This window comes from Sciurus carolinensis, chromosome 8 (assembly GCF_902686445.1).
Source record: "Sciurus carolinensis chromosome 8, mSciCar1.2, whole genome shotgun sequence".
NCBI lineage: Eukaryota > Metazoa > Chordata > Mammalia > Rodentia > Sciuridae > Sciurus > Sciurus carolinensis.
Window position 1 is genome coordinate 14916832 of NC_062220.1, and position 143007 is coordinate 15059838.

The 143007-nt window shown below is 45.4% G+C and overlaps 2 protein-coding genes across 10 annotated transcripts in view; both read left to right on the forward strand.

Moving 5' to 3' along the window:
- The first annotated feature begins 590 nt into the window (after positions 1 to 590).
- On the forward strand, positions 591 to 86390 carry Dennd2a (DENN domain containing 2A). Of its 8 annotated transcripts, XM_047561000.1 has the most exons (22): positions 591 to 948; positions 1390 to 1500; positions 2414 to 2518; positions 28666 to 28767; positions 32305 to 33384; positions 44343 to 44470; positions 46000 to 46121; positions 53866 to 54066; positions 58432 to 58525; positions 59147 to 59197; positions 60109 to 60317; positions 64181 to 64290; positions 65178 to 65247; positions 66275 to 66352; positions 68723 to 68863; positions 70653 to 70801; positions 78933 to 79110; positions 80969 to 81010; positions 83047 to 83164; positions 83429 to 83674; positions 85033 to 85119; positions 86098 to 86390. In XM_047561000.1, the coding sequence occupies exons 2-22, from the start codon at positions 1391 to 1393 to the stop codon at positions 86127 to 86129; spliced, it is 3453 nt and encodes a 1150-aa protein (XP_047416956.1). In that variant the 5' UTR covers positions 591 to 948; position 1390; the 3' UTR covers positions 86130 to 86390. The 8 variants fall into 8 exon arrangements, with proteins under 8 accessions (XP_047416956.1, XP_047416957.1, XP_047416960.1 ...); XM_047561001.1 differs by lacking the exon at positions 2414 to 2518; XM_047561006.1 differs by lacking the exons at positions 1390 to 1500; positions 2414 to 2518 and adding an exon at positions 27810 to 27931 and having other exon boundaries at positions 611 to 948.
- A 36481-nt stretch (positions 86391 to 122871) lies between these two features.
- Mkrn1 (makorin ring finger protein 1) overlaps positions 122872 to 143007 on the forward strand; it is a 21048-nt gene continuing 912 nt past the window's right edge. The window contains exons 1-7 of one of the 2 annotated variants that reach the window (XM_047562381.1): positions 122872 to 123199; positions 132484 to 132612; positions 138261 to 138490; positions 139354 to 139580; positions 141395 to 141609; positions 142346 to 142456; positions 142992 to 143007. The exon at positions 142992 to 143007 is cut by the window's right edge and continues 123 nt beyond it. In XM_047562381.1, the coding sequence (XP_047418337.1) occupies positions 123015 to 123199; positions 132484 to 132612; positions 138261 to 138490; positions 139354 to 139580; positions 141395 to 141609; positions 142346 to 142456; positions 142992 to 143007 (1113 nt within the window). In that variant the 5' untranslated portion in view covers positions 122872 to 123014. Of the gene's footprint in view, positions 123200 to 123291; positions 123466 to 132483; positions 132613 to 138260; positions 138491 to 139353; positions 139581 to 141394; positions 141610 to 142345; positions 142457 to 142991 lie in introns of those variants that run through there. The other variant, XM_047562382.1, reaches the window with a different exon arrangement.

The following is a 143007-nucleotide window of genomic DNA, read 5'->3' on the forward strand; positions in this document are numbered from 1 at the left end:
ATCCGTGTGCCTCGAATGTGTGTCCTATTAGGACGGTAGACACTAAAGAGACATTTCTCCTCTGGAAGCGTTTCGGGACAAGCCCCGCTCCTCACGGGTTTGGGAGCTCTTCTATCTGGCGCTGGGCTCCTGGGCCTTTCCAAACCCTCTTCGCCTGTCTTATGACAGTCATTACTCCTGCCTGATTGCAAGCAGCTTGGGGCAAATGTGGTGCCCCAAGCTAACTCTGCCTGGCGTGTCCCAGGCCCACTCCAGTCCCATAAGTGGGTTAACTGGCCGGAGCAAAGCGAGGACCAGGGAGTGACCCTTCCGTGGCGTCTAAGTCCAGGTCTCCAGGTCTCGTTCCCAGGCTGAGCGCATCCTGCCAATGGCTCTCTGGCCCAGGTGGAATGGAGACCGCGACACGGTGGTCTTCAGCACAGAAGGGGTTAAGCCACCATCTCCTCCACCCCCGATAGGCGAGGGGGCGAGTCCGGCAGAAGGTCCTGTTTACCGTGGCTCCCCTCGGCGGCGGGCCCTGGGAGAGGGGTTGCCGTGGCAACTGGCCCGGCGCCCGCCAGCTGCGGATTAGCTCACTGGAGCCGGGGCGGGATGGGTCGGGAGGAGGGGGCGCGCGTCACCGCAGATCGTCGCTGCGCCGCGAGAGGAAGAGGAAGGGGCAGCCCGACGAGTCGGTTCTCGGCTGGCGGGAGGGGCGCGGGGCGGCCGCGAGGAGCGCGCCGCCGAGGCCGGGGGCGGCGGGGACCCGACGAGAGCGCGCGGCGGGGACCCCCGGGGCCCGCCGGCGGTCGCGGGAGGCAGCGCGGACAAAGGCGCGGAGGGCTGCGGGCCATGGCGCCCCGGGGTCCCGCCGCCGCCCGGCCCCGCACCGCGCCGCCCGCCGCCCGGGCGCGCCCGGACGTCCCCGAGATGCACCCCGGAGCCCGCGGAGCCGCCGCCCGCGGGGAGGTAGGGCGGGGCCCGGGTGCGGGGCGAACTGGGGGACCCGGAGGGGACTGGAGGCGGGAGGGAGGAAACGGCTCCAGCTGCCCTAACCCGGAGTCGGGAGGCGGTTCTCTGCAGACCAGCGGCTGCGCTCCAGCGGCGGCCGTGGGGACGCTTCAGCCCAGCCCGCGGGACTTGAGCGAAGTGCGATCCAGACCAACTCCCCGGGTCGGGAGGACGCCCGGGGCCGAGCCTCGCCCCGAGACCTGCAGAAACTGGGCGGGGTCCCCTAGGCGGCGCTGGGCCCGGGAGCGTGAGCGTGAGTGAGTGCGCGCGTGTGCGCTCGCGGGGAGACCCAGACGACCCCGCAGCCAGCCCCACCCCTCGCTGCGGTCGGGATTTGCAGTCTTGGGAAAGCAGGAAGGTAAAGGTGACCGAATCTGCCTTCTCCCACTTTTCCCCAAGGATGGAGTCGGGAACAGATGAAGTCCAGGGGAAGTCTCTTCACAACACAGGCGGGTCACAGGGATCTGGATTCTGGCCACCGAGCAGAACCAAGACCTGTGGAATCCTGCTGTGAGCGGCCAGGACGGGAAGCTGAGCATTGCGCTCTAGGGCCATGGATTGGGGCAGGGGAAGTGCAGAGACCCAGCTTTCACCCGCTGGTGCTGGGGAAGGAACAGGCAGACCCCTGGCTTGTGCTCAGAGGGCTCCAAGGGATGACTTGAATACCCCAGATGAGGTTGGGTAATAATGGGGCGGGGTGACAGGGTTACAATCAGGCACTTTACAGTAATTTGTTATTAAATGCTTACACTCTCTGGTTACTACGTTTAAAAAAATCATATGAAATAGCCAGAGTGGAATAGAAAGTTTTTGGGGTGGGAAGCATAGAGTGGAATTCTGAGAGGAAGTCCAGGGCAAACAGAGACTTCTTTTCAACCTCGTATATTTTTTATTTTGAGATAGGGCCTTCCCAAGTTGCTGAGGCTGCCTTGAACTTTCCCCATCCTCCTGCCTCAGCCTCCTGAGCCACTGGGATTCAGGTGTGCTGGCTAGAGACTGATTGGGAGGCAGAGCAATGAAAAGACTGGCAGGGGGGCTGGTGTCCTGTCCTTTATTCTGGAATACTTGAACCCTGTCTGAGTCCTCTAGTCACAGAGTGAAGGAAGACCAGAGGAGAGGCCCCCAACTCAGGGAAGACCCAGAGTTGATGCTTGGGCTGAACCCTGGAAACAAAGCAGGAAAGGTTGTTTCAGCTTATGTAACGGCATATGTAAAGTCACTGAGAGGGAGAACCCAGCATAGGGAGAATTCAGTAGGGCTGTGGTGCGGAGGGGTGTGTGTGTGTGTGTTTGTGCGCGCGTGTCACGAGTGCTTAGGGAAAGGCTAGGCCGGGTTTGGAAGGCTCTTCAAGGAGGAGGAGTTCCCCAGAGGTCAGATTTGTGTCTTAGAAAGCTCACTCATTGTGTTGGGTGGAGACCTGCAGGACTATGAGACCAAGTCTTTGCAGCATCCAGACCAGGATTCTTACTGAACAGGGTGACAACAGTGGTGGAGCAGGAGGGGACAAAAGGATTTCCAAGGTCAAGAGGTAGGCACTGCTGTGGACTGTTTGGGGCACAGAGTGAGGTAACTTAGACTAAAACCAAGTACAGGAATGCCCAGGAGAAAAAGCAAAGCAAAAGGAGTGGACATTTTGAATGGCCTGAATTGAGCAGATTACAATACTTGGACAATGAGTTTGGCTCTAAGTTTTCTGGCAACTTAGGAACAAACAAAAATACACTGGCTTGCATAGTTTTGGATTGGGGACAACAGAAAGCATACAAATTAATTTTCAGAACAAGATTTTTCCTGGAATTGAACTCAGCTGGGATTTTATCAGGGGAACTTTATGTGAAGACCAGAGAGTGACATAGGGGAAAAAAAAGTCTTCATTGTATAAACAAAACAAAAAAATATAGATAAGACAATAAAAAGGAAAAAAAATCATTATTGGTGTTACAAAAGATGGGAAGATAAAATTGCACATGACTGGCTTCCTATACCATCTGCCTCTTAGGACGAGGGGAATGTATTTAGGGCTATCAGTTCAGGGTGTGGACAGCCACGGCACAGAACTGCTAGAGCCAGGGAACCCCTGGAGTGGTCACTCAAGGGAGGAAGCGACAAGACATCCGCTTGCTTGAATGTAGAAGGCAGAGCCTCCCAGGATGCCCAACCACATACTACTTGGCCTGTACATGGGTGGGCCGAGACCCTCCTGTAGGTAGGGAGGGAGGGCCTAGTGCGTCCTTAGACCAGCATCCAGAAATCCTGACCAATGGGGAAGCAGGCAGATTGGCAAGTCCACTTCCTAGTGCGGTTCAGGTGTTTCTGCGCCCAGACCTGATGTTTAGCCTGATATAAGGGAGTCAGATTCAGAAGACCAAAGATCCTCTCCCAGGGGAGGATGGGAATGTGAGAATCTTGTTGCCTGCAACACCAGGAAGTTGTGGAGGAAGGACACAGATCTCCTGGCCAGCCCCTCCCCTAGGTGTCCACAGAAGGCAGAGAACCTGCAGAATCTAGGACCACTCCTTGCTAAGGTACCTTCTAAATTTTATACCATTTCTTCTGAGCAACTTTAGTGGTCTTAACAGTGAATAGGTATGGAATTCTGACCCCACATCAGGCTTCTTAAAGTTTTTTAACTTGAAGTACACGTTAGGTTATACATTGAAATGCAAGAGAGGGGAATTGGTTTTGTTTTTTTTTTTGGTTTGTTTGTTTGTTTTTGTTTGTTTTGTGGTGCTAGGAATTGAACCCGGGGCCTCGCAGGCTAGGCAAGGGCTCTACCACTGAGCTACACCCTCAAAATACTTGATGCCTGGGCTACACCCTATATCAATTAATGCAAACTCTCTGAGAGTGGCCCTGGGTATCAGCATTCGTCAAAGTCTCCAGATGATTTTAAGGTACAGCCAGTTAAGAGTTGCTTTAACACATCACAGAAGGGACAGAAACCTAGATTCCGAAAGATGAGGGGGTGGGTTTCGGGGGGTGCGTGGGCTGCTTCACATGTAAGTGGCCAGGGCTGACCCCCTCGGGCCTGTGTCCCACTGGTCCTGGGTCTGTGCTCCTGCTGGTCTCGCCGCCTTGCCCTGAGGTGTTTGCAGGTCCTCCTGTGTTCTTCAGGCTGTCACTTTGCTGAAGCTGAGGCTCAGGAGTCCCTTCCCTGGTGTGCCAGAGTGGTGATTCTTGGGGTCTGCTGACACTGCTTTCTCGGGGGCTGGTTGTGCAGGCCTTGTAGCTGTGGCAGCTTGCTGTCCTCAGCCGCTTCTCAGCATGCACCCCTGGTCTTCTACGGCTCTAGGGACCCAGTCCTGGGCCCACCTGCCAGCCTTGTGTGTCTGGGCACGAACCCTTCTTCCTCCACTAGAACCATCTGACCTTCTCACATTTCCCAGGCTACCCCAGCCCTCTCAAAATGCTCTGTGATTCACGCAGCAGAAAAACTGCCAGACCACTGGACCCCTTTAATAACAGGAGGTGAGTGATTAATGCAGTTCTCCGTGGAAGAACAACAGTCAGATTGTCTTTTACACTGGCGTTAAAAATCAGTGTCTGATTTGGGCAAAAATTTATCATGTCAACTCTGTTTGCCCAGAAGTTAGGCTCTTTCTCAGCTGGGGCGTAGAGCTGCTGCTTGGTCCTTGGCTCCCCTCTGACATCTTGGTCCTTAGCTGTAGTTCAGTGGGGCTAAAAGAGAGGTAAGCTGGAGATCCTCTCTAACTGGCTGACCTATGGAAAACCAAGTTATCAGTTTTTCTCCTGACCTCAGGGAAGGGAGGGGTGAGTCACTCTGTAGCAAGTTTAGGGAGGACAAGTCCCTCAGAGGGAGGGATTGAGCTGGAGAGGGGCCAGGATGGGGAGTTGTGGTCCTGGCCGTGACTGTGACCATGGCTGCACTCTGTCATGCCCAGGCCTTCCATAGGCTGCAGATCTCACCCAAGGGTTTGTCAGGCCTGTTCAAGCAGAGTGTCAAATGTTTCCTTTTGTTATTTTGTTTTTTTTTAAAAAGTATGCTTCACATTTTTAAGTTTCCTTATATATACACATTTTCTATGTATATATATGTAAATTCTGAAAATCATGTTTACTGTGAAACTTTTAAGCAATACATTAAAAAAATGAGATAAAAATGAAAGTTTATCCTATACTACCCCCTGCCTGAGAGGCAGTCACCGTTTGGTACATATCACAAATCCTCCTAGATATTTTTTCTTTGCATATGATATGATTATTTGTTAACAGAAATAGAGGCAAGTGCTACTTATTGGTCAGCAACATGCTATCGAAATGTAAAAACACTTAGTGGGGGTAATTTTTGTGTAGTACATACACAGCCTTCTTGGTAACAGCTTCCCAGGGTTTTTTGGTATGGATTGATTTGGATTGATTTAATTTGTTTAACAAAACTGATTCATGGGCAATTGGTTGTTTTCAATTTTAGCTGTTATAAGTGATGTTGCCGCAACCCTCTCCAGCCCTTGTCCCGATATTTCCATAAGATACAACTCTAGAAGTGGAATTACTACCTTAAAATAGGTTTCATGGCTGGGGTGTAGCTCAGTGGTACCACAGTCACCTAGCATATCCACAGCCCTGGGTTCCATCCCAGGCACTACAAAAAAGAAACAAAAATCACAACTGGGAGTTTCTAAAGTAAAAGGGAAGCACTAAAAATGAGTTTTAACAGAGGGGCTGTGTTTATGTTGCCCAGGCTGGTCCCAAATTCCTAAATGATCCTCCTATCTCTGGGACTACAGGCACATGCCACTGTGCCTAGTACAAAAAATGAATTGTCAGTTGATGTTCAGCAGCCTGAACCTGGGCTGTCCTGGGGCTGCACCTTTGGCCACGCTGCCAAAGGCTGAGGGTCAGATGCATCCTTGCTGGGGTGGATGTTTTGTCCCCAGGGAGAGATGACTCGGTCCCATCCCTCTGTCCTCTGGCCTTTCTTATCCACCTAGGGTCAGAGCCTGAGTCCAGGGAAAGTCAGGGGGCAGGTGGATGACTGAGACTACATGTGACCTTGTACTTTTTAAATGAGTCAGAGGAGACGGCTCCTGCTGTCCTGCCCCTCCCATGGAAAAGTAACACTGCCTGCCTCCCCCCGGCAAACTGAAAGCATCAGAGCAGGACACAACAGGCATTTTATCTGTGGTTCTCAAGTCCCTGGGCAATCTAGGCTAGACCTCCCCAGAAGACTAAGCAAAAGCGTTTTATGGGATTATAAAGCATATCACTATAAAAGCTGAATGCACTTGGTCAGGGGAGAAGTTAGCTGGGGAAGATGCCGGATGCTCTGGTTTGGTTCCTGCACAGGAGCGATAGGGTGGCCTGAGACATAGAACTTGCATCCCCTGTGGTTGTAGAAAGTCTAGGCTCTCTGCCACAGACTTGGTCAGAGCGGTGGATGGGAAGACAGAGAGGAGCTTCTTGAAGCACCAGCCTGTGCTCTGGGCCCCCCTGCAAGGGCATTGTGTCTGGCTCTCTGGGTACTCCGAGGGGTCCTTCACCTGATACTCAGCTGCAGGTGAGATTCATTCCAACTTGGAATGAAGCATGTGGTCATCTAACCCCAAGGACAACTTCCGGGCATCTTGTGGCAACTGACATCCTTCACATCTGGTCCATTTCATCATTTGTTTTTGTGACAATCAGAAAACATACACAAGCTCCCAGGACATCAAAGGGAGACCAGTGAACTCTGTTTACCCCCCAGTGAACTACAGCGCCTAATGGGGTGGGAAAAGGTCACAGAGGAGAGAGCTGCTTAATGCCTCTCAAAACAACCACACTTGGAGATTCCAGCTTCAGGAGTCGGGGCCGAGGGAGCCTCTTATCCCAGGCTTTCCTCCCTGAACACAGGACAGCCAAGATTCCATGCCTGGGCCCAATGCAGAGAGACGGGGAAAGGGGCACAGAGGCTGCTTCTAGGTATACACACAACTTGGGGTTCAGGCTGCTTATTGATTGGAGGAAAAGAGAAGGAGAATGTTATTTTCAGGGTGGCAAGAGAAGCATAGAATTGGAAAAGTCCCCTGGGATAGGTCTTCAAGTTCCTCCCCACACCCCTGAAATCTGGCTTTGGTCCCTAACCATCTGCTGAAATTTTATCCCAGGTTACTAATGGGAAATCAACGGCCAGTTCACTGTTCTCTTGGCTCTCGATTTTGCTAATGCACTGTACATTCCTGACTCTTCTTTTCTTGAAACCCACCAAGGTTGGTATAAAACTGCTGTGCTCTGATACATGTGGGCTAGTTGTCAAAATATTGAGATGCTGCTGTACTGGTTGCTAAATAACTTTTTTTTTTTTTTTCCTGGTAATGGGAATTGAACCAGGATCTTGCGAATGCTAGGCAAGTGCTGTACTACTGATCTACTACTGAGCTACATTCCCAGCCCGCCCCACCCCTAGACCTTTTTTAGCAAGACAGGGCCTCGCTAAGTTGCTAAGACTGGCTTCAAACTTGCAATCCTCCTGCCTCAGCCTCCTGAGTAATTGGGATCACAGGTGTGTGCCCCCCCTGCTCAGCCCATGTCACATTTTCATTGCGTATTTTGAATACTCCCTCCTCACCTTAGACACCATACATTTTGGTTGTCTTAATTGTCTTCCAAAAAAGAGATCTTCACTGGGTCTTTTGCATTCAACAGACATTTACGCATCACTCTCAGTAGCCCATGATCCGGTGGAGATATTAGTAGATAAGTCAAAAGATGTCCAGAAGCTGGGCGTGGTGGCATGTGCCTGTAGTCTGGATGCCGAGGCAGAAGGACTGCTTGAGCCCAAGCGTCCTGGGCCAGACTGGGCAACACAGCACGATCCTGTCTCTTAAAGCATGCGTTGGATCGGACGTGCCTTCAGAACCACCTTCCAGCTGGAAGGTCCAGATGAAGAAGCCCAGTCGAGGGCGACATGGTGAGAGCCTCAGTCCTGCTCTCTGCCCCTTCTTCACTTCCTCCCCCAGGCAGCTCATTCATGCACCTCCCAGCTTCACCCCTGCAGGATCTTCTCTGATGCTTAGTTCATGGCCTCCAGCTGCTGTGGTCTGTTTTCTGTTGCTAATAGCATAGTACCAGAGACTGGGAAGTTATAATGAAAAGATGTTTATTTGGGCTCATGGTTCTAGTCCAAGGTCCAGAACCTGCATCTGGGGATACCCTTCTTGGCAGAGTCCTGAGGTGGTCCTGGGCATTACATGGCCAGACACGGGGAGCTGAGACCTAACTCTGCAGATAACCCACTAACTGTATACGTGGATCAACCCACTCAGGACAGAGCCTTGATCACCTCTTAAAGGTTCCACCTGCTCTCACCTCTTAATATCTTATTAGGGTATTAAATTTCAAGATGAGTTTCAGAGGGAACAAACCACACTCAGACCATATCACTCACCTAAGTCTTTTTTTATTTCCCCCCTTTGGTACCAGGGATTGAACTCAGGGGCGCTTGACCACTGAGCCACATCCCCAGCCTTATTTTGTATTTTATTTAGAGACAGGGTCTCACTGAGTTGCTCAGCACCTCGCTTTAGGTGAGGCTGGCTTTGAACTCAAGATCCTCCTGCCTCAGCCTCCCAAGCTGTTGGGCCGCTGGGATTACAGGTGTGGCCACCATGCCTAGCCTCACCTAAGTCCTGAAGGGCCAGACTCTACCTCCTTTTCTGTAGCAGTCTGTGACTCCTCTGACTTTCATTGTCCTCTGAATTCTTCCAGTTTATATTTGTTTCACAACACTAGCCATGGTAGTTTAAATTTAATCCTTAACCAGTGTCACATTGTGATCCTGTTCAATGTGTTATCAGGCACTCCCTGGACTCATCTTGTCTTTTTGTCTTGAATGATTACAATCTTTTATTGCTGTTTGGTTGACTGGGTTTATGCCTTTTATCTTGATGGAGGGCAGGGACCATTCCTTCAGCACCTCCCACAGATACTATGTTCAGCATGTCGATTGATCTTATGGATTATTGATCAGATTACCTAAATGAAATCACAGACAAAAGATCATTTTCCATATCTTGAAATTTAACTAAATAAAACCGAGCACCTTTCCAGGCAGTGCACAACCCCAAGTATAAAATGCCAGGAACAGAGTAAACAAACAGAAGCGGGGGCCTCAGCTCGTAGGGGCCTGGAAAAGGGCATGGGAAGGAGGTGGCCAGGACAGCAGGCTGCACTGTACCTAGACTGGCCTTGTAACCTGTGAGGCAGAATGCTGGCCACTGCCCCTGGCATGTGCTTCTCCCGCAAAGGAAAGGGGGTCAGCTCTCCTAATAATTTCAAAACCAATTTTTGCAGATTACATTGTCACAGTGTCATACATTGAGAGTTGTCTGCGGTGCCAGGGACTGAACCCACATACACGCCTCTTGTATAGTAGGCGAGTGCTCTATCATTGAGCTACACGCGCAGCCCCACTGAAGAGTATTTTAGGGTTTTACCACATTGGCAGCCCTCTGGATGAGTTGAAGACACGGGATTATTGTTATTTTTCAATACATGGTTCTATGTTAGCATTCATGTTGGTATTATTTGGCAGGGTTGGGTGTACTTATAACCACAGAATACATTTGTTGGGTGCTTTTCACAGGACGTGCCCCGTGCAGGGACTTTATGGGAGCTCTCTCACTTCATCTTTTCCAGTCTTTCAAAGCAGGCCCTGCTGTTAGCATGGAGAGGACTAAGGCTTGGGAAAGTTACTTGCCCAAGGTCCTGCAGCTCTCAGAGTTCACTGGAGTTTGAACCTGGGTCTGTCTGGTTCCAAAGCCTTTGCTTTAACCCCTGTGATATTCCTTCTCTCCTGCCCCTTTCCCAGAACCTGGGAGCAGCCTCTGCTCAGTTCTCTTGTGCTGGCCCCGTGGATGGGGATGGGAGATGACGTCTCCCTCTAAGATTGTGCCTTTTGTCCAAATGTGCTGGCGGGGGGCCAGGCCTGGAAACTCTCTGCTCATGGAAAGAAAGAACAGAAGCCAGCAAAAGAGGGTGGGAAGGAGTCTGAGGGGGAGGAAAGGAAGAGGACAGGAAGGGGAGAGAGTGAGGGGGTGGGAAGGCAAGTTTTCAGGCAGTGCAGCTGGAGAGAGGTGGCTGCCAGGAAGCAAGTGAACGTGACCTTCAGGTGCATTCCACTCAAGGGGCTGTTTGGTGGTGTGATGTGAGCATTCAGCCCTGGCAGGCACAGGCCCTGGGGCTGTCCAGGTGCCCGGAGGCCAGGAGAGTCATGCAGGGTGGCCCTTTTTCCCCTCGGGATTACTATTTGGTGAGGTCAGGTTAAAATGAACATCAGCAAGGCCTGCAGGGGGAAAAAGTCACAAAATGGTAACTGAGGGCTGTCTCCGCTAGAGGGGCTGGCTGCTGGCGGCTTCCAATAAAATCAGCTCTTGGGTTAGGTCGTAGCTCAGTGGTAGAGCACTGCCTAGCATGTGTGAGGCCCTGGGTTCCATCCTCAGCACCACATCAAATAAATACATGAAATAAAGGTCTTGTCTCTCTCTTTTTTTAAATAACTTTATATATTTTAAAATTTATTTATTTTTAATTTTTTTAGTTGTTGATGGACCTCTATTTTATTTGTATGTGGTGCTGAGAATCGAACCCAGGGCCTCACGCATGCTAGGCAAGTGCTTTACCACTAAGCCACAACCCTACCCTTGGCTCCCTCTTTAAAAAAAAAAAAAAAAGAATCAGCTCTTAACAATTCAGAGTGCCTCCTCTGGATCCAGGAATGGAAGACTCTATCTACTCTGCCCCTTGGGCACACGTTAGGCATCTGAAGGAGAATCTGACAGGACTCATTTAGCAACCACGTAGCCAGAGGAAAAGGTCATTCCTCCAGATCTTGGTTTCCACATCTATAAAGGGGGCAATAATAGGGTTAATGTAAAAATGTGATGAGGGGCTGAGGCTGTAGCTCAGTGGCAGAGCGCTTGCCTACCATGTGTGAGCCTCTGGGTTCGATCCTCAGCACCACATAAAATAAATAAGTAAGGTAAAAGTATTGTGTCCATCTACAACTAAAAAAAAAAAAAAAATTTTTTTTTTAAATGCGATGAGCTAGGCGCAGTGTGCACGCCTGTAATCCCAGTGGCCTGGGAGGCTGAGGCAGGAGGATCATAAATTCAAAGCCAGCCTCAAAATAAAAAAGGGCTGGGATGTGGCTAGGTGGTTAAGTGCCCCTGAGTTCAATCCCTGGTGCAAAAAATATAAAAATGAAAGAACTCATGTCCTGTCAATAATGTTAGCCATTCATTCATTATTGCAGTCTAATCTGAAGTGTCAAAACATAAATGTGGAGCTGGGGCTGTGACTGTGGCTCAGTGGTAGAGCGCTCACCAAGCACGTGAGAGGCACTGGGTCGAGCCTCATCGCCACATAAAAATAAGTGAATAAAATAAAGGTATTGGGTTGATCAACAATTAAAAATTTAAAAAATGTGAAACCTTAAAAAATATATTTTAATATTTGAAGTCAACAATAAGAGAGCATAAGGCATGTATATTTAATCAAGGGTAGATAAGTTAATAATTGCTATAGAAATTCAGAGGAGGAAGAACTTTAGCTTGGGGTCATCAGGATAGGTTTTATGGAAAAGTTGGGGTTTCAGCTAGACTTGATGGGGAATGCAATAACACAGAAGAAGGTGGGGAAATACCCGAGTAAGATTGCAAATATAAGTGTGGGAATGAGGAAATTCCAACTCCCCAAAGCCCAGGAGTAACTTTGCCAATAGGACACTCTATCCATTCTCTTTTGCAAGAAATAAACTTGGATATGGTATTTGGTATATGTATTTCAGCTGCAAAAAATTACCAGGAGCTGTGACAAATAGAGAGGACTTTGAATGTGAAGTAACATGGCTCCTACCCAGTCTGGCATAGGTAGATTTCTGTTGTGATTGCTTTGGTGTGTTCTCTATCTTTGTGGAAGAGCATTCAGTAGGAGCCCATGCTTAATATTACCTGATATCTGTGGGCCATTTTTTTTAACGGTTCTGGGAATCAAACCCAGGGACTAATACATGTTAGACAACAAGCACTCTACCACTGAGTTGCACTCCCTAGCCCTTGGATTTTTCTTGCTTAAAACAAAAAACAAAACAAAACAAAAAAACTCTCAACATCTTAGTAACAAAGAGCATTTCTCACTTAAAAAAACAAAAATGAAAACAACAAAACACTAACTCCAGAAATCTGTTGGGGTTGTGAAGAGGCTGGCTTCTCAGCTGACAAAGGGCAGCGGTGTGGGAGGGACAAAGGAAAATAAAAAAGAAACACTGTTTTTAACAGATTTTTTTGCCGCCGTGATGAAAAGATGTGACAAGAACAATTTTAGAGGAGGAAAAGTTTATTTGGGACTCGCAGTTTCAGAAGTCCCAGTTCACAGATGGCTGAGTCCATTGCTTTGGGTCCAATGTGAGTCAGAACATCATGGCAGAAGAGTGTGGTAGAGGAAAGCAAGTCTGGACATGGCCACCAAGAAGCAGTGACACTTCTGCTTTCCAGACACAAAATATGTACCCCAAAGGCACATTCCCAGTGACCCATCTCCAGCCACACCCTACCTGTTTACAGTTACCACCTAGATAATCCATATCAGAATTAATGCACTGATCAGGTTAAAACTCTCAACCTAATTGTATCACCTCTAAACATTCTTACATTGTCTCACATATGAGCTTTTGGAGGTCATATGGAAATTATAACAAATACCTACAACAAGAATATGTAGGGTTGAGGATATATCCCAGTTGATAAGAGTGCATACCTCACATGCACAAGACCCTAGGTTCAATCCCCAGCACCACCCCACCCTGCAAAAAAAATAAAAGAATAGGTAACCAGGGAACCCCAGTCCTCTGAAGGAAACTTCTTTACAGAAATGTGGTTACTGGGTTGGAGTGTGGAGGTGGTGAATGAGCCCTGGGTGGGGTGACAGGGCCTTGGGTTCAGCTTCTGCCTCCAACGGTTGGCTATGCAGCCAGAGTAGGCAAACCACAAACCACTGGGCCAGTGTAGTCATTTCCAGCGCTAATTTCTTGCCTGTCACCATCCTATGTTCCTGTTTGGGAGCATCTTCATGACAAGGGCTTTTCTAGCTTCATTATGTATTGCTTTTTACATTAACTTATTGAATTTCCTCACTGGATAGGAACCTTTAGGAAGCACTGTCATTTATAGGCTGGGTTCTCAGTGACCTACTGGGTCATGAGGAGAGAGCTGTTGAGGCCAGGAGGAGGATGTGGCAGGCCGGGTCAGCCAGTGCAGGCGACACTCCCAACAGGGTCCTGGGAGAAGGGGCTCAGCATTTCCTGGAGCCAACTGACTACCATAAATAGACAGAGGGATGGGAAAAGGATTCAGTCATCCCTTTTCCTCCTGTCAACTCAGCTCTTCCTTCTGGTCGCCAGACTAGGCAGCCTCTTGTAAATGTTTTTCGTTCACATGTGTTCCCTGCCAGTGGGGGATGGGGATGGGGATGTGAGATCTGCTTTCTCAAATATTGTAGGTCCAAAGCAAAAAGGCATGTATGCCTTTGTTAACCACAGTAACTTCTCAACAGGCCATTTCAACATACGCCAGAGTTTTATCAGTGGGATTTGATTGGGAAGAAAGAAGGAAAGGGTAGACCTTGATACTGTGGCCTCATTAACTTCATTCGAGGGTTCGGCACATCTAACTCTTGTAATACCTTCCCAGGTCCTCAAAAGGTTAGGTCTCAGTGACATGGGCCATACTTTAGATGTCCCTAGCACCACGTCACGAAGAGTCTGCTCAGGGCGGAAAGGGGACTTGAGAGCTGCTTTAGTGATCTCCATAGTGTAGAAAATGGTGGACCACCCCCAACCCTCTGTACAGGCTGGAGGAAAACTGGGACTTCAGTTTCTTTAGCTGAAGTTTGCTCAGCTTCATCCATATGGATGCAGATCATCTTTAAAACAGTGACACGCATAGCGGTTTTTCTTTTTTCTCAGGTTGGGAAAGTAATTGAGCGCAGACTGAACATGACAGTATGGGTTGGCGGAGTATCCTTGGGTTGTTTAAGGAAAGGGCACCATGGCGGCCTGGCCCGGAGTGGCCCGAACCCAAGCAGGGCAAAGCCACCTTTCCACCAGCGTGCATCCGCTCCCAGTGCTCCACTCTGGGTTCAGTCCTCCTGGGGTGCAAAGGGCGACGAGCGCTTCCGGTTCCAGCCACGCAAGGCTTGACGCAGCTCTCCGGAAGCGGGCCCTGATTGGCCCGATTTGACTCAGGCCTCCTTTACAGCCAATCATCTGTGACCTGGGGGTGGGTCCACGGCTCTTATATGGCGGCCGGTGGGCTTGTGGCTCTTGGTTGAGGGAAGGGGAGCGTGGCGAAAACGAGGACTCCTCGCGAGGTAGGCAAGCCTTCGTATTTACCGCCTGTGCTTTTGCTTTCTTCAGCCATTTTGCACTGGTACGTTTTAACGTCTGTGCTCGCAGGAATTCCAGCCCTGAAGTTCTTGCTGAGTGCCTTGACCGAAGTGGAAGTTGCTTGGCAAGGAGTCAAGGGTGTGGTACAGGAAGGACTTGGGGGCTAGACCCAGCTTTTTAAAGCGCTGTGATACTATTTATCAGCTGTGTGCCTCAGTCTCCTGTAGAGGACACTGTGCCCAGGACACTGTGCTAGGTAGACGCTTGCTCACCTGCCCTCCTTTTCTCCTTTCTCTCTCTGACCATCTTATTTTGAGATACAATTCACATACAGTAAAAGCTCATCCAAGCGTGCAATTTGTTTTTTTTTTTTTTTGGTACATGTAAAGTTGAGCAACCATCGTCACAATTGTAGCCACCTTAGCTCTTAGTCACCCCACCCCTATTTCCTTAAGCCCTAAGCAAAAACTAAGCTACTTTTATCTATAGATGGCCTACTTGGAACATTTCATATAAATGGAGTCACATAATATATATAGACACCCCCCTGCCGCCCCCCCCAGTACTGGGGATTGAATACAGGTGTACTCTACCACTGAACTACACACCCAGCCCTGTTTTATTTTGTTTTATTATTTTTATTTTTTATGGTGCTGGGGATTGAACCCAGGGCCTTGTGTGTTATGGGGCGCAACTTATGAACAGACCAATCACCACTGAGAAGTCCAAATTTGAGAGTCTTTATTAAGCCGGCCCGGCTGACTGTCTCACACAATGCCCCCAAAAATGGCTATTGGGAGAACAACCCTGACCACAGGGTTGTAGGGGTTCTTATACCAAAATCACATTAATCATAAGTGTCTGTTGCTATGATTCAAAATTACACATTAACATCATGAGATCATCAACAGAGGGGGAAATGGGTCAAAATGACCCTTACCTAGGAACAAACTAAAGAATGGTTACTAACATCCACACAATCATCATTCACATGGTACATTGTTTAGGAGCAATAGGGATCAAAAGAGAGCAATGTTTCTTTACATAGGAATTATCATTCTGTATTGTTAAACATGTCACACTAAGTAACTGATGATGGGCACAGAGGCGGGGTGTTCCCATGGGAGAAGCTTATTTCCTACATAACATGGAGTCTCAGATCAAAATGGAGTCTGTTTAGTCATTTCCCTTAGAGTCTGGCCTATAACATTCTCACAGAGCCAGATCTGTCAGCCCATCACATTGTGCTTATGAGGCAAGCACTCTACCAACTGAGCTATATCCCCAGCCTCCCTGTTTTATTTTACTTTATTTATTTTGGTACCAGGGATTGAACTCAGGGGCACTTGACCATTGACCCACATCCCTATCCCCAGCCCTATTTTGTATTTTATTTAGAGACAGAGTCTCACTGAGTTGCTTGGCAACTTGCTTTTTGCTGAGGCTGGCTTTGAACTCGGATCTTCCTTCCTCAGCTTCCAGAACTGCTGGGATTTTAGGGGTGAGCCACCACACCCCACCCCTTTTTTAATTTTTATTTTGAGACAGCATCTTGCTAAATTGTCCAAGCTGGCCTGGAATTTGCGATCCTTCTGCTTTAGTCTCCGGAGTAACGGGGATTACAAGCATGCGCTATATGGACTTTTTTGACTGGTTTCTATTTGCTTAACATGTTTTCAAGGTTCATTCATGTTATGGCATGCATATATACTTTATTTATTTTGTGACTGAATAAAATTTCCCGGTTTGGATATACCACACTTTATTTATTTAGCCTTTTGGGTTATTTCTGCTTTCTGGTTCATTCCTGTAGAAGAACATATCTGAACATTTGTTTTTATTTCTCTTGGGAACTGCATTATTTCTATGACTAATTATGTTTGTCCTTAATGCATTGCCTGACAGATTTTAACAGTGTTAATTTCTTTACCCTGACCTTCCCAGAAGGTTATGAATGAAAGTTATTTCCTGCTTGTTGCTCTTAGAAGAAAGGCAGGCTGCTCCCAAAAGTCTGACCCCCTCGGGTCACATTCTGAGGTTAGGGTCCTCAGCATCGCTGAATAGAAGATTCTCGCATCAGGCATGAGAGAGGTGATGATCCCAGATATGGTGAGTGAAAGGTACTGAGAGAACAGCTATCAAGTTTCGAGGGGTGAAACAGAATTTGGAATAAAAAGATAAGGATTAGATTCCCAATTCTTCTATTTGAACACTATGATAATTGGTAAGTCTGACCTCTGATCTTCTCATTTTCAAAGTGAGGATAACAATAATTACATTTGGAAAATGGAAGAATGTCAGGTTCAGTGGTGACTGTTCACTCCTCAGACTGTAGCCCATTTGTGAAACTAGTTCGTGCCTGCAGCTGGTTTTCTGTCTCTGAGGAAAACCTAGGCCCATCTCAGAGTTCACAAAGTTTGCAGGCACATCCAAATTTTCGAGGGTGATTTTAATTTGAGTCCTATTCATTTGGGCTCTTCAGTTATTCCAGCACATTTATTTAAAAGTCCAGGATTAAAGGTGGAACTCAGTGGTAGAGTGCTTGCCTAGCATGTGTGAGGTCCTGGGTCCATTCCCCCCCGTACTGCCAAAAAAAAAAGAAGGAAGGTCAATCTTTGCCCTAGTGATTTAAGATGTCATCTTTGTTGTACATAAGTTCTAAGTTGTGTGTCTTGGATCTGTGTCTCTTTCTGTTCTGTACCACAGGCCTGTTTATTCTTGTGGCTGTACCACGCTGTTTTAATTATAGAGGCTTTATAGTATGTTTTCATATCTGGTATGAAAAGTCTTCCCCACAACTTTTAATATTTTCCTAGCTCTTCTTGCATGTTTGGCACTCTTGTCCTAAGGTATTCAGCGTCCACCTGGAAGGGCCTGGTGGATGGCAGGGGTGGAATAAAGGTTATAAGGGTTGAGTTGTTTCTTGGACCTGGGGGGGCTTACTTCAGTAAACTGGCTTTGTTACATTCTGTTCTCTTTTATATTCTTGAGCACTGGAAGCTTCTAGTGACTGGATAGCTCTCATTTTCCCTGAACTCCCAAACAATCATGCAAGACAGTTTGTTTCTGTTTTTGTTGTTGGCAGTACTGGGCATAAAATTCAGTGCCTATCACTGAGCTACATTCTGTGTTTTTTGTTTTGTTTTGTTTTTTGTTTGTTTGTTTTTTGTTTTTTCCTACAGCCCCAGGCCTTTTTACTTTTATTTTGAGCAGGGTCTCACTAAGCTGCCCAGGCTGCCCTGGAACTTGTGAACCTCCCACCTCAGCCACCCAGGTCGCTGGGATTATAGGTGTGCGCCACCACACCTGGCTTCTAACGATTTGTCAATCAAAAAAATAGGAACTTTAAAAAGGAAAAGTAGTGCTCCTTTTGGCAGCACGTAGGCTAAAGTTGTGAATGAAGACAACTGCGTAAGGCAGAGGAGAGTCTGTGAGCCGTTTTACCTGGTGAGCATTCTGTGGTTTTTGATGTTGTTTTTTTTTGGTACTGGGGATTGAGCCCCTAGGCACTTAACCACTGAACCACATCCCAAGCCCTTTTTTTTTTTTTCTCGTTAACATTTTTTTAGTTGTCAATGGACCTTTATTTAATTAATTAACTTATTTATATGTGGTGCTAAGGATCGAACCCTGTGCCCCACACATGCTAGGTGAGCACTCTACCACTGAGCCACAACCCCAGGACCCTCCCAGTCCTTTTTTATATTTTATTTAGAGACAGGGTCTTGCTGTGTTGCTCAGTGCCTTGCTAAGTTGCTGAGGCTGGCTTTGACCTCGCGATCCTCCTGCCTCACCTTCCGAACCACTGGGATTACAGGTGTGCACCACCATGCCCAACCTATTATTATTTTTTATTTTGAGACATGATCTCATCAAGTTGCCCAAGATGACCTCAAACTTGGAATCCTCCTGCCTCAGCCTCCTAAGTAGCTAGGATTACAGGGGAGCACCTCCATACTCATCAAAACAATCTTTAATAGATTTGGATAAAGAACATAATGAGTTTTCTGTACTCTTCTTGCAATTGTTCTATAAGCTTGAAATTATTTCAGAATAAAAATTGTTAAGGTCATTATGCTTCTGATATCATCTTGGCAAAAACTTTCAGAAAGTCTACACAAGTTAGGTTCCCAAATCCTGCTTTGGTTCACGTATTGACACTACAAAGAAAGCCCACAAATCAGGTAGACAGAATCAGCAGTTAGGCAGAATCACTGTTGCTTTTCATGCCATGATTTCTGCTTCCTGAAGTGTTGATCATCCTGAGATCATGCAGACTCCTGTGCTGTTCCCCAACACAGCCCAAAGGAGATTGGGCCCATCTTCCAGCCCTGCTCATGGACTGCTCTTCCACAAAGCGTCCTCACCTTCACTTGTTCTGCTTATCATATTGTGTTTTATTGTAGACATTCTTGTGCATCTTATTTCTTGTTTGAGAATGAAAACTCTTGGGAGGGCAAATAAATCTATTTTACATTTCTCCTAGGCTGTGAAATGTGTTGTGTGAAGTAGACACAACTATTAGTTGGAAGGATGGATTAGATAGATAACTCTTTCCCTGTTAGCTGTCAATCCCTGTGTAATCTCAGTGTTAGACCCATTGAGACAATGGTACCAGGGAGTGGTTACTGTGGCCCAGGATCTAAATCTTCCTGGTCACTAATGGAGAGGAGGTTATGACAATAAAATGTACTTATTCCTCCATTTAGGAAATACAGTGGCAAAGCAAAACAAGTTGTGGAGTGATGAACTCAAGAGAGCTGAATGCTTTGCAGCTATGGTGGCAACTGGAGGCAACTCTGGGGCTTGCCAGGGACACTACAGGTTAGAGGGCTTGCCCAGCATGCACGAAGCCCTGGATTCAGTCTTCAGCACCACACACACACACACACACACACACACACACACACACACACACATAGTACAGTTTAATGGTTTATAATATTCATGGAGTTGTATAACCATCACCACAATCTACCATGGTATTTAAAAATTTTTTCTTTTTTGGCGATGCTGGTGATTGAAAACAGGTCCTTATATATGCCAGATAAGCACTATACCACTGAGCTACATCCCCATACCTCGCAACCAATTTTAGGGCATTTTCATCACCTTGGGAAGAAGCTCCAAACCCATTTGCAATCACTCCCCATTCTTCCACCCACCTATTCCTGAACTCTGCAATCACCATTCTACTTTTTTGTTTGTTTGTTTGGTTTTTTCGTTACTGGGGATTGAACCCAGAGGGACTTAACCAATGACCTATACATCCCCAGCCCTTTTGTAATTTTTTATTTTGAGACAGGGCCTCGCTAAATTGCTGAGGCTGGCTTTGAACTTGTGATCCTCCAGTCTTAACCTCCCGAGTTGCTGAGATTATAGGCATGCACCACAATGTCCAATGCCTAAGTATGATCGCCCACCGCCCGCAGGCGGTGGGCAATCACAACGCGTAGGCTTTTCTTGAGCACAGGAACCAAAAGGGGTTTATTCCACAAGTCTCCGACTTATATTGAGAACATCAGCCTATCAGAGAGTAGACTACCAGGAAAGTCAGCCTATCAAGGAACAGTCTCCAGGCAGATACCAGGATCGCCTCATGTACAACAGCCAACCAGAGTTACTTCCTAAAACTTGTATATGAGTGCAGCTATGTCTGGCAAGCTGCCAGGCGCCATCTTAGAGATCAGGCCACGGTGCGGCTCTGGGGCCCTCAGAGCCCGCCCCTGACACCTAAGCACTTGTTTATTTTTTATTTTGAGGTGGTCTCACTAAATTGCTCAGGATCTTGTTAAGTTGCTGATGCTGGCCTGGAACTTGAAATCCTTTTGTCTCAGCCTCCCAAGTTACTGGGATTATAGGAATGCAACTCAGTGGTTAAATGCCCCTAGGTTTAATCCCTGGTACCAAAATAATGCATGCATAAAATAAAATATGTAGGGGCTGGGAGTGTAGCTCAATGATAGAGCATATGCTTGGCATGCAGGAGGCCATGGCTTCAATCCCTAGCATTAAAAAAAAATTATCTGAATTCAGACTATTGAGCCATATTTTAGCAGCATTAGCATATTTCATAATTTTGTGACTTTTTTTTTATTTTTTTGGTACAGGGAATTGAATCTGGGGCACTTAACTACTGAGCTACATCCATAGCCCTTTCTATTTTGAGACAGGTTCTTACTAAGTTGCTGAGGCTGGCCTCAAATTTGCAATCCTTCTGCCTCAGCCTCCCCAGTTGCTGGGATTACAAGCGTGGGCCACTACATCTGACCTTTTATAACCTTTATCAGAGCGAGAACACCAGTAATTATCATGCATTAACTGGGTAGGTCTGACCAACTCCCTAAGCCTTCCACAATGTAGTGTAGTGTTCACGTGCAAGAAGGCCATACATTGTACATTCTCTGTCTTTACCCTCTATGGGATGGTGAACCCAAAGGCAACATATGGAATTATTTCCACATTGCCAAAGAGCGAGGGGGAAAAACGTGATTTGCAAATGTTGTCAAGTGAAAAATGTGTTTCCATGCTACTAAGGTGACCAGCTGCATCTCTATATGTAAAAATGTTCTGCAGATGTGAGAAAATCCTTTCTGGATTTATGAAAGTGAGAACAAGACCTCTTGAGCTGCCTCTGGCCTCCGGAGCATCACCAAGTGTGGTCCAGTCTGTATTCTTAGACTGCTCAGATCCCAGAGGCTTCATTTGTCAGGCAAACTGACAGGTGTAGGTCAGGAAAATACTGATCTGGTGCTTAAAAGAAAATATTTTTGTCAGTCGCTGAGTATTCACAATCAAAGAAGGTCTTGACTGTTACTCAGATTGTATTCTTGGTCTTGAGGCCTCCTTTAAAGTGCAAAGGAGCCTTGATATTAAACCCAGTGTAGGGAAGTGTGTTAATTTTACATCTTATAAATTATCATCTTATAAAGAGAAAAGGTTTATTTTGGAGCCAGAATAGAGTTCAGAGGTTATAATCCATGACTGATTTGCTCTGTTGCTTTGGTCAGGCAACACATCATGGCAGGAACATATGATATAGGAAAATCACTCACCTCGTGGTCCTTAGAAGCCAAAGAGAGCAAGGAGGGGACCAGGGACCCATTATCTCCTTCAAAGGTACACCCCCTTGACCTAAAGACCTCCCACTAGGCCCACCTCTTAAAGGTTCTACCACCTTTCAGTCATACCAAGCTGAGAATCAAACTTAATTCATAGGCCTTTTAGGGACTCTTAAGATCCACATATAGCAGAAAGAGTCAGTGGAACAGCATCTGGGTTCAACGAACAAGACCAACTCACTTAGTGCTGATAATACCTGCATCAGCTTCCCAGGATACTCAGAAATAGGAGGAATCAGATGCTGGAGTGATACACAGCTTGACAAAAGAGAGGGCAAATTCAAGTGTTTCTGTTGCTGGTTGATATTTTAAATGACACGAAAATAAACCCCATGGTTCAGCTCTATACCAGGAACTTAAATGCCTTTGAATTCCCTGGGGAACTACTTTGGTGACTTGATTCACTTGGTTGGGGCCATGATTCCTCACTTTCAGAAATTGTCCCTGCTGAGATTTGTTTTGTTTTTGTGTTGGGTATCGATCCCAGGGCCTTGTAGGCAAGCACTCTATCACTGAGTTGTAGCCCATTTTACCTTATTTTTGAGACAGGGTCTCAGTAGTTTGTCCAGGCTGCCCTGGAACTAGCCATCCTCCTGGGATTCCTAGTGTGGGATTCCTAGCGTGAATCCAGTCTTTTTTTTTTTTAAATACAGTTCTTAGTATCCCAGGGAATTGGTTCCTGGATCCTGCTGGGATACCCAAATCCAAGGATGCTGAAATAACTCATATTAAGTGGCATAGTGCCTGTATATAACTTATGTACACCCTCCGTATGCTTTACGTCATCTCTAGATTACTCACAATACCTAATACAATGTAAGTGACATGTAAATAGGTGTTATGCTATATTTTTTAGAGAATAGTGACAAGAAAAAAGTCCATACATGTTTAGTTCAGATGCAATTTTTCCCCAAATATTTTCGATCCATAGTTGGTTGAATCTGCAGATGTGTTCACTTCAGATACAGAGAGCTGCCTGCATGTCCACCAGGTGTCATGTGGCAGCACACAACCATAGATTGCTCACCCGTTTCATAGTCCTCCATCTTCTTCCAAATGTGAAAATATTGGTTTGTTCTTGAAAATACAAAATAAATAAATAAATAAAACTACAACTCATTCTATTTTGTTTTTCCCAAATCTTTTTGTTGAGGGAGGACAATGAAAATAAAGCATCAAAGCCGAGTGTGGTCATGCATACCTGTAATCCCAGCTACTCAGGGGTCTGAGGCAGGAGGATCGCAAGTTCAAAGCCAGCCTCAGCAACTTAGTGAGTCACTGAGTTGCTTCAACTCAGTAAGACTCTGTCTCTAAATAAAATACAAAAAAGGACTGGGGATGTGACTTGGTGGTTAAGTGCCTCTAGGTTCAATCCCTGGTACTAAAAGAAAAAAAGAAACGGAAGGAAGGAAGGGAGGGAAGGAGGGAGGGAAAGAAAGTTAAGCATCGGGAGGCTCAGCAGTGCATTTCACCATGCAGCTCTGTGTAGTAGCAGACTTACTATGTGGCTACAAGCTTTTCTGCTTCCTTTATCTCAATTTTTTTTTTTTTTTTTGCTGCTGGGGAATGAACCCAGCGGCACTTCACCACTGAGCCATATCCCCAACCCTTTTTTATTTTGAGAAAGGGTCTCACTAAATTGCCTAGGGCCTCACCAAGTTGCCTGGCTTTGAACTCATGATCCTCCTGCATCAGCCTCCCAAGCTGCTGGAATTACAGGTGTGTGCCACTGCACCCTGCTCAACTTATTTTGGGGATACAAATACCTTTTGGGTATGTTTGCTCAGAAAACTGTTCAGTTCAGAAGACCAGTCGTGTTTTGTAATTGTTATAGTTTCTTCTCTACTTTTTGCCTTCTTTTCATAAGCTGGGAAAACTGAGAGATATTAGAATGTTTAAAGCTGAACACCCTGTTAGCTTTATTTGTAAGGTAAAGACGATTTAAAACTTAATTTATTGGTGTACAGTCATTTATGATCTAAACTAAATATTATATATGTATATAATATATACACATACATATTATGTATTATATGCCTGTGTGTGTGGTATTGGGGATTCTACACCTTCTAGGCAGGTGCTGTGTCACTAAAACTACATTCCCAGCAACTATATTTTTTAATCAAGTTACACTTAATATATATTATGCTTCAGAACTGATATACCAAAGTTCCAGCAGGAAAGGGCACTGGAAATTTTAATTGCATGGATTTTATTCCTCACTTCACCTCCTTCCCTGCCCAGATTTTCATTTTTTCCATTGAATAAAATTACAATTTTAAATGAGATATAATGCACATGATTCTCCATTTTAAAGTGTAGAAGTCCGTGGTTTGTAGTATATTTACTGTATTGTGCAGCTGTTAACAGTATCTAACGTTAAAAGCAACCCTTACCTGCCAGCATTCAAGGTCTCTCTGCCTCCCCTTCCCCTGGAAACCTCTCATCGACCTTCTCTCCCTGAATTTGCCTCTGGACGGTACATAGGAGTGGAACCATATGCACGGTCTTTTGTCTGGCTTCCTTCACTTAGTGTTTCCATGGCTCATCTGCGTTGTGTGTGATGGTACTTCTCTCTTTTTCAGAGCTGAATTCCAGTGCATGGATAGATCACTATTTATGATCCATTGGCCAGTTGATCAACACTTTCTCATTTCATTTTTTATTTAAATCGCTTGTTATTTTTTTCCCTTATGGCTTAAACATACCTAGATTTACTTTTTCTATTCTCTAGTGTAGTGATGTCCAGACTTCTTCTTTTTTTTTTTTTTTTTTTTTTTTGTGGTGCTGGGGATTGAACCCAGGGCCTTGTGCTTGTGAGGCAGGCACTCTACCAACTGAGCTATATCCCCAGCCCCAGACTTCTTTCTGTAGGTGACATTAACAGCAAAATTTCTGTCAACTGTGTACAGTGCACATCAACTCCTTTATGGTAGTCACCATAAAACCCCACCAGAGTTAATTGGAAGAATGTTCTTACTGTTGATGTGATCTCAGAGGCATCCTATTTAGTTCATAATGAATAATTAATGCCAGAATAAATATGAACAGTGCTGTATTATAAGGGAACTCACTGTGCGAGGCCAAGCCTAGGACCAAGAGTAGCCACCTCCCTGGGCTGCTTGCACTGAAGGTCACACTGGCTTCAACAGCCTGCTGTTTCCACAGTGTCTTGGCTGGATTCCTCTAATGGCAGTGGAGGAAAGCTGCAGGCAGACAGGCTGGGGTGGCACCCTTCCTTCAGATACTTGCGGGTCCGCAGCCCCTTGGTAAGAATTGCGCTTAGGAAGAGATCTGGTCACTTGCTACATGTGGGAAAGCTCTTTGTATCTGTTTGAAAATCTTCATCCTTGCACACCTGTAATCCCGGCAACTCAGGAGGCTGAGGCAGAATTGCAAATTCAAGGCCAACCTCAGCAATTTAGCAAGGCCCTGAATCTACTTAGTGAGACCCTGTCTCAAAATGAAGGTTAGGTCTCAAAGTGAGGGCTGGGGATGTGGCTCAGTGATTAGGCACCCTAATCAATTCCCAGTACAAAACAAACAAACAACTTCATCCTTTTTCAGAGAAGTATTTGACATTTTAGTACTTGAAGTCACTTATAAAAATAAAAACAGTATTCAGAGATCAGATTGGAACTTTAAGCCAAAAACACCATAAGGAATTCTAAAATATTGGTTTTTTTTTTTTTTTTCTTTCTTTTTTCTTTTTAAATCTAACAGTGGCAGTCTGGAGCAATTCAGTTTTCTGTGGACTTTTAAAACTGGGACAGAAGCATTCCACTATGAGATTTCCATCTCCCTCTTTCTCTTTCTCTCTCAGTGTTAAAGATAATTAGAAGACTCTCCCCCTGGCTTCTTAACCTCACCCAAGTCCATAAATGTGATGTCAAGGCCCCAAAAGAACCTTTGAATCAAGAAAAGATTTTATAGTGTTCACTTTAGCAAGCAAGGAGATACATAGGATTAGATTAGGACTTGATTAATAAATAGGTTATAGACGTTAGAATTTTTAAGATGTTTAACATTTTTCTCCAATTTTAAGACAGTTTTAAAAAGTTACAGAAATGTTCAAATATATGAAAATGTATGACCTCTTATGTACCCATCCTACAGCTTCAAAATTTTTTGTGACATTTTAAGTCTAATTAGAATTATTAGTAATAATTAAGCCTATCTGGTTAACAGGAAGCTTTATTTTTATGGAAAGCGGTTGAATGGGAAAATGTGTTAATACCATTCATTCATTCATTCTCCCTCTTGGTAAGCAGTCTGAATCACAAAGCCAGATTGTCTAGGATGAAATAAAGAATGCTGGGTAGTATAAGCATCTTCCAAGACTTTTTTTTTTTTTTGAACTGGGGATTGAACCCAGAGGTACTTTACCACTGAGCCACATCCCCAGCCCTTTTTATTTTTTTTATTTTGAGACAGGGTCTCACTAAGTTGCTGGGACTGGCCTTGAATTTGTAATCCTCCTACCTTAGCCTCCTGAGTCTCTGGGATTACAGGCCTGTGTCACCACACCCAGCTAAGACTTTTGACTTACCATATTTAAATGCAGATTCCACACCAGCCTCCAGATAGCTGGTTTTGGTACCCAAGAATTTTCATGTCTGCCAGGGTTTCCAGGTTAATGGAACAGATCCCTAGTGGACCCCACTTTGAGAAATGACTCTGTTATCCAGACTACAAAATGGTAGTAACATTTATAGCAATAGTTTAAGTCACCAAGTACTCTCAGCAAAGTAGGCTAATTTATTATTTTTAATCATCAGAGGCAAAAAAGGAAAAGTCAAATTTTAAGGGGAGCAGCATCTTCCATAGCTCTGGATTCATAAGTGTTGATGTGCCAATTGCTGAGTGTGTAGGGGCTTCTGTGCCCTCCTGACTTCCAGCCTCTGAAGACCACTTGAACTTGCCCTCAGAAAACAGCATCAGCTGTTTGTGTGGAGCCTCTGGTTTTAGTGTTAGAAGTTATTGCTACCTGATGGGAAGCTGGTTCACTCAGCACCATGTTTTTGGAGGGTAAGTGCTTCTTGTGATCTTTAATCTCGAAGTCTGTATGTGGTCTCTGTGCATTAGACATAGTGAGCTTTTCTTTTGGAAAAGCTCTGCTTCCTGAGATGAGTAGGAAACCTGTTCCCTTAGAGGGAGAGCCTGGTTACAGCCTGATGGTGACGCAAGCACAGTCCTGGTGCCCTCCCTGAGAACAGAGGCCCAGCCTTACTTATCTTTGAGTTCCCAGAGCACTGTGCACACACAGCCTGGCCCCAGTCATGGTGAAGAGGGTGCCAGCTTGAAGGAGGAGGGTGGTTGGAAGGTCCTGGCTCACACAGAACAGGGCTGGGTGGTGTGGATATTTGGTCTGTGTGGAGCCAGAGTGCAGCCCCTGGAGAGCAAGGAGCAGGGTGCAGAGTAGCTGTTCCCTTGCCATCCCTTGTGGCCCTCTGCCAGAGGAGGACAGAAGGGCACTGTCTGTGGGCCTGCTACATGGGAGGCTCCAGAAGCCTCATCTGTGCCAAGCATTATGAGAGGGACAATGAGTTCCTTCCTGTCCCTGAAAGGCCTTTCAGGCTCTCCCGCATCATAGGATGGGTGAGCCCGGGAGCCTGGCTTCTTTTAAGAACTGGGCTTGGTTGCAATACAGATCTACGCCAGAATGTACAGTGCTGCAGAGTTTCTAGTAAGGGGACAGCCAGCTCATGGGTAGGCCCCAGCTCCATGCCCTCTCCACAACCACCCAGTTTGGTAGGCCTGTGGGTCCCTGTCCTAGTGGTGCAGCTCAGGGTTCTCTGCCTCCCGCTCTCTACTCTTGCAGCCCATGTTCACTTATTTCTTTGTCTTTTCCTGTTCCCAAGAGTTATTTGCATGTCTTAAATCCCAGCCCTTTGATTTCTTGGAGACAGTGGTGCGCTGTGACCCAACGTGTAAACCAGCATGGGAGAGGGGTAGGAGTCTTGGAAACTTGAGAAGGAGTGGGGAGAGGAAAAGGAACGTGAATCCCTGAGTCTCTCAGTCAAGAAGGCAGCTCCTGTCCACTGGGAGAGACTAGCTCTTCAGTTTTTGTGCTTTCCAGAATTTCATAACCCATCCTGCTGCCTTTCTGGTAGGCCTCGTCTTCTTCACCCCCTCTACCTGAGCAGTGTCCATCTGTGCTGGGGTTGAGAGACATTCCCACAGAGTTCTCCAGGGACTTGCTGTAGAAATCATATACTTTGGTCACTTACTTGAGTTCATTTGGAGTCAGACACTAGAACATTCTACAGAATTGAGGCCTCTTCTTTGGCATCGACTTGATCTTTTTTATTTTTTAGGGTTGCCAAGATGATCTAGTTTTCCATGGGCCAGACAGATGACCCAGTGACCAGGGGTTTCTTCTCCTTGTTTGAGAGCAGCTGGGAAACCCTCTCCTGGTGGGACTCCATGGTTAAGGCGGGTATGGATTTACACGCACCAGCACCGTCAGGCCAGGAGAGTAGAGGAGTCCAGGGGAGAGATTTCTGGGTTTTATTTTAAATAAGGGGACAACTCTTCTTTGGGGACTATTAGCTCATTACAGTGGTTCTTGGCCTGAAAAAGCATCCAGATTCATTATATTTAAGTTCGGCGAAGGTTCTAGTTGTCCCCCAGGTGTCACTTCCCACAGTTTCCCACCCCCCTGGTCAACCTTGGTCCCAAAATGCAGTGCAATAAGATATTTTGAGAGAGAGACTATATTCATATAACTTTTATTACAGCATATTATTCTATTTTATTATTAGTTATTGTTGGTAATATCTTACTATGCCTAATTTTAAACTAAACTTCATCATGGGTATGCAGGTAAAAGAGAAAACTATACATAGGGTTCCATAGTAACTGTGGTTTTAGGCATCAACTGAGGGGTCTTGGAACATATCCCCCATAGATAAGGGGAGGCTTCTATATGTTTCCCTAAAATTGTTAATGACCTTGGCTAAAAGATGCAAATAAGGAGGTTGGTAGGGGGTCTGAGACAGGGTGGTGTCAGCATTGTGCCTCCTGGGGTGGGGAGTCTGAATGGCACATTCCTGACATCCCCACTCCTGGGTGGAATCGGTCAGGGATAAACAGTGTGGAGTGTGGATCTGCTGTCCTGGCAGGGAGGCCTGACTGGCAGGGCTCACTGAGTGTGCATCCCTGTTCCCCCAGGCCACCTGGAGCTCCTCTTGTTGCTGACATGATGACAGTGTGCAGGCCAGCCGAGGGCAGGCACAGCCAGACTGAAAACCTGAGTTACAGATTGACTCACAAGTAAGAATCATCACCCCATGCGCCTCACCCAAAACTTAGGCCTGCTTCTTAGTCTCCTTCCTTTTGCCACTACCTTTCCTCCTCACTGACCCTACTCCTTGAACTGAGTAGGTTTCATTCTAATGAACCTCCCATAAATCATCTCCCTGCACTGCACTTAAAACTCAGACCACTACTGTCATGTACAACTAATAAGAACAACAAAAAGACTCAGACCAAAGTAGTCAAGAGAAGTCTGACTGGTGCCCAGTATGTTCTAGTGACTTCAAACCGTATCCCCATTGTGCACTCCAGGCCAGGGGTTATTTTGCTAAGTACTAGCACGTGCAAGCATTTCACTTATCTTTGAGCCCCTGAATCTTTGCATCTGTATCTTCCTCATTTTATATCAGTATATTGGTTTCCTACTCCCAGATGGAGCCTTTTCTCTGATACTCTGGCACATTCTACAAAGCATTTGACAATCACTTAGCTGGTCACAGCTTGCCCCATAGACCCAAGCCCATTTGGGGATGGCAGAATCCTGAAAACAGAAACTCTGGAAACTCTTGGGTATAACAACACATGAAGAAGGTACTCTGTCTTCAGGGACACTTAAAATGGTTTCACCACCCTTGCCTGCTTTGCTTGAGCTCAAAAAATCTAAAGAGCTCTTCTGGCAAGCCATCCTTTGTTCCTTCTCAGTCCAGCTAGGGCCTCAGTGACTGAAAAGTCACTCCAGGTATGTGGGATCTTAGACAACAAATGGAATGATTATAATGACACAGTCACCACTATTGATACCAAGATGTATAATATCTGCTGTACTCTGGGCACATTATGAATATTAGCCATTCGTTTATTCATTGACTCAATACATATTTACCGATTGTCTACTATGTACCAAGAACAGTAAACAAGATCAGTTTGACCTCTGCAGTCAGAAAGTTCCAATATTTTGTTTAGAGATAGGGTTTCATTAAGTTGCTTAGGGCCTTGCTAAATTGCTGAGACTGACTTTGAACCTGTGATCCTCCTGCCTCAGCCTCCCAAGTTGCTGGAATTACAGGCACGCACCACCACACCTGGTAGAATCTCTATTTATTTATTTATTTATTTATTTTTAGTTGTCGATGGACCTTCATTTTATTTATTTATATGTGGTGCTGAGGCTTGAACCCAGTGCCTAACACGTGAGGCAAGTGCTCTTCCACTGAGCCACAACCCCAACCCTAGAATTCTTATTTTAAGAAGGAAAAAGATGGAGCAAGACTCAAACCTAAATCCTTGAAATTCTAAACCCCATGTATTTATCTACTGTGCATTATGGTCCAGTTGCATGTGCTGGTTATATATTCTGTCATCAGTTGTCACCAAGCATGCACTAACCCTAATTGTGTTTTTATGTGTCTGTCCTCTTACTACATCTTGCTTCTGGCATCATAAGAGCAGGGACTATAAGTCCTGCCTTTTGAACCCTCAGTAAAATAGCAATAGTCTGATCATGGTTCTGACTAAAATCTGAATTCATGTGAATGTCATCAGTGTTGACAGGGCAATTAAAAATATTTTTTTGTTGTAAGTACTCCGTTACGAATCCTAATTGTTTATTTAAATAAGGAATTCTGCTTTCATATCCATGGAAAATGTGTTTACATTTTCACAAGTTTCTAATTTATGCTGTGTAACCAAGAACACCAGCATAATTTGTGTGCCAGTGTTTCAACTGAGGGACAAGTCTTTACATAGACAACTGTTAGTCTTTGGAATGAACAGTTATAGTAACAGGATGCATGAAACTGGTAATGATTCATCCTGTACGGAGAACCTCAACTGGAGTTTCTGAATCCCCGTAGAGTCAGATTTATATATATTCAGAAAATGTGCCCATGAGGCTGGTCCTTGAATGCTTGCTAATTTCAGCACTTCTGAGATCACCATGCTCAGTTATAACTTTGTTGTTGGAAGAATGTTTAGCATTTCAGAACACACATTCTCATTCTTAGTAGAGTGAGTTTAAAAATGTTTTTCTTTCAAAATAATTTTTAGTGTCTTCATGGTACTATCTAATCTCTTCAAATCACATTTGGAAGTTTATATCCCCATGTGTATGTTCTGGGCCAGAACTCTCTGCCATCGTGGAAGTGTTCCTTCTTCTGCTCTGCCCACTCGAGAGCCATCAGCCACATGAGGCTACTGAGTACTTACCTTGCGACTGGTGCAACTGAGGGACAAAAGCTTTAATTTAATAGGAATTAGTGGCGAGTGTATTGGACAGATCTGCCTGTTTATTCAGACATTCATTTATGCAGCAGATATTTATTAGCTACCTGCGCTGCCAGTGTTGTTTTAGGTCCTGGGGGAGCAGCAGTAGCAAAAACAGTCCTAAACAACAAAACAACTACTGCCCTTGGTGACAGTCTATTGCAGTAAGGCTCACAGTCCAGAGGAGGTTCATTCTAAGTACACCCAACTCATTGTGGCTTTTCCCACCCAACTCAGGATAGTTGTCAAGCCCAGAATTAGCAAAAACTTCATGACTTATTGTTCAGTTTTTGGTTTTTGGTACTGGGGAATGGAACCCAGGGGCACTTAACCACTGAGCCACATCCCCAGTCCTTTTATTTTTTATTTTGAGTATGCATCTCCCTAAGTATTAAGGGTCTTGCCAAGTTGCTGTGACTGGCCTTGAATTTGTGATCCTCCAGCCTTACCCTCCTGTGGTACTGGGATCACAGATGTGTGCCACTATACCTGCCCTCTTTTAGTTTTTAAATAGTCATTGTAAAGAATTGCCATGGATAAGAAAAACAAGGAAGACTTAGACTGTATGATCTTTTTCCTCATGAAATTACTCCGGGGCTAGGAGTGTGACTCGGGTGGAGCACTTGCCTCCTGGTTAGGCTCTGGGTTCAGCCCTTAGCACCACAAAATAAGTAAATGAAAGAGAAAGGAAAGAAGGGAGGGAGGGAATTAAGGAGGGAGAAGGAGTTACTTTGTATTTATTGGGGGAAAATAATAGCCCCACCATTTATTGTATACTCACAATATACTAGACACTTTATGTGGACTGGCTCATTAAATGTTTACAGCCTCCTCATTAGATGCATATTGTTATTATTATTATCTTCATTTTACAGGTGAGGAAACTGAAGTTTAGAAGTCTTAAATAAGTTGCACATGCTTAGTGGTTGACTTAAGATTCAAACCCCAACTGGGGCTGAAGTTCAGTGGTAGAGCGCTTGTCTAGCCTTCGTGAGGCACTGGGTTTGATCCTCAGCACCACATAAAAAAATAAGTAAATAAAATAAAGGTATTATGTCTATCTACAACTAAAAATTTTTTAAAAAAATAAAAGATTCAAACCCAATTGCTGCTTTTTATTCCACCATGCTGTCTGCCCAAAAGGAACATAAAAGTGATTTTTTAAAATGATGATTTCAACCTTTGTGGTTTGCAACTAGTATGTAACATTTATAAGTAAGTTCTAGTGAATCTCGATGACCCGCCAAGCACAACTAAGAATCCCCTCACCCCGTGTTTGTCTTTCTGGCTCAGGGTCAAGGTGGAAGGTCCAGCCGCTGGAGAAGCCCTTCTAAGGCAACCGTTTCAGTCCTACATCCCTTCTGCCAAGACTGATCGGGAGTCGCCCTTCAGAAGGAACCCCCTGGGAAGCCTGAACAACCTCATGCTGGAGGCGAGAGTAGACATGTTCGGGTCAAACATGATCATCAGTGGCCCGGCTGCAGACCTCGGCCCCAACGAAGCCAGCAGGGCTGGAAGGAAGCAGCTAGATGGTGTCCAGAACCCCCGCCCGTGCGCCCGAGCTGGAGCCCGGCACAAGGCCCTCAGCATAAAGGACAAGATTTCCGAGTGGGAAGGCAAGAAGGAGTTGCCGGCTGCAGCAGCTGGCAGGCGAGCGGACGAACAGGAGGATTACCTGCCGTCGTGCGTGATGGACAGAAGTAGCGAGGTTGCGAGAACTCGGGTCGCGGAAGCTAAGAATGGACCGAGGTCTGAAACAGAGAGCCCTGAGAGTGAGAGGTGCAGAGGGGCAGTGAAAGTTGGGGGTCAGGACCTAGAGAGGAGGCCAGACCTCTGCCATCCCGACGGGGAGCCAGAACCCTGTGGGGGCAGAGGCCGGGAGCTGAGGTTCTGCAAGCCGCGCTTCCAGAACGATCACCTCTCGGTGCTGAAGCAGGTCAAGAAACTGGAGCAGGCGTTGAAGGACGGGTCGGCAGGCTTGGATCCCCAGTTGCCAGGGACTTGCTATTCCCCACACTGCCTGCCTCACAAGGCAGAGGAGGAGCCCTCGCCTTCCGAGAACCACCGGGGTGGCGCAGAAGCCGGCCGCAGGGGCCACCACTTGGACCCAGAGGGCAGGGAGCCCACCTCTGAGGCCACAGAGGGGTCCCCTACAAAGCCCTTCATCAACCCCCTGCCCAAACCCCGGAGAACGTTCAAACATGCCGGAGAGGGAGACAAGGAAGGGAACCCAGGCGTTGGCTTCAGGAAAGAGAAAAGAAACCTGCCTCCCCTGCCGGCCCTGCCTCCCCCACCGCTGCCCTCCTCCCCACCTCCTGCCTCTGTGAACAGAAGGCTCTGGACCGGGAGGCAGAGGCCCAGTGCTGACCACAGGTAGGTGCCGCCTGACTGGTGCAGCTTTTTAAATGTGCTAATGCTTAGGCCTGGTCCCAGCTGCCTGTTCTCAGCATAATTATTTGTCGCATTAAACTGAGGGATCTCACTCTTAGTTATTGGAGACTGTTTATAGCATAACTTAGTTTGTTGATTAACCTGGAAGCATGGTTGCCACACGTTTTATGTTTGTTCTCACTCCTAAAAAAAGAGTGTTTGCTTTTAAAAATTACCCTTCATATGTGAGAAAGATTTATAGTTGGGTCAGTGACCAAGAGTCAAGTGAAGAATTTGTGTGAAATTTGCAGTCTTCTAACTGGTAGTGCCTGGTAGCTACTTGGATCTTGCAACTCTCTTTTCATGTTTTCTCTTGGAATGGGCTTGAAAAGCACATTGGCTGGGTCCACCCTGGCCTGTTGTTTACCTGTATAACCTCGAACAAGTTAACTTCCTGAAGCCTCAGTTTCCTTATTTATACATAAAGGTGCATCACTGTATTTGATAATATTAAAACAGAACTTTAAATAATAAAGTATGTTAATGCTTAAAAATAAAATCTGTGCTTTGGAAATAATTTTCTGCTTCGAAACATCATTTCTGGTCCATTTCTAATTGATTTAATACCCACTAATCTAGAAACCTGGTTTAGAGCAGAACTTTTCCAAACTGTTATCTGTACCTACTTTCCTTGCTTCTTTGCCTTCTATCTTTTCTTGGCCCACTCCACTTGGACTTTGGCCCTTCGTCCAGAAGCAAATCTTGCCCAAGGCCACCGGCAACTTCCTTCTTAGTAAGTCCAATTGCCAATTCTCTGTTCTTTTCTTAATTGACCTGTCTTGATATTTGAGGACAACTGCTAACTTGCCTCATCTTGAATCACTGTCTTCATTTGACTTCTGGGTCAGCCACTTCCCTGTTGACCGGGAAATCCTCTTCTCTGGCTTCTCTCCTTATTTGTTTCAAGTAGCACCCCTTCTTCTAACCCCTGCCCACTCCAAGCCAGGATCAGATCAGGGATTTCTCCACTTCCCCCCACCCTCTAAGTGAGCTCATCCAGTTCTATCACTTTAATGTCAGTTACATGCTTATAATTCCCAAATTTAGATCTCCAGCCCTGACTCCCAATCCCAGCTTCAGGTTTGTGTAGTCATCTCCTGCTTAGGTCTCGTTTTGGTTGTGTAATAGTTGGGACTTAACATGTTCCAACCTATATTCTAATCCAGAACACCACTAACTACCCATCTCCTCCCAAAATAATCATCTTCTTAAATGGCATCACCCTTCACTTAGTTCTTAGGCCAGAGAGCCAGTAGTCTTCTTTGATTCTTTTCTTTCACACACCCCATCTAATTCATCAGCAAGTCCTTCAGTCCTGGTTTTAAAACTTTAACTTGAATCTGACTGCATCTCCTCCACCGCTACTCCTTTAATTACTTTGGATCCACTGCCCACCCCCAGGATGCTCGTTCCTCAGGAACCAGAGAAGTCTTCCGAAAGTATTCATTAGATGATGTCACTCCCCACTCAGTGTGGTCTGTCAGGTAGGACTTTTTTACCTTCAAATAACATAACTTATGTTCTCTTCCAAGGAAAAAGATTTCATATTCTAAAATTTTATATGCATATGTAAATTACTTCCTTTTGAAAATGAAATCATGCTGTATATATTATATTTTTACTTAGTATATCATTGAGCTTTTTCAATGTTGCCACCTTTTTGTTTGGAGGGTGGAGGTTATACCGAGGATTGAACCCAGAGGTGCTTTACCACCGAGCTACATCCCCAGACTTTTTTATTTATAATTTTGAGACAGGGTCTTGATAAGTTACTTAGTGCCTCTCTGATTGCTGAAGCCAGCCTCAAAGTTGTGACCCTTCCTTCTCAACCTCCAGAGTCACTGGGATTATAGGCATGTGCCACCACAACCAGCACTATCTTCCTTTTTTAACTACTACATTCTTTATATCGTGTTGATAAACTGTATTTTATTTAGCCATTCCCCTACTGTTGATAAACTGTATTTTATTTAGCCATTCCCCTACTGATGGACTCTTAGGTTGTTCCTGGTTGACAGGTCACGCCATATTATGTAGCTTATAGTATTAGAGGGAACTCTGAAACCAGAGCACTTACTAGTTGTGCTACTTACTATCTGTATGGCATTGTATGAACCCCTAAATTTGCATTGGACTCATTTTACTCATCCATGATAATTATAGTATCCACTTCATAGGGTTGTTGTGAAAATTAGAGTTAATATGTAGAAACATAAATTTAGAGCAGCCTGGAATATAATAAATCCTTAATAAATGTTGGCTGTTTTTTTCTCCATGCTGTTTAATTAATCAGATTATTTCCTTTCCAGTAGTAAACTATTTAAATTATTTTTGCTTTATAATATACTTTAATATCTAGTGGAGCTTACAGAAATGTCTTGTTGCTAATCACTTGGTTGATTCTGCTGGATTTCCTGTATTTGCTATTATGTCATGTGCCAAAAAAAAATCATTTGGTCTCCTGATTATAAACCTCCTATTTATTTCCTTATTTTTTCAAAAAATATATTGACAATTCTTGCATGTATTTATCTTAATATTCCCTATATCACTATCAAATTTCACACAAAAATATATGCTTATATTTAATTTCAATTCTGTGCATTGCTGAGTTTATTCATAAACATTTTATCTTTTTGTTGCTGTTGTTAATATAATCTTTTTTCTCATTATAGGGCCTCTAAGGAAACTATTTATTTTGTATGTTATATTTTTAAGAGACACCTTAAAGAAACGCTTTTGGGGCTGGGGAGATAGTTCAGTCGGTAGAGTGCTTGCCTTGTAAGCACAAGACCCTGGGTTCGATCCCCAGCACCCAAAAAAAAAAAAAAAAAAAGAAAGAAAGAAACGCTTTTTTTGGTACCAGGAGGGAACCCAGGCCCTTGCACATTCTAGACAAGAGCTCTGTCACTGACCTACATCCCTACCCCTTTTTAAAATTTTATTTTGAGACAGTCTTGCTAAGTTTCCCGGGCTGACCTTGAACTTTTCATTTTCCTACTTTAGCCTCTGGAATACCTGAGATTACAAACATGTGCCACTGTACCCCACCTATTTTAAGGTGTTTTTATTTTTGTTTTGGTAGTGGGAATTGAATCCAGGGGCACTCAATTACTGAGCCACATCCGCAACCCTTTTTTGTATTTTATTTAGAGACACGGATCACTGAGTTGCTTAGGGTCTCAGGCTCTCCCGTCACTGGGATTACGGGCATGCACCACTGCACCCAGCTATTTTAAGATTTTTATAGTAGTATTCCATATGGGAGACTGGTCAATAAAGGCTTTTATTGTACTACCTTTATCAGGCTTTGATACCAGTGCATGTGAGTGTGTACTTAGAATCAGAAACTCATCCCATGAAATAACCATTGTCCAAGAGATAAGTATTAGGGGGGAAAAAAGGTAGATTCAGTGGCCAAAGAATGAAGAGAAAACTTTGCTCACAAATCACTTTCTCCCCTTCAAGGGGGTGAGTGGTTATAGATTCCATGTAGGAATAATGAGGGAGAGGGATAGGCTAATATAGGTGAGGAAAATTCATGTCTTTTCTCAGAATAGTTAGAGATCTTCAGGAACTCAGGTGCCATTTCTTTTTACCCATTTCATGGTCTGACATTTCCAGTCATGGTGAGTGAGTGGTAAGAGTCTTTAGCCTTAAAGTGGGTAAGAGAAACAAGGCAATTCTAGGTCAGGTTAACCCTGTATTTTAGTTCTGGATAAGACGTGTCTCAGACGGTCAGCATGTCCATAGGCAGAACAGAATCTGACCCAAAGGTCAAGGCAGCAAAGAAGACACATGCAATGTGAAGACAGAGGCCAAGCATTTTCATTCTGTTCTAGTTACCGTGGAAAATCTAAGGACCCAGGTGAAGAGTCACTGTCTTCAGCAAAATGGCCTTCACATCCCTAAAGGGTAACCTAGGCAACCATTATCACAACAGGTCAGAGTGTTAAAAAAAAAAAAAACTAGCGGGAGACTAATAATTTATTCCCCAGCCATGTGACCTCCAAAATTGGTGATTTTTACGTCAACTAACAGCAAGTGAAACCAGAGAGTTTATTTAGGTTTTCCCCTGGTGGCATGTAGAAGAATTTAGAGACTTCCTTCATTATGTTTGGAGAAAGTGGAACCCCTCTCCAGTTCTGTTTTTTGGGAGGGGAGCTGGGTTTGATGATGAAAATTGAACCCCGGGCTCATGCGTGCTAAGCGTGACTGAACTGTACCCCAGGCCTCCAACTCCCGGTTCTAACTCCTTTCCCCAACCAGCACCAACCAACTTCCTTGAGAGTGTCCTGACTTCTGCTCCTGGTCCGCGGCTTCCCAGGGCAGTGCTTCTGTGGCATTTTGGGGCTGTTCCTCCAAGGACCCCACGCCCCAGGGGTGGGTTGGTTTTGGTAAACTGGAATATTTCATCTCTGTCACCACTAGGGCAGGCAAATTGTCTGGTTGAATAGTTATTCCCACTATCTTTTTCTCTCTCAGCTACCATCTGCTGTTTTCAGTCTTTCAGCATTTTCTTTATAACCAGCTAAAGTTACTTAGTTTCAGTCCAAAGATGAAATTTTTCTTGGCCAGTTTGAATATGGTTGCATCAGCTGTGTTTTAAGAATTTTGGCTTTAGAGTTTTCATTTTGTTTAAAACACTATAATGGAGGTGATTAGGGCAAGATGTTCATTTTCTGTTCTCAAAAAAAGTGGGGAGGAATAAAGTATGCTCTTTATTGTGGTCTTATCTCTTAAAAAAAAAAAAAGAAAGAAAGAAAAAAAAGCTCAACCATGAACTTGGCAGACTTGCTGCCTTTTCTGAGGCAGGAAAGCCAAGCCAAAGCTGAAGAAAGAAATGATTAAGTATTTTGAGGTTCTGAGGGTTTAGAATTACACAGCTAAGCTGTGAGCTTTAGAGAATGTATTCAGCTTATTTTCACTGGCCAATTAGTATACCTCATCAAGAGCCAGACTAGTGGATTCAGATCCTCAGTTTGAGAAAATGTATTTTTCTTTTTCTTTTCTTTCTCTTCCTATTTTTCTCTTCCCCTTCTTTCTCCTCTCTTCTTCCTTTCTCCCTCCCTCTTTCTTCCCTTTCTTTGCTCTTTTTTCTTTATTTCTCTAAAGCCTCAGGAAATTAAATGCAAGGACTCATGCCTTCAATCCTAAAATGGAAAATGAGAAATCTTCAAATGTCAGGAAATTCCAAAGATAAGGTTCCTACAGCAACATTAACTTGGTTATGTATTTTTATGGCATACATTTAATAACTTTGGCAGGAATGCCTTAAGGCCAATATTTAACAAGAGAAGTTATATAAAGATTTTTAAGTATAAGCAACATCCCAAATTCACATGCATCTACATACTCAAAATATTTCAACTTAAGGGCTGAGGATGTGGCTCAGTGGAAGAGTGCCCACCTACCATGTGCAAGGCCCTGGGTTCAATCCCTAGCATCAACACACATAAAATTAAATTTAAAAATGTTACATTTTAGTTTCATTTGATCATGTGAAAGAGTGTGTGAATTTTTATGAAACCAAATAACTACATTGGCCAAGATTTCAACTTTTCAACTGATTGTTTGGCATCATATAGACTCAGCCTTTTCTTGGGTCTTTAGTGTAAGACTTTCAGAACTTTTTGAGGACATGGACTTTTTGAGTCATGTGTTCTACCACATCATTCTGTGCAGTTTTTGATCCCATCATTCACCTTCCATATGACTGAGTTTTCCCCAAAGCTCCCTGACTGAGCAGCAACGCTCTACTCTCTTCAGTTTAACATTCAAAGGTAACTTATCAGCCACATTGCAGTCTCTGTCATTATGAGACTGTCTCTGTCAACATGGATGTCAACCCATGGTATAACCCTGAATTACCATGGCTAAAATCCAAACGTTTAAAATCTTCAAAGGAACAAAGTGATTAATTTGAGGTTCAGATCAAAAGTTACTCTGAAAACTGAGAAACTTGATTTAGTAAAATCATTTATTCCAATAGTAGCTACTTTGGAAAACAGACCATGATTGCTAATATGTATCATACGAATAGTTGTGTGTTATTTCTCGTTGGAGGGTGGAAATTGTTGGACTTTGGACACAATGGTGGACAGACATAGCTTTTTCTTCTAACATTTCTACTTTGGATCCAAGGTAGAGAAATGCAGAAACTCAACATTAGTGATCATGGAAGTAAGTGAAGGGAGACACTAGAAACAGAATGAAAGCTAAGAGCCTACTCCTGGTGGGACAAATGGCCTGGGAGGTCAGCTGGGCCATGGGGAAGCATTGCCCATGGCCACTTGGGATGGACAGGCAAAAAGATTCTGTCAGTTCAGGTGAATGAAGGAAGTCAGAACTTGACATCTGTGGGTTCTGTCCCAACAGAGTGGGTTTGAAGTGGCAGCTAGGTCGTAGGCTATCCAAGTTTACTTAAACCATTACTAAAATCAATTCTGAGGAAAGTTTGCTCCAAAAATCTGACCAACTCAAGACTATAGCTGCGTTTTTTTTTTTTTTTTTAAACCCCACAGTAAGGATAAATTAAAAGTGATAAATGTGCCCTTAAAGCCAGCTTTTAAAATATTCATTCACGGGCTGGGGAGATAGCTCAGTCGGTAGAGTGCTTGCCTCTCAAGCACAAGGCCCTGAGTTCGATCCCCAGCACCGCAAAAAAATAAATAAATAAATAAATAAAATAAAATATTCATTCACTTATTCAGCCAATAGATTTGCTGTGAACTTGTTTAGTGTTAGATACGAAAACATGGTAATGAACAAGATAGATGAAGACCCTGCCCTCATGGAACTTATAGACTAGTAAGTTAAAAGTACACAACTAGTTGTGTAGTTATAATTGTGCTCAGCACTCTGAGGAAGCCTAAGGTGCCACAGAATGTTCAGCAGAATCTAGCCTATTAGGGAAACAGGGTGGGCTTGAGAGGAAGGGAGAAACAGCTTACTGGGAGGGTGGCAGGTAGATGTGCGGTTTGAGGGAACAAATAGGTGGAGGCCCTGCAGCACAAACCGCTGGACACATTGGAGGAATTAAAGGGCGTGAGATCAGGCCTGGAGGCCTCTGGGAGCCAGCTGTGGAGGAGCCCTGTAGACAGGGAAGGGTCGGGGCCTGTTACCCATGGGCAGTGGGAATCACTGGAAGGTTTTTTAAAAAGGGGAGAAAGAATTCAGTTACATCTTTAAGACATCTTCCTGGCTACGGCATGGAGACTGGAAGGGGTTTCAAGGCAGAGGTGGGGGGAAGAGCTTGCGGTCACCTTGATGTCACTGCAGGGATTGAGAGAAGGGGTGCTTTGGAGGTGGAACTCTGGTTAATTGGTTAGATATAGGTGGTCAGAGAGAGAGGTTTAGAGGATGCCTTCCAGGTTGAGGCCTAAATATTTGGATGGTCTTCCTGAGATGCAGCTCTGGAAGAGGAGCAGGTTCTCATCTGGGAAAGCAATGGGATTGAGTTCGATTTTGGACTTGTTAATTTTGTGGTTCTTGTCCATTTTCAAATGGGATGAACTCTTCAGTTAACATATCATTTACAAAAATAGGGAATAGTCATCAATAACATTCAAAATACTACTTGAAATCACAGTGTTTGTCATTGATAATTGAAATTTGGATATTATATGGGTTACAGCCACCTTCAGCAGAGTTCATTGGAGGTGGGCATGGTGGTGCACACCTGAAATCCCAGCTGCTTGGAAGGCTGAAGCAAGATCTCAAGTTAGAGGCTGACTTGGGTAACAAAGCAATTCCCCAGTCTCAAAAAAGAAAAAAAACAAGTTCATTGGACCAGTTGTTCATTCTAGCTCCTCTAAATCTAGAGTGCCAGCTTCCACATGATCATGTGAGGGCCGGGGAGGCAAACAGGCTGAAGGTCACACCCTCCCCAGGCTGCAGGCATCCCCGCCGGAACGTCTTGCCTTCGCCTCACCAGCTTTCAGCACACTGTGACCCACAGAAGGAACTTATTAAATACGTGGGCGGCATGGGGAATGAATGTTGAAAATGTTTAAACTAAAGAGAAGCCAATTTGAATGTGGTTATCATTCATTAGTCTTTGGAAATTTCCTTTCTCTCAAAGTTAATACATAAAGAAGCTAAAACTTTTTTCCAATTAAAAGATATTTTTAGAGAATTAGCTAAGTGGTTGAATGCTTGACTTAATCATATTTCTCTTCTTCAAGGAGCCTAATCACCAACCTGGACCTCAGAAGGGGTAGATAGAAGTCCCTGGAGGCATTTGTGTAGATTATACAAATAATGCTTAAGAACTAACTGCCCAAAGCCATGCTCCTGGGTTCAGTCCCTAATATCACACACACACACACACACACACACACACACACACACACACACAATGGTTGCTCTCAGTTTCCATACATACGCCTTCAACAACAGTGACAGTCATACACCAACCCCGTCCATGATGGCCACTTTGAGCAGCACTACCCAACATTCTCGAAAAGAAGTGTAAGGCCAAGGGGAACATGTCATGTAAAGAGAGACTGAGAAAGGGGTTGGATTCTATTAGAAGCTTGTTGGTGACCTTAAGGAGCAGTTTCAAAAATAGGATATTGGGGCTGGGGTTGTGGCTCAGTGGCAGAGCACTTGCCTAGCATGTGTGAGGCACTGGGTTCGATTCTCAGCACCATATAAAAATAAATAAATAAAATAAAGGTTCATCAACAACTAAAAAAAATTTTTTTTTAAAAATGGGATATTTACAGGGCTGTATGGAGTCTCTGCTCCTCTTCCCTCTTTAGCTCCACCCTCACCCACCCAGTTGAAAAATTTTGTTGAGAAAGGTGAGAAACTATAAAACCACAAGGGTTACTGCATCAAATGACAGATTCTCAAGATGAGGGAAACCTGTGTGTGTTGAAAGAAGAGGGAAGGGCTAGTGGAGAGGGCAAGATTGAACTGTGCACGTGCTCCCCAGAGGTTGGAAGGAGGCTGAGGATCTCGGCCCATGTCTGCCACCTCCTTGCATATCACTCACCACGCCTGTTTCCCACAGTCCAGCTTCACTGACATCTCTTTCCTTGAAAGCACCAAACTTTCTGTAGCCTCAGAGCCTTCACATCTGCCCCTCCCGGGTCCTGCAGTGTTCTCCCATTGAGGCCTGTCATCCTTGAGGTCTCAGTGAAATTATCCCAAGGCCTTCTCTGATGCATCCCTAAATCCAGTCCTCCTTGATGCCCTCATTTATTACAGACTTTGCTTTCCCGTCATTGAACTTAACACAGTTCATACTGTATTCATTTGTGCATGCACTGTTGAATATGGTCTCCTCCCCAGAAGGTAATCTCTGTGAGTCAGGGACGTTTTAGTCACTCCTTATTTATTGACTCCTAAGCACAGTGCCTCCACACAGCACATGTTCCTTCAATGTAGAATAGTTGCTACATAATTACTAGCTAACATTTGTTGAGTACTCATTAGGTGCCAAAGACAGTGATGAACATTTATAAACATCACATCTCTCTCTCCCATGTGCCTGCTTGTTCTCCCACGTGCATGTGTGTGCACTCTCTCTCTCTCTAATAATCCTATGAGATAAATGCATTCTACTGTCATGTATAATTAATTAGAACAAATCAAAATTTAAAAAAATTAAATTAAAAAAATAAAAATTAAAAAAAATAGTCCTGTGAGATCATTACTACTTTCAAATGAGGACACTGAATTTATCCCACTTAAGTAGCTCACCCAAGAGGCCTGTGAGGAAGCCATGTCCAGGTTTGTTTTAATTCCCAAGCCACCAAAGACATCTTCCTTAGGGGTTGGAAGAAAATTGGGAGTGCAGATGAAGAAGCAAAGACATTATGCATATTCAGATAGTCAGCCACAAGTATTTATCATGGAGCACTGCAGAACTCTGCTGGGCATGAAACAATAAGAAGAGCCAGGGTTTCTGAGCCACAGGAAGGTTGTGACCAAATGGACCCTGTAAGAAGAAGAGGAAGGGAAGGGACCAAGTCAAGGCCAGTGTGGGGGATATGCCCTTCTCAAAGTGGGTGGACAGTGTGTTCACCTAAATTCCATTCAGGGAAGGCCCAGGTGTGTTTTGGAGAAGTTCTCAGTAGTTCTGCTTGGGTGCTGCTAGGCTCCTGTCAGGGGGTCACATTGTGGTTACTTTGGAGAAGGGTGGGAGAGAGAGGAAAAAGGTGGGAGGTATTGTGGACCCTAAGATGGCGAAGTTTCACATACTACGTAATATGACTCTTCCCAAATGTTCAGTTTTGAAAATCTCCAACATTTTGTAGTAGAAAGCTATGCATGCGCCAGGGCACAAATGAGAGCCAGGCCTTTTGATCAGCTCTCTGGGGGTGAGGCAGGGTGCCTCAACTGGCCCCTGTATTCCATACCGACTATTGCCACTTATGTTAGAGGAAGGAGCCAGTGCCTAGTCTCTGGTCCACTCTGAACTGGCCCTCACTGCTTCTGTTTAATTGAAGTAATGTATGATCTGCAAACACTAGAAAATTCAATAAGTCCAGACAAGTAAAAGAACAGAGAGGTCACTAGCCATCCCTCAGTCCTGAGGTGGCAGCTCTGTATTTCACTTCTGTCTCTCCTTTTTATTTTATGTGGATATGTTTTTTTGCAACATGGGAAAATACATATGTGTGTATAATATGTGTGTATATATATGTATATGTACACATATGTGTATGTATATATATTTTTTACTATTTTCACTTAGCATAATGGCACAAATATTCTTCCAAGCAAAAGCCACATTTCTTATTTGTGACTATTCATTCTTTTGCAAAAAACACTTGATTTCAATAATAGAAGGTTTTCTAAGAACAGATTTAGAGAGGGGGTATATATTCTCTGAACCAGCCTAAATTGATTCAAGTTCTTGGTTTTTCTCCCCATCTTGCACAACTCAGAAAGTCCTACGAGTTTGAAGACTTACTGCAGTCTTCCTGCGAGAACAACAGGGTGGACTGGTACGCACAGACTAAGTTGGGGCTCACACGCACTTTATCAGAGGAGAACGTCTATGAAGACATTCTAGGTAAGAGACCAAACGTCTGTGAGTCTGGCTGTAAGGAAGTGGGAGAGGGCACTCACACACATGTGCACACACTCGCAAAGACAGACGTGTAGTCGAATGAATGAGAGGGCAGGTAGGCAGGAGGGGAGAGTGGGCCTGGGTGGGAGAAGTGAGGACACGGGGCTGGAGGAGAGAGGATGGCTGGTGATGAACCCAGCAGCAGGCAGGGTGTGGACCAAGAAACCGAAAGCCCGGAGTCCCCGTCTGGAATGAAATCTTGGCTCTGCCCCGTTTAGCTGTGTGATATTGAACTGGTGCTTACCGTAACTTCTCTGAACTTGAGCTTTCTTGTCGGAATAGTGAGGGTGATAATAGCTCCCTTACAGGTTACTTAAGGACTGGAAAGAATATAAAAGACCTGACTTCTGACAGATCCTCCCTGAGGATGTAGGGATGACTGAATGAAAGAAAACACTGAAGACCAGACTGCTTTTTCAGGCGCAAGGGGGTACGGCACTAACAGGGCATCAGACTACAGACTAAATGGATGCGTTGCTGGAGCGTAACTTTGGCCTAGCTCTGAAGACTCCGCTCAGATTCCAAAGTGGGGCTCAGATTCAGAGTTTGTTTGGGGAGTTCAGTAATCTTCTGTAAGATCACAGTTTCAGTGTGGTGTGAGCTCAGACTGGCGTCTGCTTACCGTGGGAGAAGGAATGAGCTGGGAAGAGGGAGAAACCTGTAGGTGTGAGAGGCAGGTGGGGTGGATGCCCACAGACCTGCATGCGTGGAATCTCCAGTACCAAAAAGTCCCACGCGAGGAGCAGGGGCATACACTCAGCTAAGCTGCCTAAGCTGGGTTTGCTCAGGCAGCAGGCTTCCCAGTCGAAGGAGGGTATGAGCTCTGGACTTCTGCAGTACATATCTGAGAGGATGCTTTCAGTTATAGGGAACAAGGACACCAACTGAACAACAAAGGGAGTTCATGGGGGGAAAAAAAAAAAGGGAGTTCATGGGCTCCCATGACCAGAACTGGCATTTTTTTCTCCTCCATTTCTTACCTCCCAGAGAAGCTCCATTCTCACCAGACTTTCTATCATCCTCAGGATTGGTGCTATCAGCTCCTTGGAGTCCATACCTTCCCCTGGGGAAGGAGTGCCTGTGTCTTGCAAGTTCCTCTAAAAATCCTGAGGTTCACTCTGGCCAGACCAGCTTGGCGCCCTTGTTCACTTTGGAGTCTGGGAATGCCATGTGGTGTTTACCTTGGGCTGGGATGCGAACCCTGTCCTGAACTCATCACTGAGGCAGCAGTCTGGGACCCTTAGAGTGACTAAAGTCCAAGACTGGAAGTGGAGTTAATCTTACATGGCTACAAGGGAGGGGACAGGGTGTTACCCCAGTGATAATCAGGGTCTGTCACTGAGAGGAAGGGTGATGGATGTCAAAACAACAGGCATCCCACAAGGGCTAGCGCAGGAGAGGTCAAGATGTTAGCCTCAGTGCTCTGAAGAGGAAAACCTCCCAGGTTCCTGACCCATTGCCTTTGACCACAGATCCGCCAATGAAGGAAAACCCTTATGAAGACATCGAGTTACATGGCCGCTGCCTGGGCAAGAAGTGTGTCTTGACCTTTCCTGGTTCTCCCACCTCTTCCATTCCTGACACTCCCACCAAGGTATGAGCCCTGGGGGAGCGGTCAGGAGAGGGGTCCCAGGCACCATGTCCCTGAGCACTCTGGAGCCCAGGCCATCCTCACAACCAGGCACCAGGCTCCGTCTATACACTGTCTGACTGGCCTTCCCACCTCTTGTTTTCTTGGACCCCCACTGCTTGACAGAGCCTCTGAAAATACCACTGAGCTTCTGGCTTGGATCTCTCTCAAACTTTGTACATAAAAAATGATCCATCCATGCAATACAGAAGGCACTAACCCAGAGCAAACTCTGACAGGCAAGGCTGAAAGGCAGGGTGAAGGATGGGACTTTTATAGTATGCCCCCATTTGTGAGGTTTTTGAAATGAAAGCATATTCTAGCATGTGAGCTCACATGTGTTTGTGTGTACAAGAATCTCTCTGTGAGGGATTTAGAATGGATAGACCTTAAGCAGGTACCTTGGTGGAGCTGTCAGTGCCTGACTCCCCAGAGGCCACAAGACTGCCTTTCTTTTTACCCAATATGCTTTTAACTTTCTGTAGTTTTGTACCATGTACACATAGATAATATAACTATTCATATACCTGGTAATGATTTCAACCCATTGCCTAATAGTTGGAGATCGTATTCTTTAGCCTGTCATTAAATGTCTTTGACAATTGATCCCCAATCACCCATTACTGCCTGATCTCCCACCGTTCCTAGGTGCAAACACTCCCTGCCAGCAGAGCTTACCAGCTACCCTTTTGGTACTATCAGCCAAGCATCTGTGAGCTTTCTCCAAGGAGCCAGAGAGTACATATTTTAGGGTTTGTGGGACACATGGTCTCTGTTGTAACTTCCTGACACTGCATTATAGTGCAAAGCAACCATAAGATGACAGGTAACAAATGAGAGTGGCTGTGTTTCAATGAAACTATTTGGGAACACTGAAATTTGAATTCTTTTTTTTTCAACCATTTAAAAATGTGAAATCTATTCTCAACTTGTGGCAGGTCAGAGGTGGCCCACAGGCTGTAATTTGCTAATCCCTGTACTAAGGTTTTTCTACCTGTCCTTGATCTTTCCCTCCTATCCTCTGGGGAGCTGCTCATTGGTGCCTCCTTTGAGGAGTTGGTTAAGCCATTGCAGCGCCTATGACTTCTTCAGCTTTGATAGCCTGTAACATTCATTTCACAACAAATTATGTATTGCCTTGTGACATTCCTTACATTGATGATTTGAGTTGGTGTTTAAATCACATGATGTGTCTTAAAAATATCTCCCTAACTAACTATAAATTACTGAAGGTCACATAGTTTATATTCTGTTTCTTTATGTCTCTCCTAAGATCCCAGTAGTTATTGTACATATTCAGGTTTTTTATAAATTAAATAAAGAAATGCCAAATTCAGGCTGCAAGTGTCCACTTAAATCCTATTGCAAGGACCTGTTTCCAGCCTGAGAAAAGCAGTCATCTTCCTATTGGGCCCCACAGGGTCAGTGTTCCCTGTTAGCTGGGGGCGGCTCCACATGAGGCTTGCCTTCTACGCTTGGTGGTTATAGAGGGAAGCTCCTGCCACCATCTTCCAGAACAGTTGAGGTAGAAGCCATCATGAAGGGTGTGGCTTATGGACCCTCATCAGTTGCTACATTACTTATCCAAACTAATCAACTGCCATTTCTGAAAAGAGGATTGTCATGAATAATCCCTGACAACCGATAACTAGTGGTTTCTACTTTCCTTGGAAATGTGTTTGTGTTTTCGTTAGAATACAGTCATATCAAACATCTAGGAAATCCCTTCCCCATAGTGGACACGCCTCACTTGGGAGAAGAAAGCTCCATCCCACCTTCTCTGGCTCCCCACTCCACAGGGGAGTGCCCTGCACCTCCTCTTAAGAAGAGCATCTGCATTCAGAGCAGGGTGCTCCTCCCGGCATCAGAAAATGAAGACTGAGCAGCCCTTTCTTCCTGCTCCTGCCACACGGAGAAAGCCCAGAGCCTTTACACCTAAACAGCTAGACTAGGTTGGAGGCAATGGAAGCCAGAGCCCGTGGTCCAGATACATCTGTCCTGAGGACACAAAGTCGGTTGACCCGGGCAACTGATACTGGCAGACTGTTTGGGCCTCTGCAAGTCATAAGCAGGGCCCAGTGTCCACGCTTAGTACTCTGCACGCCCACATCTGGCGTCTGGTTTATGCCCCCATTCTGGGGGACAGCTGCAGGCTTCGCCACTTCCTCCATTTAGTCCATCAAATATTCATTGAGCATCTGCGGCATCTGGGCTGCATCTAGGACCTTAGGAGCAGTCTCAGCTGAAGCAGTCCTTCTGTGTCAGCCTCCTCTGCCAGCCACAGGAAGGTCATAAGCCATCTTTGGGATGTTTCTTTCATTAGCTCCTGCCCGGTCCCAGCAGAGTAGGAGGGTCAGTCAGACAGGCTGTCCTCAGAAAAGAACAGATGTGCAGCCGGGACAGATGCTGAGGCCTGTGAGCACAGAATGCAAGCTCCTTAGAAGAGGGCCTTCGACTAGGCCTTCTTTTCTTGCCCTGTGTTACCCACCATTCTCATGCCTTGTACAGCACAGAGAATATGGTAGGAACAAATTATTACAATGAGGAAAACTGGGTTAATATGAGATACTTTTTTTGTTGTTTTTTTTTTTTTGTCTTGAGATGGGGGTCTTACTATGCTACCTAGGCTGATTATTAAATCCTGGGCACAAACAATTGTCCAGCCTCAATCTCCTGAGTAGCTAGAACTACAGGCAAACATCACTGTACTTGCCTAGAGATATTCTCTTCTGTATATTGATACCTCTTATAAATAAGAATTAATGAGTTGGGCTGGGTGCAATGGCACACACCTATAATCCCAGTGACTCAGGAGGTTGAGGCAGGAGGATTCCAAGTTAGGGGCCAGCCTCAGCAAAGGCCCTAAGCAACTTAGGCCTTGAGCAAGTTAGCAAGACCCTGTCTTAAAATAAATAAAATAAAAGGTTGGGACTGCAGCTCAGTGGTAAAGTGTCCCTGTGTTCAATTTCCAGTAGCCACCTCCAAAATATGGGTTAATGAGCCGGCACTTGTGTCCAGGTCAACTCCCTCTGAGAAAGTGCAGGGCTTCCTTCCCCACCTAGGTGGCTCCTGGTCAGGACCCATCACACTCAGCTTCCTGAAAAGAATCAAGAGGCTTCAACATGGAAGTCAGACATCAGGCCAAGAGGGTCCTGTTTGCCTTTGCCTTTTGAACACTACAGATCTTTGGTGCTGCCCCATCTCTATAAGAGACTCAGTGTGCATCTGTGACAGAGCTACTAGATAGAGGCACAATAGGATTGGTCACTGTGTGTGTTGGTGTGAGGTGTTCTTATCAAGGGCTGGAATCTTCTCTGAACTAAAGTCTAAAAAAATCACCCTTAGGGCCTAGAGTGACTTCCCTTTATACTACAGTTAGGATCCAGCACATTGGCTGCCTGGTTTTTATGAATAAAGTTTTATTAGGACATAGCCATACTCATCCCTATACACAGACTGGCTGTGTTGGCAGTAAGTACTGTGGCACACTTGAAAATCGAAACAGTGAGAATGTGACTATAAGCCTTAAATATTCTCTGGCTTCTAAGGAAAAATTTGTGGGCCTTTGCTAAATCCAGGATTCATAGCTTTGTTTTCAGAGGCCTTCAACAAGCCTCTTCCTTGTGTTCTCTCTCCCATCTGTTTGTGGTCCTCACTTGGAGCCATGAACTCTCTTCAGTCTGATTTGTTCTTCTTCACCACTAAGCCTGGTCTCAGACTGCTGTATGCTTCATAACATTCCCCCACATAATCCCCAAGTCTTCCCTTTGTATTATCTAAGAAATACTGGAATTCCACCACCTCATGAAAGCTCCTGGACTTTGGATGCTTGTTTGGGTGCTCTGGGACAACCCAGGCCCTTTCTCCAGCATTGTGACCACTGGGTGATGGAGCCCACACTCAGCCTCTGCCAGGCCTCTTGACATTCTTGAGAAAGCTGTGTGCCTTGGTTTGATTTCCTTTCAGATCTTTCCATAGATCATATCTCCTTTAAACAAACACTATCACAATCTAAATCTCTAATGAAAACAGATACCCACTTGTTGCCAACAATTCAGTAGGAGTTTTCAATTCAGTTAAAGAATTAGGGCCTTTCCTTGGATCTCATTGCAGATGGAGTTTGGTCTTTAAGGCACTTGCTCTAATTTTTTTTCTTTAATACTATTCATGGTAGGCAAGTGTTCTACCACTGAACTATATCCCAAGTCCTTTAAAAATATTTTTTTTGAGATAGGATAACTGAATTGAGATCCTGCTGCCTCCTGAGTTGCTGGGTTACAGGAAAGTGCCATCATGCCCAGCTATTCCTTTTTGTGCCAGTATGATTAAGATGCTCATAGTGACCTAACAAAGTCAACATTTCTTGTACTAAGCAATTTTTATTGATATTTGAAGACCTATGATAAAATAATAGAACCAGCCATTGGGAAGACTAGGGATCTTTATTCTTGGAAATCTTGAAAATGTTCCGAAGTCATTATTACAGTAGTAACAATTCTAGCTTAGAATGAGAACTCAATAAAACAAAATAAACATATTCTTTGAGGTTTAAAACATGATAATATGGCCAGGCATGATGGAGCACACCTGTAGTCCTCACAGCTCTGGAGTCTGAGGCAGGAAGATCTCAAGTTCGAGGCCAGCCTCACCAACTTAGCAAGGCCCTCAGCAACTTAATGAGATCCTGTCTCAAAATAAAAAAATAAAAGGGCTGGGGATGTGTTTCAGTGGTAAAGTTCCCTGGGTTCAATCCCCAGTACCAAAAAAATAAAATAAAAAAAGTTATGATATAGTGACTGGGACTGGGGCTCAGTGGTAAAGCATTTTCCTAGCATGTGTGAGGCACAGGATTTGATCCTCAGCACTGCATATAAGTAAATAAAATAAAGGTCCTTCAACAACTAAAAAAATATTTTTTTAAAAAAAGCTATGATATATATGACCTTATAAATTTGAGAGATAAAGCTCATTCATTAGATGGAATAAATTAGATTGGGGGAAATGTTTAGATTAACATAACATAAAATAAATTACTGATGGATTAATGAGTAAAATATGTTCAAAACAAACCACGAAAATAGAATTAATGAAGACATTAAATGAATTACAAAGAGAAAGATGAACAGATTTTCATATATGAAAATAAATTATGTGGACCCTGGAGGTGTAGCTCAGTGGTAGAGCACTTGCCTAGCATGTGTGAAGTCCTGGGCTTGATCCCTGGCGTCAAAATTGCATGTAACCAAAATATAAATAAGCCACATGGGAAAAGCACAGTTATAGCAAAACTGAAAAATAGTTAAAATCTGTTTGATGTGAGCTCATCCACAATAATAAGAAAAACCTCAGATCCCAAAAGATAAATAGGCAAATAAACACTAAAGAAAAATGCAGTTAGGGCTGGAGGTGTAGCTCAGTGGTAGAGCACTTGCCTCGCATGCCCTCAGTTCTGGGTTCCATCCCCAGCACCAGGAAAAAGAAGAAGAATGCAGTTAGCACATTAAAAGTATGAAAAAATATCAGTGTCATAGGGATAGTAAACAAAATAATATCGAGCATCTATTGAATTCTATCAGGCACTCTGCCAGCTGCTTTTTATACCTTTATCTCATTTAGTTCATTCATCAGCTTTAAAAAGAGACTTAGTAACTATGCAGTATTATAAAATGCAAGACCTGAAAGTACTATTTGAAAACAAAGTGCTTCTTTTATTTCTTATTTTAAGCTGGCAGCTATAATGGTGCACACCTATAATCCCAGGGTCTTGGAAGGCTGCGGCAGGAGGATCTCAAGTTTAAGGTGAACATCAGAAATGTAGTGAGACTTTGTCTCAAAATTTAAGAAAAATAAGGACTGGAGATACAGCTCAGTGGTAAAGTGCTTTTGGGTTCAATCCCCAGTGCCACACCACCACCACCAAAAAAAAATCTTATTTTGGTACCTTCACATGGTTCAAAACTCAAAGAATGTGAAAGCATATAATGAAAATCTGCTTACTTTATCCCCCTTTTCTCTCCTCCACAACCATCATTGTCAATCAATATTTCAATATCCATGCAGAATTATTCTTCCAGAACTATTCTATGCATATGTCCTCAGTATAGCTTCTTAAAACACACTTACGGAGGAATATTATTCCTTGCTCTTTATGTGTGATAATACATAGCTCAGAGAACCCTCTATATCAATACACAAGTTTTGTTTCGTTTCGTTTGTTGGGCAGTGCTAAGGATGGAACCCAGGACCTTGCACATGCTGGTCAAATGCTCTACCACCATGTCACACCTCCAGCCCAAGGATTTTTTTTTACAAGTGCATAGTATTTTATTGTATGTATATGCCATGGTTTATTTGGCAGTTTCTATTGAGGGCATTTAGATTGTTTCTTACATTCTGTGATTGCAGACCATGTCACCGAATGTAGTATACTTTGCACAACACAGCTTCCCTTGCATAAGTGCAAGTATGGCAGTAGGGGGAATTCCTAGAGGGAGAATTTCTGGGTCAAAGTTCACATTGTCATTTTGTTAGATGTTCTGTGGAATTGTACCAATTTATACTCCCATCAACAGTGTATGAAAATGACTTTTTCCCTTCATTTTCACCAACAAAGTGAATTTTCGGACATTTTTTTACCTTTGCTAATCTTTAAATGAAAAATGTTTCTTCAGTAGAGTTCAATTTTCTTTTATGAGTGAAGCTAAGACTCTTATATCTAAAAACTGTTGCATTTCCTTTTCTATAAACTTTCCATTCTTTTGCCTGTTTTTCTTTTGAATTATTTGTCTTTTTCCCATTAATTTGTAGTATATATAAGGAAAATGAGGGCTTTTTCTGTGTGGTGTTATGTTTTTGTTTGCAGTACTGGGACTCAAACCCAGGGCCTTCCGCATGCATGTTAGGCAAACAGTCCACCACCGAACTACACACCCAGCCCCCCAATTTTTTTATTTTTTTATTTTTTGGTATAGGGGATTGAACCCAGGGGTGCCTAACCACTGAGCCACACCCCTAGCCTTATTTTTGTATTTTATTTAGAAACAGGGTCTCGCTGAGTTGCTTAGGGCCTCACTGAGTTGCTGAGGCTGGCTTTGAACTCACCATCCTCCTGCCTCAGCCTCTCCAGCTGCTGGGATTACAGGAGTACACCACCACATCTGGCCAGCTCCTAAATTTGTTAGCAAATTTTTTGTCTTTTGACTTTAAGGAAACTTGTCCTAGTCTAATTGGAACTGGGGCTGCTGCTCAGTGGTGGTACATGCGCTTAACATGTATAGTGCCTTGGGCTCAATCGCCAGCCCAGAAGGAGAGACAGGGAAAGATATTGAGGTCCAGAGAAATGAAGTTCCTTGCACAGTGGGTACTTGACCTGCCGGCGGCAGGGCCACAACCAGGCTTCTGTCTTGTAACTCCTAGTTACCATGTCTTGGATTGTCAGAAAGCCTCATCTGTAAAATCAGGGAACTGAGCCAGGTGACATCCTCTTGTCTGAAAAGAGAGAGCAGTTTAGATTTACTCCTTTGCCACACAGTTTTTCCACGATTGGATAACCTAGCTGACACTTATTAGCCTAGACGAACTCCACATACCCAGGAAGGTGACCAGCTCCCCTTCTCAGTCCCATAGTCCCTGTCACGGGCACTGCCAGTTACCTCCTGGTTCATCCCTGGGTATTGACCTACTCATCTCTTCTCCTTTCCTCACACAGCAGTCATTGTCCAAACCTGCTTTTTTCCGGCAAAATTCAGAGAGGTGGAACTTCAAACTGCTGGACGCTAGGAAACTGAGTCGGGATGGAACTGGGTCCCCCTCCAAAATCAGCCCCCCCTCCACACCCAGCAGCCCTGATGACACTTTTTTTAACCTTGGAGACCTACAGAATGGCAGGAAGAAGAAGAAGATCCCCAAGGTAACGCTCATAACAAACTTCATGTTCCAAGATGCATTTCTTCTCTGCAAAGGAAGACTGCAGGGGGGGATGCTGGGCAGAGACCCAGTCACTGGACCCTCTGTTCACTCCATCACCCACAGGACAGGTGACATGGTGAAACCAGAAGGTTCAGATGTCTTGGCCTCTGTCCTAATAATTACTGTGGTCTTACACCCCTCCTCTTAGCCATCTCTCTCCCTGCTGCCGTCACTATTCTTCAGTCCCCAGTGTTTTCTGTGTCTATACTCAAAAGGCCACAGCCTTCTCCTTCTTATCCTCCAAAAGTGGACCGCCATCCATCATGCCCAGACCTAAGACATTGTCAGTGGCTGCTGCAGGGGCAAGCAACTTAGCAAGACCTTATCTCAAAATAAATATTTGGAAGGAACTGGGGACATAGCTCAGTAGTAGTATTCAATTACCAGTACCAGAAAACAAACAAACAAACAAACAAAAATATGTCTCCTAGCTCTCTGCCTTCCAAAGGGTAAAACATGCCCATGGCTGGGCTGTAGTCTTATGCTCCTGTTGATTACATTCTGTTTTACTCAGCCTCAGGCCTGCAGTGCTGGTCTCTTCATTAACCAGCTTGGTACTGTAGGGGAGCCATTTCCTCTACCTGCTCAGGGTCTACAGATGGGCCTAAGGCAGATTAACAGGTGAAATGCATGTGAATTTTCATTACATGCATGTGGGGAGCCTTCACAAGAAAAATGAAAACCCAAAGAAGTGACTGGGCCTAAGTACTTATGTATTGAGTTGAAAAAACCGTGGCAATTGTGGAAAAGTGACTAGAAGGTAAGGGTTAGTTTAGCAAGACTAGCATGTACAGGTCATCTTGGTCTCACATCCCCATCTCATGTAAGAGGGAAGGCATCTCTCACACGGGAGCTTCATGTCCAGCTCACAGAAAGAAGAGGACGGTGAGAATGTGCTGGCACCTGTCATTTTTCATGTGCCTTTAGCCCAAAATAATCAGTATGCCAAAGCATCCTATTCTGGAATAGGCTGTTCTAGACCCTTCTGTACCATCTTCTTTTGGCATCTGTTAGAGTGGGAAGTCAATCTCAGAGCCATTGATGGGCTTTAGGAGGTCATGAATGTCATAAATCTGTATAAAACTTCGTGCAGATAAGTTTGGAAGGCTGAGGGATGGAACATTTTTCTTTTAGTTACGTCACTAAGTTGCTGAGACTGGCCTTGAACTTTCTGTATTCCTGCCTTAGTCCCCAAATCCCTGGGCTTACAAAAAGGCGCCAATACTATTGACTGTTCATTATGATCCAGTAAGTGGAAGGATGTTAACTGTACCATAACTTCTTACTGACTGTTTTTGGATATTTTGGGGGGAGATCCTCAATGGGTTTTAAAACCCTTCACCCCAAAATTTGACCCAGTGACTCATTTGTTTCTACTTTTTAGATTGTGGTAAATTATACATAATATAAAATTTACCATTTTAACCTTTTTTTTTTTTTTTTTTCCAACACTGGGGATTGAACCAGGGGTGCTGTACCACCAAGCTACATCCCCAGCCCTTTTTGTTTTTATCTTGAGACAGGGTTTTCTTAATTTGCTGAGGCTGGCCTCTAACTTGCAATCCTCCTGCCTCAGCCTCTGGAATTGCAAGTGTATGCTGCTGTGCCCAGCTCATTTTCACCATTTTTAAGTGTACCATTCAGTAGCATTCTTTGCATTCACATTGTTCTGCAACCACACAGCCATCCATCTCCAGAACTTTTCATCTCCCTAGACAGAAACTCCATCGGTTTTACAATAATTTTCCATGTCCCCCTGCTCAGCCCTGGCATCCTCCTTTCTACTCTGTCTCTGTGAATTTTACTACTCTAGGTACCTCACTAAGTGGGTTGATTTGTCCTTCTGTGACTGGCTCATTTCAAGGTCCTTTCATGTTGTAGCATGTGTCAGAATTTCCTTCCTTTTTGAGTCTGAGTGATGTTCCATTGTAGACAAATTCCACATTCATCTCTAATTGGACACTAGGGTCGTGTGTACTCTGGCTGTCATGAGTAATACTAACAGCTCATTTTTACAATATCTGCTTTGTGGGAAATATAGTGTCAATATCCTCATAGTTAGGACACACAGGAAAGGAAGCAAAAGGCCCAGTTCAGGAACCGAGCATGCCAGTGGGTAACTGGGTAGTCAGAGTAAATACAAAGTAACTGTCACAGGCGGGAATTTGGAAATCATGGAGGAGGCCTCATTTGAGTCAGTTTCAAGGCAGTAGGCAAGGGCAGCACACGGTGGGAACTGAAGGCCTGAGAGGCTGTCAGGAGTGGGAACGCTCAGGTGTCCATGTATGTGACAGGGCATTTGGTTCAGCAAACAACACTACAGGAGTAGGGCCCAGTGCTCCGCCTATGGAGGGGTGGTGTGAGCGGATCCGAGGCGGGGAGTCTAGAGATGGGACTGGCAAAAGCTAATCCACTGCACTCCCCTGGGTCCTGTCCCCAGGGTACACATCCCACTCCTCTTCCCAGCGCAACAAAGAATTCAACCCTTGTGGATCAGCTCACTTTAAAATTGCTAGATGGTTTGCTTCAACTGTACATTGGGGACTTCTTTCTCTCCCAACCAGGTTGTCCACAGGCTTCCACTGCTGAAAGGAGCAGGTGATGCTGGAAAGCCTGAGGGAAGTGACCCCAGGGGTCTGCCAGGAGCGGTTCTGCTGCAGGCCACCTGGAGAACTTGTCTTTAGGTAGTGACGTGTGTGGAGGGCCTCCCCTTCCCCGCACTAGGAGAGGCTGTGAGAGTGTTTCAGAGGTCCCAGGACAACTAAGAGCCTTTATCATAGAGGCCCAGGCAGTTAGAACCAGAAGAGACTTGAAATGCTTCAGCCTCCTCCTTTGTTTAGATGAGGACACTTAGGCTCATAGAGGCCAAGTAATGGCCCACAGATACCCAGCCAGCTTAGACAGCAGAGTCCAGAACACTCAGACCATATTAAAAAATAAGAATTAAAATATTCATAGAACACAGAGAATAGTTTCCACTCTATATTTTTATTCACTCACTTGTACAGATAAAAAACGTTAAGCCAGGCACAATGGCATGCACCTGTAGTTCCAGGTACTTGGGAGGCTGAGGTGGGAGGATTGCTTGAGCCCAGGAGTTCAGGGCCGGGCTCGGCAACATAATGAGACACTGTCTCTAAAAATAGCAACAGAAGATAATGTAACATTGAACATAAAGCTGTAGAGCTATCTGTGTAAGAATTAATAAGAATAATTTTCTAAACCACATAAAACAGTTGATTTTTGGAGTTCCTTTGTGTGCAGGATTCTGAACCACATGGGCCATGAATGTGAGCTCTTTAACAGCAAAGCCGAATGTATCAGTCTACACTCTCCAGATTCTCAGGATGGAGGGGAACAAGCACTGGTCACACCAAACTCTTATTTGGTCACCAGCAAGAAGAACAGTTGCCTTGGAAGCAAGTCTGCTTTCACCTAGGCTGCTGTCATAGGCAGCAGACAGCTCAGCTGCTCTGAAAGGTGGTAGGGCCAGGGAGCAGGGGCTCTGGCAGTGGAGAAGTGGTAAAGGGTGGAAGCCATCTGGTGGAAGCCAGGTGGCGGCCTGGGAGACCTGGATGTGCCACACACCAGAGTATCCAGGTGTACTTTTCCTGGTACTGAGGATTGAGCTACATCCTCAGCCCTTTTTATTTTTTATTCTGAGACAGGGTCTTGCTAAGATGCTGAGGCTGGTCTGGAACTTGCAGTCCTCCTGCCTCAGCCTCCTGAGTCTCTGGGATGACACACATGTGCTGCCCTAGGAGTATGTGAAGGATCTGTGAGGTCAGGAGGAGCGTTGTCCTGCCAACAGGACAGTATGCTCCAGACAGGGCATGGCTCCGTGCAGGTCCAGGCTGGGACCCAGGAGCCACTCTGATCCCTGTTCCTATCCCACTCAGGGCTGTGCAGACCTTCTTTGGAATAGTTCCCACTATAGGCACCTTCCTTGGGAAACTGTTTTTTTTTCTTTGTCTTTTCCTTTCTTGTTTTGTTCAGGGAACAAAGGCTTCTTCCCCAGCTATAGGGACATCTCAGCATGAGGCCACTGAGAGTGTCTCAGCTGGTTGAGTTGGCATTGAGACCACAGCTGCCCGTGTGGCAGTGAGGGTAGCCTCCTCTGGTTTCTTTGGCGGTCACATTCCCATGTGGCAGAAAAGAATGACTAGAAGAGCTGTCGGGCAGTGGGAAGTGTCCCCTCCCCTGTCCCTGGCCCTCCATCATCCTAGGAGAGAATGGGCAGCAGAGGAAGCCCAGCTGCACCTGGGAGCGGGCTGCTAACACTGGCTTTTCTTCTTGTGTCTGGCAGCTGGTGTTGAGAATCAACGCCATTTATGAGGCCCGGAGAGGAAAGAAACGGGTGAAGAGGCTGTCCCAGTCCACAGAGAGCAACTCAGGAAAAGGTAGGACCCCCAACACACCTCTCTCCCCCAGAGCACCTGGAGACATTCTGGAAATTGTATCCTCTTATTTCTGGTTTGCTCACCAGGGAGGGGAACAAGCTGGTGCTTTGTAAATTTCTGCCATTGTCCCTGGGATGGATGGCAGAGAGCAAGGAGTTCAGCCTGCGTGGCACATGCTCTGGCTTCCTCTGCCTCCTCCACCTTCAAGTCAGCAGAGGCCTGAGACCTGATGCCTGGCCTGTCGGTAGTAGCCATCTTCTGGGCTCAGCATGCAGGAAGGGCCAGTGTGGCTTGCTGTAATATTTGATATGAGAGCCAGCTTAACTAGAATATGTGTTTGGAGATTACTTTCCAAATTAATATTGACTTGGGAATATATTGAATTGGACAGTTTGTGTTACATTTAAAACTGATAACAAAACATCCCCTCTAAACTAGAAATTTGGGGTCTGTTTCCTGCATTAAAAGAATTCACATTTGCGGGACTGGATAGCTCAGTTGGTAGAGTGCTTGCCTAGCATGCACAAGGCCCTGGGTTCAATCCCCAGCACCACAAAAAAAAAAAAAAAAAAAAAAAAAGAATTCACATTTGCAACTTCCTTCCTTGCTCTTTTGGTCTAGTGACAGATGAGAACAGTGAGTCTGACAGTGACACCGAGGAGAAGCTGAAAGGTGAGAAGAGCAGCTGCCATGCGGGGCACACGCAGGTGACTTGGAAGCCACAGAGATGGCCTGTCCTCCCTAGTTGAGGGACAGTCGTGTCCTGCCCAGGTTGCTGGGCAAGGTGTGAGTGTCTGAGAAGACACTGGGACCCACCCCACAGGATATGCAGGGCAAGCCAGGCATGCACAGGACCACAGGGGATGGTGCTATTACCCAACCTGCAACTCGGGGCATCTTGTTCCTTACATGTCAAGTAAAGTTGTTGAAATAATTTGTCCCTGCGGGTCTGACATTTGGTGATCCAAGCCCAGGCTTTGCTGAGTGTTCCAAGATTTCTCAAACCCCAGGGAGAAGCCAAAAGAAAGCAAGTCCAGGGATGCTGAGTAAGGTGACCTGGACCTGTCCACTCAGTGACCCTGCCTCATTCACCTCTACCACCAGCTGCTCCCTGGGCCACCTTTGGAATGGAGCAAGTGTGTTTCGATTGGCAAGAGAGGAGGTAGATATGAGGCCCCAAGTCAGTCAGGTCTCTGCCAGCAGAGCCACACAGGATGTTTACAAAGCTCACAGTTCCAAGAGTGTGATGACATGGTTTTTATCACATCACACTGAAAGATGAGGGGAGTGGGTGAGGGGAGGAGACAGTGTCCCTACCCCAAAGACCGATGGAGGTGAGCTCTTCATCAGCCTCTGCCTTGAGGCCAGACGGCAAATCCCTGGCAGTCTCAGATGCCCCGTCCTGATTGGTGCTGTCTGTCAAATGAATGCTGCTCCTCCCAGAGATTGGCAAGGGTCCAAAAACAGAGTTTTCCACTAATTTTTTAGTTGTAGAAACACTCTGGGGATTAGAAGGACTAGAGCTGGGGATGACATAACCGTTGCTGCTCTGTGGGTCCCCATTAGCAAGTGGGTCGCTGCAGGCCCGTGGCTTCTCTCCCCAGCTCACAGCCAGCGCCTGGTCAACGTGAAGTCCCGCCTGAAGCAGGCCCCTCGGTACCCGTTGCTCGACCGGGAGCTCATCGAGTACCAGGAGAGGCAGCTCTTCGAGTACTTTGTGGTGGTGTCTCTGCACAAGAAGCAGGCGGGGGCTGCCTACGTGCCGGAACTGACCCAGCAGTTCCCTCTGAAGGTACAGGAGGCCCTGTGGGCTGCCAGCGGCTGCAGCCTTCTAGCCTTCACCATGATGGGACTCATGGATTCAGGGAGGTGGGAAAGTCTGAGAAACACTTGGGTCTAGAACCTTGAAAATGGGCCCTACTTAGGTCTGTCAAGTCAAAAAAAATAAAACACAAAACTGCTCCTGGAGAATGACCAAGGTTCCAGGGAGGACAGATTCAGGGACTCAAATGCAGCAAAAATACTTTCCCACCTCCTGAGGCCACTGTGCTGACCATCCCACCATTCCATTCTCTCTCTTGCGCTCTCTCTCTCTCTCTCTCTCTCTCTCGCTCTCTCTCGCTCTCTCTCGCTCTCTCTCGCTCTCTTGCTCTCTCTCTCTTTCTCTCTTTAGGTATCAGAGATTGAACCCAGGAGCACTTGACCACTGGGACACAGCCCAGCCCTTTTATTTTTTATTTTGAGACAGGGTCTCACTAAGTTGCTTAGAGCCTTGCCCAAGTTGCTGAGGCTGGCTTTGATCCTCCTGCCTCAGCCTCCCAGGTTGCTGGGATTATAGGCATGTGTCACAGTCTGCCCCGGTCTCCTTATCCAGCCCGGTACATCTCTTTCCTACCTATCCTGCCTTCTCCCCTCAAACCACGCAGCTCTCCCCAAGTAGTGTGACATTTGTGTCTGTGCTGAAAATGTGCAGTTGCACCTAAGTGCATATACAGGAGAATCCCATTTTCTCATGATTCATGGTGATAAGGGTTTGAATATGCCATCTATTAAATCATGGCACCTAAAATGATAATGGAACTTTAAAAAGCCTACAATGACATGGCCAATAAAGTTTTTGTAACTTTTGTTAAAAAAGTAAATTATTCTTGACTTCAACATCAGTATTAAAGTGATCTACCATATTCTAATGCAGTTCAAACAGAATTTACAAAGATCATCTGACACTGAAGCTGTTTTCTAGGGCTGGGGATGTAGCTTAGTTGTGGATACTTGCCTAGCATTCTCAGGGCCCTGGGTTCAGGGAGGAGCACAAGGAAAACAAACAAAAAAGCTATTTTCTACTCAGTCCTAAGGGATTAGTCCAAGCTCATCATTGTTAGCTTGTGTTCTGTTTTCTAGTCTTTTCTCCATGGTATAATTTTCTTTTAGGATCAAAGATGAATGAAATGGGTTCCCTGTCCTCAAGGAGTTTACATTCTGACAGGAGGGCGTAAGATAAGCATACCAAAAGCAGAAAGAAAAAAGGCAGACAGGTAGAATGTGATGAGCTTCACGTGCACCCAGGGAGGGAGCTTGTATCCTGGTGAGCTTCACCACCCCAGCCTAATCCCAGCTCCTGCCGAGCCGGGTCCTAGCCTTCTGCCTGTCCTTCAAGGCCAGCCTTTCTTTCATCGGGCCTACTATGGGACAGCAATCAGTCAAGACTCCTCTTTGGGGCTGGGGAGATAGCTCGGTTGGTAGAGTGCTTGCCTCACATGCACAGGGCCCTGTAAGGACAAAAGGACCCCTTCTTGGAGTTGAGCATAGTGATGACAATGGAAGCAAACCACCGGCAGCACTGGCCCTCCAAACCCTCCAAACCGGCACCTGTTCCTGTTCCTGCAGCTGCCACACCTCTAAGGACTGAGTCCCTGAAAACCCCCCTGCTGTGCACGTGTTCAGATTTGGGGCATTTCTCAGGTGAACTCACACCTCGGTCAGGAACCACACACTGAGCACCTTGTCATCCTTGGAACCTAACACATCAGTGTTCCAGGAACAAAACATTAAGCCATGAATTAATTAGCACATCATCAGAACTGCTGAATGCTTGCCTTTCTAGCCTAGAGTCTGCAGACTCCCATGAAAACATTTTTTACTTTTAAACCTTTTTTAAATGAGAAGTTAAAACCACTATCAAAAAGGGGACTAAATGAGAAATATGCAAAGAAAAAAAAAATCTATAATCTCACTATGCCAAGCTCATCATTGTTAGCTTGTGTTCTGTTTTCTAGTCTTTTCTCCATGGTATAATTTTCTTTTGGGATCATATATTGTATGATTATTTAATTGTTTTTAGGGATTGAACCCAGGGGCACTCTACCACGAGCTCCACCTCAGCCTTTTTATTTTTATTTTGAGACGGGGTCTTACTAAATTTCCCAGGTTGGCCTTAAACTTGAAATCCTCCTGCCTCAGCCTTCTGAGTCACTGGGATTATAGGCATGTACCACTGCACTTAGCTGCAAGACAGTTTTAAAGTGGAGGCCAGTGGCAAGCAATTGGAACAAAATAAAAAAACTGATGAAAATTATTACAAGAGGAATTTGTTAGATGTTATAAATTTGTAACCTCAGAAATTTAGATATGTGGTATTGGAAATGAATGAAGGTAACTTTAACACAATATGTTTTCCTTCATCATTTATAAAGGAAGTTTAACAAGTGTAAACCTATTAAAAACAAAAAAAAATTTTTTCATTTCTCAGCATTTAAAATTACAGATTGAGGGTTGAGGGCATAACTCAGTGGTAGAGTGCAGGCTTAGCATACTCAAAGCCCTGGGTTTGATTCCCAGCACCAAAAAAGAAAGTACCAATTGATAAATTGATATGCAAGCTTGAATAATAATCAGATAAGAGCCAGGCATGGTGGCATATGCCTGTAATCCCAGTAGCTCAGGAGGCTGAGGCAAGAGGATTGCAAGTTCAAAGCCAGCCTCAGCAACAGTGAGGTGCTAAGCAACTTAGTGAGACCTGTCTCTAAATAAAATACAAAATAGGGCTGGAGATGTGGTCAAGTGCCCCTGAGTTCAATCCCCAGTAACCCCCCAAAAAAGACTAAAGTTAGAGGATTATAAATGATTCCTTATTTATCTGCTAAATTTCTATCTAGTATGCTTTTTAAAAACAGATTCATAGCTGTATAGAGTGGCACATGTCTGTATGTAGTTGTAGCCACTCTAAAAAATAAGGCAGGAGGATTCCAAGTTTGAGATCAGTCTGGGTAACTTAGCAACATCTTGTCTCAAAATAAAACTTTATAAAGGGCTGGGGATGTAGCTCACTGGTAGAGCATCCTAAGTTGAATCCCCAGTACTATAAAAATTAAAAAGATAAAAAATATATAAATAAAAACAGATTCCTCAGGCTGGGGGTATAGTTCAGTGGTAATTTACTTGCCTAGTCTGTACCCTGGGTCCAATCACTGGCACCACAGGGGGAGGAAATCAGTTTCTGTTCATACACAAAAAGAAGCAAACTCATGACTTTGTCTACAGGTGAGACTTTAATTCATCCTGTTCTTTAACAAGGTAATATTCACCCAGTCTGGAGTGTCAAATACTGTCCTGAGTGCTGGGATATCAGAGAGAGAGAGAGTTTTTTGTTTTTTGTTTTTTTAATAGGAAGAAAGGCAGGCCAGAGATTACAATCACTTTTCTTACTCTAACACTAGTGTGATCTGAGCAGATCATTTGCCATCTCAGGGTGTGTTTTCTGACCTCTGCAGTGAGAATGGTGGGCTGGGCAATGTCTGACTCCCCTTCTAGTTCCACACGCTCTGAAACTAGTTAAATTTTACAGTGCGATATAATTTTACGGTCTGTATTGACTACAAATGTTATGCCATGCTGTGGGGGGCCCAGAGACTGGAAACCGGGTTGAAGCCCTGCCTCCTGATCCAGGAGCCTGCCCTTTGGAGGGATTTCCCTTGGCAGCTTTTCCTTACATCCTGGAACACATTTCATAATGACTTTGGTTGGAACTGCCCCTGGGGAAAGGCCCCGCAGACTGAGCCACAAACCCTTCACAGATGCACAAAGGGAGGCGTGAGCCTTGTCTCCATCCAGTGCCAGGGTTTCCCCTTGAACCTTCTTGCACCTTTCTCCCTGCAGTTGGAAAGGTCTTTCAAGTTCATGAGAGAGGCTGAAGACCAGCTGAAGGCTATTCCCCAGTTCTGTTTCCCTGATGCCAAGGATTGGACTCCTGTCCAGCAGTTTACCAGGTATGTGCTGGCCTCTCTTCTTCTCACCCCCAGAGACTAAGGCAGGAATTAGAGATGGGGTCATGGATGGCAGACCCCCTAAGTCATTCGTACCATTGAGCAAATCTGATGGACTCTGGCTTAAGATTTACCCTTTGCTGTTTTTAACACTTCCCTAAGGTGAGATTCACCTTGCTCTGTGTGCAGATTTATAGGGCCTCACAATCTGGGAGCATATGTGTTTCCTATGGCTCGCGAAGGTAATTCTTAGTCTGGGCAGAGGGAAACATGCGTTGCCTGTCACCACCCTTTCCAGTGCTCCTGAGACATTTCTTCTACCTGTTGGTTGGATTGAGATCAGTTTATGTTTCTACTTGAGCCCACATTGTTAAGTGCTAGAATTTCCCTTATGTGCTGTTTCAGCAGTTGACCAAGCTCAATAGGCCACCTATCCTAAGTATCCTTGAAGGTGGCCCAGCGTCTTTAAGAATAGTACAAGCTTCAGGGTACTTTATACAAATGGTGCCCTGAGAGAGCCACACCAGGGCTAGTGCTCCTTCACTGTGTCACATCCCTATATCACTGAAGTCACCTCACCCTGAAGCTCACAGAGGACAGCGCCCATCCCTCCTTCCTCTCCTCAGCCATAACAGTAAACAGTGGTTGCATTTTGTGCAGTGGGATGGCTCAGATGATAGAATGACATAAGAATTCAGCATGAAAAACACTCATTTCCCCTCAGGACACATGCACTGTATATCTTTGCCTGCCTGGCATTTACTCCAAGGCTGTGACCGTAATCTCAGCAGAGAAAGACAGCAGGTTAGAAAGCAGCTCCTCTTGACAGCCCTCCAGCATATCCCCTGGTGCCCTCTGCTTTGTGATGCTTTTGTGCTTCCCCTCCACAGTGAGACCTTCTCATTCGTCTTAACTGGAGAAGACGGGAGCAGAAGGTTCGGGTACTGCCGGAGACTGCTGGTTAGTAGTTTGGATAGCCAGGTCTGAGATATGCATATGCTGCAGGAGAAGGAACAGGAGTGTGGTATGTTCCCCAGGGCAGTTACAAACATTTGGGGACTCATCTGAGTTTTGTTGGTAGGTGGAAGTAATGTCTGTTTCCATCAAAAGGAAAATACTTTATTTTTCCACCAAATCAAAGACCCTCCTCTTCTCCTTTAGCCCAATGTTATTTTAACTAGTGTGTTAACAGACGCTGAGTGCTCAGTGAGAACATTCAGAATGGTTGCTTAGGAGAGAAAATTCAAAAACTTCAAGAGTGGCCCCGTGGAATCACTCTTTACAAGTTAAAAACTTCTTTTTTAAGTCAGAAACTTACTCCAAGGAAATGATCACACCAAAACATTTTATAACTTGTCTTTTTGAGGCCCATTGTTTTGAAAATCATTAGAAGTGATGAATCTTTTTCCACTGAGAATGTATTTGAGTCTTAGAAATGGCTAAAAAACATTGAGTCGAGTCACGCATGGCACATACAGGTGTTTAATACGTATTTGTTGAATTAATTAATGGGTAAAAAGCATGGCTAACAATTGAAAAAGTTAAGTGGGATAATAATTTGTGTTGTTCAAATTACTTTTAAAGTATTGAGATTGAAATTTTCTTTGATTTGAAAATTAGCTTAACAATCTGTTTCCCAAAACATCTTCAGAAACGATATTTCATTTGAAATTATCATTATCATAACAGATAGTCTAAAAATAACTCCTTAGTTAGGAACTACAGTGATGTGGGTAAACAAGCTAATAAGCTTCTTTACAGTTCTGTAGGCCATATTGAGTACCTACTATGTGCACAACACCCTTGATTTGGGCCCTTCAGGAGAATGAAAAAATATATAACGTGTAGCTATGAGTGCTTCCTTGCTGATGTGGGGTGCTGATAACGGCTCATGATCTTCTGGCACAAGACAGGCTCAACTGCTCCTAGGACTTTCCTCCTGGAGCTTGCTAATGCTCATCTTGTCCTCCTGTTTCTCTACACAAAGCCTGGAGGCAAAGGGAAGCGTCTTCCCGAAGTGTACTGCATTGTGAGCCGCCTGGGATGCTTCAGTCTCTTTTCAAAGGTGAGAGCTTGACCCTCAGAGAAAGCAGTGGGAAGGAGAGGCAGGGCCCAGAGGACCGGGGCAGGCTTCCCCTGCTGCCCTTCACTGTCTTCTCTACCTGTTTGCCTTCCCGTTTCTTTAGTCCTGTCCTCACCTCATCGCCTGTCCTCTCATCACTGGCTCTGGAGGATGGGCCCAGAGAGTGGAAAAGGGGAGAGGGTAAGGTAAAAGTGAGTCACTGAGATGGATGTATGTGTGTAACTCTCTGTATCTGAGTGTTTGTGTGTGTGTGTGTGTGCGTGTGAGATTTATTATTTTTAAAGTGCTCTGTATTTTTCAAAATCTTAATAATTTGTTCTTCTTTTCTGGAAAATGAACCACTGTATCAAGACAGGGGAAATACCATATTGAATCAGCTCATGCACCCCAATATTCTGTATTGATGTAGAACAGCCATCCTATGTGACACTGCTATCAAAAGTTAGGTATAGGGACTGGGGATATAGCTCAGAGGTAGAAAGCTCACCACGCATGCTCTAGACCCTGCATTCAATCCCCATCACTATAAAAATTATTTTACTAGATATGATCCAACCTTTGTTTCCTTTATTAACCAGACATGAGTGTCTAATCCATAAATTTATTTTAAATCCTGCTTGTCTATAGATTTCAGTCCGAGCTTCTTTTGCAGTCCCTAAATCTGCTGTGGGTGGATATAAAGCAGCACTTCCTAGGAGCATTTCTGAACAAAAGTTTACTTCCCACCCACCCTTCTGAACTCAGCAGAAGTCTGAGTTATGGTGGGACCTCTTGCCATGGTAGAACTTGAACTTCCCTGAAAAGCTAAGAATGCATGCCATCAGTGCAACCTGAGACATGGTCTCTCTCTCTCTGCTCCACCTGGGGTGGCAGTTGCTTCCCACTCAGGTTGGTCGTTTATAGCTCTTGCACACTTGCATATTGCTGCCGAGGCCAGTCATTCACAAGCGGGGGTGGGGGTGTGAATGTGGAATTGGGCTGCAGGTTGTAGCCTTTGTGGTAAGAAGGCCTGTGTGAGCTGGAGGTAAAAGAGCTTGCCTGAGAGAGCCCAGCTTTGACTGCTAACAATCATGCTGTGATCAGTATTCACATACACACATTTATGTGAACATGATTTTCATCTCTCTTGGGTAGATACCTTGAAGTGGCTATGTACTGGATCATATGGTGCTTCTTTTTTTTTTTTTTTTTTTTTTTTGTGGTACTGAGGATTGAACCCAGTGCCTCGTGTTTGCAAGGCAAGCACTCTACCAACTGAGCTAAATCCCCAACCCCATATGGTGCTTCTGTTTAACATTTTGAGAAACTGTCAGACTGTTTTCAAAACTGGCTTGACTATTTTACATTCCTACCAGCTACATGTGAAATTTCTCAATTTCCTTCTCAATACTTTTTATCTTTTGATTAGAGCCATTCTAATGAATGTGATGTGATAACTAACTGTGGTTTTGATTTACATTTCCCTAATGACTACTTCCAGCAAAGTTTCAATTCCACAAATAAACCATATATTCCCATAGGGGACTACAAACCTTTATGTCATCTGAGTTTTTTTACCACCCTCCCCAAAACCAGTTTTTACCCCATGAAGGGCACCACTGGGGGGCAGTATTACTCCCATTAAGAATGCACACAGCCAGGTGTGGTGGTGCATGCCTGTAATCCCAGTGATTTGGGAGGCTGAGGCAGGAGGATGGAGAGTTCAAACCCAGCATCAGCAATTTAGCAAGGCCCTGAGCAACTCAGCGAAAACTGTCTCTAATAAAATATATAAAAAGGGCTGGGGTTGTGGCTTAAGTGATTAAGTGCCCTTGGGTTCAATTCCTGGTACCAAAAAAAAAACTGCACACAGCACACTGGGCATCATGGCACATGCCTGTAATCCAAGCTGCTTAGGAGGCTGAGACAGGAGGATCGCAGGTTCAAGCCAGCCTCAGCAAAAAAGCGAGATGCTTAGCAACTCAGTGAGACCCTGTCTCTAAATAAAATACAAAATAGGACTGGGGATTTGGCTCAGTGGTTGAGTGCCCCTGAGTTCAATCCTTGGTACCCCTCACCCCAAAGAAAGGAAAAGAAAAAAAAGAATGCACACAGTAGCCTAGTAAGTCACCTGTCAAAGTCAAAGGGGCAAGGAACCTTACTTTACCCTCTAGTATTATGAACTACAAAGTCATACTGCAAAAGGAGTAAACGAAGAGGGAGAAGAACTGGGACCCACGATACACTGAGCCTGAGGAGGATGCAGGGCGTCCCCTAACCCTGAGTCGTGTGGCAGGCCCACTCCACTTAGGGTAGAGCTGACCTCCACACCCTGACTTCAGAATCACTGAGCTGCTTTCCTGATCCTTGCAGATCTTAGATGAGGTGGAGAAACGACGAGGCATCTCTCCTGCCCTGGTCCAGCCCCTCATGAGGAGTGTCATGGAGGCCCCTTTCCCAGCCCTGGGCAAAACCATCATTGTAAAGAACTTCTTGCCAGGTTCAGGGACTGAGGTAAGTTATCAGGTTCCTTTCCTCTCTGGGAAGGTAGCCCAATCAGCCAAGTCCAGTGGTCAGAAGGGCTGACTTTCAGCAAGCAGCCAAATTCAGTTGTCTGCCTCGTTCCTTGGATGGGCCCAGATCATTCCTCAGAAGTTCCACCCTCGGTCCAATCATCCAGCCCAGCCTTCCACCCCAGGGAGCAACCCCCAAAACAATGCTGTGTGGGGCACGTGCGTTTCTTTGCATGATGTTGGCCTTCCTGGTGAGGAACAGTCACTGAACCACTTTAGCTTCTCTTAAAAGCCCATGTCATTCATAAATCTTATTTGAACCTATTTACATTTTTCATCTGTATCTCCTCTATAACTTTTTTGTGTAAAACAGATTCTTTTCATGGAATACAAGCTCAGGGACTATTTTTTAATTCATCTCAGACTTTGAAACCCGTCTCTTCCTTGGCCAGGCTGGGATTTGATGAAGGAACTTGTTTTTATCCTTCCCATCTTCTTCATGTGGCCCCATGGACATCAGAAAACCAATCCCATTCAACCTCAACTCTACTTCCAAAGGCCCTGGCAAAAGCAGGTCACCTCTTGGAGACAGGAGGGATAGGGACAATTCTGACATTCTGAAACGACCCAGTTTCCCAGCACAGAGAGCTGTCGCTGGGACCTGAAACCATCCCATGCCAGTTGCAGGTGGTTCAGCCATGGGGTAGAGCAGGTCAGCGGTGAGGGAGCCCCAGTGTGATAGAGCACTGGGCAGGGGCAGTGCTGAGAGTGAAATCTAGCCTCTGCTCACCTCACCATGAAAGAGTCAGCTCTTTGAAAGGGAAAAACATGGGGCTGGAAATGTCACTCAGTGGCAGAATGCTTGCTTAGCATGCACAGGCCCTGGGTTCAAACCCCAATACTGCAAAAAAGAGAAAAACATGAGTAGCAACTTGAGACGGATTCAGAAACAGCAACTGTGGAATGGGAAGATGTACACCTGAGTGTAAAAGGTAAAAACACATCAGAACGTGTTTGGAATGGAGCTAGGAAGAATTCAGAAACACACCTGTAATTCAGCTGCTTGGGAAGCTGAGGGTGGAGGATAACAAATTGGAGGCTGCCCTTCTCAAAAAAGAAAGAAATGCCTTCTAGCTGGGTGCAGTGGTGCACACCTATAATCCCAGCAGCTCAGGAGGCTGAGGCAGGAGGATCTCAAGTTCAAAGGCAGCCTCAGCAACAGTAAGGTGCTAAGCAACTCAGTGAGACCCTGTCTCTAAATAAAATACAAAGTAAGGCTGGGATGAGGCTCAGTGGTTAAATGCCCCTGAGTTCAAACCCTGGTACCCCAAAAAAATACCTCCTAAAGGAGTACTTGAGTCTTGGTAGTGTCACTCAGGCCTGTGATTCTGTTCCATCAAGGTAATAATGCCCATGAGACAGAAGCATTTTCTGTGGGGACACTAAAGTCTAGGACAGTTTTCAACAGTGAGAACTCTCCATGGGGAGTCCAGGTATGCTCTAACAAGGGGGAGCCTCCTGACATTTTGGGTCAAGGGCCACTGATTCTTCCATCTACTTTCCTAGCTTCCATCCAAATTGTTCTCAGTTGAATGTGAGGCACATGCTTCCCTCCCAACTACCTCCTTCCCCTCTGCCAGTCCCTTTTGTTTTCCTTTTTGTCCTTTCCTTTTCCCCTACCGGTGGGTCACCCCTGCAGAGGACCTCAGAGCCGCAGGGACTGTGGATGCCTGGGCGAGGCCTGGCTGAGTAGGCTGCCCACCTTCACAGCTGCTCCTGTTCCCTGGCAGGTGATTGAGCTGTGCCGCCCGCTGGACTCCCGGCTGGAACACGTGGATTTTGAGTCTCTCTTCTCCTGCCTCAGTGTTCGCCACCTGGTCTGTGTTTTTGCCTCCCTGCTTCTGGAAAGGCGGGTCATCTTCATTGCAGACAAGCTCAGGTACCCACTTTGGCTCCTTCTGCTAGAACGTGTGAATGGTCTTGGACTCATAGGCGTGTAGAGCAAGCGAGGTTCGGGGGAGAGCTCGTGTGGGTCAGAGTGGGAGGCAGTGGCAGCGAGATGGAGGCCTGGAAGACACGGGCGACACAAGCCAAGCAGGCTCCCTGCCTGCTTGCCACGTGTTCTGCTGTGCACTGGGCACCCTGTTATGTGTGAGGAAAACAGTGCTAAAAGGCACAGACCTGTCTAAAGTTCTCAGTCCAGTGGGGGAACAGGAAAGTAACTGGACCACACGGCACCATGTTGGGAAGGCTCTTAGAGGCAGTTGGTCGTGAAGATGGACAGAGGGCCCTTGTTCCCTGGGGAGCTATCTAGACAAAGACAGTGAGGCTGGAGGCCCCACACATCCTGTTCAGGAACTGCAAGGAAGCGCACTATGGCTAGAGCAGAGGAGGTGGTCAGAGGCCAGCGCAGGGAAGGACTGCGGGGCAGAGGAAAGAGTGCAGACCCGCCCAAAAGGCCTCCCTCTCCTCAATGTACACACGCTCACTGCCGTCAGGATGCCACCCACCCACTAAGGTCACAATCGTGATTTATAAGAATTGTGTGAAAGAAGATCCAGAGGAAACCCAGATAGCGGTTTCGATGAATTCTGAACTTCCAACAAAAGGAGGTCTTGCATTTTCATCATTTCAAAACAGCAGCTCTTCACCTTCTCACCTTCTCACTTTGGACTGAGGGCAGGTGGCAGCTGCAGTTTCAGAAAGGACCAGGATGTGGGGGCCTCCAGTCGGCCAAGCAGAGGAGGCCACCTGAGAGGTGCGTCTAGAAAGAAGACATGGCGGAAAAAGGAAAACCAAAAACAGTGGCTTGAAGAGGAAATATGACTCTGAACTGCAGAAAACAAGAGGAAGAAGAAAGAAAGCAAAGACTGGAAAGGACACAGTGTATCAGCGTGGAATTCATCAGGGGGCATGGAGGAAATGGCATCCAGCCCGCCCCTCCACTGCAGCATCTGATCACCTTCATGTAGCTCCTCTTTGGACAGCAGCCATTTGGCTGTTCCCTGACGGCCCCGACCGTGTGTCTGAGTTCACTGTTCACTTTTAAATGTCACAGTTATTGTGCTCCCTGTGCACTTGTGTCAGCTCAGGAAGCAGTCCCTGTCAGTAGCCTGCAGCTGGTGCTGGGAGCTCTGCAGCCCTCCAAGCTCCCTGGGCACCGGGAAGTCACGAGTTCTCAAGGTTGGGACTAACCCTTCAGTGACCAGGATCGGATTTCATCAGCACTGTAGTAATTGTCTTGATCCTCTGGAAGGCCCACTCAGTCCCCCTCTCCCCAAACTCAGATTTGGGGGAGGGGAAAGTGATAGATTTCAGAAAGACCAAAGCAAGAAGAGCAAGGCCTGCTGAGTCCACCTGGTGCCCTCTGGGAATAGAACCGGGGACACAGCCCTCGGAGAGCGAGTTTTGGGATGAAGATGTTAGACTTGGGGAGGGCCCTGCCCGAGAACACGTCTGAGCTGATGAGCATTGCTAGTGTGGGCAGCCAGGGGTGCGCCACCCTCCCGGGAGCAGGACCAAGTGCAGTGAAAGGAAAGGCCGGAACAGAAAGGGGGGGCGCGTCAAAGACGGTGGGAGGTGATCCCAGAAGGCGTGTAGGGAAGGAGCGACCTTTGCCTTGCCCTTGGACAGATTTCTGGGTGCACAGGCTGGAGGCTGGGCCAGCTCTTCGCACAGAGCTGCTGTGAGGAAGGAAAAAGAAATGGAGCCAGCAGCCGGGCTGGAAAGAAGACCCCTCCTGAGTCTCTGCCCAGCCCACTGCCTGCCCTATCTGGGGCAGCTTATGGAGGAGCGCCACCAGGCTTGATAGGAGGGACTGTGGAGTGTGCCTCGTTGCCTGGCACGGTGCCCTTGGAGAGTTAGTCTTTTCCAGCAGCACGTGCCCCAACGAGGGGCAAGTAAGTTGTCAGCTGCGACTGCTGCCAGCTGTTCTGACCACAGTCTGCTGCGCATCAGAGGCTCCTTTTGCAGCAACTGCCAAATCCTGGGTGCTGTGGAATGGATTTTTGTGCAGGAGGAGGCGGCAACAGAAATGTGGGTAATTTCAGTGCTTCCTCAGGGGCAGAGCCAGGCCATGGTGCAATGTGTGCATGTGTGTGTAAAATGCTTTAATTGCATCTTTAAATTTTTTAAGAACTTTATTTATTTTATGTGCTGCTGAGAATCGAACCCAGTGCCTCATGCATCGCAGGCAAGCACTCTACCACTGAGCTGCACCCCCGGCCCCCTTAATAGCATTTTTGTACCTTTACAGCTCCAAGGCATGCACGCCTCTCTCTTACCACACTCAGAGGGAGGACCCCGAACACCTTAAACCTTGGGCCCTGGGTCCCTTCATTTGTGACACAGGGGTTTACTGAGCCCAGGCCCCTAGTGGCTCTTTCTGGGGCTCCAGTGTCTTGTTTTCCCTGCAGGCAGCTGTTCTTTCCCTATTACAAATAGTTCCATGTGTTCTCTTTCTCATCCAGTAAACTACCTTTCCATCCTACACTGGCCCCATGCAGATCTGAAGGGGTGGGAAAATACATTTTAAAAGGCCCAAAGAGTTCCAAGACAGGAAGAAAAGAAAACCGAGAGGGACAGCGGCTACAGCTGTGACAAACTGGAATGCTGCCTCTGGGCCCCGCCCATTCTCAGAGTCTGGCCTGCATTTTCCTGTGTTCCCCACAGCCCTGTCAGATGGCTGATCTAGTCAGAACCCTAAAACGCCCAGAGGTTCCATCACTTTGCACAAGGAAGCCAGTAGTGGAAGAGGTGTCTGACTCCAGAAAAAAACTGGAAGCTGGCCAGGCTGGTCTGTGGGCGGGTGACCTGCAGGTTCTGGGGCTCTGTCTGACCACCGGAACGTAGAAGGAAAAGCTTTGTAAAGCCATTAGGCCATTAGGCGCGCATGTGCTCAGCAGTCAGGTCAAAGCTGTCACTAGGAAGGCTGGCTTTCTTCCTCAGAGGGCTCCCTCCCTTGGTGGTTTTTGTCCTTCCAGCAGGGGCTGCAGTAAAGTAGCTGTGACTGAGTGGCCCCCACAGTCTCAGCTCTGAAAAGTTCTCAGACTCCATGGGCCAGACTGTTACAGGCCTCCATGAAATTTTCCAGAAGTCTCTGACTCTGAGGACTTGTAGAGAACTCTGTGTCCACCTCATTCTGTTCGCTATATAGAAGAGTAGCTGTAGGGAATTAAAGGGTTCTTTAGCCAGGCCTTAACAAACAAGGGTCAGGGCAACAGTGACTGGCTGCAGGTTTCCTGATCTGGCAAGTTCTGTGGAGAATATGGTAGGTACAGCTGCCGCCCTCAGCCGCAGTACTCTGCACTGCACGGGTGCTGATCCTTAGCCATGTTCAGCTAAAAGGGGAAGGAAGCCCCTTATTTTTCTCTTTCCCTCTGTGGCCCCAATCTTACTGAGGCCACAGAACAGAGCATGAGAACAGGACATCTCACAAACTCAGTGAGTGGCCCCTTGACATCCCAGAGTGGGCCTTAGCCTGCCCCAGCACTGTCCCCCACAAACACTAACATGTATTTCCTTGTCACTGCCCACTACAAGAGGAAATTGCAGGGAGCTGCGGCAAACATTGTATGAGTAGTAAAAGGGTTTTAAGTCGAGCCAAAGACCTATCAAATTTAGAATAACATTTTTGCTCCGTTTCATCTTTAGGGTGGACATTGAGTGTTTTTAAAGATTCTGTCAAGCCAAAGTTTGACAGATGAAAAAGAAAGAATGTTGTTGTGATGGCTTGTTCTGTTGCCATAACAACCCAGATAAATATTTCCCCAAACCCCTATCTTCATCTTCCTGATGATAAACATTTTGTTTTTTAGTTTACTAATTTTAGTTCCAGGAAGTTTTGGCTAAACCTATAGACCAGGCTGAATAATAAAATCAGAGCTGTACTTAAACAAGTTCTTATGAAGAGTTTCAGATGGCACAAAACTTTTAATGTTCAAGAGTTATTTCCTTTTTGTAGTGCAATAAACCATAAGCCAAGTGAAAAACCTACTGGTTAATGACAAATAGGATCAGGTGATCAGATCTTGGCAAATACTGGAGTTTAAGGCGTGGCTTCGACGTATGGATAACCACACAAGTAGGTGTGTATGCACGGTGCACTTTCGTTGGTTCGTGTATTGGTTCATTTTAAATTGGTTTCCATAAAATTAAAATGATCTTATAGAATCAGCTGCCCTCAGCATTGTTTGCCATCTCAGAAGGTTTGAGAGTCTCAGGTGAATTTGCTGCCACCTTGGTGCTCTGATGGCCAAGATACTACTTCACAGGTCTAGTTGGTTCTCAGAGTAGTTGACAGTCTTGGAGACAAATGCATTTAATTCAGCAAACTTCCATGAAGAAAGCAATTTTAATATAATAGTATGTTCTGATTAAATATTAAGTATTAACCACCTATTTTTGCATATGAACACCAAGAAGATGCCATTTGGAACAAGATCTAGAGGCTAGAATAGCCACAGATACTACAGTCTTCTAATCCAGAGCCATCACTCGCATCATGTCCTTCTCTTGGAGTCAGCTCCCGCCCAGCCACTCTGGCTTTGTGTCATATCTTCCCCTTTGGTACTTCATTGCAGTGCCTCAAAACCAGTCAGACACAGTTATCCACTGGTTAGAGTGAGATGTCACCATCGTTCTGTCCAGAGTCGACTAACAAACCCTACTACCTTCCAGTGACACCCTTAGTTCTTTTTGTGGTCTCAAACAAAACTCCCATTTCCAGTCCCTGGCTTGTTCTCTGTCTTACAGATTCAGAGTTTGTAGATGTTAAACTGGAAGGACGTTGGAGATTATCTTCTACAGGAGAAGAATCTGAGGCCTGGAGAAGTGAAGGGCTCTTCCTGGTGTAACACAGGAGATGACAGAACCAGCTTTCCTGAGGCCCAGCCCATGTCTTTTTCAATTCAGTGACTTGTTACTTCAGGGTTTCAGAGTACAGTCATGGAAGCACAGCAGCTCCTTGATGGTAACAGCCGCTTCCTGCAAGGCTCCACCGGGCCCAAGATGAAACCCCAGTTTACCTTTCACTCCTCTTCCTGGAAGTGATGCACACAGGAGCTGGGGTGCCAGAGGGCACTGGCTAGATCAGCCTTCAGTTCCCAGGAAGTTTGCCTAGTTCGGGAAAAGTTCCCGACTCTTTGATAGTGTCTTAGAGGAAACTCTGTGCTAGATTCTCACTGGTTCACAGATGAATTGAAAGCCTGCAGGGCCCAGGATCCCTAAGTAGAGCATGGAGGCTTAAGAGCAACCAGAACAGAAGTGTCTTCTCCAGGAGAACTTCACCATTTCACAAGTGCATCCTGATATTCTGGAATAATACACAGCCTCCAGTCCTCAGGAACTATCACCCAACAGCAAAACACTCAGGGGCCTGACCCTCCTCGCTGAGCCCACCACTGAGCCCTGTGGCCTAGCTACCCTCCCACTGGGCCTTCCCTCCCCCCTCCCCATACAATTGGTCACAGCTGTGGGAGCTGGTGTTTCTTTCCTCCACCCCCACTGTAATGGGAACCAGCTGCCAGGATGTGCTTCCTCACACTTCCTTCAAAACAGCCCCTCCTCCAAGCAGCTAATGCTTAGGGAGACTCTGCACCCAGCTTGCTTGTAGTCGTCCTCAGCCTCTCCAGAGCCTAAGACCCCTGGTCCCAGCAGTGCTCACCCCCGCAACCCTGGCCCCATGGAGGATGTCTCTAGCCTCAAGTCGGGGAGTAAAGCTTCGATAGAACTTGTAGCACTGATTGAGGAAAACATACGCTACCCTCTTCTCTGCCACTTACGTTGGGGGAACTGCTGCCACCACTCCCTGTATTATTTGCAGGATTTGACCTTTACTTTCTTGTGTTGCACAAGACAGTTTTTTTTTTTTTTAGAATAATGATGTGGGCTAGAGAGGAATGAGACACTCCTCTTAGCTGCCTGCCTGCTGTGCTGCTCTGTGCACCCAGGGCTCCCTCTGTGCTGCAGCTAACGAGGTGGCAATGACAACCAGGTGTGGAAACATTTGGCTCCAGCTGCAGAGGCAGCTCTCTCAGTGGCAGCCCCTAATCTACATGGCCAGCAGTGTACCTGTTGTCTTTATTTGTCCCCATCAGAACTGAATACAGTTAGCCCTCAGCTAACAGTCACTGAATGATGTCATCTGTCTGTAGCTGTCTTTACCCATCCTGTGTATCTAACGCCGGCATGCGTAGCACTTCTCCTAACCTCAGTCCAGCTGCCTCTCTTCCTCCTGGTTCACACTCACTGCTGTGGTGCACACTTGTAATCCTAGCTGCTCAGGAGCTGAGACAGGAGGATGGCAAATTCAGGGCTAACCTGGGCAACTTCACAAGAGGCTGTCTCAAAACAAAACATAAGGGCTGGGGATGTAGCTCAGTTGGTAGAGTGCTTGCCTCACAAGCACAAGGCCCTGGGTTCAAATCCCTAGCACCACCCAAAAAAAAAAAAAAAAAAAAAACCCACATAAAAAGGGCTGGGGTTGTCACTCAGGGGTAGAGTGTCCCTGGGTTCAATCCCAGAACTGATAGATAGATGGGGCTGCAGGGGTTAACTCAAGTTAACTCAGTGGTTGAGTGAGTGTCCCTGGGTTCCATCCCCAGTACTGGGGGGGGGCGGGAAGAATGTGATACATTGTTTTTAACTATAGTGATAATATTGTAAATGGATCTCTTGAGTTTATTTCTCCTATCCATGGGCTTGCCAGTGTTAAACCACATTATAACTTCGTCGTGATTCTGGATGAGGGGCAGTGCTGGGAACTGAACCCTGGGCACTTTACCACTGAGCTACATCCCTACCCGCTTTTAGAAAGTTTGAGACAGGGTCTCACTAAGTTGCTAAGTTTGGCTTCAAACTTGCAATCCTGCCTCGCCCTCCCAAGTCCCTGAGATTACAAGTGTATGCTACCATACCTGGCAGGATCCTTTATCTTTAAGAGGGACTCCCAGGACTGGGGATGTGGCTTGGTGATAGAGCACTTGGCTGACATGTTTGAGGCCCTGGGCTTCATCCCCAGCATTGCAACCAAAAAAGAGAGAGAGAGTCCCAATATTTCTCCATGTTTTGTTTTGTTTTGTTTTGTTTTGATTTCGGCACTTAAAGGGTTACCTCTAAGTTATTTAGCATATCATCCTTTGGTCAGGATTGTAGGCAAGGGGTAACTGTATATGAGTTTCACTTTTACAAGTGGAGCAATTTGTGATTGCTGTCTTGTAAATACCAAAGGATTAGTCTTCATTTTCCCTGATTGCACCCAGGCATTCATGCTCAACTGGGAAATGTTCGGAATATAACAAGAAAAGGCTACAGTGTTAGAATGTAAAGCATTTTTATAGAGAGACGGAGTATCCATTAGAAAATGGGCTTTACTTGTTGTCTTAGTCCATTTTCTGTTGTCATATAATAAAATACTTGAGGCTTGGTACTTTAAAAAATCCAGAGGTTTATCCAACCCAATTCTAGTGACTGAAAGGTCCACACAGCATGGTGCCAGCTCCCTGGCAAGGGCCCTCCATGGCCACCTCACAGTGTGATGGAAAATTGGAAAGGGAACTGGCCCAGTGCATAAGGGGTACGAGTGAGCAAGGAAGCAGCTGGCCTGGCTTTTTATACCAGCTCACTCTGGTGGGAGCGCCCGGGGGCCATTCCTGGGAGAGGCCATCACTCCAGGAGGGTGGGGCCACCATCACTGATGACCCTCCCCCAGGCTGCCAGCTCATGAACCCTGGGAGACAAACCATCTCCAGACAGTAGCAGTGGTTTGGGGTTTTGTTCGGGGAGGGGCAAGGAAGAAGGATGGAGGTGAAGGTTTTAATCAAAATCAGACGATGATGGAATGGCTTTCACGTGAAAGCACGTCTGTGGGTTTCTGGGGCAGGGAATCCGCTCAAAGCATCTCTGATGACCTGTGCTGGGGCTGGGTGGCGGGACATGCCTGAACCCCATGTGATGCTTCTAAGCAGCGAGCCTTGAGCCTCAGGAGGAGTCCAGGGGCTCTCCAGCTGTCATGGAGGCTGCCTGTCCCGCCCTCCATGAACCCGCTCTCCTTCCCATCTCTCCCTCTGCAGCACCTTATCCAAGTGCTGCCACGCCATGGTGGCGCTCACCTACCCCTTCAGCTGGCAGCACACCTACATCCCTGTGCTGCCACCTGCCATGATCGACATCGCCTGCTCGCCCACCCCCTTCCTCATCGGGCTGCTCTCCAGCTCCCTGCCGCTGCTCAGGGAGCTGCCGCTGGAAGAGGTGAGCCCTGCCGTCCCCAGCGGGGGCACAGAGAGCAGAGGGGCGGTCCTGGGAGGGCTGTCAAGCAAGTGGAGGCTTTTCAGAGCCAGGAGTGTGGGGGAGCAGGCAGGAAGCTGCCCTGCCACCGCTGCATCCATGGCAGGTCCTGCCCAGGGTCTGGGTCAGGCCACCCTGGGAGGCGTGGATGAAGTGACGGGTTGAGGTGTAGTTCAGTGGTGGAGCAATGGCCAAGCTTGTGCCCGGCCCTGGGTTCCACCCTCAGAACTGCAGAAGGTAACGTGAAATGTAAATAAGTGAGATGATGGGCAGAGCAGCCCTTGAGGACAACAGTGAACAACCTAGCCAGTTCTCAGCCCTGACTCCAGACGCGGCCATTTGTCCTGTCCTCTTCCCTCCCACCCGCCAGCATCAAGGGAGGGGCAGACACAAAGAACTAGCTGTGGCTGGAATGTGTGTTTTGTTTTGTGTGGCACAAGGAATTGAACCTGTGGCACTCTACCACGGCGCTACACCCCCAGCCCCTTATTTTTTATTTTGAGGCAGGGTCTCACTAAGTTTCTTAGGGCCTCACCAAATTGCCAAAGCTGGCCTCAAACTTGGGATCCTCCTGCCTTAGCCTCCAGAGTCCCTGAGATTATAGGCATTGTGCTACCACACCCAACTTCGAATGCATTTTTGAATTTATGACAAAACAGACTCAAAAATGACTATTTACCTATAAAAGGTACTTTGTCATATTAGTTAAAAAGACAAGTGCCAGATTGCTAATGGTCAAACTCTGGGTTCTTAGATTAGCATCCCAGTAGGAAAGTGCTGCTTGGCATTTCTGGAGTTATGTAATCCCAGCCCCTTTCTCTAAAGTGGCTGCCCCTGTGTCCTGGGGACTTCCAGCAGTCAGAGATGGAAACTTAGGGAACTGAAGAGTGCTGCTCAGTCGTTTTGGGAGGGAGGGCGGTACTCAGGGGCCTCGACCACTGAGCCACATCCCCAGCCATCTTCTGTATTTTATTTAGAGATAGGGTCTCACTGAGTTGCTGGTTCCTCGCTAAGTTGCTAAGGCTGACTTTGAACTAGGGATCCTCCTGCCTTAGCCTCCCGAGCCACTGGGATTGCAGGCATGCACCACCATGCCCGGCTGTGCTGCTCAGCCCTAAACCTAGTAGTGTCTGTCCCTCTGTTCTCCCCAGGGCTCAAGATGCTGGTCTTCTAATTGCCCAGGGTCCTACAGGTAAAGGGTTTGTGTGGGTGCCCTGTGATCCTCACATGGCTCACCCTCTGATCTGCACCAGGTCTCTGGCACCTGTCTGAGCCCACCTGTTTCTGACTGTGGTTAGGGAACCATCCAGGCCCCTTCCTCCCTCATAACCAGTGTCCTCTGCTGGGGTCAAGTGAAGTCCCCTTCTCAGAGGCAGAACGTGAGGGTCTCCTTCAACTTCACACACTAGGCCTCGCTCACCCCACCTGGCCCTGGCCGAGGCTCAGCCCACCCGAGCAGGGAGAGGGTGCTATGCCCTGGACAACTGGGCAGAAAGGGGAGAAGCCCCAGGTGGGGAGTGGCAAACTGAGTGGGATGGGAACAAGTGGGGGCCTCACCTCAGAAACCAAGACACTTTAAAAACAACCCGAGACGCTCTTCCTCAGCCCTCCAGAGCAGGCCAGGAGCCCATCGGGCAGCACAGGGCCCGGAGGGCTGCCTCCTTCCCAGTCCCCCATCTGTGACTGCAGAAACAACATCGGGAAACCCGAATGGCCCACCCTTCACCCCAGCTGCCTCTTAGCCAGGAAGGAGGAACCCTGAGTCCACCTGTATCCCAGAGGCCCTGGTGACAATACTTGTCCCTTTTCCCCTGTCCTGTAGGTCCTGGTGGTCGACCTCATCAACAGTCGGTTCCTCAGACAGGTGAGTAGGAGGGCCGGCTCCAGCCTGCCACTCCCTTTGTGCTTACCTCCTTGCAGCTCTGGAGGGGATCTATGGTGGGCCAGGGGTTGCTGGTGGCGTTGGACACCGACGGCCTCAGGCCAGGGCTCCTCTGGGGGTGAGAAGGAAGCAAGAGGCACAAAGGGGCTGATTTCTGTGTGTTCTGAGGCAAAAAGCTTTTCTAACACTTAGGATCAGAGTCAGACGCAGTGGCACACTCCGAGTATCCCAGTGACTTGGGAGGCTGAGACAGGAAGATGGCAGGTTCAAAGCCAGCTCAGCAACTCAACGAGACCCTGTGTCAAAATATAAAAAAACTGCAGAGATAGCTCAGTTGGTAGAGTGCGTGCCTCGCAAGCACAAGGCCGTGGGTTCAATCCCCAGCACCACAAAAAAAATAATAAAATAAAATAAAAAAGGGCTGGGCCTGTGGCTCAGTGGTCCAGTGCCCCTGGGTTCCATTCCCAGTACCCCCCCAAAAAAAAGGACAAAAAGTTGTAAACATTATTTTTATGGAAGGAATACATATATGCATCTTAAAAAAATTTAAATGAAAAAATATAAACATTAAAGTACAAATTAAAAATTTTTTTAAAGACTGAAAGGAAGGGCTGGGGGTGTAGCTTGGTGGTAGTCTGCTGTGCAAGGCCTTGGGTTCAGTCCCAAGCACTGCAAAAGAAAAAATGATTTCAGAAAAAACCTACCAACACATCAATGCTGGTCGTCTTAGGAAGGGAGACGGAGAGACAGCTTATGAGTGATTTAAATTATTTTAATGAACTTTCATGTATTTTCTTTCTTCTTTTTTGTTTTGTTCTGTACTAAGGATTGATGCCAGGGGTGCTTTACCACTGATTTATCACTGAGCTACTCCACCAGCCCTTCTTTTTTTATTTTGAGGCAGGGTCTCACTAAGTTCCCAGGCTGGCCTCTTATCTTGAGCCTCCTTCCTCTGCTTCCTTAGCACTGGGATTACGGTCGTGCAACACCATGCCCAGCTTCACGTATTTTCTATAATGATTTTAAATTACTTTCATTATCAGATAAAGCTATACAGATTTATTTTCTTTTTATCATTTACCCAAGAAGTCTAACTCCTATTAGATCTTGCAAAGAATAATAATGAAAGACTGGGAATGGGGCTGCGGTGGTAGCTCAGTGGTAGCGCTCTGCCTAGCATGCGTGAGGCCCTGGGTTTGAGCCTCATCACCACATAAAAATAAAATAAAGGTATTGTGTCCACCTACAACTACAAAATACTAAAAAAACAACAACAAAAAAAAACACCTCGGAATAGTAGGCATGCCTATAATCCCAGCAGTGTGGGAGGCTGAGGCAAGAGGATCACAAATTTGAAGCTGGCCTCAGCAACTCAGTAAGGCCCCATCTCAAAATTAAAAAAAAAAAAAATTAAAAGGGCTGGGGATGTAGGTCAGGGATAAGTGCCTAAGTTCAGTCCCCAGTGCCATTAAAAGTAAAAATTAAAAAATGACAGAAAGTCTTCCTAGGCATTATGATGGGTAGCTGTGAACCTGGAGGCACCACACTGCTGAGGAACTGAGTCATGGTAGCACTGCCTTTATCATAAGTTTATCCGCTCTCACTCCAAAGCCCCCAGGGTAAGCCCTCACTGAGGCGCTGCTGCTCTGAGCCAGATCACACTGGCCCTGTGCTCTGGACAGAACTGCCCCATGAACACAAGCTGCCCTGCAGGGTGTGAACAGTGGAAAACACCTCTTGAGTATCCACCAAGTGCCAAGCACTTGCACAAGAGAATTGTATGGCTTTAGTCTTCGCCATGATGTACATATGGATTGGTAGGCCAGTTTACAAGTGGAGGAGAAACTGAGGCTCACTCATCTTATACAAAGTAGAACTGGAATTCAGACCTCAGATCTGGTTCTAAATCTGTTCCTTCCACTAACCTGGGAAGTAAGCCAGTCTGCCCAGCGCCATGGCTGTGGTGTGGTGCCACCCAGGGGCACCCGCGCCAAGGCCCACCTGCTTCTGCTTTACAGATGGAGGACGAGGATTCCATCCTGCCCCGGAAGCTTCAGGTAGCCCTGGAACACATTCTGGAGCAGAGGAACGAGCTGGCCTGTGACCAGGATGGAGGGCCCCTGGACGGCACGCCGGGTAAAAGCAGCTCCCTCCGCCACCACGAGGGCCTCAGAGCAGCTGCACAACGACCCCATTCCCTCGGGGAAATTTTTTCCATCTCTCCTATTTGGGGCCTAAATATCTGTGCAAAGGGGGAAGGAAATGACTTAACTTTAGGGAACTTTCCTAGATGAGGACAGTTGCCACGGGTGCTAGCGATCGCTGGGACACTAACTGGCCTCGCTCGGGCACTGGCTTGGCCGCCTGCCTTCACTGCCTGTGGCCTTCCCCTCCCTGCAGGCTCCGAGGCCAGCCCGCTGAGCCAGGTGGTGTCCGAAGCATTTGTGCGCTTCTTCGTGGAGATCGTGGGCCACTACTCTTTGTTCCTGACGTCCGGGGAGCGCGAGGAGAGGACCCTGCAGCGAGAGGCCTTCCGCAAAGCTGTCTCCTCCAAGAGCCTCCGCCGCTTCCTGGAGGTCTTCATGGAGACCCAGATGTTCCGGGGCTTCATCCAGGAGCGGGAGCTGCGCCGGCAGGACGCCAAGGGTTAGGGCCTTTTCCACGTCGGGGCCAGGAGCTAGAGATTCCGGAAGAGCAGGGAGGAAGGTCACGGGTGGTGCAGGGGCCAACAGCATACTGGCCTCCTCTGGCCTCCTAAGGGATCTCTTTCACAGCGCATCTGAGCTGGAGCCATCACCCGACCTCCGCCCCTCCCTGGCTGCTCCTGCTCTCTCCTGGCCTCTGGCAGAGCCGCCCTCCAGCCTCTGGCAAGGCCCCTTCCATTTCATCTCTCCAGTCTGATGAAACCAGGGACACCCTCTCCTCCTCTTCTCCCGGCCTCCTCTTCTTCCACCCTTCTTTTTTCCCTCTCTCCACAGATGGGAAGGGGACAGTGGAGAGGGAGAGAATGGGCCTGGGCCCACAGACCTGGGCGACTTGCCCGGTCCCCATCTGCCTGGGTCCCACTCTACTTCCAGGGAGGGAGGAGTGGTTTTGAAACGGTCCCAGTCTCTTTTGTACCTTGTCTTAAGCCCTTTGGGGAATCTAAAATCTGAAGTGCTTGCAGAGCAGTGGCAGATGGGAGTTCAACCTGGGCAGGGAGGCTGTGCAGGGGCCAGGGGAGCTTCTGGGGATCTTCTGGCACAGGCGGGTGCACCCTGGTCTGTGAACCCAGAGACTGAGTAAAGCACCCAGACCCTGCATTCCCGCGGCCCTTCCCAGGAAAGGCAGGAGCAGGCAGGCGTCAGGTCGTTCTGGTAAGGGGTATCTGAAGGGAAAAGAAAGTAGGGATCACAGGACACACCTCAAGAAAGAGTCTTTCAGATAGAAGGCTGCTGAGTACATTTAAATATACCCATTTACATTGTGTTGATAGTTCACCATTTGCTGAGAGGTGAGAGACAAAGGCTTCATAGTATGTGGAAGGAAGCCCTGTCCCTGAAGAGTAGTCAGAAAGGACAGAGCACCTGGTATCAGAGCGGAGGGATCCAGGGAGGGCATGTCCAGCCTCCCTGAGCCCCTAGGCAGGCCTCGGTTCCCAGGGCACTGCTCCACTTGGCCAAGGTCCCCAAGGAGAAAGTGTGAGGAAACGGGAGAATTTAGGAGCTCCTCCTCCCTGGTTCTTTGAAACCGTGTGCGTGGCACAGGGTAGATGCTTGGAAGGTGTCTGTCGCGTCAGAACGGGATTTCATGTACGCGCTCAGTTTACAGCTTTCCAAAGACAGCTGCTGTGCAAGGCTGGGCCACTGCGAGAGGAAACAAGCCTGTGAACCTCAGGCTCAGGGCACGTTTACAGGAGCCGCTCAGCTCAGACGCAAGCTCTCTCTTCCCTGTGGAGGGGAGGGAATGGGCTCCTGTGAAGTGCGAAGCAGAGGAACTGAAATGGCTGGGTCTCTTGTCACCAGGTCTGTTTGAGGTCCGAGCCCAAGAGTACCTAGAGACCCTCCCCAGCGGAGAGCACAGCGGCGTCAACAGGTTCCTGAAAGGACTGGGTAAGCCTGGGTCTCATCGCCATCACCAGCTTCCTCCAGAAGTGACTCTTGTGGAGTCTTGGCCAGTCTGCTCCCTGAGCCAGGGCCTGTCCCTAAATAGCATAGAACTCTGCCGCCTCCATCTGGTGAGCAGAAGTGATTTTAACCTCCTACCCTACTCTGTCCCCACAGTGGAAACCAAGGAGACAGATCCTTCCCTTTCCTGGACCCCAGGCTGTCTTGTTCTTTCACTGCAGTCTCCTTCTACACCTTTTGGGGACAGAGCAGTGTGGGGGGCAGCAGAGTGGCCTCCAGGTGCCCCTGAAAAGTGAGGCAGAGGCAGGACTGCAGCTCGGCCCACTCGGAGGCCTTACTGGGAAAGGGAGAATGAAGAGGGAGGCTAGGAGGTCGGGAGGCCAGCCCAAGAGGGCCCGGCACCTCCAGCTGCTGGAGTGTCCCTCACGTGGCTCCTGGGATGTGTGCCCCTCGGCTTCCGTCACACAGCACCAGACACCACGAGCTCTGCAGCTCTGAGGGTCTTCCTTTCAGACCTCCCAGTCTGAGAAAGACCCTCCTATCAGAGCAGCGCATGTGCTGAGAAGCCAGAGGGGCAACTCCAGAAAGGGGAACCCCCAGCTTCTCCAGAGCCAGGGAGGCTCCAGGCGGCCTGGAATCACCATTATCCACACCGTACCTGGGGTGGTGTCCATCTCTTGTTTTGCCTCTTTTTTGCAGTACAGGGAATTCAACCTCAGGTTGCTTTTCACTTAGCTACATACCCACCCCTTCTTATTTTTTGAGACAGAATCTTGCTAAATTACTGAAGGGCTCACTAAATTGCCTGGACTGACCTTGAACTTGTGATTCTCCTGTCTCAGCCTCCCAGGTGACTGGGATCGGGGGTGCACCCCTTCGCCCAGCCCTGTACCTGGGGGAAGAGGGGCACTGTGTAACTCACCCTTTGTCCACCTGATGAATGTTCTCATTTTCTTTTTTTAGGCAATAAAATGAAGTTTCTCCACAAGAAGTAATCAACTCAGCCTCAAGGGAAACTTCCTCCCAGTGTGACCACCAGTTTTAAACATAGTTCCTGGTGGCCTTTCTGAAAGGTGGCCCTGGGTTGTCCCAGGAGCTGGGACAAAAACCAGAGCAGGTGCAGCCACTGACTCTCCCCAAGATGGGCTGCAGCTGTCCGAGGTGCCACTCCTTCAGGACCACCCTGGAAGGGAGTCACCCACACCCAAACATGTTTGGTGGTTGGTTTTGGAATTTGGGCTTTTTAATCTTGATATTAAAAAAAAAAAAAAAAGTGTTTGGGTTTTCTTTTTATTTTGCCATGGCTAAGAAAACTCCCCTACTTCATGTCCCGCTGGGGCAGCAGGTCAGCAGCTGGAGCCTGGAAGAGATGGGAAGGAGTGGCCACTGGGGACAGGCAGGGGCTGGGGGTGGGGGGGAGGCCTGGTGACACCTGCAGGCAGGTACACCCAGGTGCAGAATCTGCCCTTCCTTGGCTGGAGTGGAGCCCAGGCAGGAGCAGCTCTTCCCCACTGGTCAGTGATGCCACCTGGTGGCCGAGGCTGCAGCTTCTGTCTTCCCAAAGGGACTTGACTCTTTATTTATTTTTTTGTGGTGCTGGGGATTTGAACCCAGGGCCTTGTGAGGGACTTGACTCTTAACTGCCTTTTTTCTCTCAGAAGCCATAGAACCACCCACACCCAAGCAGCCCATGACTTTTAGTGATACACAGAAAAAGGAAATCTTGTGAGCTCTGTTCATAAAATGTCCTTGGGGTCCGAAAGTTTATGGTACAGGGCTGGGGTGTAGCTCAGTGACAGAGCTCTTGCCTCAAGTATGTGAAGCCCTGGGTTTTATACCCAGTTCCAAAAAAGAAGAAGAAAAAGACTCCGACTAAAGTTTATGATACTATGTGGATCCCACCTTGTGACAGGCCACTACTGTGACCCCATTCCTACATCAGCTGTGGGAAGAGTTCCCATCTCATTTCAGGGACCATCACAGCCTGCATGACAGTAGTGTGCAGGGTAAACAGGAGGGGCTGTTGTCAATGTGTTAACAAGAGCCAGGAGCAAGATGGTGGGGCTGCTTCATTAGACTTACACAGCCAAAGATTTTTGTGACCGGTGAACCAGAAGAGGCAGGGTCCAGGAGGAGGCCAGAGTCAGAGCTGTCCCCATGAGGACAGCAGGGAAGTAGCAAGAACCCCGTGTGCGGCACACGGAGGTTTTCAGAGTGGCCTGGGGCCACCACCCCTGCATACCCTACAGCTGGGTCCCCTCGGGATGCCAGGGAAATGAGGCAGCGTCGACGCTGCCCATTCTGCATGAGGGGCTCCTCCTTCAGCTGGAGCCAGGGGCCGCTGCCCCTCCAGACTTGAAACCAAGATGGTGCATCCTTTTGTTTTTCAAGGGAGAGGATCCGTGGTTACACCAGATTTCTCAAAAACTCCCCAGAATGGTAGGGACCGGGCTATACATAAAAATTAAGTTGTGTGGCTGAGGGCTGAGGAAGCTGGGATGAGATCTGAGTGTAGGAAGTTGTATCAAGCAAGCTCCTCAGATTTGTTAACTTTATTAATAGCAAAATTCTGTGTATTTTTATATTGCTCAGAAGTGATCTCTTTTAACATTTTGGAATATACTTTCTTTTCTAACTTATCTTCTATTATATTGTTTACCTCCAGTGAATAAATACACATCTTTATCAACATTCCCAATGATTTACTTTATTTTATGGCTATACTAAAGCAGTCTCACCGATCCTTTACCGTTTGTTTGTTTTCTTTTGTTTTGTATTGTTTTTCAGTGCTGAGGATCAGATCCAGGGCCTTGCATATGCTAGGCAAGTGCTCACCACTAAGCTACTTCCCCAACTCTTTTTTTTTTCTATTGCAGTACTGGGGATTGAAGGCAGGGGCACTCTACCACTGAGCTACAGAGCTACATCCTCAGCCCTTTTTATTTTTATCTTGAGACAAGGTCTCACTTAATTGCCCAGGCTTAGCCAGGAGCAGTGGCACAGGCCTGTAATATCCCAAGGACTCTGGAGGCTGAGGCAGAAGGATGGCAAGTTTGAGACCAGCATCAGCGACTTACTGAGACCTTGTATCAAAAAAAGTGGGGGTGGGGCTGGGGAGATAGCTCAGTCGGTAGAGTGCTTGTCTTGTAAGCACAAGGCCCTGAGATCGATCCCCAGCACCAAAAAAAAAAAAAAGTTGGGGGAGTGCTGGGGAGATAGTTTAGTTGGTAAAGTGTTTGCCTTACAAGCGCAGGGCCCTGGGTTCAATCCCCAGCATCGTGCAAAAAAAAAAAAAGGTCTGGGAATGTAGCTCAGTGATAAAACACCCCTGAGTTCAATCCCCAGTACAAAAAAAAAAAAAAAAAAAAAAAAAAAAACAAAAAAAAAACAAGCAAACAAACAACTAAGTTGCACAGGCTGGCCTCAAACTTTCTATCCTCCTGCCTCAGCCTCCCAAGTTGCTGGTGAGCGGGAGCGCCACCGTGTCCAGCTTTCAGATACTTTGTTGTTGTGGTTTTTAGATCTACGTGACAGTGGAGTGCATTTTGACGTGCATACATGGAAAAGACTTATCCTAATCAGGTTGTACATGATGTAGTTACATTGGTTGTGTATTCATACATGAACATAGGAAGATTATGTCTGGTTCCTTTTATTGTCTCCTGTTCCCATCCCCACCTCAGATACCTTGTTTTTAATGTCAGGTGCTGCCTAGGAGACCACATCAACAAACCCGAGGTTGCTTGGTGAGGATGAAGGTAGGACAGGGGGTTGGAGAGACCGAGGGAAGGAGGAAGGCCCACAAACCTCCCTGTGTAATGGAGGGTGCGTTCTCCTGCCCACCAGGTCTTTATCTGTTTCCGCTGGGCAGTGCTGGGCGATCCTGCCAAGTCCTTGAACTTCAGCATTCTCCACCCCATCCCTTAAGTTTTATGGGGGTGAAAGTCACATAACACAAAAATCATCCATTTTAAAGTGAGCAGCTGGGCTGGGGAGATAGCTCAGTTGGTAGCGTACTTGCCTCATAAGCACAAGGCCCTGGGTTCAATCCCCAGCACCGCAAGCTCAGTGGCATTTAGTGCATCCACAGTGGGCAACACAGCACAGCCTCTCTCCAGTTCCAAAACGTCTTCCTTACCCCAGATGGGGACTCACCCCGCTCAGCGCTCAGCCGCCTTGAGTGGACGGGAGGGGCCGACCTGCAGAGAAGGAAGCCTGGCCCAGCAAAGATTAGAGAGGCAAGAGGCAGGTGAGCCGACCATTAACTGCAGGCACTTGTCAAAGCCAATTAGCTACCCTCTGTGGCTTGGCCGGTGACCATACCTCAGCCTCACCCAGCCGCTGAGTGGGGTTTAGCTGCCAACTTCTTCTTTCTGGCTACAATTAACAAAGACCTGGTGCCAGCTTCCCCAGCAACGGACCAAAGAGCAGTCTTGACTTTGACCAGCCCCAGGCTCCCTGCCTGCCCACTATTACTCTCCTCTTCCCACACCCAGCCCAGCATAATCCTAAGAGAGCTGACAGTTAAGTCCTGCAACCAAATCTCACAGTGGGCTGAGCCTCCCCAGCAGAGCTAATTCCCTGGGCCCCACCCCCCTCGAGGGAGGAATGTGGACTGAGTTGTTTTTCTGGAGGAGAGTTCCAGATCCACTGTGACCCACCCTGCACTCCCTGGCCAGCCCATGGACAGGCAGGAAAAGGCATATGCAATGGGGCCTTGGGTGGTAGCAGGACCAGACAAGCCACCCAGCCAAGACTCCAGCAGAACAGTAGGGTAGAGGCCACTTCCCATTCAGTTCCTGAAGCTTCCCTTGGACCTCTGGGGTGAGGCTGCTCTTCCCCCTCCGTTCAGTCTAGGGGAAAGCTCTGGGTAGAAAGGAGGTGGCCCAGCAGCCCTGGTACCCAAGTTGAGGTCAGCCATGTCAGGGCAACCCTGTGAGAGCTGAGTACCCTTCCCTGCAGTATGCAGTGCATTGGCCCATGACCCGTGTTCTGGGCAGCCAGAGGCCCCTTGAGGCTGTTCAAGACCTGTGCTCTGGGGCTGAAGCCACAAGATGGCCCATATTTCAAGTTACCTCTGAGGGGAAAGGTGGAGGAAGGGTCTACCACACTAAGTAAGATCCTGGCTCTCCTGCTCTTACAAGCCACATCAAAATTAAAACTGAACTGGGCATGACGGAGCACGCCTGTAACCCCAGCCATTCAGGAGGCTGAGGCAGGAGGATTGCAAGTTTAAGGCTAGCCTCAGCAATTTAGTGAGGCTCTAAGCAACTTGGTGAGACCCTGTCTCAAAATAAAATATAAAAAGGGCATGTATGAGGCACTGGGTTTGATTCTCAGCACCACAAAGAAATAAATACATAAATAAAGGTTCATCAACAACTAAAAAAAAAAAGTTAAAAAAAAAGGACCCTAGCCCTGCAAGAACTAAAGCAGCTTAGTTTATTAATTTTCTTGCTATTCCAGGACTGGTCTAGGAAATCGTGAGGGAATTCTTTAACCCCTCTCCCTGAGGCTTGGGAATGACAAATGGAACCTTAGGGCAAGGCGCTGCCCACCCCGCCCCCTGCTCAACGGAATTTTGCTAAAACTTGGCCTCTGTCCCCTCCTTTCTCGGATGTCATGCTAGTCAGCCCACCCCCGTGCCCCACCCAGCCCAGAACTCCATCTTCCTTCCCACAAGGCCTCGCAGATAAGCTGCCGCAGAGAAACTGGCGGTGGCGATAGGTTCCTGGGGCCACCTACGGTGGTCCTCGTTCACCCGCCCACCCTTGTGCTGTAACCCCAGGGCAGGCTGGGACAGTGGCAATGGGGACGTATCCCTGAGGTGAAGTCCTTACCAAACACAGATTCTGAAGTTCATCTCACCAGACCCTGTCCGAGAGACAAGTGTTGAGACAGAAAGGCTTTATTCAGTGGTCAGAGAATGGGGAAGAGGGACCTTTGCTCACAAATGGGCTTTTCAGGGGTGGAGGGGTTAAGATATAAAACACACTCGCCAGTCAGGGAGGGAGGGAGGCTGACAAAGCCAGGAACGCTCATGTCTCTCCTCAGAATAGGTGGAGGTCGCAGGCACTACCTCTTTTCACGACTTTGGGCCTGGTGTTTCCAGGCATGGTGGCTGGTAGGCCTCTTTAGCCTTAAATGTGCGGCAAGTCCAGGTCAAGTTAACCCTGTACTGCAGCTCCGGACAAAACACGTCTCGGATGATCAACACGTCCACATGCAAAACTGCAGAATCTGATCCCAGTCAGTACCAAGGCAGAGATACCAAGCATTTTTGTCTCATTTCAGTCACCCAGGGCCAAGTCTGCAGGCCCTGGACTTGAAGAGTCACTGTTTTCAGCAAAACAACCTCCATATCCCTAAAGAGTAACCTAGGCAACCTTTACCATCATACGCCCCAGGTCAGAGATGTAATCTACAGCAGAGCTAGTGGGCTGAGGGACTTTTAAGTCCACTGAGAGGAAGTGGGACTGGGGACGGAGCTCAGTGGTCCAGCGCTTGCCTGACATGTTCACCGTCCCGGGTTCAATCCCCAACACCACCACCCACACACAATGGGGCAGGGGAGCAAGTGAAGCCAGAGTGTTTTTTGAGTTTTTTCCCCAGTAATAGGGTCTATCCTGAATGTTATGCCCTGCTTTACCATCCCCTCCCCAAGTAGGTCCCCCAAAACTAGAACATTCCTTTTCAGTTTATACGGCATATGGAAAATACTGATGATTCCTAATTAAGCCCCTGCTCCTGGCCTCTAGGCATTGCCCAGCATGAGCCCATACCAATTGAGGGGGACCTTGGGTTGGTTGGTTGGTTGGTTGGTTGGTGCTGGGGATGGAACCCAGGGCCTCATGCATACCAGGCAAGTGCTCTACCACTGAGTCGCACCCCAGATGAGAAAGCAATCCTTCTGGAGAGATGAGAACGTTCCCACAACACACATACTTGAACTCTGGGGCTGGGGATGTAGTTCAGTGCTAAAGCTCTTACCTGGCCTGCAGGAAGCCCTGGATTTGATCCCCAGCACTGCAAAAATAAATAAATGGGTGAACTTTATGCCATGCAAATTGTATCTTGGTTAAAAATAAAAGTCACAAATTGGCATGCTGGCACACACCTGTAGTCCCAGCTACTCAGGAGGCTGAGGCCCTCTTGAGCCCAGGAATTTGAAGCCAGCCTGGGCAACACAGCAACACTCCTTCACAGAACAAATAAATAAAAGATGAGAGCAGCTTTGGGGATAAACAGAGAAGTAAATAAAACTTGGTGTGTGAGATAAGCTAGGCTGGTAACTGCCCAGAGTTGCAGGATCAAACCCAGCGTGGGAGACCTGGGTGGTGCCCACACCCCGAAGTGTATTTTCACTGCGACTGCTGCCTGCGTCCCCCCAAAGGACCCCTGCACTCCCTCTCAGGGCTTTTTTGTGCTTTGTACTCAAATCCCAGCAGCATCTCCCTGGTTAATCCCCTTTGCTCAGACCCACAGAGCTGGCTGCTTCCATTACCTTTTTTTTTTTTTTTCTTCTTTGTCCTGAGGATTGAACCCAGGGGCACTGAGCCACATCCCCAGCCCTTTTTTGTATTTTATTTAGAGACAGGGCCTCCGTGAATTGCTTGGGACCTCACTAGGTTGCTGAGGCTGGCTTTGAACTTGCCATCCTCCTGTCTCAGCCTCCCAGGCTGCTGGGATTACAGCTTGCTTCCATTACATTTTGCTGCATCTCACCTTTGCTTCCAGCCTGGGGAACTAGAACCAGCTCAAACCTTGGGTCCTGGCCACGCCATCCTCTCAACCACAAGATCCCCGTGCCCCGCTTCCACAGGCGCCTCACCTCCCTGAGCTGGGGGTCACGACCAGGTTCCTGACAGCACAGATGCCCTCTGCAAAGGAGACCAGGAAGGCACTGCAGCCCTGGGCCTCTCAGAAGCGATGGACCAGCCAGAATGGTGGTGTCACTTTTTCCCCAAGTCAAACCCATAGCAGGCCCTGTGGGCTTGGGAAGAACCCCTCGGATGCTTTTGCATTGTTGTGGAAAGTGAAGGACAGGACTTGAGAGGCTCCCACTGCCCTTGAAGACCTGCAGGGTAGGGAGGACAGTGATACTGGAGGTGTGAGCCTGCACTGTCTGTGTGTGTGAACGTGTGTGTGAACGTGTGTGTGTGTGTGTGTGTGTGTGTGTGTGTGTGGTGCTGGGGATGAAGCCAGGGCACTCTACACTGAGCTACAGCCCCAGCCCTTTTCAATCATTTATTTTGAGACAGGGACTCCCTAAATTTCCCAGGCTGGCCTCAAACTTGTGGTCCTCCTGCCTCAGCCTCCAGAGTCACTGAGATTATAGGTGTGCACCACCATGACCAGCTCCTTTTCAAATATTAAAAGAACTTTGATTTGATCTGACCTTGTTTAAAATTATCCCTGATTTGAATGTCATCTGGACTTGGTGTGGTTCAATCTGTAGTACCATGCACGCGCGCGCACACACACACATGCAGCGTTAGCTGGGCATGATCAGGCACAAGTGTAATCTCAGTGACTAGAGAGGCTGAGGCAGGAAGATTGCAAATTGGAGGCCAACCATGGGAGTTTTGTGAGCACTTATCTCAACCAACCAACCAACAAACATTGGAAGAGTGAGAAGAGCAGGCATGGTGCATTCCTACAGTCCCAACTACTTAGGCGCCAAGGCAGGAGGATTTGCAAGTTCAAGGCCAGCCTCAGCAATTAGTGAGACCCTGTCTAAAAATCAAATTTTTAAAAATAAAGAAAAAGTTTAAAAGCCATAAAGGACTGGGGATGTGGCTCAGTAGTACAGCACTTGACTAGCATATGCAGGGCCTGGATTGTTCTCGGTACCACAAAGCACACGCACACACACACAAATATGTATCACCATTTCAAGCCTACCAGATCATCAAAAATTGGTCAATTTTTAATTGAGATATAATTCACCTCATACTATAAAATTCACTCTTGTAAGATATGCAATTTGGTGGCTTTTATTATAATCACGAAGTTGTACAGCTGTCAACATTATTTAATTCCAGACCATTTCACTACTCCCAAGATTTCATCTCTTTTTCACTGATGTGAATGAACCGCAGTGTGGCTGAAGGCGTGGAGGAAGAGGACGTGGGGACACTTGAGTTCCTTCTGGATGGGCACTCAGTTAAGTGGAGAATGGGGAGCCACAGGACATTATGGGGGTGAGATAGGTTAGCCATCCGGAAAAACTGACGTTCCCAAGGGAAGTTCAACAAACACAGGCCACGTGGCCCAGCAGTTCCACTCCTAAGAATATACCTATGTGCACACGTGTGTGCTCAGAATAAGACATTTTCCTACAGGCACAGTCATGGCAGCATTATCTGTATTAGCCTGAAACCAAAGGTAATGGAATATTAATCAACAGTAAAATGTATAAGTAAAAGAATCACAAGCAAGAGTGGTAAAGCCACAACGGAGCACCATATAACACCAGAGCGAACTAGCTACATATACCAAAGCAGAGCCATCTAAGAAACATAACATTAAGCCAAAGAAGCCAGAAACAGAAGGATAGATCTAAGTATGATTTCATTTAAATAAATTTTTTTTTACTTTATTTTATATTTATGTGGTGCCTCACACCTGCAAGGCAAGTGCTCTACAACTGAGTAAAACCACAGCCCCTTAAATAAAACTTGAGAACAGACATACCTGACAATGTAGTGTTCAGAAAACCATATGTAGGTAGAAAAAAAAATGGAGAAAACCAATGGAAAAATCAATAAATACAAAGTTTAAGATAGTGATTGTCTTGGAATTAGGGGAGGGTATTTTTGTGGGATTGAACTCAGGGGTGCTTTACCACTGGGCCCCGGCCCCAGCCCCTTTTCTTCTTTTTTTTAGAACTTTATAGTTCTACAAGGTAGTTGGGTTCATCCTGACAAACTCAGACATGAATGGAAATCAGTTTCAGTTCACGATGTGAATTTCCCTCCCCCAACCCCACTTCTGCCTCTACTCTACTAGACTTCCTTTCGCTGAGCTACTAATTTGTATTTGACTGATTCCTTATGTAATCTTAACCTTCCCTCCCCCTTTCCTTTATTTTACTCTAACTTCCACGTATGAGAGAAAACATTCCACCTTTGAGTTTGAGTTTCTGAGTTTAGCTAAGTTCACTCAGCATGATAGTCTCCATTTCCATCCATTTATCCATTTACTGGCAAATGCAATCATTTCATATATGTATATCACGATGTCTTAATCCACTCCTCTACTAACAGGCATCTGGGGTGGTTCCATAATTTAGCTATTGTGCATTGTGCTGTTATTAACACTGATGTGACTATGTTGCTGTAATTTCCTGATTTTAGATCTTTGGGGAAAATACCCAGGAGTGGGAGAGCTGGGTCACATGAGTTTCCATCCCTAGTTTTTTGAGGAATCTTCATACTGTTTTCCAGAGTGGTTGTACCAATCTGCAGTCCCACCAACCAGATATTACATATTCCTTTCTCTCCACAACCTCGCCAGCATGCATTGCTGTTTGTACTCTTGATCCTTGCCATTTTGACATTCTGAGATGGACTCTCAGTGTAGTTTTGATTTGCATTTCCCTGATAGCTACAGATGTTGAACATTTTTTTCATGTGATTATTGGTCTTCTGTGTTTCTTCTATTGAGAAGCCTCTGTCTACTTCTTTCGCCCATTTATTGACTGGATTATTATTATTTTTTGGTACAAAGTTTTTTGAATTCCTTATATATTCTAGATATTAATCCCCTATTGGAGGAGGAGCTGGCAAGATATTCTCCCATTTTGTAGGCCCTTAATCATTTCCTTAGCTGTGCAAAAGTTTTTTAGTTTATCAGCATTCCATTTATAGATTATTGGTTTTATTTCTTATGCTCTGGGGATCTTGTTAAGGAAGTTTGTGCCAGATCCTATATGATGGAGTGTTGACCCTCTATTTTCTTCCAGTAGTTGTGAGGTTTCTGGTCTGATTCCTGAGTCGTTGATCCATTTCAATGTGCACAGTGAAAGAATCTAATTTAAGGACTGGGGATGTAGCTCAGTGGGTACAGTGCTTGTCTCACAAGGACAAGGTCCTGGGTTCAATCCCCAGTATTGCAAAAAAAAAAAAAAAAAAAAAAAAACGAAGAATCTAATTTAACTTTTCTGCATATCCAATTCTTCCAGCACTATTTGTTAAAAAGGCTCTCCTTTTTCCAAGGTATGTTTTTGGTACTTTGTCAAATATCAAACAGCTGGTTATAGGTCTGTGGTTTTGTCTCTGTGCCTTTTATTCTATTCCATTGGTCTTCATGTCTATTTTGGTGCCATCCCTAGCCAGTTTTTTAATTTTTTTTTCTTTTAATTATAATTTTTTTAAAATTTTTATTTATTTATTTATTTATTTTGCGGTACTGGGGATCGAACTCAGGGCCTTGTACTTGTGAGGCAAGCACTCTACCAGCTGAGCTATCTCCCCAGGCCTTAAATTTATTTTTATTGTAAACAAATGGTATACATGTTGTTTCTGTTTGTACATGGAGTAACAGCATACCATTTGCATAATGATACATTTACATAGGGTAATGATGTTTGATTCATTCTGTTATTTTTTCCTTCCCCCCACCCTTCCCACCCCTCTTTTCCCTCTATACAGTCCCTCCTTCCTCCATTCTTGCCCCCCTCCCACCCCCCATTATGTGTCATCAACCGCTTATCAGCGAGATCATTCGTCCTTTGGTTTTTTGAGATTGGTTTATCTCACTTAGCATGATATTCTCCAATTTCATCCATTTGCCTGCAAATGCCATAATTTTATCATTCTTTATGGCTGAGTAATATTCCATTGTATATATATGCCACAGTTTCTTTATCCATTCATCAATTGAAGGACATCTAGGTTGGTTCCACAATCTGGCTGTTGTGAATTGAGCAGCTATGAACATTGATGTAACTGTATCTCTGTAGTATGCTGATTTTAAGTCCTTTGGGTATAGGCCGAGGAGTGGGATAGCTGGATCAAATGGTGGGTCCATTCCAAGTTTTCTAAGGAATCTCCACACTGCTTTCCAGAATGACTGCACTAATTTGCAGCCCCCCTAGCATGTATGAGTGTACCTTTTTCCTCACATCCTCACCAACACCTATTGTTGCTTGTATTCTTGATAATTGCCATTCTAATTGGGGTGAGATGGAATCTTAGTGTAGTTTTGATTTGCATTTCTCTTATTACTAAGGATGTCGAACATTTTTTCATGTTTGTTGATTGCTTGTAGATCTTCTTCTGTGAAGCATCTGTTCATATTCTTAGCCCATTTGTTGATTGGGTTATTTGTATTCTTCGTGTAGAGTTTTTTGAGTTCTTTATATATTCTAGAAATTAGTGCTCTATCTGAAGTATGAGTGGCAAAGATATTCTCCCACTCTGTAGGCTCTCTCTTCGCATTGCTGATAGTTTCCTTTGCTGAGAGAAAGCTTTTTAGTTTGAATCTATCCCAGTTATTGATTCTTGCTTTTATTTCCTGTGCTATGGGAGTCCTGTTAAGGAAGTCTGATCCTAAGCCAACGAGTTGAAGATTTGGACCTACTTTTTCTTCTATAAGATGCAGGGTCTCTGGTCTGATTTCAAGGTCCTTGATCCATTGTGAGTTTATTTTTGTGCAGGGTGAGAGATAGGGATTTAGTTTCATTCTCTTGCATATGGATTTCCAATTTCCCCAGCACCATTTGTTGAAGAGGTTATCTTTTCTCCATTGCATATTTTTGGCACCTTTGTCTAGTATGAGAAAATTGTATTTATTTGGTTTGTGTCTGTGTCCTCTATTCTGTACTATTGATCTACCTTTCTATTTTGGTGCCAATACCATGCTGTTTTTGTTACTATTGCTTTGTAGTATAGTTGAAGTTCTGGTATTGCGATACCCCCTGCTTCACTCTTCCTGCTAAGGATTGCTTTAGCTTTTCTGGGTTTCTTATTCTTCTAGATGAATTTCATGATTGCTTGCTCTATTTCTGTAAGGTACATCATTGGGATTTTAATTGGGATTGCATTGAATCTATATAGCACTTTTGGTAGTATGGTCATTTTGACAATATTAATTCTGCCTATCCAAGAACTTGGGAGATCTTTCCATCTTCTAAGGTCTTCCTCAATTTCTTTTTTCAATGTTTTGTAGTTTTCATTGTAGAAAACCTCTTTGGTTAGATTGATTCCCAAGTATTTTATTTTTTTTTAAGGCTATTGCAGATGGAGTTGTTTTCCTAATTTCCCTTTCAGATGTTTCATTGCTTGTGTATAAAAATGCTTTAGATTTATGCATATTGATTTTATAGCCTGCTATTTTGCTGAATTCATTGACGAGGTCTAGAAGTTTTCTGGAGGAGTTTTTTTGATCCTCTAAATATAGAATCATGTCATCAGCAAATAGTAACAGCTTAAGTTCCTCTTTTCCTATTCATATCCCTTTAATTTCTTTAGTCTGTCTAATTGCTCTGGCTAGAGTTTCAAGGACAATGTTGAATAGAAGTGGTGAAAGAGGACATCCCTGTCTCGTTCCCGTTTTTAAAGGGAATGGTTTCAGTTTTTCTCCATTAAGAATGATGTTGGCCATGGGCTTAGCAAAGATAGCCTTTACAATGTTCAGGTATGTTCCTACTATCCCTATTTTTTCTAGTGTTTTGAGCATGAAGGGGTGTTGTATTTTGTCAAACACTTTTTCTGCATCAATTGATATAACTATATGATTCTTATCCTTAAGTCTATTGACATGATGGATTACGTTTACTGATTTACAAATGTTAAACCATCCTTGCATTCCAGGGATGTACCCCACTTGTTCGTGGTGCACAATTTTCTTAATATGTTTTTGGATACGGTTTGCCAATATTTTGTTAAGGATCTTTGCATCTATATTCATCAAAGATATTGGTCTAAAATTTTCTTTCCTTGATGTGTCTTTGCCTGGTTTGGGTATGAGGTTGATATTAGCTTCATAGAATGAGTTCGGTAGGGTACCCTCCTTTTCTATTTCCTGGAATACTTTGAAAAGTATTGGAATGAGTTCTTCTTTGAAGGTCTTGTAGAACTCGGCTGAGAATCCATCTGGTCCTGGGCTTTTCTTGGATGGTAGGTTTTTTTTGGTTTTTTTTTTTCCTTCCCCCCCACCCCTCCCATCCCTCTTTTCCATCTATACAGTCCCTTCTTCACCCATTCTTGCCCCCCTCCCACCCCCCATTACCTGTCATCATCTGCTTATCAGTGAGATCATTCGTCTTTTGGATTTTTGAGTTTGGCTTATCTCACTTAACATGATATTCTCCAATTTCATTGGATGCTAGGTTTTTAATGGCTTCTTCTATTTCATTGCTTGATATTGAAATTGTGTTTAAATTGTGTATGTCCTCCTGGTTCAGTTTGGAAGGAGCATATGTCTCTAGAAATTTGTCAATGTCTTCGGTAGTTTCTATTTTGTTGGAATACAGATTTTCGAAGTAGCTTCTCATTATGTTATGTATCTCAGACGTGTCTGTCGTGATATTTCCTTTTTCATCACGAATTTTAGTAATTTGAGTTTTCTCTCTCCTTCTCTTTGTTAGTGTGGCTAAGGGTTTGTCTATGTTGTTTACTTTCTCAAAGAACCAACTTTTTGTTTTGTCAATTTTTTGAATTGTTTCTTTTGTTTCAAATTCATTGATTTCAGCTCTGATTTTAATTATTTCCTGTCTTCTACTACTTTTACTGTTATTCTGTTCTTCTTTTTCTAGGACTTTGAGTTGTAATGTTAGGTCATTTAGTTGTTGACTTTTCTTTCTTTTCTGGAATGTGCTCCATGCACTGAATTTTCCTCTTAGTACCGCTTTCACAGTGTTCCAGAGATTTTGATATGTTGTATCGTCATTCTCATTGACCTCTAAGAATTTTTTTATCTCCTCCTTGATGTTTTCTGTTATCCATGTTTCACTCAACAGCATATTATTTAGTCTCCAGGTGTTGGAGTAATTTCTGTTTTTTATTTTGTCATTGATTTCTACTCTCAGTCCATTATGATCTGATAGAACACAAGGCAAGTATCTCTATTTTTTTGTATTTCCTAAGGGCTGCTTTGTTGCATAACATATGGTCTATTTTTGAGAACATTCCATGTGCTGCTGAGAAGAAAGTGAATCCGCTCGTTGATGGATGGAATATTCTATATATGTCTATTAAGTCTAGATTATTGATTGTGTTATTGAGTTCTATGGTTTCTTTGGTTGGTTTTTGTTTGGAAGATCTATCTAGTGGTGACGACAGCGGTGCGTTAAAGTCACCCAGAATTATTGTGTTGTGGTCTATGTGATTCCTGAAATTGAGAAGGATTTTGTTTGATGTACAGGGATGCACCATTGTTTGGGGCATAAATATTTACTATAGTTATGTCTTCCTGATTTATGGTTCCCTTAAGCAATATGAAATGTCCTTCTTTATCCCTTCTGACTAACTTTGGCTTGAAGTCCACTTTATCTGATATAAGGATGGAAACCCCTGCTTTTTTACTGAGTCCATGTGCATGGTGGGTTTTTCCCATCCTTTCACCTTTAGTCTGTGGATGTCTTTTTCTATGAGATGAGTCTCTTGCAGGCAGCATATTGTTGGGTCTTTCTTTTTAATCCATTCTGCCAGTCTATGTCTTTTAATTGATGAGTTTAGGCCATTAACGTTCAGGGTTATTATTAACATATGATTCATATTCCCAGTCATTTGGGCTTATTTTGGTTTTTAAGTTGGCTTGGTTTCTCCTTTGAGTGGTTTTTCTCTAAGGTAGTTCCTCCCTTTGCTGACCTCCATTGTTGTTTTTCATTTCCTCCTCATAGAATATTTTGTTGAGAACATTCTGTAGTGCAGGCTTTCTATTTGTAAATTCTTTTAACTTTTGTTTATCATGGAAGGATTTTATTTCATCTTCAAATCTGAAGGTTAGTTTTGCTGGGTATAGGATTCTTGGTTGGCAACCATGTTCTTTCAGAGCTTGAAATATGTTGTTCTAGGCCCTTCTAGCTTTTAGAGTCTGGGTTGAGAAGTCTGCTGCTATCTGTATTGGTCTCCCCCTATATGTAATCTGATGCATTTCTCTCGCAGCCTTCAAAATCCTATCTTTATTTTGAATGTTATGCATTTTCTTTTTTTTTTTTTTTTTTCGGTGCTGGAGATTGAACCCAGGGCCTCATGCTTGCGAGGCAAGCACTCTACCTGCTGAGCTATCTCCCCAGCCCATGTTATGCATTTTCATTATAATGTGCCTTGGTGTGTGAATCTGTTGTGATTTTGTGCATTTGGTGTTTTGTAAGCCTCTTGTATTTGATTTTCCATTTCATTCTTCAGGTTTGGGAAATTTTCTGATATTATTTCACTGAATAGTTTGTTCATTCCTTTGGTTTGTATCTCTGTGACTTCCTCAATCCCAATAATTCTTAAATTTGGTCTTTTCATGATGTTCCATAGTTCTTGGAGATTCTGTTCATGATTTCTTACCATCTTCTCTGTTTAGGCAACTTTATTTTCAAGATTCAATATTTTGTCTTCATTGTCTGAGGTTCTGTCTTCCAAGTGGTCTAGTCTTTTGGTGATGATTTCCATTGAGTTTTTTATTTGGTTTATTGTTTCCTTCATTTCAAGGATTTCCACTTGTTTTTTTTTTTTTTTTTTTTTTTTTTTTGAGAATCTCTATCTCTTTGTTGAAATGATCTTTGCTTCTTGCAGTTGCTCTGTCAGCTTATTGGTATTATCATTCATTGCCTGCATTTGCTCTCTTATCCTTTGCTTCGAGAATCATCTTAATCATGTATAATCTGAAGTTCTTTTCTGACATTTCTTCTACCATACTGTCATTGAATTCTATTAATATAGAATCTAGATTTGTTTGAATCATTTTCTTCCCTTGTTTTTTCATGTTGTTCATGTATCTTCCCCTCTAGCAGTGCAGATCTGGGGTATTGCAGATTTCCCCCTATAGGCGTATAGTGGCCCTATTGGTTTCCAAAACCTTTTCTTTAAGGGGAGATCAATATTAGTAGTGCCCAATTCAGACACTATGCAATCCTAGACCAAATAGCCCCTATGAGGACAATAACAAAATTGTCATAATAAACAAAATGAGTTCAAATATTATCTTCAGTAAAACAAACAGATTTGCAATAAGGTCTGCAGTTTCTAATGGAGGACAAAGAGGATGCAGAGGGATGTAGAATGTGGCTGTTAATGGGATAAGAAAAGAATATACAGAAGTTCTAGATAATAGAAAGGGTGAGAGTATAATCAAAAGAAATTGGATGTTAGCATGCAAAAAAGGGAGAAAGAGACTCTGAGGGAACAGGTAAACAAAAGGAAAAGAGAGCAAGAAAAGTAAAGAAATAAAAACTTAAAATTTTTCAATAAGGAGAAAAAAGAAAATCTACAGTATAACAGTCATATAGTAATGAAACCTCCCAGTCTTCAGTAGCCTGATGCATGAGAGGTACCTGATGATGAGCTTCAAGTCTCCAGCAGGCGTCTCAGGATGGGATTTGTCCCACCTAAAGATCGGAGCTATGGCTTCCAGGATTATCCAAGATGGCAGCTGGCTTCCAAATGTGTTGGCAAATGGGGAGCTGCAGCTCAGGGTGTAGACGTGGTCGGCTGGAGGTCCTGGAGGCGGGGTGCGGTTGGTCAGGCAGGGGACCTGGAGTTCGGGTGTGTTTGGTGTGGTTGCAGGATCCTGGAGGCTGGGTGCAGTCGGTCTGGGGTCCCAGTGATAGAGCACAGTCATTTGGTCTGAGGGTCCTGGTGGCAGGGAGCAGTCAGTTGATGTGAAGGCCCCAGAGGCAGGGAGTGATCAGTCGGGCTGAGGGATCCTAGAGACGGGGCTCAGTCAGTCTGGCCAGGGGTCCTATGGGGCCTGGCTATTGTCTCAAAATGGTGGCAGCCAAGTGTAATCAAACCTGCAGGTACTGTCACAGTGAACTTCCAGGCAGCAGCAGGCAGCTGGAGCTCCACTGGAGGTCGGCGGTCAGTTCGCTGACTGTTGTCGGACGATTGGGAGGTGAACCTCCTGCGTTGGGTGATGGATAGGTGTAAGGCAGGCAATGGACAGGCAAGAGGCAGGCAAAAGGCCCCTAGCCGTTTTTTATTGAGGATTTTGCTAAATTGCTTAGAGCCTTGCTAAATTCCTGAGGCTGGCCTCCAACTTGTGATCCTCCTGCCTCAGTCTCTTGAGTGGCCGGGATTATAGGCATGTGCCACTGCACCTGGTTTAGGGGAAAATGTTATTTTCAGGGGTACACAGGCCAAGGCTTTGGGGATATAGTAATGTTCTCCTCTTGATGTTAATGCGAGGTAATTGATGAATGTTTTTTTCTGGAAGGAAAATCTTTCCCTCTCTGGTTTAGTAACTGAGGGCCTCCAAATTAGTTGAACAAAAGAGATTAACAGGAGAAAAGGTATAGGATTTTCATCATTATACATAAGAATTCTCAGAAAAGAAGTGAAATTCAAGAAAGCATCTTGACATAGGGTCTTGTATTTTATCCAAAGAAAGGAAGCTGGGACTTTAAGGCTTGATTAATTGTGAGGAAGTGATTAAGAATATGAGGAAAACTAGTGGAAACTTTGAGTTATTTTAGTAAGTTTTGTTTATGCAGACTCATCCTGCTGCCTGCTCTGTCTCTGGTGATAAGAGTTCCTCTCGTCTCTCTGGTAGGAAAGTCCAGGACACCTTCACAAGAAAAATTCATGTCCTGCTTTAGACTGGTTAAAGAGCCTGGCCTGGTGGCACAGGCCTGTAATCCCAGCAGCTCCAGAGGCTGAGACAGGAGAATGGCAAGTTCAAAGCCAGCCTCAGAAACTTAGCAAGACCCTAAGCAACTTAGCAAGAATCCATCTCAAAATAAAAACTAGAAAAGGCCTGGGGATGTGGCTCAGTGGTAAGTCACCCCTGGGTTCAATTCTCAGTACCAGAAAAAAAAGAGAGAGAGACAGTGTTGTAAGAACAGGGAGGAGAACATGAAGCCCCCTTAGTCCCCAGGAAGCCAACCTTAAAGTCAGGGTGCATCTCAGTTTAATGGCTTTGTGTGTGTGCTGGGGGAATATGTGGGGGTGGGTGCAATTTTGGGGATTCAACCCAGGGGCTCATGCATGCTAGGCAGGTGCTCTACCAAGGAGCCACCCCAACCCTTAATGGCAGTTGGCAGCCTCTGAGCCCCTTATTTGGAAGCTGACTGCACCGCGGTAAGTTGCTGAGTGTCTGTCTTCCTGACATGCAACCCCGCTGTCCTGCAGACCAGGCCCCTCGCCATGTGTGCCGTATCTGTTCCAAATACTCTTTAAAGCCATTTTGTATGTGTATGTACATATGTATATACACACGTATGCACACACGCACACACACACATAAATGTTCAATAGTACTGAAATACTCGTAACAACACCTACCACGTCGGCTGTGTTTAAACATCCAGGCGACAGTGTCCTGCATGCCTACTGTCACGCAATCTGCTTCAGAAGGCTTCATCTTGCAAAACAGAAATACTGTCCTCATGAAACTGCAGCTCCGGTCCCCTCCCCCAGTCCCTCCCAGCCACCCTTCTGTCTTCAGCACCTCTGGGTGATGACACTAGAATGGAATTCCCACAGTATTTTTTTTTTCCTTCTTTTTTTTTAGGGGGAGGGGCAGGCATGTGTTGGTATTGAATCCAGGAGTTCTTAACCACTGAGCCACATCCTCAGTCCATTTTATATTTTATTTAGAGATAGGGTCTCGCTAAGCTGTTTAGGGTCTTGCTAAGTTGCTGAGGCTGAACTTGCCATCCTCCTGCCTCAGCCTCCCAAGCTGCGGGAGTTACAGGTGTGCGCCGCCGTGTCGGGCAGTATTTGTCTCCTGAAGACTGGGCTATTTCACTTAGCACAATGTCCTCCGGGTTTATCCATGTCGGAGCATGTTGCAGAATTCCCTTCCTTAGAAAACAATAACATTCCACTGTAAGGATAAGCCACGTTATATTGTACATATTGTTATAAATTTAAATATTCCTCCATGCCACTAGGAACATGGGTGCACAAATATCTCTCCGAGACCCTGTTTTTAATTCTTTTGAGTACATAATCCAGAAGAATGGCTACAGTTTTTGGTGAGCCTATTTTCAATGTTTTGAAGAACCATGATCTCATTTTCATACCAGTTGCATAGTTTTAAAACCCACCAACAGTGTATAGGAATCTGATTTCTTCACCTTCACCAACACTTTTTTTTTTTTTATTGAGAATAGTCATCCTTTTTGGAGCACAGGAGATCGGCGGTGATGGAGACTGGACCTGGGCTACTCTACCATTAAGCTACATCCCTAGCCCTTTAATATAATTAATTTAGTTATTTTTGGGACCTGGGATTGAACCCAGGATCCTTAACCACTGAGCTACATCCCCAACCCCTGATATCAAGTTTTTGCGTTTTTTTTTTTTTTTTGGGGGGGGGGGGCGGAGTATTGAACTCAGGGACACTCAACCCCTGAGCCACATCCCTAGTCCTATGTTGCATTGTATTTAGAGACAGGGTCTCACTGAGTTGCTTAGCGCCTCGCTATTGCTGAGGCTGGCTTTGAACTCGAGATCCTCCTGCCTCAGCCTCCCCATCTACTGGGATTATAGGCACGCACCACCGCGCCTGGCAGTGATATCAAGTTTTGTGTCCCTATTTATATAACCATTCTCTCACAATATAGGAAACTTTTACAGACATGTGTTTTCATGATTGCACAAGTGTCCACTTTACATCCAGTGTGTGCCCTAATCGATGTGTCCCCCACTGTTAGTGAGGTGTCTGTTGTATTTCTCGCTTGCTGTTATCCAGGTGGTGGTGCCTTTGTCAGTCTGTCTGCCTTCAGATGACCCAACCTCCTTGGCACAGCTTCCTGCTTGTCTCCTTCCCTACCCTTGTAGGGGACAAAAGGACTTCACAGGGAGCTGCTGTCCCTACCCCAGCTCCTCACACCAACGGTGCCCATAAACCAGTGCCTGTGCTACAGGATCCTTCTGCCAGGGAGGAAAGTAGGTTTCAGGTGACCCTTGTGACAGAGCACCCCTTGGAGGCAATCACCCTGGCAGATGTGTTCCAGTCAATCCAGGACACCTGGATCACCCCCTTTCTTCCTGGGATGCATTTTGGGGCATAATGAGCACCAGTCTCCTCTCCCCTCTGTGTTCCCAACAAATTCATATATTCAAGTCCTAACTTCCAGTTCCTCAGAATGTGATTGTTTTTGTGGAGGTAATTAAGTAAACATGAGGTCCTACACTTTGATCCCCCCACAGGAAAAAAACAGATAAAGAAAGAGCAAAACAGCAAGCCACATGCTGTGGTGCTTGCCTGTAATCCCAGTGATTTAGGAGTCTGAGGCAGGAGGATCACAAAATGGAGGCCAGCTCGACAAGTTAGCAAGACACTGTCTCAAAATAAAAAATAAAAAGGACTGGGGATATAGTTCATATAGTTCACACACTTGAATCCCACCACCCAACCCCTAAAACAGAAGTCATTGGAATTCCATTGACAAGGCAGATGAGTCTCTCCTGGTTTCATGGACGATGATGTTAACACCACATGATGTGTTCAAAGGTGGCCATAACCCACAGTGCTGAGGCCCAGAGGGAGCAGGTGCAGAGCAATCTGGACAGAGAGCCTGAGGAGCTGACTTACAAAGGCCTCTCACTGAATGGACCATTTTAGTACACACCACACTTGGAGTGTGTGTGTGTGTCTGTAACTGGGTTTTGAACCCAGGGGAACTCTACCGTGAGGTTACATCCCTAGCCTTTCTTATTTTGAGGTGCGGGGTCACTAAGTTGCCCAGGCTGGCCTCTTACTTGCTGTGTTAGTTAGCTTAGGGTTGCTGTGATCAAATACCCAACAAGAACAACTTTCGAGGAGGAAAAATTCTGTTGGGACTCCTTGTTTCAGTTCACACACAACAGACTCCAGGACTCTGGGCCCAGGTTGAGACAGCAGATCTGCGGAAGGGCCAGCAGAGGACAGCTGCTGAGCGCATGGTCCATCCAGGAAGCAGAGACGGGGGAGCAGGAAGAGGCCCCTGAGAAGAAGCACCCTTCCAGGACATACCTGCCGTGGGACCCACTTCCTCCGGCCATGCCTGAAACCCCAAGGCCTGGGGGAGGGGGTGTGTGCTGAGGCAGGGGAATCGCCAGTTCAAGGCCAGCCCCAGCAACTTATTGAGACACTCTCAAAATAAAAAAATAAAAAGGGCTAGGGGATGTAACTCAGTGGTAAAGTGCCACTGGGTTAAAACCCTAGTCCCCCCACCCGGACATAAAGGCCAAAAAAATATTCCATTTGTGATCCTCCTGCCTCATGCACCTTGGTACCCTGCTACGCCATACAAAAGCTTTTTTTTCCCCAGTACTGACTATTGAAACCAGAGTTCCTGCATGTTAGGCAAGTATTTCACCACTGAGTTATATCCCCAGTCTTTTTTAACTTTTTAAATTTTGAGACAGAGTCTTGCTAAGTTGCTTAGGGTCTCTATATTGCTGAGGCAGCCTTCAACTTTCCATCCTCCTGCCTCAGCCTCCAGAATCACTGTGATTACACGTCTATAATGCCACGCCCGGCTTATTTTAAAAAATTGTGGTAAAACATGTGAAATATAAACTTTATCATTTAGCCTTTTTTCTTTTCTTTCATCTTATTTGGGTGAAGATGCAGTGCTGGGATTGAACCCAGAGCCTCTATATGCTGGAAAAGTGCTCTGTCACTGAGTGACCCCAGAGGTCTTTTCTCTCACAATTTGAGTAACTCACACAGGGTGCAGTTCAGGAAAAGGCCCTGGGTTCTGTCCCCAGCACTGCACTTTTTTTTCCCTGAGGTTCATTATCTCAGATGTTTTGTCACCACAAGAGAAAATCAACTGACACAATGTCACAGAAAGGGCGGAGCTGAAACTCCAAACCTCGGTTCTTGTGTTCCAATGAAAGAAAATTTACAGTCAGACACCAAAAGCCATGCGAGAGAGTTTATTATGAGTGAGAGTGAGGCGAAGGTAAGGGGAAAGCAAAGTGAGGCTCCGGCAGAGACTCTCCAGAGAAGCGGTAGGGTCATCTCTGAGCAGAGAATGACAAAGGAGACCTGGCCGTCTCTAGGTTCATCACCCGTGATGTTTACCGGGAGAGCTGGGCACCCTCGGTACTCTTTGCCAACCACGTGCTCACCCCTTCTTCCCACAGCTGGTGGGGTTCTTGACCTTAGTTGGTCCTCTGCAGATCCGCCATGGTGGCCTCTACTCAGGGGCTTCAAGTACCAGTCCATCCCATGTTCACGTGGGCACTGGGGTCAATAGCCAGTCAGAAGTTAGCTTCGTCCACCTGCACCACAAAAGAACACACCTCTGATGTGGTAGGAGGCTCCGGAACCGAGATTTCTAGTCCTGTCTTGACCTTTATGGGTCCTGTCAAGAGTTAGTCTCATAGATCCTTCTTCCTTGAGGCACCTCCCATTCTCTCTTTTACTTTTTGTTTGTTTATCCTCAAGGTTTGTGGGCCAATGTTTTCCCATAGATTATCCACTATAAATTATGTGCTTTTAAAATTTTGAGACAGAGTCTTGCCAAGTTGCTTAGGACCTCACTAAATTACTGAGGCTGGTCTCTGTAGTATAAAGCCGCCTCCGTCTCCCAACCACTTGTCAATCTGCGCTCCGCCCGCCTCTTACGTTACAGGAATTTCCGGCTTACGCTGCCGCCATTTTCCTGCTTCCCACCTTAAGTCCTAACATGCTCAATAGCTATTGGTTCATCAGTCAGCTTGCAAGTATTCTCCTCCACTACTGGTTCCTTCCAGCCCGGGAGATTCCAATATCTGGGAGCAGCCACACACCATCTTCCCTTTTTCCTTTCTTTTCACACTGGAGCGGACGACACGTCCGCATAATAAAGTCTCCTGCGTGAGACCTCGTGTCCGCAGTGTATTTTTCTGGGAGCTATTGGCGAGCCGCAACTGAGACCAGCGAGCAGGCGGCAGTTCAGCGGGATCGTGCAGCGGTGGCTAGAATCGCCACGGGTCCCAAGCTGCCTTATAGTCTCCAACTTGCGATACTCCTGCCTCAGCCTCCCGAGTTGTTGGGATTACAGGTGAGTGCCACTGTACCTGGTCCTATGTGTGGATTTTAAAGATGCCCAGTTTTTCGTCTGATATGGATTGTGGGGACTGGGGCAGTTGCTAAGGGTCATAGCCTGCTTACTAGACTCGGCCAACAGGGCTGATATGTTTTCAGAGCAGCCTGTGAGTAGAAACCTCGCTTAGCACTGGACACATCCCAGCTAGAGGGTGGGTAGGGACGGCGAAGCAGGCGGCCCTGGACCCGCAGCTACCCTTCTCGCACAGCTGGAATGTAGTCGGGCCAAGCCAGTCCCCTGCCCGTAACCCTCCAGCTGATCCCCAGGCCTGCGGGACCAAGTCCATCACCAGCTGGCTGTAACCTTTTCCTTCTGGCTCAGGACTGCCCCTCCAAGTGATACCGCCATTTACCGGTGACGAGTTCTGCTCCTTATAATGTTGAAGTTTGAACCCTAGAGAAGCACGCCAAGGCAAACATATTAAGCAGGTTTTATTTAAAGGCAATAATACAGACTTATCCCGGCAGGAAGAAGGGGGCCATGGCTGATGTTCTAAAGTCCCAAGAAGTGAGTGCACCCTAAATTTTTTATAGGTTAAGGTCTCTTTTGTTCTCCAGTTCTCTCCCCCCTTATCTCTCCTTCCTGCCTACAGTGACTAGGCCTGGTTTTGCATTAAGTGAGAAGCCATGGGCAGGGGGCGGGCCAAGGTGATTCAGCCAGATAAGTGCCCAGGGGGCCTTAATTAGCAGCTCCTTGCTTGCAGTCCTTGATAAAGGCAGGTAAGTTTGGTAATCAATGGGCTCTGGAGATCCTTGACATTCCATTCTTCCTGGAACAATCTCCAACTTCCAGAGGTAGATGGCTTCATGGCTTCATTTCCTAGATTTGACTCGATCCCCTATTTCTACACTAACTACCTGTCCTTAATTCTGGCTTCACAAGGACTGGGGATGTGGCTCAGTGGTCAAGTGCCCCTGAATTTAATACCCAGTACCAAAAAAAAAGAAAAGAAAAAAGAAAAAGAAAAAGAAAGAGAAAGAAAAAAAGAAGAGAAAGAAGAAAAGTTAGGAAGTGCCACCACAGTGGTGCACACCTGCAATCCCAGCAACTTCACTTGGTGAGACGATCACAAGTTCAAGGCCAGACTCAGCGATTTAGCAAGATCCTATCTCAAAATAAAAGGACTGGGCATGTAGCTCAGGGTAGAGTGCTTGCCTAGCATGTGTGAAGCCCTGGATCCAATCTCCAGTGCAGCAAAATAAATAAAATTGGGCTGGTCATGGTGGCACATACTTGTAATTCCAGCAGCTCCAGGGGCTGAGGCAGGAGGATCACAAGTTCAAAGCCAGCCTCAGCCAACAGTGAGGCACTAAGCAATTCAGCGAGATCCTGTCTCTTAAACTGTTGTGGGAAACGATAAAATGGCACTCGGAAGGGTAGGAGAAACCAGACTATTTCATGTCTGCGGGTCCAGAGGAGATCAGCACTCCAAAATTCTGAGCACCTCTGATGGATTTTTCTTAACATGTATAGGCTGTCTAGCATCACACATTTTCTAGTCTAAGACAGTACATAACTGGACACAAGTTTTCAAAAAGTAACATATGATTGTGTATAAGGGTCTTGAGTGGGAACTGTTTACTAAAGTGGATCTGTGATAAGGAAAGCTGGCTTAGGAGGTCTTCTGTATCTCTAGCCTTGAGCCCGAACTTTCACCAACTTTCACAGGGGCTTTTACGCTTCAAAGGGTCGCGGTTAGGACCCAGGGAAAGTCCTTTACATTCTAAAAAGAAGGAGTAAATGGTGCTAATTAGTTTTCCTGAAACCCAACTGGCAGGAACAGAGGGAGAGAAACTCTCTTCTGTCCTCAGTTTACCGTATATCCAGGCCTGGGTCAGTTACCCACTACAAAATAAATAAAATACAAAAAAGGGCTGGGGATGTGGTTCAGTGGTCAAGTGTCCCTGAGTTCAATCCCTGGTACCTCCCCCCCCCCCAAAAAAAAAAAAAAAAACAACTGACAATGGAATACTATTCAACCATAAAAAGCATGAAATCTTGTGATTTTCAACAGCACAGATGAACCTGGAGAACATTATGTTAAACAAAATAAGCCAGACACAGGAGGATAAACACCAAGTTATCTCAGAAGTAGACTCTAAAGAAGTCAACCGCTGGGGATGTGGCTCAGCAGTAGCTTGCCCAGCACATGGAGTCCCCAGAACCACAGACAAACAAACAGAAACCAGGTGTGGTGATGCAAGGCTATAATCCCAGTGACTCCAGAGATTGAGGCAAGATTGTAAGAGTGGTCCACTTCATGCTTTGAATATAGCCCTGGTTCCTCTGCCAATGCAGCTGATTTCTTAAATGGACATGTTTCTTTCTCTTCCTCTGTCCCTCCCTAATCTCAAGGAAATAGGATCACCTCTTCCCCATTTTAGGGAGATTTTTCTGTCCTTGAGTACACACTCACCATAGGAAGGAAGAAATAGACTGGGGATGGAACCAGGAGATCTCAGAAATGACTGTCTCCCAAATTAACAAGTGAATTAAAACTCCAATAGAGAACACTGGAATGGAGCCTTTACGTCACCTCTTTAAAAGCCCCCTATTCCTGCTGAGGGACAGAATCACAGCCTGTGGGACAGGAATCCCTGTGTTTCCCCTTTGCAAGTAAAACAATGAACCTTTTTCCTTTTTCTCAAAACCATGTCCTCCTTATTGGATTGGATTGGGGTCAAAGGACTGAGCTTTTGGCAACAAGATGATCCCAAGTCCAAGGCAATGGTAACTTAGTGAGACCTTGGGCACAAAAGAAAAATTTGATCTCATAGAAGTTGAGAATAGAATGGTGAGCAAAGTGTGTTACCTCCCATTGTGAGATTTGCCCCTTACCAGCCCAGTTCCATACAGCAGGACGGTTTTCAAACGCCGGAAGTAGGGACCAAGTGGGAACTTGTCTTACCCAGAGACCTCTTCCCAGAAGCTTTTTGGGGCCAGAACAGGTCAAATGGCCATTCCTTCCTGCAAGGGAGGCCAGGAAAGCCAGTATTTAACTTCCACAGTGGAAATGGGCAAAGGAAAGAAGAGTAGGACTGGCTTAGGGTGGGCACATGACCGGAGGGACTAAAGGCAGAAATTTCTGGAAAGCAGCTTTGCATAGATATGGACTTGGAGGGGTAAATTTGTGGTCTGTGTTGATCTGCCACGGCTGCTGTAATACCACAGACTAGGTGACTTAGATGACATAAATTCTCTCTTTTTTTTTTTTGTACTGGGAATTGAACTCTTTAAAAGGAGCACTTTACCACTGAGCTTTATCCCCAGCCCTTTTTGTTTTTTATTTTGAGACGGTCCTGCTTCCTCAGGTGTTGAAGTATAACTCCAGAGAAGCACGCCGAGGCAAGTGTAGAGTAGAAAGTAAGCTTTATTAATGAAAAGTAAAAGCAGACTTCTCCCGGGTGGAAGAAGGGGGACCCAAAGGCAGAATCCCTCGGATTGAGCAAATCTTGTCCTTTTTATAGGTTTTATTCTCATGTTCTTTTCCTCTTATCTCTTTCCTTCCGGCCTATGTGATTAGGCCTGGTTTTGCATAAAGTGAGAAGCAATGGGCAGGGGGAGGACCAAGGTGATTCAGGCAGGTAAGGCCCAGGGGGCATTAATTAGCATCTCCTTGCCTGTAGTCCCTGACAAGGGCAGATAAATTTGGTTATCAATGGGCTCTGCAGTCCTTGACATTCCATTCTCCCAGGGCTGTCCCCAACTTCCAGAGGCAGATGGTTTTCATGGCCCCCATATCCTCCTTCTGACCCTCCCCTATTTCTACACTAACTGCCTGTCCCCAATTCTGGTTTCAATGGGATCTCACAAAGTTGCTTAGGGTCTTGCTAAATTGCTGAGACTGGCCTCAGAATTGTGATCCTCCTGTCTCAGCCTCCTGAGTTGTTGGGGTTATAGGTGTGCGCTGCCACACCCAGCCCGAAATTAATTTTCTGGTGATTCTTAGAGTTGTAAGTCCAAAATCAGTGCATTCCAGGACTGGTTTCTCCTGAGGTCTCTCTCCTTGGCTAGTGGATGACTGCCATTTCCCTGTGTCCTCACATGGTCTACCCTCTGTGTGTCTGTGTCCTAACCTCTTTTTATAAGGATACACCAGCCATGTTGGATTAGGGTCAATCCCAATGATATCATTTAAACTTTGTTACTACCTCCTACTGGGGATTGAACTCAGGGTTGCTCTATATCCCTACCCCACCTTTTTAAACATATTTTTCATTATGAATGAACACAATACCATCATTTTATTTATTTATATGTGGTGCTGAGGATCGAACCCAGTGCCTCATAAGCGTTAGGCAAGTGCTCTACTATTGATCTACAACCTCAGCCCCATCTCTACCCCTTTTCATTTTGAGACAGGGTCTTGCTTAATAGATATGGAAAAAAAAAAAAAAATCCCCAAGATAATGTAGCCTGGGAAAAGGGGGTGAAAAAGAAGTCCATGCATTGACAGCCTTCACGTCCCAAGGCAAATGTTTTCCTTCCTGCAGACAGGAAGGGGGTGTTTATCACCCCTAAAGTAACAGTCTCTAGGAGGTGTTCATCTCCTTTAAAGTAAATCCTCTCCAGACACTGCTCATAGGCCCCTGACCCAAAAAGTTCAAATTCCTGAGTGCCCAAGAAAACTCATATGCTCACTAGACCACCCCTCAAAATAACTTCCATAAACTCAGTCCCTTTCTTTGTTCAGTGTCTCATTTTCCACCAAGAAAGTGGGTCCACCGGGCACCATTTCATTCCTGCATCCTCTGTTCCTCTGTGGAACTTTGTTCCTGAATAAACAGCTGAGATGATCCGTGAGGTTTGCATCCTGCCCAGTCTTTTCGTGCTAACATTGCTACACTACAGATGTTGGCATCATATTCACGATCCTCTTGCCTCAGCCTCCCCTCTGGAGTCGCTGAGATTCCAGGCCTGCTCCACTGTGCACAGCGATTTGGAGTTTTGAAGCAAGAATTAAAGACAGGCAGTTAGTGTAGACAGGTGATCCAGGTCAGGTTGGAAGTTGATTCAAAGGGAATGGAATGTTAATACTCAGGACACATCCCCCTCACTCCTGGCCAAAGTCAGAGCCCTTTCACTTGCTATGACCTGTGGTCAAGGTGACCTGCTCTGAGGGGCTATTAATCCATGCCTCCTGGCTCACTTCCTTCCTGTCTGGACCCCTGGGCATCTCCATCCCCACCCTTGGCCCACCTTTTGGTCGGGAGTCACCCAGGCCCAGTCAGGTAGGCAGGGAGCAAAGAGGCCAGGAGAACAAAGAAAATCTAAAACGTATAAAAGGGGCAGGACCCGCCCACTTCTTGGGATACTAGGACACCAGCTGTGGCCCCCTTTTCCCTCCTGGGAGAAGTCTGTATTACTACTTTTGAAATAAAACTTGCTTTCTACGCTTGCCTCAGCAGCTTTTCCAATGTTCAAACTTCAACTTGTGAGGAAGCAGAACTCATCACATTGATAACCAGCGGTATCAGTTTTATAGAAAGGGGAAAGAGGGCAAGGGTGGAAGATCTGCATAGCTGGAGGGTTTGCCCAGCAGCAAAGCAGGGGACCTTGGTCAGGTGTGGTCTTTCCATCCTGGTCTCAGATTGGTCAGCAGGGGCTTTGCTGGTGATAAGAAAGCCGCTGGTGTGTGTGGGGCGGGGGGTAGCTTTGATTCGTCGCTAGGTGTTTATCAGAGCAGACCTGTTGTGGCTGGAATCACAAGCAAAGGAGACGGACACACGTGGACACGGAGATGCCGAGTCTTTAACCCTGCTCTCAGTCACCCACTGGACAGTCACATGCAAACGTGAAGAGTCTGAGTTCCTGGTACAGGTGTAAAAGCATTCTCTACCTCGAGGTTACTAAGGCCTTGATCTTTTGCTAAGCTCAGTGGCACGCCTGTATCCCAGCATCATGGAAAGGGAGCTCGAGGCAGGAAGATAGCCAGCTCCAGGCCAATTAGCAAGACTGTCTCAAGATAGAAAGTAAAAAATGGAAATGTAGCTCAGTGGTACAGCGATCCTGGGTTAATCACCAGAAAGACAGAATAAACAATTAATTCAACTTTTTGTTTTGTAACTGGGTAATATGACTGTTGTGTTCCCAGTTTAACATCTGCTCCTTTAAATTTGAAAAAATGTGCGGGCCATACTAGCCCATGCCTGTAATCCCAGTGACTTGGGGAGGTTGAGGCAGGAGGATCACTAATTTGAGGCCAGCCTTGTTGCTGAAAGCTGGGTCCTTGTCCCCATGCCAACTCAATAATGAGGACACGGTTTTGAGAAAAAGGAAAAGGAAAGTTTATTGCTTTGCTACCAAAGGGGAAACACAGGGGACTTTGTCCTAAAGGTTGTGATTCTGCAGGAAAACAGTGCTTTTAAAGAAGCTATACAAAGGCTACACTCCAGGTGTGAGTTGACAGGGGTCCCAGGGAGCCTGAAGGTGTGTTGACATTCACTTGTTAATTTGGGAGATACTCACTCCCTAGATCCTCAGGCAGATATTTCCTTCCTGTGGAGCACAGATAGCTCAGGGTAATCTTGTTCCCTGTCCCCAGGTTAGGGAAGGGGAGAGTGAGAACAGAAAAAGGAAAACTTGTCCCTTTGAAAAATAAGCCTCAGAGCTATATTCAAAGGGTGAAGTGGAGTGAGACATGACCAGGCATGACAGCACAGGCCTGTAACTCCAGCGACTCAGGAGGTTGAGGCAGGAGGATGGCAAGTTCGAAGGCCAGTCTCAACAATTTAGTGAGGTTCCAAGCAACTTAGTGGGACCCTGTCTCAAAACAAAGCATGAAAAGGGCTGGGGAGGTGACTCAGTGACAAAGCGCCCTGGCCCAATCCCCACTGATGAGGCCTGCCACAAACTGAGGCCACCTCAAAGGCTCCCCTTCACCCGTTTCTTGCAATAATACCAGAAAGTTTTCAGACAAGTTGCTCGGGAGAAACAGGCATGAGTTTATCAGAAGGGAAAGGGGGAAGGGGACATAAGGGAGAGAGTGGGTCCTCTCAGGAGAAGGGTGGCACACCCTGCACTTTTATTGAGGGTCTCAGGTAAATTTCCAGAATCCCCCCCACCCCAGGTCGTCTTGACTGACAGCATCGGACTAGGAACTTCAGGGAATGCCTCCAGGAGACGGTGTGGGGTGTGGTGCTCACAGACTTGGAGGATTTAGAGAAAGTGAGTCTTGGGCTGGGGATATAGCTCAGTGGGTAGAGTGCTTGCCTTGCAAGCAGTCAAGGCCCCGGGTTCAATCCCCAGCACCGCAAAAAAAAAAAAAAAAAAAAAAAAAAAGCGAGTCCTGCTTTCCCCTTAATTTCCTGCCCTGATACCACCATTTACCGGTGACCCCCCTCTAATGTTGAAGTTTGAACACTAGAGAAGCATGCCAAGGCAAGCATATTAAGCAGGTTTTATTTAAAAGTAGTAATAGTACAGACTTCTCCCGGGAGGGAGAAGGGGACCATGGCTGATGTTCTAGAATCCCCAGAAGTGAGCGCACCCTACATCTTTTACAAGCTGAGGTCTCTTGTTCTCCAGTTCTCTTTCCCCTCCCTCCCCAGTCTCTCCTTCCTGCCTACAGTGACTAGGCCTGGTTTTGCAGGTGAGATGTAAAAAGTGAGAAGTGATGGGCAGGAGGAGGGCCAAAGTGATTCAGGCAGGCAAGGGCCCAGGGGGCATTAATTAGCAGCTCCTTGTTGCAGTCCTTGACAAGGGCAGGTAAATTTGGTTATCTATGGGCTCTGCAGGTCCTTGACATTCCATTCTCCCAGGGGCAGTCTCCAACTTCCAGAGGCAGATGGCTTTCATGGCCTCCATTTCCTTGATCTGACCCTCCCCTATTTCTACACTAACGCCTGTCCCCAGTTCTGGCTTCAGCCCCCTTAATTAGTTAATTAACCTTTGAAAAGCCCTCAGCAAGATTTCTTCCTGAAGGTCGGGATGTTTTGGTTACCAGGCTGATGGGAGGTGCGATAGTTCATTGATAAGGGAGGGTCCAGGCCACCTGGTAGGGTGTGACAAGAACTTGAAACAATAGATTTGCTTAAAGGACTGGGGGAGGTTTGGGCCTGTCCTGCCCATCTTCCAGGGGAACATCTGTCAGATAAGGAAACTTCATCGCCCCTTTCCCGCCCTTCCCTTCTGGCTCACTCTCTACGTAACAGAGTGGCCGGTGGTTCAAGCTTTTAAAGCCTTTGCCTCCCACCCCCGCCACTGGGAACTGAACTGAGGGGTCCTGTTCTGTAAGGCGGGCCACTGTGTGCTTTGAACAGCCCTCAGCCCTCGCTGCTCACTGTGATAGAGCCATTTACCGGTGACGAGTTCTGCTCCTTCTAATGTTGAAGATTGAACACTAGAGAAGCAGCCAAGGCAAGCATATTAAGCAGGTTTTATTTAAAGGTAATAATACAGACTTCTCCCGGCAGGAAGAAGGGGACCCTGGCTGATGTTGTAAAGTCCCAAGAAGTGAGCGCACCCTCCATCTTTTGTAGGTTAAATTGTCTTGTTCTCCAGTTCTCTACCCCTTATCTCTCCTTCCTGCCTACGTGACTAGGCCTGGTTTTGCATTAAGTGAGAAGCCATGGGCAGGGGGAGGCCAAGGTGATTCAGCCAGGTAAGGGCCCAGGGGGCCTTAATTAGCAGCTCCTTGATTGCAGTCCTTGATAAAGGCAGGTAAATTTGGTAATCAAATGGGCTCTGGAGACCTTGACATTCTCCATTCTCATTGGCAGTCTCCAACTTCCAGAGGCAGATGGTTTCAGGGTTTCATTTCCTGGAATTGACCTGATCCCCTATTTCTACACTAACTACCTGTCCTTAATTTTGGCTTCAGCTGCTGGGCCACTGCTCCTCCCTAATCTCAGGGAAACCTTTCTTCCCCTCCTAGATGGATTTATCTGTCCCTGAGCACACACCCACCACAGGAACCAAGTGATCCAGACCTTGGGGATGGCACCAGGAGATCTCAGAAAGGACCATCTCCCAAATTAACAAGTGGATCACAACTCCAACGAGAATGCTGGAGTGCTGCCTTGAGTTACCTCTTTAAAAACCTGGTTGCCTGCGGACAGGAGTCCCTGTGTCTCTCCTTTGCTAGCAGACCAATAAAATTTCTTTTCCCTTTTTCTCAAAACTGGGAAGTTTATTTTCCCCTGTTGGTACTGGGATTGAACCCAGGGGTGCTTTAAAGCTGGCCTACATCCCTAACCCTTTTTATTTTTAGGCAGGGGATTGATTTGCTAAATTATCCTGACATTGAACTTATGGTCCTCCTGTCTCAGTCTGAATAGCTGGGGTTGTAAGCCTGTGCCACTGATTTTTCTTTTCTTTTCTTTTTTTTTTTTAAGTAATTAAAATTTGGGAAAGAATGATGTAACTTGCTTACATTAACCCATCTTGGCTAGACTTGGGGGGTGGGGAACAGGGGTTTTTTTTTTTTTTTTTTTTCTTTTCTCGGTGCTTGGGATCGAACCCAGGGCCTTGTGCTTGCAAGGCAAGCACTCTACCAACTGAGCTATCTCCCCAGCCCCCAGAGGGTTTTTAAAGAGGTGATTCGAGGCTACATTCCACGTGTTCTCCATTGGAGTTGTAATTCACTTGTTAATTTGGGGAGATAGTCATTTCTGAGCTCTGTAGGTGCCATCCGCACAGTCTGGATTACTTCCTTCCTGTAGTGGATGTGAACTCAAGGACAGATAACTCCACCTAGGACTGGGAAGAAAGGGTAATCCTGTTTCCTTTGAGATTAGGAATGGGGAGAGATTCGGGAGGAGCAGGGAGAGAGGAAGAGAAAGAAACATGTTCATTTAAAACTAAATTGCAGTGGCAGAGCATCAAAGGCTACATTCAAAGCACAAGGTGGACCGCTGTTGCAAACCCTGGAGCGTGGTTACCACTGAACTAGATCCCAACCCCCTTCTACTGGCTGTTATTTTTTGTTTTGAGACAGGGCCTCACTAAATTGCTGAGGCTGGGCTCAAACTTGTGATCCTTCTGCCTCAGTCTCCTGAGTCACTAGGATTTCAGGTACGCACCACCATGCTGGACTCAAAACAATTTTAAACAGGGTCTGGGATTGTACATCATTTTAAGAGTAATTGTCTAGCATTCTTGAGGCCCTGATCCTCAATACAGCAAAACACTGACAAGATTGCTTGCCTAAGGGGCTGGGGAGATAAAGATTACTAGGAAGCAGGTTGTAATCCCAGCTATTTGGGAGGGAGGCTGAGGCAGGAAGATCACAAACTGGAGGCCAACCTCAGCAATTTAATGAGACCCAGTTTCAAAATAAGACAAAATGAAAGGGTTTGGGCTGTAGCTCAATGGTGGAGTGCTTGCCTAGTATGTACAATGGCCCGGAGTTCAATTCTCAGTATGGAAACCTCAATCAGGATGCTAGAGGGACAAATTCAGTGGTGAGATAGGGAGAAAAGCTGGGCTAGGTGGATTGGGACCTTGGGTTCCATCAAGGTCAGAGTCCTGTGTAACGGAGCAGAGACCACAGATACAAGCACATGCTTAAAAACCCAACTGAGGGACCGGGGTTGTAGCTCAGTGGTAGAGTGCTTTCCTAGCATGTCTGAGGCACTGGTTTCAATTCTCAACACCTTGTGTAAATAAATAAAGGTTCATCAACAACTAAAAAAAGATTAAAAAAACAAAAAAAAACCAACAAACATCTGTGACCCTCTCCAAAGCAGGACAAACTGCAGCATGGTAACCTGCCTGGGCTGGGTGCATGAACCACCAGGTGCCCTGGTATGAATGGACTCAAAATCTCTAGCCTAAGGTCTTCAAGGCCACCTCACTGCCCTCTAACCATATCATATGAACCCACAGGCAACAGATGCCCATCAGCAGCTCTTCCTGGGGAACTTTGGTAGCTCTTCTTTCTTTTGTTCTTCCTCTCTCTGATACTGCCGTTTAGTGCTGAAGTTTGAACACTAGAGAAGCACGCCAAGGCAAGCATATTAAGCAGGTTTTATTTAAAGGTAATAATAATACAGACTTTTCCCGGGAGGAAGAAGGGGGCCATGGCTGATGTTGTAAAGTCCCAAGAAGTGAGCACACCCTACATCTTTTATAGGTTAAGGTCTCTTTTGTTCTCCAGTTCTCTCCCCCCTTATCTCTCCTTCCTGCCTACAGTGACTAGGCCTGGTTTTGCATTAAGTGAGAAGCCATGGGCAGGGGGAGGCCAAGGTGATTCAGCCAGGTAAGGGCCCAGGGGGCCTTAATTAGCAGCTCCTTGCTTGCAGTCCTTGATAAAGGCAGGTAAATTTGGTAATCAATGAGCTGCGGAGCTCCTTGACATTCCATTCTTCCAGGGGCAGTCTCCAACTTCCAGAGGCAGATGGCTTCATGACTTCATTTCCTCGATGTGACCCCATCCCCTATTTCTACACTAACTACCTGTCCTTAATTCTGTCTTCACCTCCTTCCCTCCCTTCCTTCTCCCTCTCTTTCTTTTCTATTACTTTAATAAATCCTGTTACCTTATTCGCGCCCTTGACTGTGGATTTCATTCTTTGAATTCACAAGACAAAGAACCCACCCAACCCCATACTCCATATCATATCGGGACAGAGGAATTCATTCATTAAAAAGGTAGTAGTTACTCAAAAGTAGGGAACTAGCCATTTTGCTGCTGTGGGGTGGCCTTGGGAGGAACACTGTTTCCCATTGACTTTGCCCCTGTCCTTGTTAGGAACACCATGATCCAATTATCAACAGGTTGATTTTTGCTTTTTCACAGTAGACAGACTAAACAGAAATAGAATTTAAGTTTTTATGAAAAACTGTGTGTAAGAGCAGGATGTACTATGCTGCATCTGAATGTATAGTGGGCATTAATGGGGACATAGAATTAAATATGCTTTTGGCCTGGGTTCAATCTCTAGTACTGAAAAAAAAAAAAAAGTGGAGGACTTGTACAGACTGGTGGTAGAGCCTGTGGAGCAAGGGGAAGGCCCAGCAAAGGCATAATTGTTGTTTTTAAAGGACACTTTTAAAAAGAAAGAAAGAAATAAGGAATCTGGGATATCCTGACACCTTTATTTTTTCATTATCTAGTAAGTACTAATGATAGTGTGAAGCACAATGTTCAGGGTTTTACATGAATTCTCATTTAGTTTTCACAACCACCTCTGGGTAGGTCCTCTTTTCTTCTCCTTCACTCCTTTTCCAGGAGGAGATTGCAGAAGGACCAAGAGGTCAGATAATTTGCCCAACACAGAACTAGGAAGGGGGGAGCAGCCTGGAGACAAGGGATACAAGCAAACTTCAGAGGCTTTGTTTAGCCACTGTAATATTCTCTTGGGTTAAAAGAGGTTGAAATGATGATCAGTGAAACTGCACATCATGTGCAACCACAAGAATGGGATCCTAATAAATTGTACTCCATGTATGTATGTCAAAATACACTCTACTGTCATGTATATCTAAAAAGGACATCAAAAGTTATTACTTGAAAGTATAATAATATTATAAAAATCTTTATAAATAGTAAACAACAACAAAGAGGTTGAAATACTTGGCCAAGAAATTAACTGCTTTTCCAGTTCTGGTCACAAGGAGATTGGATTAATTTTCCTTTGCGGGGGAGGGGAAACTTGACCAAGGTTGCAGGCTGACAGTAGGAGTAGGAGATAACATTTCGTATGTGTTTACTACCTACTGAACAATAAACCCGGAGGAATCGTCAAGCTAAATAAGAGACTCTCCGAAGATGAGCATGTGTTCTCAGGAATAGACTTACAATGGGAATACATGTGCCATTGTAAACTCTGTGTATTCAAGGAGGTTAACAGGAAATTTTAAAGACAAAATAAGGATTACACAAACTATTTCGAAATCATGTTTGGTTATACGTCCAATAATAAGGGAGGGGGCAGGGGATATAGCTCAGTCTGTAGAGTGCTTGCCTGGCAACACACACACACACACACACACACACACACACACACGTAACGATAATAAGGAAGGCAACAGTCCAAGGTTGAACAGGCAGTTGTTGGACAGACATCCTTGCAGAAATATCTTTTTAGGAGTAAGGTTGCAGCGACTCGTGCGAGGTTGTGGTTCTGGCAGTGTTTAGTGACAGTGCTCGTTATCAGGTATCTATGCCTGAGGTCCTCCTCCTTCATGTCCTCCTAGCTTTATTTCATTTGATTTGAGAGGGCTTGACATCTCTATTTCGATTCTGACACATCTCACAAGTCCCGCTGAAGCAGGGTCTGCTGTTAATGCTCATTTGAGAGAAGTGGACAGACGTAAGCGATATCGAGCCCCCGAGCTCACACTTGAGACAAGGGAAAGTGCGGATTCAAACCCGGTCTTCCGACCCTAGCTATCCAATCTCCCCGCTTCCGCTGCACCAGCCCCTGCTAAGAGGAAAGCCTGGGCCGGTGGACCTGGTCGCCCCGACTTGGAGCACCCCGCACACCTGGTTGGGGCCGACGAGCCCCGCCCCTTCCCTGCGGAGACCTGGGCTCCGCCAATCAGCGCGCCGGGGGCAGGCCGCGGGTGCGCGCGCCCCGGGCCCGCGGCCCTAGTGGCCAGAGCGCTCGGAGACGCGGCGCGGGGCTCACGCGGAGCGGGCGGGCGCCTGGGCCTCGCTCCCCTCCCCTCGCCGCCTTCTCCCCTCAGCCGGACCGGAACTATGTGATCCCGGAAGTTCCGGGGCCATTGCTGTGTGGGATAAACAGTAATGGCGGAGGCTGCGGCTCCCGGAACAACAGCCACAACATCAGGAGCAGGAGCGGCAGCGGCGGCGGTGGCAGCGGCCTCCCCCACCCCTATCCCCACAGTCGCTGCCCCGTCCCCGGGGGCGGGAGGAGGGGGCGGCGGCAGCGACAGCAGCGGCGGCGGCTGGACCAAACAGGTCACCTGCAGGTAGGACGTTGCGTGGCGGAGCGCCGGGCGAGGGGCGGGGGCCGTGGGCGGCGCGGGCGGCCGGCGGGGGCGGCGCGGGAGGGAGGGGCCCGGCCTTTCCGCGACCCTCGGCGGCCGCTCCGGGCCCGTGGCTGCGTCAACCCCCGCCGGCGCGGAGGCCGCGGCGCGGGCGGAGGTGGCTGGTGGCGCGCGACCTCCGCGGGGCCGCGAACTTGGCCGCCGCTCTCCGGGGCCACCTTCTCCGGCGCCCTGCGCACCGGGCGGAGGTAGGCCGACCCCTGCCTAGCGGTGCGGGGTGGCCGTCTGGGGGCGGGTGGGAGGACGCCCCCGGCCCGGCTCGGGCTCCGGAGGTTCGGGAAGGGGCGCGCGGTGGTCCCTCCCCGCCGGGCGCCAACCGCCTCTCCCGGCCCGGGAGACGCCGCCGAGGACTGTCGCCCGGGTCTCTGCGCCGTGTCATCCGTTTGTAACGTCTTTTCTCCTCTCCGCCCCGCACCCCGCCCGGCCGAGAGAAGCGGCTCTTGCACGTCTTTGTATGTTGGTCGAGGTTGGCGGTTCCAGCTTTGTCTTGGCACCAGTCATCGGGGCCGGGGTCCTCTCCTCCGCCCTTGCTTTGATGAGCTGCTTTGGTCCTCTGGTCCCGAGCGGTGCTGCTTTTTTGAAATTGACGCGTCCTACTTCTGAAGGGAGAGCTTGAGGAGAGGTTTGGTAAGCTGGCGGACCTTAGAAAAATGAGTGAGAGGATGGTCGAAGGCAGAGGCGGACGCGGGAGGTTATTTGTGTGTTATGTTCCGGCTTTTAAACAGTGGTGGGTAGCGACTGCAAGCGGTTTTTTTTTTTTGTTTTTTTTTTTTAATCCGTTGAAAGAAAACAACTCGAACGCGGATTTTCACCTGACCGAGGTAGTTTATGTGCAAATACATAATATTCCTGGCATTATAGAAGTCACTGTTGTAGTATTAAAGTAGAGACTTAAGCATTGCTAGTCTTTCTTGCGATACATCGATGGCCAGATTGAAGCTATCTTGGTCTTTATATGGTATGTGTAAGGTATGAATGGTAGTCTTATTTTCAATCAGTGGATGCAGAAAGCATAAAAATTTCAGGTAACTTGTCTCAATCTGTAGATCCTATTCAAGTGCGGTATCTGAAGGACTGAGAAATCTTTAAAAGTTCCTATTCCTGGAACCGATTATTTGAATCTTTTCTGAGCTACAGTTGATTTATTTTTATTTTAAAATTTCATTTATTTATTTTGTACCGGGAATTGAACACGGGTTATTAACCACTGAGGGACATCCCAACCCTTTAATTGTTACTTTGAGACAAGGTCTGCTTAATTGCTGAGTCTGGCTTTGAACCTGCAGTTCTCCTGCCTCGGCCTCCCAAGCTGCTGGGATCACTGGCTTGCGCCACAGCACTGCTGCACTACAGTTGGTTTTTATGTGCTAATGTCTTTCAAAATAGTGTAACCTTTGAATTCCTGGACTCTCCAACAATTTGTTTTGCAGAGCCAGTCTCCCTCTATACAGTGAACATAATGTAGCTTGTATGAGTTTTTAGAGCTCCATAAGATACATTGATTTTATTCATCTGCAGCCTAAATACAGTCTTGCCATGAATACCCATCACCAACCTGACATGTCTATTCTTGTCTCCTTATTCTACTTTGTATCTTGACCCTTACATTACATCTCTGCCCAGAATCATTGTTACTTTCTTTCAACACTTTGGTTTTTTCCCTCTGATACTTTTCCTGGTTTTCCCTGTCCTAGTTCTTCAACCAGTATCATAGGGATTCTAAATGGTGTGCCCAACTCATCATTCCTCTTTGGCTTTATTATGTGCTGTACTGGGAATTGGACCCAGGTGTGCTCTACCACTCACCTACATCCCCAACCCTGCTTTTCATTTTGAGACAGGTTCTCACCAGGTTACTGGTCTTGAACTGGTGATCCTCCTGCCTCAACCTCCTGAGTTGTTAGGATTACCAGTGTGTGCCACCCTTGCCTGCTTTTATTATCTTTGAGTTGATGAAATTGCCTTGGTGTTTTCCCCTGAGTGGGAATTCATTGCTCAGGAACCAGTAAATTTGTAACAGAAAGCTTAGTCTTTGTCCTTGATGCCGATCCAATGACGAAGACAAGGTCTTGACAAAATGGAAAATGTTTTATTGCTTTGCTACCAAAGGATAAGAGTAACACAGGGAACTGCTATCCCAGAGCCTGTGATTCTGTCCATCATGGGGAACAGGTTTTTTTTTTTTTTTGTTTTTTGTTTTTTTGTAAGAGGTGATTCAGAGAAAATGAGATTAGGAAGGAGAAGATCAGGGAAAAGAAGATCAGGGAGGAGGAGGTCAGGGAAAAAGAAAAGCATGTAAGTTTTAAAGCCACAAGGAATATAATCAAAGCATCAAGTGGACCTCTGTTGCAGAATTATGTATTTAAGAAATTTACATAGCTGTGTAAAACCTAATTTGAGAATACACAAGAGATGAAGCCTTTTTCTTTTTTTTTTTTTTTTTTTTGCAGTGCTAGGGATTGAACCCAGGGCCTTGTGCTTGCGGGGCAGGCACTCTACCAACTGAGCTATATCCCCAGCCCAAGAGATGCAGTCTTAATGTACTAGTTTGATTTATTTATTTATTTTTTGTTTTGGTATAAACATTATAACTTTGCTTGGGACAGCCATCTTTATCTCATTTATTTTTTTTGGTGGGGTTCTTTTGTCCTTTTTATCTTTATTTATTTACTTTTGGAACTGGGGGCTGAATCCAGGGCTTTGCAGATGGGAGGCTTTGTGAATGCCCTGGGCTACATCCCAGCCCTGGACAGCTATCTTTAAAAAAACAAACAAACAAAAAAGAAACTAAAGCCTGGCATGGTGGCAGACACCTGTAGTTCTAGCCACTTAAGAGACAGAATCCCTTGAACCATGGGAGTTCCAGGACAACCTTGCCAACATAGGACCCTGTCCCAAAACAAAGGAATGGAAAAAACCTACAGGTTAATTGATATACCTTGGGGTTTGATATTTGACATTGTTTTCTGTTGTTTCAGGTACCTGGGTGATGTCTTTTTTTTATTTTTAAAGTTTCTCGGTGCGTAGGCCTATAATCCCAGCTACTTGGGAGATTGAAGCAGAATGGGCGTTCTACAGCAGCCTTGGCAATTTAGCCAGACCTTGTCTCAATAAAAAGGACTGCAGATGTAGTTAAGTGGTAAAGTGCCCCTGGGTTCAATGCCCAGGACTGAGTGGTGGTGGGGAGGTTTCTCTTTTGGTTATAGTAATAACAACTATGAAATTTTTATTCCAGATTTTGAGCTCTCTGAGAAGACAACTCTTGTTTATCATTGTTTCTGCAGGGCATGTCTCAGTTCTTGGCATAGAGTATGTATTTACTACATGCTTGAATTGATGATAGTAAAGTCATACCTAAAATTGCCCACTTTAATATGAACTTGTAAGATCCCTCTGCTTTTCCTTTTGTAAAGGAACACATAAATTGATTTAAAATAAAGGACTTAATGGAACTTTTTTTTTTTTTTTTTTTTTTTTTTTTTTTTTTTTTAAATTTTGACCCAGAGTCCCACGAAGTTGCTGAGGCTGTCCTTAAACTTGTGATCCTCCTGCCACTGCCTCCCGAGGTGCTGGGATTACAACAGGCACTGGCAACTGTGCCCAGCTAGAACATGTATATCTTCTTGGACTCTAATTTAATAATTTCCACAAATTTATTTTAAAAAAATTTGCAGTACTGTTTTTTGAACCTAGGAGCCTCATGCTTACTAGGCTAGTGCTCTGCCATGGAGTATACTCCCAGTTCCATCCAGTCATTCAGTAAATAAGTATTGGGTGTCTGCAGTGGGGACACAACACTACATGTTAAGTGAATGCAGAAGTATATTGTACATCTTTTTTTCTGTAGTGCTGGGGATTGAACCCAGGGCCTTGTGCATGCGAGGCAAGCACTCTACCAACTGAGCTATATCCCCAACCCCAGAAGTAAATAGTACTATAAATATTTTTTGGTGTTTTGATAGCTAAACCTTCTTTGAAGACAATTCAAGGTAGTGAGTGGTGTGTTCTGGTGATTGCACATTAAATAGAGATCACTTCTGTCTGTATTTAAGAATTTGGGTAAGGATGTTTGGTTTTGCCTGATCAGAATCAGCTCTGTTTTCTTGTTACTTACTCTTTTCTTAAAGCTTTTTGAAATTCTCTTTGTTTTATTTCTGTTGCTTAAGAAAATCTTAAGAATACCTTTGTTGAGAAACTGTATTATGCTGCCACCATCAGGCTGTTCTTCATATCTTTTATTAGAGGAATGCTTCTAGTTGTCTTGTGTGGGGTTAAAACAGTTAATATTTAAAGAAAAATTGCACTTTGCAAATTATAATTTTGAATTTAGGCATTGTTATTAGGGAGCTTCTACAAGTGAGTGTTCTGGCAGTTGGAAATACATAAAAATTACAAGGAATTTGATTTGTCAAACTTTTTTGTTTAGTTTTTTTTAAGTATGGTTTTAATGTAGCTTTGAAATGAGGGAAATCTTTCTAGGAATTCTTTATTCAAGAGCAAGACATGCATAGTGAATTTTATTACTTTCAGACTATGGTAGTATATTGTGAGGCTGTCTTGCTGTGTTGCACAGGTTGACCTTGAACTTCTGGGCTCAAGTGATCCTGCCTGAGCCACTTGAGTACCTAGAAATATACTTACATTCCACCCCTTGGCAATATAGGTTTATCCCCTCCCACTCTCCCACCCCCACTTCTGGGGATTGAACCCAGGGCCTCACACGTGCTAAACAAGCTTTCTACCACTGAGTGAGCTATGTCTGCAACGCATAGTGTAAATTTTTTTTTTTGTATCAGGAATTGAACCCAAGGGCACATAACCGCTGAGTAACATCCCCAGCCCTATTTTAATTTTTTATTTTGATATAGGGCCTCACTAAATTGCTGAGTCTAGCTTTGAACTCTAGATCTTCCTGCCTCAGCCTCCCCAGCTGGTGGGATTAGAGGTGTGTACCCAGCACGTAGTGTGCTTTGATGGGTAATGGAGACAGGATACTCTTAGATGGTATTGAAAAAGTTGTCTTGCCCTGGGAAAGACAACATTTATCATGGCACCTAGGTGTCTTCTATATTATGTATTGTATGCATAACTTATATAATAAAAAGCAGACTAATATGTGTCTTTACTCAGAAATTTACAATGAAGTTTGAGAAATAGGGTACATACACTCATGAAAATTAAATATTACCAGGTGAGGAGGCAGAGAATTGTGAGACCAAGGCCTACCTTGGCAATTTAGCATCATCCAGTCTCAAAGAATAAAAAGAGGGACAGGTGTAGCTCTATGGTAAAATATCCCTAGGTTCAATCCCTAGTACTGCAAAACAAACAAATGTATTGATTTCGGGCTGGGGATATGGCTCAGTGGTAGAGGGCTTGCCTAGCATATACAAGGTCTTGGATTTAATCCCCAGAACGGCAAAAACAAAAAAAATGATGCAGTAGATGAAGCTATTAAATGCCCCCTCAGGTCACACATGGATTCACACACCTCTAATCCCAGCAATTTGGGAGGCTGAGGCAGACAGATCAGCCCTGGCAACTTGGTGAGACCCTGTCTCAAAATAAAAAGGCCTGGGGATGTAAACTGGTAGAGCATTGTCCTCAGGATTCAATCCCCAGTCCCCGCCCCCCAAAACCACCTTTTTAATATAACATAATTTCTAGAAATCCCCAGAGAGATTATGATGTCTGGAAGTAGTTACAGGGTGGTGTTTGGATCTCTTACACCCTTACAGGCTACTGTAGTTTTTTGTCTCTGCTTTGCTGACTATGATGCTTAGGTTTCCAGAGGTACAGCAATCCAGTAGAGGGATTCTATCTAGTAGGTTGTATTTGTCTTTATTTCTGGACATTGGAGTCAGATTAGAATGTTCACAGTGGAAGTAACTTTAGAAATCATATTGCTCTCTGGGCTGGTGCACTCCTGTAATCCCAGTCTGAGGCAGGAGAATCTCAAGTTCAAAAGTTCAAAAGCTCAGGAATTTAGTGAGAACCTGTCTCAAAATTAAAAAAATAAATAAATAAAAGGCTGGGGGTGTGGCACAGTGGTTAAGTGCCCCTGGGTTCAATCCCTGGTACAAGAAGAAATCATGTGACTCACTGGGCACAGTGACACACACCCGTTATCCCAGCTACTTGGGAGGCTGAGGCAGGAAGATCACACATTGAGGTAACTTTAGTAAGATCCTGTCTCAAAAAAGTGCGTGTGTGTGTGTGTGTGTGTGTGAGAGAGAGAGAGAGAGAGAGAGAGAGAGACACACACACACACACACACACACACACACACACACAGGGGTGGGGTGGGCAGTGGTTTTGGGAGGGTGGTGTTCAGTGGGAGAGCAACCCTGGGATCACTGCCTAGTACTGCCAAAACAAACAAACAAACAAACAAAAAACCATTCAAATTCAAATGACCCAACTAATCACAGAAAGCACACTCAGTCTGGGCAGTAATAGACATCAAGGTGAAATTTGGACGATGGCTTTTTGGTGGTAGCATTTAAAAACAAATTACTTTCTTTCATTGGTTTTGTGTTAGGGAGTAGCTAACTCTTTGCAGGGTTGCTGGTTATGAGTTACCATATGCCACACTCTCTCAGTCTTGTACAGAGATGGGTTGGCAGGAAGGGGTTCTGCTGTGAGGACTATTTTATTCTTTTGAGATTACCAACAGTATTAGTATCACTGAGACCAAAGGCAAGTAAGACAGATAAAACCCAGAGATATCTACCAAACTGCCGCATAAATTAAATGCCTGGTATTTGGTAGTAACTAATGAGGGTTTTATACGCCAGTGTTTGTCTTGATTCTGCAGTATGAGGTGATGAAGTGCCTGCTTGAGTTCCTTCAGTGATGCTATTTGTGCAACCCCGTGTTCCATTTCATTTCTGGGGAGTTTCTCTCAGTCCTTATGTTGAACTAGATATTGTAGCTTCCTACACTGCTGTAGTTCCTTAAAGTTCTATATGGCACAATATCTAGGTCTCCTGCCCTGTTGGGTTGCCTTACTCTTTTCTAAGTAATTTGTTCATATGTACCTTGAAGCAGCTGGTTGAGGAAACAAAGTTAAGGTCACCAGCTGTCAGGGATGATTATTGGAAAGATGTATTTTGACATAATCAACAGCATCATAAACCCAAGTGCAACAATCAATTCATGAATGAAAGCATGGCAAAATAGAATTTACGAACAAAACAGAATGCACCTGTAATCCCAGCTACTCAGGAGGCTGAGACAGCATGATCACAGGCCTGAGCAATTCAGTGAGAACCTGTCTCAAAATGAAAAGGACTGGGGATGTGGCTCAGTGGTAGAGTGCTTGCCTAGCAAGACCCTGGACTGTGATCCTCCGCCCCCAGCCTAAAATCTACTGTGCCTGAGATATGGGAGCTAGCTTATCTTCCCAGCTTGAGATCTCTAGGTAGATCTTTTATCAAGCCTTTAAACTGTTATCTGTATCTCTGACTTTAAACACACCCCAAAAACATACCAGAGGCACACAACCCTTTGTCTTATGTGTGGATGTGGGAGTAAACTGTTGCACAGAGAGGCAAGCTGCAAACAGCCATTTTCCCCAGGCACTGCTTCAAATGAATTTGTTACTTTAAAGCCTGTCTTGTAGCGCTGATACAATGCACTTGGTTGTTATTTCTTAAAAAGTCTTTGTCCTTTTATGTAGTCAGAAATAAACTATTAGTACAGGATTGGTACATTTTCCCCAAAACCTGGCTCTAATTTTATTTTACTTATTTTTGGTACCAGGGATTGAACCCAGGAGCACGTAACACTGAGCACATCCCAGCCTTTTTTATTATTTTGAGACAGAGTCTTGCTAAGTTGCTTAGCATCTCAGCCTCCCAGATGTATCTAAGTTTATTAGAGATACTTTTCATAAACAAAATAAATGGGGTTATGTAGGCTCAGACAGCTGGAGAGCTTGTGGAAAGCAGCTTTGCAGTTGAGCAGAAGTTCAAACCTGAGTTAGGTAAAGTTAAATCAAATAGCAGTTGAAAATAGGCTAACTATACCTCTAATTTGACTTGATTCTTACATTATGTTGTGGACTGCAACCCTAGAACATTAAGGGTCTTGATAATTACAACTGGTTCCTTCAACATGTTTTATTTTTTCTTTTCATGTTATCTGGGACTGTCACAGAAGGTTTGTTAGAAAAGAACCTTTCATTTTCAAACTTGGAGTAGTCAGCTGCCTGTTGTACTGGGAATCCATCCCAGAGCCTTGCTGGTGCTGAGCACCATGCTCTTATGGGTGTCTACTGAGCTGCATCCCCAGCCCTGGGCAGCCTTTTGGAAGACATCTTGGGTAAATGGGAATGTAATTTCTATAAATACTTAGTTCACTGGGTGCATTGTGCCTTAACATCTTCACACTTCTTTTGTTTATTGTGGTTTCTGGTAACTGTATGACCTCTGTCATCTACAAGTTTTCTTACTGTATACCAGCTGTGTGTAGAGGCATGTTATGGCCCCTGCCAAAACTCAAAATCTTTATAACCCTGCTCAGGAGGAAGAGATCAGGAAAGGACTAAAGAATTAAAAAATGAACCCTGATAGAAGTCAATCATAGGAAGTTGGAAGAGATCTGTAATCAAGGTTGCTACAAAAAATAAGAGTGTTACCATTTCCCTAGCCCACCCAGTACTTTAAAGAAGCAGATTGCTGGGTCCCACACCCAGTACTGATTTAGTAGGCCCTAGGTAGGGTCTCAGTTTGCATTTCTAGCAGATGCCCAGGTAATGCTCCTACTGTTGGTCTAGATTCACGTGTATTCGATGCTTGGTTTTTGGAAGGTGTTAGTCATGTTCTCCTGTAATTCTTTAAGACAGTTGGCAGGCTAGTTTCCCTTTTCAGTCTCTTTGGTTTCTTATTCTTCGATTTGTTTTAAGATAGAGCTACTATTATGGCTAAAGTTAGTGGAAAATAAGAGGCCACCTCCCTAGGACTGTAAAATGAGGACAGTGTTCAGACTTGACCTGCAGTGATAAGATGAATGTTTAAAATCTAAGTTGTTGCCTAGCTCTACGGGCAGCCTACTGGAGTACCTAAATGGTTCATTCTGGCACGTGATGTAGGCACACTCATTTCCTTCTATTGTGTATTTACTAGGAGAATGTATTAGTCTTGAATTTTTGAGGACTGGGCTGTAGCCTTTTTTAACCTATTTGTGGTCCTTTTGTCTCACAGGTATTTTATGCATGGGGTTTGTAAGGAAGGAGATAACTGTCGCTACTCGCATGACCTCTCTGACAGTCCATATGGTGTAGTGTGCAAGTATTTTCAACGAGGGTACTGTATTTATGGAGACCGCTGCAGGTAAGAATTTGTTTATAAATTAATATATTTTTTTTTTGGTACTAAGGGTTGAACCCAGGGACGCTTTACCACTGAGCTGCATCCCCAGCCCTTTTTTTTTCTTTGAGATAAGGTCTCAAAGAAAGTTGTTTGGGTCCTTGCTGCGTTGCGGAGGCTGGCCTCAAATTTGGCAGTCTTCTGCTTCAGCCTCCTGAGTTCCTGTCCTGAGCCAGGGTTCCCAGCTATAAGTTCATTTTCATTCTGAGGTGGGTTGGGAGAAAACAGTGAAAGGAGATACATATTTTTATACCTTTATTTTATTTATTTTTATGTGATGCTGAGGATCAAACCCAGTGCCTTACTTGTGCTAGGCAAGCATTCTACCACTGAGCTACAGGCCTAGCCCCAGTAAATACATAACTTTAAAAGCTTTGTACAAAACAGATATAAACAGTGCTTAAGCGCTGGGTTGTATCCTAGCATGCAAGGGACCTTGGGTATAATTCCCAGCACTGGAAATAAATAAAACTCCTTAGAAATGTTAGTATACTGACAGAAATCCTAGGAGGAATGTATTACCCCACCCCCACCCCCATGATGACTTTGTAATACAGTCCTAAAGTTATGCCATCTGAGGGGATGATGTATGCTGTTTGTATATGACATTTGCTTTTCAAACGAAAGAATGATGGACTGGGGTTGTAGCTCAGTGGTAGAGCGCTTTCTGGCTTGTGTGAGGCACTGGGTTCAATTCTCAGCACCACATATAAATAAACAAATTTAAAGGTACATCAACAACTAAAAATAAAAAAAAAATTAAAAAAAAGGAAAAAAAACAAAGAATGAGGCACTTATTTGACTAAATTGGATTCAGTCATTCTTTACTAATATGAATTATGGAGAATGGGTTTTGGGACATTTGGAATGGTGCTTTAGGCTCCCCACACCCACCCCCATGCTGGGCACAAAACCTGGGGCCTCACACTTCGTGTGCGCTATCATCCAGCTAAACCCCTAGCTACTGTTAGGTTACTAGTTAAGAGGGCTTGTCATTTTGTCTTAGACTTCCTGAATCCTCTAAGCTCAGGAGCAGTTACATCCTAGGGAAATACATCAGGAATGTCCCTAGTATCTTTCTTAGAATGTTAGAAAACCAAGAGGGGTTAGTTCATTGAGTTCCTTACACTGAAATTTTAACAGTGGTGGATTCTGATTAGAAACTAGGGCTGGGGATATGGCTCAGTTGGTAGAATGTCTGCCTTGCAAGTACAAGGCCCTGGGTTCAATCCCCAGCACCGCGGGAAAAAAAAAAAAAAAAAGAAACTAGGCACAGTTTTCTTTTTTCTTTTAATCTTCACTGTTAAGAAAATAGGTGTTTAGTTATCCAATGATGTTAAGCAAATTACCCCAGAATGTAGCAGAGTGAAACAGCAGGCATTTATTATTTTAGTTTTCTGGGAGGTCTGGAATCTGTGAGTGGCTTAGCTGGGTAGTTCTAGCTTAGATTGGGAGGAGATGGCAGTGAAGATTTTGGCCATGCTGGCAGTCACCTGAAGGCCTGAAGGGAGCTGGAGAACTGCTTGTAAAGTGGATCACTCTCATGACTGGCGGCCGGTGGACCCTTTAATAGGACTGTGACAGCTTAGCAGCTAGCTTCTCCGGAGGCAGTGGCGCCAGTGGGGGCAGGAAAAGCCACAATGCCTTTTATGACCTAGTCACATGTTGTCACTTCTGCTAAATTCTGAACTATATCCAACCTATATTCAAGGGGAGAGGAATCTAGCCCCACCTTTTGGAAGGGATGCCTGTCATCAAAAAGATTGGACTTGTTTTAGACGATTACACTTGGTAAGACTTAGTGGCAGTGTCATAGCCAATTTTATTGTCATATTAGCAGAAAAAGAAAGTGTCATCTATTGGGTTTATGTGCTTAGAGTTCAAAAGTAACAGTTTCTATAGTTGTTCTATTCTAGGGTAATTATGGAGGAGCTAGATTTCTTGGACTGGGTTCCAGGCAGTTGAGAATTGTTGCCAAGAATGATTAGGGGATGGGAATTGAATATTGGTGAGAGTGGAGAATCTGAAGTACCCATCAAACTGGGCATGGTGGCACATGCCTGTAATCCCAGCAGCTTGAGATGCTGAGGCAGGAGGATCACAAGTTCGAAGTCAGCTTCAGCAACTTGGCAGGGCTCTAAGGAACTTAGTGAAACCTTATCTCCAAAAAAGGACTGAGGAAGTGGTTCAGGAGTTAAGTGCCCCTGGGTTAAATTCCTGGTAACACCCCCAACTCCCATTGCCCACCCTGCCCAAAAATGTGGGAACCCAGCAGAGAACTGTGGAGAAAAAACTGACTAGGAAAAGGTACAGAAAAAGTATTATTCACCCGATTGGAACATACAGATGCAATGAATGGGAAATTGAAGATAAAATTGTAGAAATCTGTGCTAAGGCCTAGGTCTTTGTGTTTTGATTTGATTTTTTTGTGTTTTTGATTTGATTTGATTTTTCAGGCAGTTTTGCAGTTCCAAATGACATTCTGATTTCTCTTAAGGACTAAGTGTAGAAGCCCATCTCTGTATTTAGAGGGCTTTTTTGTAGGAAAGGGGACTGAGGATTGAAAACAAGGAGTGAGTAGGTGCCCAGTTTTGATGATATTTCAGCAGATGTGTATTTCCCAATGAAGGAAATTCAGGGGTTTTTGCTGTGTGTGTATGTGTGTGTTGTTAATAGTAAAGAAGTAGCTCCCTGATGGGCATGATGGCACACACCTGTAATCCCAGGTAACTCTGGAGACACAGGCAGGAGGTTTTCAAGTTTAAGGGCATGCTCAGCAATTTAGTGAGACCCTGTCTCAGATATAAAAAGGACTGGGGATGAGACTTAGTGGTAAAGCACCCTGGATTCAATCCCCAGTATTAAAAAAAAGAAGAAGAAAGAAAGGAAAACTGAGATGAACATACTGAAACAGTATATTTTGTGATCAATCAAACATTAAGAACCATTCCATTGGGCTGGGGAGATAGCTTAGTCAGTTGGGTGCTTGCCTTGCAAGCAGGCCCTGGGTTTAATCCCCAGCACTGCAAAAAAAAACCAAAAAACAAAACAAAGAAAACATTCCATGTACTAAGTCAATATAAATAAAATACGGTCCCTGCCACCAAACATTTTGAAAATTATGAACTTTTAAAATGAAGAGTTCCTCTGTCGGGTATCATACTGTGTACCTGGAATCCCAGCCACTTGGGAGACTGAGGCAAGAGTGACCAATTTAGTGAGACCCTGAATCAAAATAAAAAATGAAAGGACTGAGGATGTAGCTCAGTGGTAGAGTACTTGCCTAGCATGTTCAAAAGCAGGGCCCTGGGTTCAATCCCCAGTACTGCAATTTTTTCTTTTTCTTCTTTCTTTCTTTTTTAATAAAAAGAGTTCTGAGAGTGACAGCACAAGCCAGTAATCCCAGTGGCTCTGGGAGGCTGAGGCAGAGTTCAAAGCCAGTCTCAAAAAAAGTGAGGTGCTAATCAACTCAGCCCCTGTCTCTAAATAAAATACAAAATAGGGCTGGGGGTGTGGCTAAGGGTCAAGTGCCCTTGAGATTAGTCCCCAGTACACACTACTCACCCTCCCCAGCCCCACACAACAAAAGTCCTAGAAAGGAAATGTATATCAAATAAAAACAAATAAATTTATTCTGAGAATGTGTTGATGGATAAATGTAGATTTCAAAAAATTGTCCTGGGGATCAAATGCAGAGCCTCAGGCATACTAGGCAAGGGCTTGACCCCTGAACTCCACCCCCAACCCTTCTTCCCTGATCTTTGACAATGAAGTGAAATGAAAGAGCATATTCTTGATAGTTCCTTCCCCTCAGCTCATGCAGTTTCACCCTAGTAGAACCACCTAGTACTTTGGGTTTTTGAAGCTGATAGCAGGATTCTCAGATCACTTGTATTTTGTAAAGTTTATCTAATGCCTAAGAGTTGGAATATTAATGTTTGAAGTAATGTAATACAGTGATTAAATATAGACCAACTCAGGAAATGTTTGCCATAAGCCAAAGGACAATATAAATTCTTTTACTTTTTTAAAAATATTTTTTAGATGTTGATAGACCTTTATTTTATTCATTTATTTATATGTGGTGCTGAGAAGCAAACCCAGTGCCCCACAAATGCTAGGCAAGTGCTCTAGCCACAACCTCAGCCCTCCTTCTTTTTTAGCTATAAACATAGATACCCCTGATGCAGATGACTCATGGTTAGTACTGCTTCATTGCAAGGGCTGTTAGATAAGGTACATATTTGAGAAATTATAGTTAAGATTTACTACATAAAAAACTAATTTTGTCTGAATGAAACTAGTAGCTTAAAAGTCTGAAAGAATTGTCAGCATTTTCTCAGGCAATAAGTTGCTTCATTAAAGAAATAATGTTTTGTTTTCTGTATTAGAAGGTTTAGTGATTTACAGATTGAAAAGGGAAGAGAGATTGTATAGGGCAAAAATTTGGAAAATAATTTGTGAATGACTATGGGAAAATAAGAGTACAAGAAAGAATACGTATGTGTTTTGTAAACACGATCTCTACTTTTTAATATTGCCAGCATTTTGGATTCTGTGGTGGTAAATATTCCACATCTACTTGTTGAATTTCGGTGTCAATTTTGGTTTGATTAATCATTTACTTGGTTTGGGATGTAGTCTCTAGCAGAGTTACCATGAGAACTGTACATTGCCAGCTATCTGAAACTTCCTGATTAGAGTGAAATTTGAAGAGTAACAAGTGGTTTATAGCAGGGGTGGATAACCTATAGACCAAACTTGATTAAAGACTATTTTTTTTTTTTGTTTTTGTTTTGTTTTGTTTTGTTTTGTTTTTTTTGTATTGGAGAGTTAATCTAGGGGTGCTCCACCACTGAGCTAGGTCCCCAGGCATTTTTAAGGTTGTGACAGGGTCTTGTCAAGGCTGACTTAAACTTTTGATTCTCCTGCCTTAGCTTCCTGACCCCTGGAGATAACTGGGGTGTACCTGCTAAAAGGCTGGTTTTTGTTGTTGCTATTTTGCAGCTTGTTATGTCAGGAGACAGAATATTGTAGACAGTTTTCCACATCAGCACAGCCTCACTCTTTAATGACTACAGTCATTCCTGTGTTTGTTGCCTAGATGTCAAAAGACCGTTTAATAAATAAAACCTAATTGAAACATGATCATAATGTTTGTTTAAAAAATGCCTATCACTGGTTTTGCACTACTGAGTTGAATAGCTGTGACATTGCTGTTCAGGCTGCAAAGCCTAAAAATTTTATATACTTGGCATTTTAATGTTTGCTAACCTCTGGTCTCTGGCCTTCATCAGTAGTATTGGCCTCATATGGGGGTTATTAGACATGCAGAATTATGGATTCCATTCCATATTCACAAGTTAGATACCTTGTTTTCAATAATTTCCCAGGTAGTTCATATACACAGTGAAATTTGAAAAGAATCCAAGGACAGTATCAAGGAATATATATAATTGGACATTAACTGCTTACTTTTTTCTTATTTATTTATTGTAGTGCTGCGGATTGAACCCAGGACTCTCACGCATGTTTGGCAAGCACTCTACCACTGACCTACATCCCCAGCCCTAACTGCTTACTTTTTCCTTTTTTTTTTTTTATCCCCCCAGATATGAACATAGCAAGCCATTAAAACAGGAAGAAACGACTACTACAGATCTAATTGCAAAACCATCCCTTGCTGCTTCCTCAAGTCTCTCATCTGTGGTTGGACCGCTTGTCGAAATGAATACAGGAGAAGCTGAGTCAAGAAATTCAAACTATCCAACAGTAGGAGCAGGTTCAGAGGACTGGGTGAATGCCATTGAGTTTGTTCCTGGCCAACCCTACTGTGGCCGTAGTAAGTATTCTGAAGAATAAATAAGAGATAGGTCATCAATTAACTGAGTTTTCACAATCTTCCTGCTTCCAGTCTTCATATTTAGCCTAATTTTCTCACATTAAATTGGATTACCTAGGACTTACAGATGGAGTGAAACAAACTTTTTGAATCCCAAGAAGTAATAAATTCAGAATGTTTGAGAGAGATACCTTTCTTCTATAACCAGTAATTTTTAATTATAAAAATAATTTATTTTTAAATAGTTTGACTAAAAAATCATTTATAACCATTACTTTCTAAGATTAAATTTCAATTACACAAGAAATAAAGAAGCTTTTTTTTTTTTAAACAAGCCTTATCTTGGAAATGTCATTATTAGAGAAAAATAACTTCAAAAGTGAAGAGATTAAGCTGCACATGGTGATGCATGTCTGTAATTGGGATGCTGAGGCAGGAGAATCAAAATTTTGAGGCCAGTCTTGGCAACTTAGTGAAATTCTATCTCAATAAAAAGGGCCAGAGATAGTGGGGTGTGGTGGTGAATGCCTGTAAACTCAGCTATTTGGGAAGCTGAGGCAGGAGAATTGCAAGTTTGAAGCCCATCTGGACAACACGTAAACCCTATCCCAATAAAAAGGGGTAGGAATATAGCTCAGTGGTAGCACATTTACCTAGCACATAGGAGGTCCTGAGTTCAATTACTAGTAGTTAGGGGAAAAAAAAAATTGAAGGAATTAGTTCAGTAGACTGACTGTTTTGGAGTTTAAGTTCTTTATTTTTTCGTTTCAGTAAGGTTCTCAGTTACCTTAGAGTTCTTTTATATAAATATATATATGTGCCTTATCTTTTTGGACTTTTACTACCCTCTTACACATTTTCAGCTGCCCCTTCCTGCACTGAAGCACCCCTGCAGGGCTCAGTGACCAAGGAAGAATCAGAGAAAGAGCAAACTGCAGTGGAAACTAAGAAGCAGCTTTGCCCCTATGCTGCAGTGGGAGAGTGTCGCTACGGGGAGAACTGTGTGTATCTCCATGGAGACTCGTGTGACATGTGTGGGCTGCAGGTCCTCCACCCGATGGATGCAGCCCAGAGGTCACAGCACATCAAAGTAAGTCTTCAGGGAGACGCCTGTGTTTTCAGGTGTAAGAAGCTGTATTTGCCCTTTCACGCGTCAGTTCATTTTAGAAAAGCATTTGATGAATTGAATGGTTTTCAGTAAGTAGTGATGTTTCTCTGGGCTTTTTAAATGCTTTATGAAGAAATCATGCTTCTAGAGGCTTGGGATGTAATTCAGTGGTAGAAGCACTTGCCTAGCATGTGCAAAGCTCTAGGTTCAATCCCTAGCACCAAACCAAAAAATGAAACAAAATGTTGTGCTTCCAGAACCTTATTTATTTTTATGTGGTGCTGAGGACTGAACCCACTGCCTCACATGTTCTAGGCAAGCACTCTATCACTGAGCCCCAATCCCAGCCGTGATTTACTGTTTTAAAATTCACATTTCAAATTGGGTGTGATCATATCCATCTGTAATCCTAGTGACTTAAGGAGGCTGAGGCAGAAGGATTACAGATTTGAGGCTAACCTCAGTAACTTAAGCCCTGTTTTAAAATAAAAAAAGGGGCTGTGGCGTGGCTTGGTGGTAGAGTGACCCAGGGTCCATCTCTAGTACCAAAAAAAAAAAAAAAAAAATTCCTTATAAATCTTTCTATATATTGAGGATAGTAGTACCTACCTCTGAAGACCATAAAAACAAAGGGAATTAGGAAATAGACAAGGGAAAAGATACTAACATTAAGTGGTTATGTGGGATTACAGATGGCTTTTTTGCACCTTGTATTTTCTGTAATCATGTTTCTTACGAATTAAAAAAGGAGAGCCAGGGTTGTGGCTCCGTGGTAGAGCACTTGCCTAGCACTGGGTTTGATTTTCAGCACACGTATAAATAAATGAATAAAATAGAGGTCTATCAACATCTAAAAAAAGTATGTGATATCCACATGAAAAATTTGTAGACAAATTTCTATAGCAGCATTATTCCTAACAGTCCCCAAATGGAAACAACCTACGTGTCTGTCATCTGATGAATCGATAAGTAAAATATCCCACCCAATGTCATATTTCTCAACAATTAAAAAGAAACAAAATGCTAAGACTATAACATGAATAAAATCAAAAACATACTAAGTGAACAAAGCCAGTCATCAAAGACCACACAATTGGCAAGTCCACAGAATAGTGGTCGCCAGGATTTGGGGATTTGAGGGAAAAGAAGTTACGGTTATGGGGTTTCTTTTTAGGTGTAATGAAAACATTCTAATATTAATTGTAATTTTTTTATACAACCGAATATCAAAATGATTTAATTGTACAGTTTTACATGGTGTGCAAATTATCTCAGTGAAGCTTTTTTTTTTAAAGGCATACTAGAGGTTAGGAATAGGGGTCAGTATTAGAACACTTGACTACTATCTGTGAGGCCCCGCTTAAGTCCCAGACACTGCTGCTGATAAATAGCATATGAAGATCATGTACCTAGCACATAATTGTCACCTAATAAATGTTGATTTCCTTCACCTTTATTTTCTGACAGTTTTAAGTTAGAATCTTAATACTATTTACAATCTCCACCTAGAAACCAGAAAATCAATTAAGCATGAAAAACCATCTATAATGTAGATAACAACAAAGTTAGATAGAGAAAATTAGGTAATTTTTCAATTCCTGGAGTTGAGTTCTCACAATTTGATTTTCTAGTATTTGAAGTCTGATGATGTCATTGCACTTGTGTTTACTTGTGAACAAAATTTACTTTCAAGTCTAATTAGGAAAATGTTTCTTTTGATGATTTGATTCTCTGAACATTCATGAACTGTGGAGTTGAAGTCTTTCAGGATGATGCTTCTCTCTTCCTTCTTCCAGTCTTGCATTGAGGCCCACGAGAAGGACATGGAGCTGTCTTTTGCTGTGCAGCGCAGTAAGGACATGGTGTGTGGGATCTGCATGGAGGTGGTCTATGAGAAAGCCAACCCCAGCGAGCGCCGCTTCGGGATCCTCTCCAACTGCAACCACACCTACTGTCTCAAGTGTATTCGCAAGTGGAGGAGTGCTAAGCAATTTGAGAGCAAGATCATAAAGTGAGACTCCTCCCCAATCTTCGTTTGTGCTTTCTATTTCGGGGAAGAATTTAGTATCTTGTGCCAACTTTCAACCAGATGGACCGCATTTAAATGCATGCATTTTATCTTGAAACTGGGGTATTCTAATTGGGATTTCTTCTTTGTATTTCAGCTAGCTGCTAGGTTAGTTGGTCTACTTTTATTTGAATGAGGAAACCCTATGTATCAGTTAATAGACTGTGCTTTTTCCAAGGAGATTGTGTTTAATGGATTAGCCAGTTTAGGCTCCGTGAACAAACTTATCTAGCTCTGAATGTATGTTTCCTGACGTTTTACATTTTCCACTTTCCTATTCCATCCATTAAGCTAGCCAATAATCTACCATCCTTTAAAGATTGTTCTCATAACTGAACAAAAACTACATAATCTAAACAGAGCAAAGTTACAAGAAATAAATTTATTTAAACGAAAGAAAAAGGAGTCTGTGTGAAATGTCTTCTTTTGTTTTGTTTTTGAATCTAAGTTATTTTTTAAAAATGAACTGGCTAGCCATTGAGATGAATTTATGAAGGACTTTGTCTTGCCTCCAAAGAAAGCATCAGTTGTGTGACAATGTGTGGAACCCTTTCAGGAAATGCCCACGTGCCTCTCAGTTAAGCCTTTTTTTAAGTCTGGAGGTGACACACCAGGGTGTGTCCTTAAGAGTGGGTCTGTGAAGGGGAATTTGCATTGCAGCCTGTTCATTGTTTCCCAGGTCCTGCCCAGAATGCCGGATCACATCTAACTTTGTCATTCCAAGTGAGTACTGGGTGGAGGAGAAAGAAGAGAAGCAGAAACTCATTCAGAAATACAAGGAGGCAATGAGGTATGAGCACTGCAGCCTTTTCTCAAGCTGAGAGCCCAGCTGCTTGGGTTCACTTTGGAAAGATCAGTGCTGCATTACACACTCCTACCTCCTTCCTACCCTTTCTTTTACTTACCAGTATGGTTTATTTTGTCACCCCTGATACCACTTACCCACTTTGTATCTTGCTGTATAACGCAGTCCTTGGGGTGCATGCCAAGGGACTGTGTTATAATGACTTCTGTACTGTTGATACAATGGGTTCTACCTTATCCTGAGTCCATGTCCGATATTAATTTTTGTGTGTTGGCTTTCTAGAAGATTTCTCTCTCTGTTGGAACTGTGGTACTAGAGCTGGTAAACAGCATAGATTTCGAACCATGACTCTGCAGTTAGTATTCCATGCATTAACACGCGTTTCTAAAAACACACTTTGGGGAGGGCTGTGAACAGATACCTTGGTTCTACCCTTATCTGTTTAAAGAAACCCTGGATGATAGTCAGATCTAGGCCTCAAGTCCACTGTGAATAAGGGTTGCGATATTTTCCTTTCCAGCAACAAGGCGTGCAGG

Excerpts from the sequence above, each read along its gene's own strand:
- Dennd2a (XM_047561000.1), top strand. The coding sequence starts at position 1,391 with ATGGAGTCGGGAACAGATGAAGTCCAGGGGAAGTCTCTTCACAACACA. Across the intron at positions 60,318-64,180 it reads CCCAGCAGTTCCCTCTGAAG|TTGGAAAGGTCTTTCAAGTT; the intron begins GTACAGGAGGCC and ends TTCTCCCTGCAG. Across the intron at positions 65,248-66,274 it reads GGTACTGCCGGAGACTGCTG|CCTGGAGGCAAAGGGAAGCG; the intron begins GTTAGTAGTTTG and ends CTCTACACAAAG.